The 144,179-nt window shown below is 44.1% G+C and overlaps 1 protein-coding gene across 1 annotated transcript; it reads left to right on the top strand.

Annotated features, from left to right (window-relative positions):
- The first annotated feature begins 32,489 nt into the window (after positions 1 to 32,489).
- On the top strand, positions 32,490 to 125,097 carry HS3ST2 (heparan sulfate-glucosamine 3-sulfotransferase 2). The gene is made up of 2 exons (XM_082670274.1): positions 32,490 to 33,344; positions 123,750 to 125,097. Exons 1-2 carry the CDS (start codon positions 32,860 to 32,862, stop codon positions 124,366 to 124,368), a joined length of 1,104 nt encoding a protein of 367 aa, XP_082526400.1. The 5' UTR covers positions 32,490 to 32,859; the 3' UTR covers positions 124,369 to 125,097.
- The last annotated feature ends 19,082 nt before the right edge of the window (positions 125,098 to 144,179 follow it).

The following is a 144,179-nucleotide window of genomic DNA, read 5'->3' as shown; positions in this document are numbered from 1 at the left end:
GGTGGCGCAGTGGTTGAGAATCTGCCTGCTAATGCAGGGGACACGGGTTCCAGCCCTGCTCTGGGAAGATCCCACATGCCGCGGAGCAACTAGGTCTGTGAGCCACAACTACTGAGCCTGCGCGTCTGGAGCCTGTGCTCCGCAACAAGAGAGGCCACGATAGTGAGAGGCCCGCGCACCGTGATGAAGAGCGGCCCCTGCTTGCCGCAACTAGAGAAAGCCCTCGCACAGAAACGAAGGCCCAACACAGCCAAAAATAAATAAATAAAATTAAAAAATAAAATAAAATGCTTTATAAAAAATTTGATGAAAATTAGAAAATATTTAGACATTAATAACAATGAAAAACACTTCCTATTAAAACATTGAGGATACTGAGTCTAAAAATGCATATGGAAGAGTAAAAGGTCAAGTTCAATAGCGATGGGGGAAATGCAAAGAGAAATAGCAATGAGATTCTTTTACATCCATCAGTGTGGCAAAACGTTTGCAAAAAATCTGACAATGACAAGTATTGGCAAGAATGTGAGATGATGGAAAGCTGCAACACTGCTGCTAGTGGTGTAAACGCTAGAGCAGTTCTGAAGCATCAAGATAAACTAGCACCTGCGTACCCTCCAACTCGGTATTCTCTAGGCATACGCACCACCCATTCGTGGGCTGTGAAGTCAAAAACTCCCAAACAGCCTTCAAAGTAAAAGAAGAAAAAGAAAATACTAAGGTGCATTACACACAGTAAGATTAGGTCTTGGTTTTGTAAAAAAAGTGGTGTGTGTGTTGGTGGCAATGTAAACATATGCTTTCTAGGGGTTGGTCATGGTAAAAAAAAAAAGAAGTTAACAGATGATGCCCTAAAGAAATTCACTTTTGTACACAAGGAAGTGGAGATAAGAGTGTTCACTGCAGTGCTGTTTGTAATAGCGAAAACTGAAAACAGCCTAAAGTGCAATGAAAACAGTCATATTTACCTACTTAGTGGGATACTGTCCTGCAGTTAAAAGAACCTAGGTCTACATTTTCCAGCACTGAGAAATCTCAAAATCATAATGTTGAAGATATGGAGAGCATGGCATCATTTCTCCAAATTACTAAAGATGCCTCCATATGTAGCCAAAATCCTGAAATATTCATGGAAAGAATACATATCAGCTTCAGGATGTGTTTACATCTGAGGAAGAAGGCTGGGAGGGGACTCAAATAGTGCACATGGGGGAAGGGATGTCTTTTGTTTTACCTGTGACATTCTACGTGGGAACAAATCTTTAGCAAATGTGAATACCTGTATAATTTGGGTGCCAGGTACATCGATGTTTGTTATTTACTGTATGTCTGACACAGTTCATAAATGAAAATTTTAAAATTAAAGTGATCACAATAAAAATGCCTTCAGAGCATCACTTAACCCAGCAGAGACTCCCAAACCACAGGGCCAGCTGAAAGTCTGGTGTACTTGGCTGTTTGGAAGGGGATACTTGCTGGTATTTAACTTGCGGGCAGGGAGACAGAATGTAAATTTGCATCACACAGTCTGACAAAATCAATAGAGGTAATTTCCTGATTCACACCCATAGATGTGCACAAAACCACCCCGATCTACAGAGAGCTATCCACGTAGAGGGGGGGGGAGTCCGGGGGTGACTTGGGCCCTGAATTATTCAGCATCTGTCTCACGGCTCCGTTGCTCGGGCTTCAGTTGGGGCACGATGGAGAAGCCTGATTCGGCTGCTGGACTGGCCTCAGCTCAGATGCTCTGACAACCACAGACCCATGATGAATGATAATTGCGTTTTCTCTACATCAGTGTATGGAAATCTGTTTACAGATGTGGATTACAAATTCTGGAAACTTAATATGTCTAATGATTTTTTGCTGATCTTAAAGGGCTCTGCACTAGTTCAACCATGACTGTGACTAAATTCTGAGCATTGTGGAATTAACTCTGATTTTGCCCTCTGGAATTAACTTCTGCTATTAAGAAACACTTGAAATGTCATTTCTTTCACCCCCCAATTCCTTGTTCTATTCAGAAGAAAAGTGGGAAAGGGAAAAGGCTGGCCTTAGGTAAAAGACTATACCGAATGACTGTTTTTTTCTCCTAGGCTTATAGGAGACCAGTAATTTCAAACTTCATAACCGAAATCCCTGCTAGGCAGAGGGTAGCCCAAAGGGTCTCATTTGTGCCTCTCTAAGACTGAAGCAACTGGTCATGAAGTTCAGTTCTAACAGGATTAAAAAATACAGCAGCAGGTGGAGGGCTACAAAATCAAAAGGTGCTGAGTGACATACACATTAGAAAAAGAAAATTGAATTAGCAGTGACATTTTTTGGCCTGAGGCCTTTTTCTGGGGGCTGTGGAAATGAAGACAAACTTTGATCTATTCTACTCAGAACCTGACGAAGACATCAAGAGCAGAATATTGCCTCTAATCTTATTTGTTATTTCCAGACTGTGTTCCTTTGGCTCCTCTGGTCCTTGAGGATGGGGCTGTGTGTATCTCCAAACGCACAGCTCGTGCTTCTGTTACAGCAACCCCATAAGAGAAGTCACGCCAGGCACTCTAAAGTGGTCCCCGTGATTGTGGAGGGAGGCCGCCACTGATCTGGCCAAGGCTCTCGATTCACGAGATTTGCGTTCTTCCTCACTGTGGCAAAACCGTAACTAGTGGAAGTAAACTATAAATGAGGGCAGGGAAATAGCGGCACAGTGAGTATAGAACTATAAAAGACAGAACAAGCAAAATCTTTCCTGTTCTTAAATGAAAAACATCATTATGTTTTCAGAGGAAAAAAGTTAATGAAAGGAGACCTGTCACTAGACACGATCTAGAAATGTCTTTTACATTTTGAAGATAAAGAAATTATGCAGCAAGCATCCAAGCAGGAAAAAAATGATCTTCAAAAAAAACACAAACACAAAAGGCAAAGAAAACAAAATATATATTAAAGAAAGGATGCTGGGAGCTTCAGACCTTTCCGCTTCAGAAATGGCCATGAGCCATGATTGACTCGAGTGGTGCCTGTACCACTATAAGCAAAGAAGACTGTGACTCCACATGCATCCACGCTGGTATTCACGTATGAAGACAATAGAAAACACGTCACAGATCCTGGCAGAGGGAACCGTACTGCAAAGATCTGCAAGTGAGGGCTTCCCTGGTGGCGCAGTGGTTGAGAATCTGCCTGCTAATGCAGGGGACATGGGTTCGAGCCCTGATCTGGGAAGATCCCACATGCCAGGGAGCAACTACGCCCGTGAGCCACAACTACTGAGCCTGCGCGTCTGGAGCCTGTGCTCCGCAACAAGAGAGGCCACGACAGTGAGAGGCCCGCGCATCGCGATGAAGAGTGACCCCCGCTCGCCGCAACTAGAGAAAGCCCTCGTACAGAAACGAAGACCCAACACAGCAAAAATAAAAATAAATAAATAATTAATTAAAGTACCCTTAATTTAAAAAAAAAAATATCTGCAAGTGAAAGGATCTTGGCATGTAGAGCTTTGAAGCAGGAAGGGTTTGGACTTTTTCTAAGGGTTTTGAGCAAAGGAGTGATGTGATTTGATGGATGTTTAAAATATATTAATCCAGTGTGCTGTGTAAAGAACAGACCGGGGGGCTAAGAGCGGGGTGGGTATATGGATGGGGAGGTTTTTGCATATGCTGGGCAAGAAGTGATGCAGGCCTGGACTGGCACGTGATAGCTGGGGAGAAAGAGGTACTTGAATTGGAGGTATCTTTTATAGGAGGGTGATGTCACAGGGATTGGGGATAGGTAGCCGTAGGACTGGGGTGGAGAAGGGGAGGACTTAAGGAAGGCTTCCAGGTTTCAGGTGTGAGCACTGGGAAGGGGGCCGCCATTTACTGAAGTGAGAAATGATGGTGGAGGCACACGTTTAGGGCTGAAATATCAATGGACTGATTTCGAACCTTTTAAGTTTGCGTGACCAAGACTTCCAAGTGGTGTGGCCAAGGAAGAAATTGGATAGGCAAGTCTGGAATCATGAAGACGTTCTCAGCCCCATATTTCTCTACATCCCCTATACCATTCTCCCAAACCTTTCCACTGACTCTCTGGAACTCCTAAACCGTGATCACTAAATGCCCCATATCCTCAGTCTCCTCCACACCAAGCCCCACTGCTCCTCTCTCACTCTGCCTCATTCCAGTCAATGGCACGTCCACACTGAACTTTTTTTTAAATATCTTTATTGGACTATAATTGCTTTACAATGTTGTGTTAGTTTCTGCTGTATAACAAAGTGAATCAGTTATACATATACATATGTTCCCATATCTCCTCCCTCTTGCGTCTCCCTCCCTCCTGTATCCTTATCCTGTATCCTGTATCTCCTTATCCTGTATCCAATGCCTTAACCGTTAGACAGAAAGATTAGACATTTTCATAGGCCATAGTCCCATGGCCCAAAATGCAAAACAGAATATGTAGAACTCAATAAAGGAATGTTGGATGATTTCCTATATAATTCCCACAGGGAAAAAAAGAGTCAGGGCCCTAGCCTAAGAAACTAGCACGTTCTCACACGGAATTCTTTGGCAAGTTGTGATCTTAAAATGATCAGTACATAAAGATGGAAAGATGAGCACAAAACCAAAGGTGAATACAGAAGAATGTTAAGCATGGACAAGAATGGTTTCAGGGAGGCTGTGGCCAAAAAAAAGCTAAGGTTTGCAAAAACGTTAAGGATGAGAAAAATTGATTTGGGGGCACATTTGAAGCAAGATGAATGACAGGATTGTGCCAACACATGACAGATTAAAAGCAGAACTCGGGTCTTAGTTTGCTTCCAACAAAGAAAATGGTCTTTAGATTTGAAATAAGAAATCCTTAAAAATGAGACTTAAAGAGCAACAGAGATACAGAAAGAGACAGAACTCTGCTTCATTAAATGAGGTTAAGCCTCCAATGTAATTGCCAACCCAATCCCCCACTTCATTTCATGGGTCTTTTTCTACTTCCCCCCGAGCTTAGCAATCAGGTTACCCATCTAGTTCTGGGCATATTCCCACCTCGTTCTACAGCTCAGTCTGATGAAAGAGACAACTAGGGAGCCGTATCAGGTGGGTAGAGGAGTCTCTCCTTATCCATGACCAGACTAGAAGGGGCATGAGCAGGTAGGCACCCACGTGCTTGGTTGTATTGTATATATGTACAAGTGCATATATGGGGGTGTCTTCTGATGACAGTGAACTAGGCTTTACTGTAGCCAAGCATCTCCTCCACCAGAGATAGGAGAGTTTGGGGTGTATAAGGGCTATTGCTCCCCTGCTGCTAATAAGTCAAACAGAGACATACTTTTGGATTTTCCCACTTCCCATTAAATACTCCAAGAACAGCTTCTAAGACCTTACCTTCTCTCTGGGAGCCCCACAAAATGTTCCTGAGATGCAGGAAACCCTGGGAAGTTTGTTGGAGAGATGTCCCAAATAACAATGGCTGACCATATCTTTCAAAGTGATACCCTCTGCATCATTCTGGATGGATAGCAATATTCACCATCCCAGCTCATAATTCTGGCCTAATACAATACAGCAAATGGAACCGTTTGCTTCACGTCCTAATCCTGCATCCAGATCTCCTCATGCCCTCTTCTCCCATTCTTTCTATTGCCACTAATGGAAAGTATTTTTCAACACTTGATTATTGCTTTGATTAATATGCTTTAATCCACGTACAAATTCTTTCCTCTAGAATTTGCTGCCCCTCTCCCCACTGACCTGTCCCTATCATGCTCTTCTTGACCTCTCCTTTTCATAGGCCAAACTCATACTTTACCCATTGTCTCCCTGACAGACTGATCTTGACTATTGTAGTCTGGACTGACCACTGGGTTTCCATGTGGTCATCTAACCACTGGGATCCAACTCTGTCCCCCAGTATACACCCCATTCCCAGTTCAGAGGCATGGCTTCCGTTTTGACTTCCACTCTTTGTTCTGATTCTTACAAATAGTTTATGCCTTTTATCTCCCAGAAGGACACTGTCCTCATTCCAGCTGGGGGCTGGGACCTGTCACCCACGAGGAGCCTTCTCAGATACTGCCTTTCTGTCTGCCTGGGCTTCTGAGCACTGCTCCTCTGGGGCCTCCCCCCACCATATGTCGTCACTCTTCATAGCCATTGTGTCAACCAACCACGCACTTAAACCACGACCGCAGCTCGTCATACTCCTTGGAAACCAGACCTACTGATTCAACCTGGGAGGCCAGCTTCCCCACCTACTTTCCATGCCTTTTTCTTTCTAGGAAAATCTATTCCAGATCATAGTCTCTCTAGCCGACCTACTATATTTTGCTGTGAATTCTTTCCTTCCTGACTCACTTTGAAATACAGTAGTTCTAAAATACATGAAAATGGGATTCCCAGACAACTGCCAGTAACCAATTGACTTCTTGAGGGGCAGAAACTGAGTCTCATTAATCTCTGTAACCTGGGACAGCAAGCAGCCGCAGACTTCATGGGAAGAAAAACCAGAGACTAGAAAAAACGCTAATCTCTGTTTCTAAAAAAAAGGCAAATTTCAAGATGCACAAGAGAGTTAAGCAGCAAAACCCTAAGTGCATCCTTACATCTTTGCTTTGTGAGCACTTGGAAAAGAATGACCTGGTCACCAAGAAAGGGGTATGAGATTGATTTAATTTCCTGATTCTGAGGGGATCGGACTCAGGATATATATGACATAGAAGTTGTGTATCTCGCTATTTTTTTACTATATAATGTTTCTTTTCTTTTCTTTTCTTTTCTTTCTATTGTGGTAAAATATATATAACACAGAATTTACAGTTTTAACTATTTTTATGTGTACATCTCAGTGGCATTAAGTACAATTCACATGGCTGTGCAACCACCTCTAGAAAATTTTCATCTTCCCAAACTGAAACTGTACCCATTAAACAATAACTCCCAGGTCCCCTCCTCCTCTAGCCCCTGGCAACCATCATTCTACTTTCGGTCTCTATGAATTTGACAGCTCTAGGAACCTCATGTAAGTGGAATCGTGCAACATTTGTCCTTTTGTGACTTGCTTATTTCACTTAGTGTGATGTCCTCAAGGTTCATCCATGTTGTCAAGTGTGTCAGAATTTCCTCCCTTTTTAAAGACTGAGTAATAGTGTATCTGAATTTTAACTTAAGACAAATTTTCTCCCAACATCCTGTGGATAATCGGCAGGAATGGGGGCTGAGGGATGGGATACTGGGACATTTTGGAGTCTATGTCATGTGGGGGAAGTTCCACAGTCCTCTTGTCCAGACTGCCTGGGACAGCACTTCTAACAATGTCTTAAATGAGGACAAAGTAGGGCTGCCAAGCTAATAACATGTGAATGACACAAAATTGGGCATAACAGCTCTTCTGTTGAATGACGAATATAGATTCAAAATCTTTAGTATATTATAATGATAAACTGAAACCAAGGAGATGAAATTTAACAACAGTAAATGTAAGATACTAAAATTAGGTTAAAGGGCATATGTGCGGACACACATACACACACACACACACACACACACACACACACACACACACACACAGCAGTACAGGATGGCGTAAACTGGCCTAAGAGCAGCATGACCAAGGTTGTGGGTTTTAATTGACCACAAGCTCAGTCTGAGTCAACAGTGGAATGTGGTTGCCAAAAAAAAACAACGAGTGTGATCCAAAGGTGCATTAATAGAAGCACAATGTTCGAACTGAGGCAGGAAATAGCTCCTCTGCTGGCTTTGCTGGTTAGGCCACACCTGGAATGTTGTGTTGGACGGGGTTCCGCAGTTTCTGAGGGACAGCCAAGACCAGGAGGGCATTTGGTGGAGGACAAACGGTCTGGAAAACGTGCCTTGTGAGGGGCAGGAAACAAATCGGGGAACATAGCGGGTAGAGGAAAAGACTACAGGGGAACACAGGAGGTGACTTTAAAATTTGGAAGGCTTGCCTTCATGTGGCCTGAGAAAATGGAACTGGAACTCATGGATGGAAGTTATGGGAAGGTTAAGTTCTCCTTAGAAAAATAAACAACGTCCTTATCGTTGATGTACCAGACAATAGAATGGGAGGGTGCAGGAGTGAGTTTCTCATGGTTGGAGGCAAGTAATGAGAGTTGTTTGAGAATAGTGGTTCTCAGGAGGAATTCCTCCCCCAGGAGATAGAGATATTGTTGATCTACACTAATATGCTTCTAAACACCCTACAATGCACAGAACAAAGAATTATCCAGTCCACAATGCAAATAGTGCTGAGCTTGAGAAACCTGCTGTAGAAGGAATTCCTACACTAAGAAGGTTAAGAACAGAGGCCCAAGCCCCCGGGTTGGATCTGGCCTGCAGATTTTTTTCTTTTTCTATCAATTGTCAATTTCACATAAAGATCTGAATTCCAATCTTCCTTTTAAAAAATGCTTACATTGGGTCTGCCTTCCGGCATGGCAACAACTGCCTGGAGCTGCTGAGTAGCTGACAGCTCTTTTGGATGAATCCAGAGCTCTCTAGTTCATTACAGTCGTCACCTCATTACCTGTTAGATCACCGCAGGCATTTGAATTTGTGACCCCCTGGGCCTTTGATCCAGTGGTTCTCAACTTTGTCTTCGTATCAAATCACCTGGGAAGCTTTAAGAAATCCCAGTGCTGAGGCTGCACCCCAGACCAATTAATCAGACCCTCTGGGGGTGGGCCCCAGGCAGCAGTGTTTCTTACAGCCCCCAAAATGGTTCCAAGTTTCCAAGGTGTAGTCAAGGGCAAGAACCACGGTTTTATAATGCAATGATAACCCGTGGGAAGAGGCTCTAAGGCAAATAAAATCATACCCAGTCGACAGAACTTTCTAGTCGTCAAAGAATTTAAACAAGCTTCAGAAGTGAGCTCCACATTTCTGGAGGTAATCAAGCAAGAGAATTTTCAAGAAGAAATCCCTACTTTGGAATACTTAAAGGGGAGGGAGACTGGACCAGAGCAGAGGTGTTTACCCTGTGTGTGGGTAAGATTCACCTGAGGAGTTTCCCCGAGTACAGAGGTCCAGGGCTCACTCTGGAAGATTATAATCTAGTAAAGTCAGGTAAGGGCTGAGCAGGTATGGACTGAAAAAGCTCTCCAGATGCTACTGCTAAGCGCGCCTAGGGAAGAACCACTGAGCGAGGGGGATGACCTCTACAAGCCCCAACCTCAACCTTGCAATGACTCAGGTTCTTTAAAAAAACCTGCGTACATCTTCAAACACACACTGAAATAGAAACATAAATAAGATGACCACCATGGGTTGGGGAGTATTTTAACACAGGAAGATGAGGTTACATTTGAAGCTGCAAAATTCTCTGATTCAGTCTAACACTGAGACCTAAAGGATTCAAGGAAGGAACTGTTTTCTAGGTTCCAGCTCTTTTTCTGACATACTTGACATGTGATGTTTGCTTACATAACCTCTCAAAAAGCAGCTTATGTGCTTGTGTCAGAGTTCTTAGCTTCAAGCAACAGATACTGACGCTGCCTGCGTAAAAGAGATCCATTGAATGGTTATTGGGACAGCGTAAGAAGGCTTTAAAATATGCTTGCCTTAATAAAGTGTGATACATCCATGTGATGACTTACTATACAGCCATTAGAAATTATCATACAGATTAAAATGTATTGGGGTATAAAGGTGTCCACAATATAGCACTTTGTGAGAAAATTAGGTTATAGAATACGTCATAAGATATGACATAATTCATTTTTATAATAGCATATATTTATATTAATAGTTATATACAAAATCTGGAAAAATATGAAGAGCATATATTTATATTAATAGTTATATACAAAATCTGAACCTTGGCCTAACCCTCACATCTTATACAAAAATTAACTCAAAATGGATCATGGACTTAAATATAAAATGTAAACCTATGAAACTTTCAGGAAAAAAAAAAACAACACAAGAGAAAACCTTTAAGGTCTAGGGCCAGGTAAAGAGTTCTTAGACTTGACACAAAAAACACAATCTGTAAAAGGAGAGATTGATACATTTGACCTCATCAAGATTAAAAGCTTCTGCTCTGGCAAAGAACTGTTGAAAGAATGAAAAGACAAACTGCAGACTGGGAGCAAATATTTACAAACCACACATCTGACAAAGGACTAGTATCTAGAATATATAAAGTACTCTCAAGACTCAACAGTAAAATAAAATAAAATAAAATAAAATTAGAAAATGGGCAAAAGACATGAAGAGACATTTCACCAAAAAGGCTATGTAGATAGGAAATAAGTACATGAAAAGATGTTCAATTATTAGCCGTCAGGGAAACATAAGTAAAACCACAGTAAGGTATCGCTACATACCTACCAGCATGGCGGAAATAAAAACCAGGGACAATACCAAGTGCTGGTGAGGATGTACAGAACCTGGATCACTTACATACTGTAAAACAATGCAACTATTTTGGAAGATAACTTGGCAGTTTCTTACAAACTAAACACGTAATTATCATTTGATCCAGCAGTTGAGCTCTTGGGCATCTATCCCAGAGAAATGAAAACTTATGTCCACACAAAAACCTGTACATGAATCTTCCTAGAGGCTATATTTGTAATAGGCAAAAATGGGAAAGGTCCTTTAATGGGTGAATGATGAAAGAAACTGTGATATATCCGTACCATGAAATACTACTCAGAAATAAAAAGGAATGAACTATTGATACACAAAACAAATTGGATGGCTCTCCAGGGAATTATGCTGAGTGAACAAAGCCAGCCTCAAAAGGTTACATACTGTATGGTTCTTTTAATGTAACATCTGTGAAAAGACAAACTATCAGAAGTGAAGAACAGATTTGGGGGTTAGGGGTGGAGAATGGGCTGGGGGAGAGGTGGGTATACTTATTACAGGACAACATGAAGGGCCCATGTGATGATGGAACTGTTCTGTATGTTGACTGTGCTGGTGGATACATGAACATGTGATAATGTTGTATAGAGATAAATACACACACACGAGTACAATTAAAACTGGGGAAATCTGAATGAGATCAGTGTATTGTACCAATGTCAATATCCTCGTTGTGATGTTGTACCATAGTTTTGCTAGAGGTTACCATTGGGAGAAACTGGGTAATGAGTATGCAGTTCTCTGTATTATTTCTTACAAGTGCATATGAATCCATAATTATCTCAAAATTAAAAGTTTAATTTAAAAAAATGCATTGGCATGTAAAGATGTCCACAATATAGGGTTTTGTGAGAAAATAAGGTTACAAAATGGAATAAAGAATACAATAAAGAAACAATTTATTTTGATAATTTTGTGTATTTATATTAATAGTTAGGTATAAAATATGGAATATATGCTGAAGTGATAATAATGAATTCTTCTGGGTGGAGGGACTATGGGTAACTTTATCTTTTATTTCTGTGTATGTTTTATTTTTTCTACTGGACACATGGATTAGTGGGGTGAAAATAAGTAAACATTTAAAAAAAGAAAATAAAAGGCTGTTGGGTAAGTAGCTCACAGAATCGCTGAGATGTCTGGAGAAAGAAAAGTGGGGAAGAACCAGGAGGGGCTGGGCAGCAGGAATCTCTGGCCAGGTTCCCTCAAAGGATCTGGCTGGGGCAGCACTGTTGCTGCCCTGAGCTGCTCTGATGACATAACTTGCCCATCAGCATCACAGGCAATGGACTGGGTGCCCCCAATTTCCCTGCTACCGCTTACCTCCAGAACTTCAATCTTGCTGCAGCCACTATTGCTGCACGCACACACACACGGACACACACACACACATACACACACACACACACACAGGGAGAGATGGAGACAGAAAGAAAGATCTCTCTGGTTCCTGCTTCCTGGTATCCTTTGCTCCTGACTCAAAGCCTGGAGCAGGTACTCAAGCAAATCTCATCATTTTCAGGATCTGGAGCAAGAACAGAAATGGAGGTCCACATACTATGCTTAAACATTTAAAAGTTATGAATAAAACCTACAAACTATTAAATAAATTATGTTCTATAATCCAATCCTGACAGATATACCTTCAGAGCATCCTGGAAGGCCAAGTTCAGATTTAGAATTCTGACTCCTCGGAGATCTACACTTGAAGGTGATGGTATGGGGAAACCCCCGCCCCGCCCGGCCTGTGGGCCACCCCACTTCTCTTTCCACTCCTGGCTCTTCCTTCACACGAGCATGTAAATATCAGAGCTCCATTCACACCCTCTCTTGTAAAGAGTCATTTCTTGGCCACCCTTTGGTCTTCAGGGTGCTGATGCAGTCCACCCTCGGCAGGACAAACGTGGGGAAGAGATCTGTGTGGACTTAGAAATGAGTTGAGGCTGTTTGACCAGGTATTCCAGGATCCAGGATACCTGGAATGTGGTCTATAAGGAGGGGTGAGCACACCTCCTTAGTCCTGTGGACTCCTCACTCCATGGGAAGGGACACAGCCAGAATCTGGCTCTCCCTAGCTGCAAGGGAGTCCAGGAAAGTGAGATCTGACACTTTCAGCTTCTTAGTAGAGGATAGGTTCTGCCAGCTACCAAGACTCATAGCATGGGGAATTCCAGAAACATAGGAAAGATGCTCAGAGCTGGGCAGCCTAAAAGAAGAATAAATGTTTACTATGATGCTTTAACACTTAGATGTTATCCATTGCCATCTCAGAGATTCATACTTGGTGATGATGATGATGATGATGGAGGCTAATATCTATTGAGTACTCATTTCTGTCGGGCACCGTGCAAACCTCCTTACATACTTTATCTTATTTCATCCTCTAAGCTGTAGCCCCTTTTGTTATTGCCACCTCCATCAGAGACAAGAAAGTTGTGATGCTAAGAGGTTAGGTAACCTGGTCAAGGTCACTCGGGCAGCTAGTAGCAAAGACAGGCTTTGAACTCAAGAATGCTTGGCTCCAGGGTCTACAAGCTTTACCACTACACTGGGTATCCTCTATAGAGTAGACTGGTAGAGATGATTTTGAACCTAAAAATCAAAATGTGTGCTAATAGCTATTTGCCTTGACTGTAGAAAACCTGAATAATACCCCCTACAAATGTCTGAGCCTGAATAGGGACACCCAGTGGGATGAGTTCACTGTAGGTGTGTCCCCTGAGCAGGCTATCAAGCTGAGGTGAATGATACTTTACCACTGTTGCCCTGATACCCTTCCCTCTCACCAGTCTTCTTTAGGACCAAGGATTCCCAGAGGTCAAAGTTGTAGAGATAGGGCTAAAGAGTCCCAGTAGCAATGGAGAAGAAAGGGCAAGTGATTGGGAGGTAAGCATGTGTCACCCTGGTGCATAGATAGTTGGCCTGGTTTAACGGAAAAATGATCCAAAATGGTGTCTGGACAGAGAGAGGATCCCACCAGAAATAAAAAGTCAGCACTGGGCTACAGCAGTGCTTCTCTCACTGTGGGGTGTTTGTTAGTGAGGGCACCAAGATAATTTCAGGTGTCACACAGCCATCAACTCACAAAGAAAGTTATTCTTTTACAAACATCTTCCAATCCTTCTGAATACATCGAGGAGACTTCTCAGTCTGGTGCTAAAATGTCCTTAACACCTGTCTTGTTTATTCATCTTTTGAACAAGGAGACAAGGCTCAAACTCAGTGTCTAACAGACAACAATATCTAAAGGATGAAATAACTCCATTTTGTATTTATTGTATAAGTTCTTAAAGTTCCCTCCAATTTGGGGAAACGATGCTGGTTTTTTACTTTTAGTAATGATCAGGCTCACTTTAATAATGATCAGGTTCATTTTAACTGTAAAAAGTGAGATGATATAAAGAAATTTTACAGAAATAATCATAATGTTGGTAGGGCAGAAATCACGAAGGTGGCATGTAAATGACTGAAGTTTGAGAAACGCTGCCCTGGAATATCACCAATTCCCTGCGTTCTCTCTCTTGAGAATCTGAGCATGGTGGAAAGGGCACCGAAAATTACAGAACCCCAATAAACAGTAGCCACATCTTTCCCCCTTCCATTTTATTCTCTCATTTTATACTTAGAAGGGGGATTCTAGACATGAATACATCACCTCTTTTAGTATGTTAATAAATTATCAGAATGTGTCCTTGCAACTCACAGTATCATTACACAGGGGCTGCGATGGCTGGGAGGCAGAGACAGGGTGGAGGGAAGGATTAGGGAAGGCGCAGTCGCCGATGAAAATAAAGAAGCATTTTCAAGGTCTGCAGCTAAGCCTCAAGCCATCACTGTGTGAGCAAGGAAGTGCTAGAAAGTTGTTTGTGTGAAATGGAGCGTAAACTGCAAACATGTTATTGAGGTGGAGGAGAAGGGAGCAGAGATTGAGGGGGTAGGGATGGAATGTGCGGAAAGAAGGAGGGACCCACTTAGGAAGCATCAGCCCCCACTGCAAGTGGGAGACCGTAGGAGTTTGGCTGTCCTTATTTATACAATACCAGATAACGCTGCAGCTCACACACCATGTGTTTGTTGCTGCATCTCCATCAACAGATGGAGGTAATAAAGAGGCTAAAAATGGAAACACGAACTGGTGTGTAGCTTTGTTGTGGCAGTTTGTCACGAACAGTCAAGATTCCCTCGCCAGTAAGTGTGCTTGTCAAGGTCACCCATGACCTCTTTGGTATTAAATCTAACAGACACTTGGTTGGCCAGGCTGTAGCAAGGCTAGGGAGGCCAGTCTCTTGGGGCATGAGGTTGGCCGCTGCCCACTTGCGATGAGCCCAGCTCAAGCAATGGTTTGGCTTCCCTGGGGCTTCTGGAGGCTGTTAGTTCCAGCTTTGGTCAATAACCTATGTAGTTAATCAACTTAAAGGGAGTGCTGTTAGCGATGGTTCTTGACCCTGGCTGTGCACTGGAATCACCTAGGGAGCTTTAAAAATAATACCAGTCCTAGACCTCACCCAGGACCAATTGGTGAGGCCTCAGATATCAGCATTTTTTAAAAGCACTCCAGTTGATTCTCATGTGCAGTCAGGGCTGAGAACCACTAGGCTAGATCATTAGGGGCCAAGTTCAGACACAGATATACAACGGCAATCTTGTTCCTTCTCTACTCTGTGACCTCCTACCTCTCCCTAGTACACTCTGCATTGGGGTGGATATAGGGGATTGGCATTGAGAGAGCAAGAGACAGTAATTTATTTAAGCGAAAACCAATTGATGCAGTTTTAAGATTGCTTCCAGTTTTGTGTGAATAATGCTGTAACTAGCCAATAATCTCATGCACAAACCTGTGTATGTGTCCATCATTTATTTTCTTGGGATAAATTTCTACCCTGAGTAAAAAGGTATGAATACTTCCTAAAGTTTGTAATGTAGATTGTCAAATTGTCTTCCAGAACAATTGTTCCAATTGATATACTCAAGGATGCATGAGGGAGCCCTTTCTCAATATATTTGATGGCCTGGAGTTTATCATTTAAAATTACTGGCCAACTTGATTGGTAATAAATTCTACTTAACATGATTTTACTTTGTACTTCTTTAATGTTCGATTTTTCCATTTGTATATTAGTCATTTGTATTTCTTTTTTTCTGAAATAGCCATTCATATAAGTTGACCATTTTTCCATTGTGGTGTTCATCTTTTCTTACTGATTTTTAAATGCTCCTTATTATACTTTTATAAAAGGCATATACTCTTTTTTTTTTTCTTTTTTTGCAGTGCGTGGGCCTCTCACTGTTGTGGCCTCTCCTGTTGCGGAGCACAGGCTCCGGACGCGCAGGCTCAGCCATGGGCCTAGCCGCTCCACAGCATGTGGGATCTTCCCAGACCGGGGCACGAACCCACGTCCCCTGCATCGGCAGGCAGACTCTCGACCACTGCGCCACCAGGTAAGCCCTTTTTTTTTTTCTTTTTTCATATACTCTTTATATAAGAGGTATAAAACTCTTAATATACTTCTCTCTATATACCTCTGTATTAAGGGTATTAAAATTTGTGTCATTTACATTACGAATATTTTTCTTGGTGTCATTTGCTCTCAAATTTTATTTGAGACGTTTTAGATATATAACTGTAAGTTGCTTGTGTAGCCAAATGTACCAGTCTTATCCTTTATGGTATCTTCCACTGCTTTTAGGTTTAAAAAGTTCTCTTTTTATCTCAAAATGTTCTTATAATTATTTTATGACCTAATTTCTAATATTGAATGCTTTGCTTCATCTGGAATTTGTTTTGGCTAACAAATGGCCTTAACTCCAATACCCAAATGCCAGCTCCCTCACATACCGAACATAAGAGTCTGTTTGGGAGTTTTCTTTTTTGTCTCATTCATCAATGTCTGTTCTGTCTTGATCTATTAACACACTGTTTGAATTACTACAATTTTATCATTTAAGATCTCACCAAGTACATTATTTTTATTTTCAAAAGCATTCTGTCTATTCTTCATGATCCTCATTTGAATACGTTTTTGGAAAAGTCTTGTAAACTTGTTACAAAATTAATGCATGTTAAGGCAATATTGTCTGAAAATTTTGACAGCTAGGTCTATGGATCCAAAGAGAGAGTCCAAGAATGAGAAATGTAGTCTTTTATATCTGTGAGAAAAGAGAGAACTATTCAGTGATTGATTTGGGACAAATGCTTATTCAATTGGAAAACATTAGAATGCTACCTTAGACTATATACAAAAAGATTCCAGGAAAATTGGCGAAGTCCACAAACAGTCAGTTTACGTACAAGGAATCCCAAATGGCCAAGAAATATATAAAAAGATTTTTACCCTCAGTGATAATCGGGGAAATGCAAATAAAAACAATTAGTTACCATTCTTTTCTTCCATATGACAGGCAACATTATTTTTAAAATATACTTTCTTAATAGTAGAGTTGCTGAGGTTGGGAGGAATTGCTGCGGGAGTATGGATCGGTAAAGTCACATTGGAGGGAAATTGGGGAGGATCTATTAAAATTTAAAACATTCACACCTTATAACCCAGTGAATCCATCTAGAGAGATACTAGCATGTGTACGCAGTAAGGGCAAGGAAAAGCCGGCCTCTACCAGTTGCTAAAATACTGATATACTTCTCTTTGGGTTGGTAGACAGCCCCACCTCACGTCCTACAGGTGCTCTAAATCCCCACTGCCCAGGGCACTTGAACCTTTTCCCCTCAGCCTCAAACTGTCCCTACTGTCCCGTGATCCGGCAACTAAATAGTTATAGTGAGTTAACTGACTGGCACAGAGGGAGCTTGGATTGCCCTCCAGCCCTGGCCCAGGGACGGCTGTAGCTGGCTGGGGATATTTAACTGTGATTCTTGTGTTAAAAGATGTTCATTGAAGCATTGTTGTAAGAACTACAGATGGAAATAACTTGAGGCAGAAACTGCTAACAGCCTGCCAAATATCCTTGTCTCTTTCAAAACAACTGAACCTAATAACATTACTGCCTGTCAAAAGAATACATGTCCCAGGTTTCCTTGCAGCCAGGTGGCCATGTGATTAAATTCCAGCCAGTGAACTGTGAGCTGACAGTTGTGTGGGACGTCTGGGAAAGCTTAAAAGTTAGGATGGGCACCCTTCTTTCCTTCCTCCATGCAGTCACCTCTATTGAGGATGTGATGGTGGGGACTGCAGCACCCATCTTCAACTACAAGGAGGTGAGACACACCCAAGGTTATAGAGAGCTGGAAGCTTGGGTGCCTAGTAACTTCTCGGAACCTCCGTGTAGACAGAGACTGCCTACTTCTGGACTTCCTTTAAATGAGATGAATTGATATCCTATTCAAACTGTTGTTGCTTTGGTTTCTCAGGTATATGCAGCCAAATTAAATCACAATGGATACAAAGCTAAATACCTACTTACAGGGACATGGCTACATCAACCCTGATCTATAAAAAATGTAAGTTGGAAACAACTTGAGGCAGCATATATATGATGAAGCACTTTGCAGAGACTGAGTTAAGTCTACAGGCATTAACATGTTGAGTGAAAAAAGCATGTTGCAGAATATCATAATTGTATATGAGGACTACTCCCTAAACCCCCAATAAAGAATGCTGTTTTTTTCGCCCGATTTTTCTATACACGAAAGCGTAGAAGAAAGACTGAAAGTGTACTACCTAAACTGTGATAATGTTAGTAACTTTTGGGGAGAGGACAAAAATTGCCGGGGCATGGTCAAAGGGCACCATATCTTTGGCTGCAGTATTCGACATTTTTACAAAAGGAATGATTCATGTACTACTTGTATGGTACAAATTAATTAGGCTTCCCACATACCCACCAGTGGACCTTCTTAAACTGTTTACTCGCCCGCTGCTTGCCACCTGCAGGGTCCACATTTGAGAACTGTCAGAGCTTAAGGCTCAGACCTGGAGGAGCAGCCTCTTTGGCACACAGAGATTAGCTTGAAAGCCACCACCTGAGCGCTTTCTGTTGGAGCAGTTCAAGGTTCTTTCAGAACCCCTCTGTCACACAGACTGTATTTCTTACAATACCACTAAGTCTAAAGGCATGAAATAAAAGTATTAATCTACAGGGACAAAGAAAGTGAGAGGACACAACAGCAAATGAGAAATTACAATAAAAAATTGGACACAGCACCCAGCACAGCAGAGCTGAGAAAATTGCACTGAACGCCTAAAGTAGGAAATACTGCTGGAGAGAATCTTCAAAAGGCTGAGCTTTGGAGTCACTGGGTGTTGCAGAAAGCAGGAAAGAGGTACAAGTCTGAGCAGCTGCACCCTGAGCTGCAGGCCATGCACACAACTGGGAAATTATGCTGCCCATTCTTCAGTCACTTATTCTACAGAAAAAATTGACTAAGATGACCTCAAGCAGGGAGACCTCAGGCAGAGTGGTGAGAAGGGGAGGAGTGTGGGTATAAACCAAGGGGAATTAGGTTAAAGTCATCCTCCTATGTGGTATTTATTCATTGGTCCCCTGACGGATTCTTCTGTTAACTTCTCATTTTTGAATGAGGCCAGTTTTGGGTCTGCTAGTTGCTTGAGAATAGTGTGGGGACAGGGTAGAAGGGAGCAATCCGGGCAGTTGGCAGTTTGATCTTCATTTTATTGTCTCAAAACAATTCTTACCAGGTTTACAAGTCTTTAGCCTCTGGGGCAGATCTTCTCTCTGGGTGAGGTCAGAAGCCACAAGGGCTTTAAACAGAAGGGCCCCTCTCATTGTTGAGATGACTTTAGGAAGACCTGTTGGGGCTGTATCAATCGGTGTCTGCTCATGAAAACAAAACACTTTAGGTATTTTAAACAGAAAGAATTTAATACAGGAGGTTGGTTCTAACAGTGATGGAAGGATAAGGGCAGTAAAAAGGGAAGGATAAAGTTACTTAGAAATTAGTAACAGCAGGAACTACCCCTAGGCTATAGGAGCAAAAAGGAAAATGTTGTGGCCCATGACTGCTATATCACAGTGATTGCTGGAGCATCTGCTACTGTTTCTGCTGCCTTAGGAACCACAGCCACCTCTACCTTGCAAGAAGCCAGGAGGTCACATTCCCACTAACACTGTAGGACCCTGGGGCCCCCTAACAGTCCAAGAGGTGGAGGGTCTGCTACACGCATGAGTTCTGTGCTGCTAAGGTTACAGGAATGCTCACTTCAACCTCCATACTACATGAACAAGAAATTAGAAACCTGCATTTAACCAACACTTCTGTTGCTGCTAATGCTATGTGAGACACTTCTAGAAGCAAAGCATGGTATCTCCCTTCCCTTTGTTTTCCAGTCTCCTGCTAGGAACTCACATTGGGCAAACTTAACTGGAAATCAGGTGGCAAGGGATTCTGGGAAATGTAGTTTTCAGGGTTTCAGCATCTTGCAACCCAAAGGAAAGCATGGAAGAATGGAGATAGAAATGAGAGAGAAGAAATGACTGAGTAGCTACTGCAGGAATTTAGGTGAGAATGAATGGTAGCTGGGACTAAGATGATGGCAATGGAGGTGGTGAGGGGCAGTCTAAGCCAGTATATATTCTGAGGGAAGAATCAATAAGATTTGCTCATGGATCAGATGTGGGGTATGAGAGAAAAAGGAATCAAGGCTAGCTCTAGAGTACTCTTTTCTTAAGCAAATGGAAGATGAGAATTTCCATTTACTTAGATGACTAAGACTATGAAAAAAACAAGTTTAGGTAACTAGTAAGAGTTCAGTTTGGGACATGTTTGGTTTGACATGCCTACTAGATGTCCAGGTGGAGATGTCTGAGTAGACAGTTTAGGGGAAAGGAGATAAGAATTTGAGATGCAGTAGTTTATAAGTGGTATATAAAGTCATGAGACTTCAGATCTCACTAAGGGAGTAAGTGTAGACAGAAAAGAGATGATGTCCAAGGACGAATCCCCGGGATACCCCAAGTTAGAGATCATGGAGACAAAAAGAAACCATCAAAGGAAGCTTAGAAAGGAGAGGCAGAGAGGTGAAAAAAAATGCTAGAAGAATCTGGTGTCTTGAAATCCTGGGGAACAAAAAGTTTCAAGAAGAAAAGGGTGCCAACTGTGTCAAATGCTGCTTATAGGTCAGATTCAGTGAAGACTAAGAATTGACTTGAGTTTAGCACTATGGATGTTGCTGGTGACCTTGAGAAGAAGTTTTAGAGGAGAGCTGGGAACATAAGCTTGACTGAAATGGGCTCCAGGGTGAGTGGATGGAGAGACTATAGAGTCGGTGAACAGAGATCTCTCTTGAGGACTTGAGATGTAAAGAGAGGAATGAATATAAATGGTGCTCTAGTTGGAGAAGAGATGAGGTCAAGGCAGGATTATATCTCTCTTTCCTTTTTAAGATGGAAGAAGTATCAATTTATTTGTATGCTGATGGGAAGGACCCAGTGGAGAGGGAGAAGGCTGATGATGCAGGAGAAAAAGGGAAGGATTGCTGGAGTCATGTCCTTGAATAGACAAGAGTGGATTGGATATAGTACACAAGTGGAGGGGTTGGCCTTATCTAAAAAGACAGACCATAACATCATATTGACAGGAGAGTAAATAAAGTATATAAACACAGCTACAGGCAGGTGGGTAGAGGCAGTGGTAAATGTTCTCTTTCAATTGCTTCTATTCACCAGTGAAGTAAGAAGCAAGGCCATTAGCTGACGGGGGAGGGGAAGGAGGTGTTAGAGGTTTAAGAAGAGGTGAGAAGGAACTAAATGGTTACATAGGGGAATGGGAAAATGGATTAGGGAAAGGTAGTATGATTGCTAGGAAGTGTTAAGGATCCACTTGAGATTAGAAATGGTAAATTTTAAGTGAGATTAGTCATCGTGCTTGTGCATTTTCTGTGTTCAACTGTCTGGGTGCAGGCATTGGGCACTGAGTGGGCAGAGAATTGATTCTAACTAGGAAATACAGCACTGTGAGAGAAGGTCAAGGGAGTTGATGACATAAGCAAAAAAGTGATTATTGTGTTTATCCACGGAATTTACACTGAATAAAGAGGGAAGAGTGGGTATGAAGGAGGTGATCAATAAACAGAGAATTCAGTCCTTTAAGTTAAGTTGTCCCATATCCTCAGGGCTAAAATTATTGTCCTCCAAGCAAAGGGGTCTTTGAAGGTATTACCTATCTATTTGTATAATAAGCATTTATTGAACACCTGCCATGAACTGTCCAGAGAGGATATCTGGTTACTTCCCTAGAAACATTTAAAATATCAAGGATATAAGTTAGATCCAAAGCAGGAGGTGTCTTAGGTGATTAATGAGAACAGAGATTTACTTTATTGTCAATAAAACTTTTAAATAGATTGAAAGATACATACTTAATTGAAAAGTACATACCTGTATCAATCAAAATAGCTTAAGTCAAAAAGAATTTATTCATGGATGTAATTGAAAAGTTTGCAGCATAATAATGGCTAATGTTTACTGAGGGCTTATCGTTAATGAGGATCTGTTCTAAGTGCACTGCATTTAATCTTATTAGCAGAGTCAGGATTTGAACTCAGGCAGTACGCTTCCAGACACTGCACTCCTAACCACTGTACTTTACTGTCTCTTGAAGAGATAGCTTCAGGCAAAGCTGGATACAGGGATTCAAACATTATCACCAGGACTCAGTCTTTTCCTCCCACTCTGCTCACTTCTGTGGTGAATTAATTCACATGCCTGCTAGGTTCTCTCCACTCATGGTAGCTGCAGGCTTACACCATCCTTACATCCAGCACTTCCAGAAGAAAGTTATTTTCTCTTTCTGAAAGCACTAGACCTACACGGGTCTATACTTAGTGATATGACATAGATTCACAATATCATTAAGTTAAAAAAAAAACAGCTTACAAAACAGTAGCTATGGGCTGGCCCATAAATAAACAAACAAATGCATTTATAATTGGAAGGATTTAAAAAAAATTAATGACAGTTGTTTCTGAATGTTATGATTTGGGAGACTTTTTGCTTCTCAGTATTTTCATTTGTTTCTCCATTGGAGAATGTATTATCTGTAGAATAAAAATGTTGAAAAGAAACAAAAAACTCAATATAAGCTGACAAATGTATCTCCCTAAATTGTTCTCTGTACCTAGGTAGATCTTCCACTCCTATACTACTAAAATCTATGTCACAGGAAATTGATAAATTCAGGGTGACGACACCAGCAGTGACATTCTTATCTGCTTCCTTGTGGTCAAAGAGGGAGTATCAGGAGGTCAGCTCTACCATATTATTGTACAGGTGAACTGGCTTAGTATCTTCCCTGACATTACAAATAATTCACTTTGGAAAAATTCTGAAATGAAATATTAGTTCTTTTTTGGAAGCCCTGATGGGGTGATATTATTTAGTGGTCCATCAAGAAGAAGAAAGGAGATGGAGATATATGTATACGTATAGCTGATTCACTTTGTTATACAGCAGAAACTAACACAACATTGTAAAGCAATTATACTCCAATAAAGATGTTAAAAAAGAAAGTTAACTTGCGATAGTGAAAAAAAAAAGAAGAAGAAGAAGAAAGGAGATAAAGAAACCAAGGGAGTCCCGAAGTGAATATGCAGCCCAAATTCCAAGTTCCAGGCTGAGCTGGAACTAGCTGTTTAATCCCCACCACCAGGGAGTTTACAGTCTTATTACGAAGGCAAGATGGTAAGATAGGGTGGATATAAGACAATGTGGGTTAAATAATGCAGGATGGGAGGTGGGGCCGTGTAACAGCTCTGACCCAAAGGAACATTACAGGTAAAACTGATCGTCAATCACCCCATTCATGCTTTTTTGCACTAGTTTCCCCCTTCTTCACCCTGAAGTATCTGAGTGAGAACATGGACAAATCGACCTACTTGACACTGTTTCCTCATATTTAAAATAGGGATAGTAACAATCTGTGTCATGTTTATTGAGAGGATTAGATTAGTTAATGCATCTAAATGCTTTGCCCAGTGCCTGCTACTGAGTAAATGGCGCAGTAAGGAGTGCCTATTATTGTTATGATTGTTGTTGCCAATGGCAAAAGTAAACCGTAGTGGAGAGTGACAAAAGGCTTGGAATCTAACAAAGTACTTAAAATCAACCATGGTTCCTGGTCTTCTAGATTTGGTTCCCTTCTATAGGAAGTACCTGGTCCCTTGAACTTTTGCCCTCTGATTTTATCCAGAGAAGGGAGCATGTGTAAAGTCTTCTCTCACCCTCACTCCTAACTTCTTTCTTAAATGTGGAATATTCATTCACATCCTCTCAGCTCAGATGTGAATGTTGCATCTCACACAACCTGCAGACCATGAGACTTCATTTCCCAGCCTTTTGCCTCATAAGAACCACCCTCTTTGGAACATTTTTCTCACATTTTATAAAACACGGCACTAGGGAAATTTTTGAAAATGACACTGAAATAAAACTGAATAATAAGACTTGATTGGGTCCAAAGACTTAAGGGAAAGAAAATGTCATTTTATAATTTCAAATTCAAGGAGGTCTTACACGCAAAGTATTAGAGTGGGAAGGAAGATTCAAGATACTGCGGATGCAAAAGAGAAAACAAAGACTCAGAAGGAAAAGGATGAGAAAGAAATGAGTTCTGTGGCTGCTATTCTGTTTATAAGCCCAGTTCTCCATTCTTCTCATTAAATTCAGGTATTACCTGGAAGTTCTTCTTCTGTGTGAATTATTCCAAATTCTGCTTTTTGCATATGTTAGCCAGAGTCAGTTTCTGTTGCCCGCAACTCAGTAACCCTTCCTGATTTACAAACAAAGAAAAAAAGGGGAGTTGCCGCAGCTGTTGGCTGAGCCATGTGGCTGACAGGGTCTTGGTGCTCCGGCCGGGTGTCAGGCCTGTGCCTCTGAGGTGGGAGAGTCAAGTTCAGGACATTGGTCCACCAGAGACCTCCCAGCTCCATGTAATATCAAACGGCAAAAGCTCTCCCAGAGATCTCCATCTCAACGCTAAGACCCAGCTCCACTCAACGACCAACAAGCTACAGTGCTGGACACCCTATGCCAAACAACTAGCAAGACAGGAACACAACCCCACCCATTAGCAGAGAGGCTGCCTAAAATCATAATAAAGTCACAGACACCCCAAAACACACCACCGGACACGGTCCTGCCCACCAGAAAGACAAGATCCAGCCTCATCCACCAGAACACAGGCACCAGTCTCCTCCACCAGAAAGCCTACATAACCCACTGAACCAACCTTAGCCACTGGGGGCAGACACCAAAAACAAGGGGAACTACGAACCTGCAGCCTGCGAAAAGGAGACCCCAAACACAGTAAGATAAGCAAAATGAGAAGACACAGAAATACGCAGCAGATAAAGGAGCAAGGTAAAAACCCACCAGACCAAACAAACGAAGAGGAAACAGGCAGTCTACCTGAAAAAGAATACAGAGTAATGATAGTAAAGATGATCCAAAATCTTGGAAACAGAATGGACAAAATGCAAGAAATGTTTAACAAGGACTTAGAGGAACTAAAGAGCAAAGAAACAGTGATGAACAACACAATAAGTGAAATTAAAAATTCTCTAGAAGGAATCAATAGCAGAATAACTGAGGCAGAAGAACAGATAAGTGACCTGGAAGATAAAATAGTGGAAATAACTACCGCAGACAAGAATAAAGGAAAAAGAATGAAAAGAATAGAGGACAGTCTCAGAGACCTCTGGGACAACATTAAATGCACCAACATTCAAATTATAGGGGTCCCAGAAGAAGAAGAGAAAAAAAAAAAAAAAGGGACTTAGAAAATATTTGAAGAGATTGTAGTTGAAAACTTCCCTAATATGGGAAAGGAAATAGTCAATCAAGTCCAGGAAGCGCACAGAGTCCCATACAGGATAAATCCAAGGAGAAACACGCCAAGACACATATTAATCAAACTATCAAAAATTAAATACAAGGAAACAATATCAAAAGCAGCAAGGGAAAAACAACAAATAACATACAAGGGAATCCCCATAAGGTTAACAGCTGATCTTTCAGCAGAAACTCTGCAAGCCAGGAGGGAGTGGCAGGACATATTTAAAGTGATGAAGGAGAAAAACCTGCAAGCAAAATTACTCTGCCCAGCAAGGACCTCATTCAGATTTGACGGAGAAATTGAATCTTTACAGACAAGCAAAAGCTAAGAGAATTCAGCACCACCAAACCAGCTTACAACAAATGCTAAAGGAACTTCTCTAGTCAGGAAACACAAGAGAGGGAAAAGACCTACAATAACAAACCCAAATCAGTTAAGAAAATGGTAATAGGAACATACATATCAATGACTACCTTAAATGTAAATGGATTAAATGCTCCAAACAAAAGACATAGACTGGCTGAATGGATACAAAAACAAGACCCATATATATGCTGTCTACAAAAGACCCACTTAAGACCTAGAGACACAACAGACTGAAAGGGGATGGAAAAAGATATTCCATGCAAATGGAAATCAAAAGAAAGCTGGAGTAGCCAATTCTCATATCAGACAAAATAGACTTTAAAACAAAGACTATTACAAGAGACAAAGAAGGACACTACATAATGATCAAGGGATCAATCCAAGAAGAAGATATAACAATTGTAAATATTTATGTACCCAACATAGGAGCACCTCAATACATAGGCAAATGCTAAGAGCCATAAATGGGGAAACCGACAGTAACACAATCATAGTAGGGGACTTTAACACCCCACTTTACCAATGGACAGATCATCCAAAATGAAAATTAATAAGGAAACACAAGCTCTAAATGATACATTAAACAAGATGGACTTAATTGATATTTATAGGACATTCCATCCAAAAACAACACAAAACAGTTTCTTCTCAAGTGCTCATGGAACATTCTCCAGGATAGATCATATCTTGGGTCACAAATCAAGCCTTGGTAAATTTAAGAAAATTGAAATCATATCAAGTATCTTTTCCGACCACAACGCTATGAGACTAGATATCAATTACAGGAAAAAAATCTGTGAAAAATAAAAACACATGGAGGCTAAACAATACACTACTTAATAACCAAGAGATCACTGAAGGAATCAAAGAGGAAATCAAAAAATACCTAGAAACAAATGACAATAAAAACACGATGACCCAAAACCTATGGGATGCAGCAGAAGCAGTTCTAAGAGGGAAGTTTATAGCAATTCAATCGTACCTCAAGAAACAAGAAACATCTCAAATAAACAACCTAACTTTACACTTAAAGAAATTAGAGAAAGAAGAACAAAAAAACTCCAAGTTAGCAGAAGGAAAGAAATCATAAAGATCAGATCAGAAATAAGTGAAAAAAAAATGAAGGAAACAATAGCAAAGATTAATAAAACTAAAAGCTTGTCTTTTGAGAAGATAAACAAAATTGATAAACCATTAGCCAGAGTCATCAAGAAAAAAGAGAGAAGACTCAAATCAATAGAATTAGAAATGAAAAAGGAGAAGTAACAACTGACACTGCAGAAATACAAAGGATCATGAGAGATTACTACAAGCAACTATATGCCAATAAAATGGACAATTTGGAAGAAATGGACAAATTCTTAGAAAAGCACAACCTTCCAAGACTGAACCAGGAAGAAATAGAAAATATAAACAGACCAATCACAAGCACTGAAACTGAGACTGTGATTAAAAATCTTACAACAAACAAAAGCCCAGGACTAGATGGCTTCACAGGTGAATTCTATCATTTAGAGAAGAGCTAACACCAATCCTTCTCAAACTCTTCCAAAATATAGCAGAGGGAGGAACACTCCCAAACTCATTCTATGAGGCCACCCATTCCATGGTTCTCAACTCTCCAGGTTTAAGGGATTCTTCCTTCAGGTTCTGATACCAAAACCAGACAAAGATGTCACCAAAAAAGAAAACTACAGACCAATATCACTGATGAACACAGATGCAAAAATCCTCAACAAAATACTAGCAAACAGAATCCAGCAGCACATTAAAAGGATCATACACCATGATCAAGTGCAGTTTATCCCAGGAATGCGAGGATTCTTCAATATACGCAAATCAATCAATGTGATACAGCAAAATAACAAATTGAAGGAGAAAAACCATATGATCATCTCAATAGATGCAGAAAAAGCCTTTGACAAAATTCAACACCCATTTATGATAAAAACCCTCCAGAAAGTAGGCATAGAGGGAACTTACCTCAACATAATAAAGGCCATATATGACAAACCCACAGCCAACATTGTTCTCAATGGTGAAAAATTGAAACCATTTCCTCTAAGATCAGGAACAAGACAAGGTTGTCCACTCTCACCACTATTATTCAACATAATTTTGGAAATTTTAGCTACAGCCATCAGTCAATAAAAAGAAATAGAAGGAATCCAAATCGGAAAAGAAGAAGTAAAGCTGTCACTGTTTGATACTATACATAGAGAATCCTAAAGATGCTACCAGAAAACTACTAGAGCTAATCAATGAATTTGGTAAAGTAGCAGGATACAAAATTAATGCACAGAAATCTCTTGCATTCCTATACACTAATGATGAAAAATCTGAAAGTGAAATTAAGAAAACACTCCCATTTACCATTGCAACAAAAAGAATAAAATATCTAGGAATAAACCTACCTAAGGAGACAAAAGACCTATATGCAGAAAACTATAAGACACTGATGAAAGAAATTAAAGATGATACAAACAGATGGAGAGATATACCATGTTCTTGGATTGGAAGAATCAACATTGTGAAAATGACTCTACGACCCAAAGCAATCTACAGATTCAATGCAATCCCTATCAAGCTACCAATGGAACCTAGGGGCAGAACAAGAATAAAGATGCAGACGTAGAGAATGGACTTGAGGACACAGCGAGGGGGAAGGGTAAGCTGGGACGAAGTGAGAGAGGGGCATGGTCTTATATACACTACCAAATGTAAAATAGGTAGCTAGCGAAGCAGCCGCATAGCACAGGGAGATCTGCTCGGTGCTTTGTGACCACATAGCGGGGTGGGATAGGGAGGGTGGGAGGGAGATGCAAGAAGGAGGAGATATGGGGATATATGTATATGTAGATCTGATTCACTTTGTTATAAAGCAGAAACGAACACACCATTGTAAAGCAATTATATTCCAATAAAGATGTTAAAAAAAAAGGCAATTAACAGTCAGAAGAAAACAGGACACAAAGAGGACTAGAGAAGATGGAGACAGTAGTTGGATCCTATGACTGCCCAGATTTTGAAGGATTCCAGTCGTAGTCTGTGTATTTCCTTAAAAATAAGCCCCCACCCCACCTTCACCATTTTTTAAAATTAAAATGGTCCCTGTTCCCTGTAATTGAGGTGGCACCTGTTTTTTGTATTAATCAAGACTCTTTCTACTGCAAGTAACAGAAAGGTAACTAATCGGTTGGAGCAAAAAGTCCAGGGACCATGCTTCTGGCACGGCTAGATTCACGTACCATCAGGAATCTGATTCTCCATCATTCAGTCCGCTCTCCTTTGTGTCTGTTTCATTCTCCAGGGTTTCCCCTCTTGATGGCGGAGATGGCCATTGGAAACTTCAGGCTTATTTTGTACTAGTTTATCATCTCAGAAGAAAAAGTTTCTCTTTCCAGTAGTTTCAACAAAAGTTCTGTGGTTGCTGCTCACTGGAAAGTGCTGAGTAGCTTTCAGTCACTGAAACGTGATTGGACAATTGTGATTGACTGGGCTTGGTCATATGCCTGCCCTTGAACTAGGTGAACACACACCACATAGGAAAAGAATGAGGGGAAATGCTCTAAGAACGGTAGAGATTATGAATTGCCCTCCATAAGTTTTTGTCAGATTCTTTCTGGGTAACAGAACACCCACATATTAGCCAGGAATATAGCCACCCAGAATCAAGACTACACTTCAAAGGAGCTCTTGAAGCTAGAAAGCCAGGTGACAATGTTCAGACCAACTGAATACAAGTGGAAGTGATGCAGGTCACTTCCTGGAAACATCCTCAAAGGAATATGTCATGATTTTCTGTCCTTTCTTCCTTACCTGTGTCCAGAATGTGGACAGGATGGCTGGAGCTGAATAAGTCATCTTGGACTTACATGGTGATTTGGGGATGGAGGAAACACATGGTAGAGCCTGGGTCCTTAACACTGTGGAGCCACATCAGCACTGAGTCATCTTTATCTTCTTTTATGTGATAGAAAAGTAAACATATGTCTTGTTTAACTAGAAAAGTAAACATATGTCTTGTTTAACTGAGTGTTATTTGACAAACCACACAACCCAACGTAATCCTACCAGAACCCCCCAAAGGAAAATCCTGGCATTCCTGGAAAAAATAGGGGCAGGGATGATGTGCAGGCATGTCCACTGTCTCACTCCCTGAAAAATTTCGTCTCAGTCACGGTCATTACTCTGCTTGGAAATTTGAAGAGGTAAATCTGCCTGGCTCTGATGTATCTGAATATCCAGAAATTTCAGAGCTTATGAATTCAAAGACAAAACTAATTTTAAAGTTGAGCCAAGCACAGAATTATGAGAAATAACCATATCCATGTTTTATTTTCCCTAAAGAAAAAAGCACTTGTCAGAGTGGATTAATCCACATTTAACCTTGTAACTTTAACAGTGAAATGTAGAAATAGCAGGCTCACAATGTGGAAAACTGTTGAGAATACATATTAGAACTTCTTTCAATAAATTTGTTTTGACATTTTTGTTAAGAATTTGAGTGAGGAATTAAATTGTAATCAAACACAGAGATGGGATGATGCCAACAGAACGGTTCATTCCTTGAATAATGGAATCAGAATTATGCAATGTCAGAACCCCAAGAGGTTTAAGTTTGTCATAACTCCCCATTGTACAGATGAGAAAACTGAGGCTCAGAGCTGTCAATCCATTGCCCAAGGTATACCTGGAATCTAGGGTAAAGCTGTTGGCATTCCTTCTTTCTACTTTTCCTTTTTGAATAAATGAAAGCTATGTCATGATTCAAGATTCAAGTAGACATTTTTTTTTTAATGGAGTGAGATGATGAGATAAGATACAATTTCATCAGGTCAAATGTGTAAGGACCTACATGTTGGGTCCAAAAAAGCCCACTGTACAAGCACAGTATGGGGTAGATGTGCCTTAATCAGCAGCACTTGTAAGAAACACTTAGAGACATTACTTGGCTGAAGCTTGAGCTGTCAGCAGTGTGATGTAGCTACAAGAAAAAGATGATGGAGTCATGGGAGGCATTACTAGAAACAGAGTTTACGGAAGGGAGGGGAGAGTCCTGTTGAAATTTTCAGTCTGTTGAGCTTTTCAGTCTACAGTGGGGAATTCCTCATTCAGTCCCAGGTGTCAGACTTCAGAAGTGACATAGACAAATTAGTTCAGATCTAGGATGGAATTATGTGAGGAATGGTCAAAGGAACTTAGGAAACTGCAAAGCACTCTAAGAGCTTGAATCTTGGAGTCCGACTGCCTGGGTTTCATCCCAGCTCATCCAAGTACTGAGAATGTGTTCATTAAGCCTTAATCTCATTGTCTGTAAATTAGGAATTATAATAGTACCTGTCGCTGAAGATAAATGAGGTAGTGAATGCCAAGTGATCTGCATGTTACTGGCACAAAACAAGCACTCAATAAGTGTTAGGATTAAGGAAGCAACGTGATGTGAGGATAATGGTAACAATCCCATAGGTTGTGGTGAATATTAAATGAGCTAACACATGCCCCGTGCTTGAAACAAACTTCCTAGTTGTTATCATCTGTAGGAGAGGGATTGGCCTAAGGTTTCTAGGGATGGGTCTGGTTTGGGGACAGAATATTCCCTTAGCTTGGGCTAAAGTCCACAGAACCTGACCAGATTATTCCCGGAAGAAGGACCCTGAAAAAGGATGTTCAGTTTGGGGAGAGAGAGGGGTGCAGTGAGGGTGGTGGTCACTCAGACATTTCATGGGGGTACTCACTTGGTGAACACCTGGACAGGATGACATGGCACTGTGGAGTGACAGCCCAGCTGCATTCTTGGCCATGGTCACTTAGGCACTGTTGAACAGTTCTGATCCGCTAGTGTGGTCACGCAGGGCAGTACTGGGGTTGGTCACTCAAGCCTGTTCTGGGCACGGTCACTGATAATTGTTCTGTGGGCAGTCTCTTAGGAGCCATTCGAGGAGGAACTGCTCCTGGATAAGTCCTCCGCGCCCTCTGTTTCCTCCTCCCAGTGCCACTGCGTGCAGAAGTCCTGGACCTTACGGACGCTGTGGGACCCTGGTCAGCTCCCCGGGGAGCAGCCCACCGCTAGAGGGCGGCGGCTGAGAGGGACCCGCCCTCGGGGAGCCCGCTCCTTTGGGGCTCGCTCTTCCGCCAGGCCCAAGGAGAGGTGGGGTGACAGTGGGTGGAGATGCACGCTTCATGGGTGTGAGAGCGAGCCGCCTGGGTGTGAGTCAGCGCGCGGGGGTCCAAGGAGCTCCACAGATAGTCACGGAATCTCACTCACGCTCGGCTCCTCCGCCCATCCCGTCTAGAGCGTGTGTCCCGGTCCTGCGCCTGCGTGCGCACACCGCACGATGTCCGATTCCGGGCTCTGGGTGTCCTTTGGGTGAAACGGGGGTGGGCGGAAGAGGGAGTGTCCCTGTGGGTGTTTCTGCGCCCAGGTTAGATTTCTCTCTCCCCTCCCCGTGTGGGGTCTGGGGGTGTATCCCGCTCAGGTACGCGTGTACCTGTGTTTGTGCGTGCGTGCGTGTGTCAGTGTGGTGGGACCTGTTATCAGTGCAGGGTGCTTGCGTCGGTGCCCGGGTCTCTGTCTGGGTCTGGATGTTGGCGCAATCTCGAACCCCTGGGTGTCGGGAGGCCCTGGTGGCCGGGGTATCCAGCCTCCCGGAGGAGCAAATGCCTCGACACCTTCCCCTCACCACCCCAAGCTGGCCCGGGCTCCTTAGGGAGCTGCCTACGTGGGGAGGGCCCGGGGTGGTGTGTCCCTGGGAGGGATAGAGAGGGGGGGCCAAGGGGCTGGCCGGGTCCCCGGGCGGGGCGCGGGCTCGGGGGACCCGCGCGGCTGACGTCAGGCGACTCCTTAAATAGAGCCGGCAGCGCGCTCGGCCCCGCATTTCTCGAGGAGCCGGAACGCGGCCGGCGGCCAGCGCCACCGTCCGGCCCGCCCGCCCGCACCGCCGCGCCGCCGCCGAGCGTTCGGGGCGCCGCGGCGCGAGGATCCGGGATGGGGCTTCGGGCGCTGGGCGCGCTTCTAACCCGGCGCACGTGAGAGCCGAGGAGCGCCGGGCGCCGCCCCGCTGCCCGGAGCCCCAGAGCCCAGGACGCGGGGATGTCGGAGGCGCCGCCGCCCGTTCCCCGAGGAGACGCCGCCTCCGGGATCCCCGGGCATGGTGCGCGCCCGGGCCGGCAGCTCCCAGAGAAGACGGCGCCCCCTATGCCCGACCCCCGTGGCCCGGGCCGCGCGGCTCGAGCCCTCTAGGCGGCCGCAGGGCCCCAGCCGCTCCGCCGCCGGCGCCCCCTCGGAAACCATGACCCCCGGAGCGGGCCCATGGAGCCATGGCCTATAGGGTCCTGGGCCGTGCGGGGCCACCTCAGCCGCGGAGGGCGCGCAGGCTGCTCTTCGCCTTCACGCTCTCGCTCTCCTGCACTTACCTGTGTTACAGCCTCCTGTGCTGCTGCGACGACCTCGGCCAGAGCCGCCTCCTCGGCGCGCCTCGCTGCCTCCGCGGCCCCAGCGCGGGCGGCCAGAAACTTCTCCAGAAGTCCCGGCCCTGCGATCTGCCGGGCCCGACGCCCAGCGAGCCCAGCGCTCCCAGCGCGCCCGCCGCTGCCGCGCCTGCCCTTCGCCTCTCCGGTTCCAACCACTCCGGCTCGCCAAAGCTGGGTACCAAGCGGCTGCCCCAAGCCCTCATTGTGGGCGTGAAGAAGGGGGGCACCCGCGCCGTGCTGGAGTTTATCCGCGTGCACCCGGATGTGCGGGCCTTGGGCACCGAGCCCCACTTCTTCGACAGGAACTACGGCCGCGGGCTGGACTGGTACAGGTAAGGAGGGGAGCCCCACTCAGCGCGCCCCGGCTCCAATCGGCTCCGTCCTCTGAGCCATCTCCTGCGCTTTCGCTTCCCCTTAACCCGGCTGGCTGAGTGGGCTCCGGCTGACACGTGAGGGGGTGGGGGAACTCTAGCAGAAGGATTTATCCAGAACTTCCCAGTGATTGTGCAGACGGGCCCCGGTTTCTTGAACGGCGAAGGACAGTTGGCTCTGGAATCGCCGGAAGGGAAGGGAGATCTCTGGCCTGACCTCGGGGCGAGTTGGAGGGCTGGCTCCGTGTCCAGCGTCTGGGGTAAAGCCGAGTGCCCAGGGAAGGGTCAGCCGGGACAGGTGCTGCCTGAACACAGCCTTGTCCTGAGTCTCGCCAGATCTTTCCTGGCATTTGACGGACCCAGAGAAGGGAAAGTCCGAAGAGGGCCCCCTCGCGGCAGGGCTCTGCGCTTGGGCGAGGTCCCCGGAGTTCAGGCCGAAGGACAGGGCATCCCCTGAGGTGTGGGCATGACAAAGGTCCCTTCCGGAGTCTCAGTCTGAGCTCCAGGTATTTGCTGCTGTATCTGGCCTGAGACTCCCAGTCACTCTGACCCTGAATTAGTGTTTTTGAATAGTGGAAAGGACCCTGGATGTGAGTCTTGGCTCTGCACTTAGCTTGAGCAAATTCCTAAAATTCACTGAGCCTTGATTTTCTGGTCCATCACAAGGATCAGGAAAAGTCCCTGCCCTGTGTGCCTCTCAAGGCCTTTCTAAGCGCTCTAAAAGTGTCAAAGAGACACTTCGCACTGGGCGACGCTTCTAAACCAGCAGCCAGGGTGTGGAATTTGGAATACTTGTAGGCGCCTCAGATGAAGGCTGGCTAGGGTCATAGGGGCAACCAGTCATAGGCAGACTCCCACTGCACTGCCAGGGATGACAGTCACCCAAGCTGGTGGTGTCTGGGAATAGCCTGAGACTTCTGGAAGGTAGTTGCCTCCACTGTTCAATGCCCATTTCCCTCCCAAGCCCTGTATGGTGCTGAAGAGTAGGACTGGCCCATGTGTGGGCTGAGCAGGGCATCCCTGGGGGTGGTGTAATGTATGTGGTCCCCATAAAACCTGGGTCACAAATTTCTCACCGTTTGCCTGACCCCTTGAAGACTTGCTAGAAATGTCTGCCTAGTAATGGAACTGGGGAGGGGTAACATGGTAGCTGACACAGTAGCTGAGGCTATTCTTTAAAAATTTTATTAAAGTAAACCCTCTAGGGAGTAGAAAGTCATAAGCATATTGGATAAAGGACAACTTCATTAGAAGGAGGACCCCACTGGGCTCATAATAAGGACCCTGGATTTGTAAGAATCGGGGCAACAGGGCCAACGTATCCCCTTTGCCAGGGAGCCCTGGCCTGCAGTGGTCATGGCTTATGGGACCAGGGGTGGGACATGCCCCTTCCTCAGGAAGCAGACACACAGTCCATCTCCAGTGGAGTGCAGCAAGGGCACAGCTGGTCTGGGGGTGGCCCCAGCACCTTTATGCTGGCTCTATGGAATAGGGAGGGTGGCACAGAATGGCAGGTCTGGTGCTTTCCAAGCTGTGACCCCCCCCAGGCATCCCATCTGGGTGTACGAAGTATTTGAGGACAGCGTCTGAGCCAGACCGTGGGGTGAGAGAGGCAAACACATCTAACAGCAGAGCACGATGTGGGTCAGCCCTGGCCATACTCTAATACACAGCAGGGTTTCCTCGATGGAAAATCTAAAGATCATTATGAACCCCTTCGCCAAAGTGCAGTGCCTTTTAAGTGCAAAATAGCAAAATTGTGAGCATTGGCTTTTATGGCCCTCCACTAAACACCTATTCCCCGCACCCAACCCCTGCACTCCCTCGTCTGTGCTCTGCCACCAAACACCATACCTCAGGCTTCCTTCTCGGAGCCTGTGTCATTCAGGGATGGCTGCTTTTTATTTTTAACCTTGGCATGTGTGATTCTAAGCCAGCTTAGCTGTGAACCTTAGAGATGGGAGCCGTGCCTTTTTTTTTTTTTTTTTTTTTTTTTTTTTTTTTTTTTATATAGCACATTTGGATTCTGCTAAAATTCTCAACTGAGTCTTGGTAGGTTTTATTTAACATCAAGCATGCTGACAGCTCCACTTCTCTCTCTACTACCCCCCACTTCCCAGGGTCTGTCTTACCGTCCCTTTCTCCCTTTATATTTCCGAAAGAACATTTGGCCTGTAGGTCTGGTAGTAACAGCCCCATCCCCGTCACTTCCCCAGGAAGGCTAGGAGCCTCTAGCATCAGGAGGGGCTGTGTGATCTGTGCTTATTTGGGTTGCAAATCCACACGCCCGGAGCCCAGGGTTTCGGGTGTGGATGGTCATTTCTGCCTAAGGTAATACTGCCCCATTTGGATGCTGTTTCCAGAACATTTCTCTATATGTGTTTTACTCTTTATTATCACTCAAGTAATATGCATTAGTTGCAGAAGTGATGGGGATAGATGGTTTTCTTTAAAACCCATGCTCTCACTTTATTCCTGAATTCCATGACTTAGGACGGCAGGTGGTAAGATGCTTCTCTCTCTGCCTGTTGCCCTTATCATTTCACAGATGTGAAAACTGCAACCCAAAAAGAGAGCATCTGGAATGAGACCCAAAGCAAGCTGATGAAATTTAGGCCCAAAAGTCATTGGCATGCACTGTCCCACCAAGATTTACACATACACGCTGTGTGTGTGTGTGTGTGTGTGTGTGTGTGTGTGTGTGTGTGTGAGCTCATGCGTGTGTGCATTTCCAGCCAAGTACTCTAACCAGTGTTCTACACAGCTTGCCACCATAAAGCCAGTGTCCACTGGGTAGACATGGCCAAAGAGCCCTTGCACCTATTGTAGGGGACTGTGTTTTCCAAAGGTAGAGTTGCAGAGTTGCAGGCAGTGGATCTCATTATGATCTGCCCACCTTGAAGCCCCTGGGGATAACCTCCCAGGTCTGGAGGCCCCAGTCAGGTAGACAATGGAAAAATCAAAAGGAGAGACTTCTTTCTGTGAGTAAGTGGAGATAAACCAGGAGGTGACAAACGGTGCCTGAAGGCAAAATGAAACATCCAGAGAGGCACCATTGGCCAGAGACCAGGAGACAGAATCTGTACCTTCCTTACCCCCAGCCTGAACCCTCTCTTGGAACTAGCCCAGTTCAGGCCACCCTAGGAAGGCCCATCACTGAAGCTTACCTCACCCCTGTACCTGGCTAGCTTCCCGTCTCCCAACTTGCTCCACACACAGAAGGGTCCTGGCCTTAAGTTCTGCTTTCAGCAGCTGGGTGTGCAGGGTGGGGTCGGCTAGCTGCTTGGACAGGGAGGCAGGGTGAGACCATGCTACCAAGGGACCCAGGATAGGACCTGCTGTCAGAAGGCAGGAGATAGTCCCCTATGCTGGGTAATTGGAAACAGAGTCCTGGCTTCCTCGTCATAGGATGGCGCCTGTGGTAACTATCACAGAAGGTTGTTTTGAAGAATGAATGAAACCCTGTATATGAAAGTGCCCTGGAAAATTCCCTGGTGTATAAAGATAAGACAGTAATGTTATCACTGTTATCGCTATTACTACTACTACTTCACTAACACTCCTTTTACCACCATCAGTACTATTAGTATTAAAACTATCAGTTTCTTTCCCCACTGCTGTTACTACATGGGGCTGAGGAATTAATTAATTGCTGGAAAAGTAGTTTCATGAACGCCTGGGAGGGGTCCTGGCCTTAAGTTCTGCTTTCAGCTCTGCTTTAATTGTCCTTTTTCCCCTCCCTCCCTTTCTTCTCTCCTTCCTCCTGCGTTGGTAAAAAGTCACTTCTCATTTCTGGGTGTCAGTTTGCTCACCTTTAAAATGAGAATGATATCTGACAATGTATGTGAAAATGCTTCTCCCAATCTAAGGTTATATTCGGGATGCAACAAAGGTTGAGTATGAGACAGAGTATTCAGAGCCTTCATCTTTCATAAAGAGACATAAGTTGTGCATTGTCCAGTAGTTTTTAAAGTCTTAGGGGAACCTGAATTTTGTGTAAAGTGTCCTCCGTTTTGCTAGTTTTCAGCGACTGGGGTTGGGGGGTGCCAGTGTGAAGACGAAGTGAATCTTCTCTAAATGCACTGAAATGCCAACAAGAGCAAGTTAATATGTGATAATTGACTCTGTGCTCTGGTGTCAAAATTGTGATAGATGAGCCTGTTCTGTAAATTTTAGACTCCACAAGTCTGGTTATTTATTTGTTCAGTGGCAGTGGTGTTCTGCGGATGGCGTAAGGCAAAGAAGACATAGCATTTGCCCTAGAGGCAATAGTCTAAGTGAGAAAGAGAATTAAAAGCACAGAATAAGGTCTATCACCCTATCCAGCTCATTTCAATCAAGAAATCAAATTTCAAGAACAAAGCCAAACTCTAGAAAGGCAAACTTTAAGAAGAAATAAAACCAAAGGCAGGAGGCAGGGGAAGTAATGAATGTGGAAGGCTTTACCACCTTTAACAAACTGATGGACACATGGCACAGATGGACCCATGCTTGCCGTGTGCACAGATGTGTGTGCACGCACAGCTCACACGTGGGCACCCGCACACACAATTCCAGTGTCTGTGCAGACACGTCTTCATAAGGAGTTTTCCTGCTTCTGTCCAGGAGGATGTCACACAGGCTGATTAAATGGATCCGCTGAGTCCATAAATCCTCTGTCCGCCTTGTAGGTCTCTGTCAGCCTCGCAGCAGCTGGAGATATAGTAGTTAGTTCCAGCGCATGTACAGTTCTTGTCAGGCACCGAGGAACATTCAGGATGGGCAAGAAGGACTGTCATCGCTCAAGGAGGCTTTTTGAAGCCTGGCTTGGCTTCCCCCTAGAGCTGGGTGGGACAGTGGAAGAGCTTGGAATGAAGACTGGGCTTTCCCCATGGCCTTTGGTATGTGGCTATCTAGGGGGGAAAGACCCGGACCAGCCCCAGTGCTATTCAACCGGCACACATTGTTACATCTGTTTTGGATGTTAAACTATTACATAGATTCTAAGAAGCACATTTTCTCTTTCACCTTTTAATATCTCTGAAATTAGGATGTGTCTAATGATTGATGGGGTCTTAAGTCCTTGAGATACGATGTTTCCATATTGGATGGAAACTCTCTCCCCCAGAGATGCCCTCTGCTCTGGAAACTCACTGGACCTTACAAAGGGCCAGCAACTAGGTGGCAAATGCCCGGCCCAGCAGGGAGCCCCTAAGACCCTGCTTGTCTCTGCAGCCAGCAGGGGTCTCTTCTGATTGGTGAAGGAGCTGTACCCATTTTAGATTTTTGATTGTTACCCATGCCATTTCCTATCCTGAAATGAGGGGAAGTGTGGGTTGACAGCCACCACGAGACAACAAGGTGCTCTGGAGGTCATGTTCTTCACGGGCTGCTGTTCTGCCCAGATATTTGGAGTCATATCCCAAGAGTCCCTAACAGGTTCAGGGCATGCTTGATGCCCAACAGGTGCTGTTACCCGCAGGGCTTGCTTCTGTTCCATGCATCTGGCGTGCAGGACTGTAGAATAGTTTTCTTATCGTTGGTTAGACCTCCACGCATCATTCCTGAATGATTGAGAGACCGAGTGGGCGGGGCGAGGGCGGAAGCACACAGCTTCGAATTCAGATCGCCTGAAATGAGTGCCCTTGGAGGGCACGCCCTCGGCCGCGGGTCTGGGGCGGGTAGGTAAGCTCGCTGGCTGTGAGTCAGGCTGGAGGGCGTTTGCAAGGTCACGCAGTCTACCTAAACCTGTGGGACTCTCTCTCCCCTCCAGAACTAACCCCAGGGCGGGTTAGTCCATTTATTTGTCAAACGCCTACCATTTGCCGGAATCAGTGCCGAGCTGCTGTAGACCGGCTCTGCTGCCACTGTGTTCTCCTAGTGGGCTGCGCGGATGGGCTGTAGTCCATGGGCAGCTGGATGAGGTGGGTGAAAGCCACAGTGATGGAAATAACTTAGCATTTCAGAGGTAATTGCTGCCTGTCGAGCTCCACAGCTGGGCTGTTGGTCCGATGCTTCTCTCACGGGGCTTCCTCAGAGGATAACGGCATAGAGAGAGGGGGGGGCAAGGGGTTACTACTGAGCGTGTGCTTCCAAGGAACTTGGGCCAGATGGACTGGTTGGGTTACCTGGGGCTTGAGCATCACATGATTTCCCGGACACAAGTCCACTGGGCGTGGCTTCCCAAGCTCAGAAATCAGCGGCGTTCATTGTGATTCCATCTCAGTGCTTGTGGCCGCCGGCTCCCATGAGTGAGAAACCCAGGGTGTCTGCTCTGGGTGGAGGCCCAAGGACCTCTCCCTGCTGTTCTCAGAGAGGCAGCATCACGCCCACATCTTCGGAGGGTAGCATTTTCCAGGCTTCAGTCATTTTTGGACCGCCTCATATTTGCCAAAACCTGGCACGACCTCTACTATTATTTTCTTAATTTGTATGTTTATGTTAACATTTTAAAATTATATTTTTTATGAAGCACTGGGTTGATTTTTCTGCAGTGTGTACATTTTAGAATAGATAATATGTTCCCATAGTGCAGACTTCAAAAGTGACAAAGGATATTCAATGAAAACCATTCTGCTCCTTCCCACTCTGTCTCCACCACGCAGTTCCTCTTCCCAGCAGTCACGGGATCCGTTTTTGTGTGTCCTTCTAGAGATGTGCTGTGCCCTTGTAAACCTAACACCCGTTATGCAAATGTAGTCAAAACACATATTTTTAGGGCTTCCCTGGTGGCGCAGTGGTTGAGAGTCCGCCTGCCGATGCAGGGGACACGGGTTCGTGCCCCGGTCCGGGAAGATCCCACATGCCGTGGAGCGGCTAGGCCCGTGAGCCATGGCTGCTGAGCCTGTGCTCCGCAACGGGAGAGGCCGCAGCAGTGAGAGGCCTGCGTACCGCAAAAAAAAAACAAAAACAAAAACATATTTTTAGAAAACAACTTTATTTGAAAACCACCTTAAATGGAAAACCAGCATCACTTGCCATAATTAGAAAGTAATTGTAAAAATACGTAGATTGAAAACAGACAGTGCTATTGAATTTTTGCTACTGAAAGTGGCTAGAATGTTCCAAGCCTGTAGCCTGCTCTATCTTTGTTTAAAAGAGGACGTCAGGGGTTACTAAGAAGAGCAGTTAAAGAAATACTAATATCAATGTGAAACATTTCTCCTTAATGTAATCAGAAGGAATGAAAGTGAAGTGGAAAAGATAATAAATTTTCTCCCCAGTAGGTCTAATGTAGTATCTAAAATTACTGAGATGAGCTATGCGACAACATCATAGGAAGCACTACTAGTCTGCAGAAAATCCAGTGTAAGTAAATCCAGTGATGTGTCTAGCGTTCAGATTCCTTTGATGTGTTAATGATTGGAAGAGACAAGCCAAAGGAAAACTCAGCACAAGTATGAGCATTCAGAAAGTATTGGTGCTTGCAATATTTACGAAGTAGTCTAGCCTTCAGAAGAACAGGATTCCCTGAATAAAGGGCATAGCAGGTATTTAAAAGAAAAAAAAAAATCCCACAAGTTTACTGTTGGTTTCATCACCGCTTTTGCTGGTGGAAAATCAGCGGTCTCCCCCTTGGATATCGTATCTCCATAGGTCGTTACATACCTGCAGGCATCAGAGTTACAAAAGTCAAAAGTAAAGTTGTTTCCACTAGGGACTTGGCAACTTATGTGAAAGGGGCTCAGAGCTTTTTTCTGTTTTTTGTTTTTAAAATTTTGAGGCTCATGTGAGAGAGGATGTCTTTTTGAAATCTCAGGATGCAAAGTCCTTTTTTTTTCCCCACTGCGATGCATGATGTGAGGTTTAAACATAACGGCAGGGCAGGGTGTCACACTTGCTTTCTCAGACAGTTTGATCTCACTGTATAAAGAGGGGAAGACAATGTCATATCTTTGTAAATAGTTTTTAGCTGCATAAAAGGAGCTCCGATGGGAAAAATTGTCCTTGGGACTTACCAAATGTTGTCAACAGAACCCATTTAGAGGGTGTCTGTGATAGCAGGGCTCCCCAAGCTTGCCTTCAGATGGGTAAGTAGTCATCAACCCTGATGAGGTGGTGGCTTCCTGCTCACTCAGGGCCCCTGGGTCTTGGTGCTCACTGCAGGTAATGGAATCCCAGACCCACCCTAGGCCTGGTGGAAAAAAGAGCTGGCATTCAAGCAGTGCCTCAGGGAACACCGGAAAGAGGGAAGGAGGGCAGCCCTGAGTTCATGGATGAGATGAACTCAACATAGAGATCAGAAGACAGTTTCAGCACAGTGATTAAAAGCTCGGGCTCTTGAATCAGAATGAACGAGTTGGAATCCTGGTTCTACCACAGAGTGTCAGTCCACCAACAAGTACCCCAGTTCTATCTGCACATGGGGACCAACCCTCTTGCCTACATGTAGGACTGAACGAGTGATATCATGTAAAAGTGCTCAGAAAATTTCTAGCATGTGGAAGGTGTCCAACAAGTGTTGGCTGTCATTATCGGTCATTGATTTTCTCGTCATTCCTTTACTGAGCTAAGTGCTAAGAACCTGAAGGTGAATAAGACACAGGTCCTGCTCCTGGGTTCCTCCCAGTTTGATGGGTTATGAAATGTTCATGGGAAGTTTTTACGCAAGTCAGAGCTGATGATAGGAACCATAACAGAGATGCAAGCAGAGCTATTGTAGCATGGCGGGGAGACAAAATCCGATTGGGGGAATTTGGGAAGGCTTTCTGGAGGAGATAGTATGTTATTTGGGTCTCAATGGGCAGATGGGATTTTTGCAGGAGGCGGATGAAAGGGGTGGCCCTATAGGGATGTTGTTTCTAAATACATTCATTGCACAATTTCACTTCTGATTACAGTCAAATCAAAAAATAAAGTTTTTTCAAATCACTTTAGTTCTGCATGCATTTATTGACTACCTACTGTATGCCAGGCACTGTGTTAAGTCCTAGAAAAATTAAGATACAAAAGGACTCTCCTTTAAAGAATTGAAGGGGCAGACAAATCCAATAACAAGATTCGCTGAGAGAGAAAATACTCCTGGCATTTGGGGTCACAGGAGGGGCCCCCACTCAGGGTGGGTCAGAGAGACTTTCCAGGGAGCTGATGCCTAAGCTTTAGGACATGTGCAGTGGCTGTTTCCTCCGCCTGAATCACTCTTCCCCCAGAGCATCCCTAGATCTGGCTGCTTCTCATCGTGCAGGTTCCAGCTCACATGTCACCTTGAAGACGCCTTCCTTAGCTACCCAGTCTAAGCTGACTCACCTTCCTCATTACCCTCTATCTCTTGTCTCCCCCTTGGTTTATTTACTTTTTACTTCTTATTGCAATTTGAAATGATCTTGTTCATTTTTCTTTTTACTCACCGTCTCCCCCACCAGACCGAAAACTCCGGGACAGGAGGGATCTTGTCTGTCTTGTGCATGGTTGTGTCCCCTGAGCTCAGAGTGGTGCCTGGCACACAGTAGGTGCTCAATAAATAGTCGTTGAGTGACTATGCTTAGGTGTACAGGATGACTAGGAATTGGTGAGTCTGTCCCAAGGCTACAGGCAGGCCCCAGCCTTTCATTAGGCTTTTCACACGTGGGTCTCGGGAGGCTGGGCGAGAGAGTGCAGGGTGCGGCGCTGGTGACTCAGCCACCACTTCAACAGATATTTAGTGAGCATCTGCTCCATGCCAGGTACTGTTATAGTCCCCGGGGAGAGAGCAGTTAAAAAAAAAAGCAGACAAAAATCCCTGCTCCTGTGGTGCTTACTTTCTATGGGGTGGGAAGGAGATGGTCAATAAAGAAGTAAGTAAATTACATCTATGTCTGATGGTGACAGGTGCTGTGGGAAAGCATAGGGAAGGAGGATGGAGAGAGCTCGGTGGGCAGGGAGGGGGGCACCGCGATTCTAGACGCGGTGTTTTCGGGAAGGCCTTACAGAGAAGGTGATGTTGGAGTAAAGACCTGAAGGAGGTGAAGGAGCAAAGCATGTGTGATCTGAGCGAAGAGCACTGTAGGCAGAGGGAAAAGAAATGCAGAGGCTCTGAGGACAGCAGGGTCTCTGGTGTGACTGAGGGAAATCTAGGGGCAAAATGGCTGGAGTGGCCACAGCAAGGAGGTGAGTTATGGGAAGTCAATTCAGAGAGGTGGCCAGGCCCCCATTCAGATCCATGAAGGGCATTGCAAGAATTTTTTTTTATGATTTATTACTTTTTAAAAAAGTCTATGCTGTGTCATGTACCAGTGAAAACTGACAGATCCAAAATGTTCCCCTCTCACTTTTAGAGTTGAAGAAACTGGTCTTCTCAGAGACTCAAAGATTTGACCAAAGCCATCTGGCTGGGAAGCAGCAGAACTGGGACTTTTGTTCGTTTCAAACAAAATGAAGACCCGTAGTATAGATACATAAAGCACGATTTTCAATCCTGCATTCTCTGCCTAATATTCCATCATTAAGATGTTCCCACACCATTAAATATTTCCAAACCTTGATTTCAGTGTCTGGGTCTCATTCTATCATGTGGTCCCGTGGAGCACTTACCCGTTCCCCTCTTCTTGGACATTTAGTTGCTGATCCCCAATTTTTTTTTTTTTTTTCTATTTAAGTAACTCTCCATTGCCTAGATCTCTAATTCTTTCTTTAGCATAGAGTCCTAGAAGTGAAATTACTAGGTCACAGTGAAGAACTTTTTTAAAGGCTCGAGGTACATACTGCCAAAATGGTCTCCAAAACACTGCAAGCATTTTGGCTTCTCCTCTGAGCGAGTGGGGAGATATATTGGATGGTTTGGAGCTAAGGAGTCATATGATCTGACTTATATTTTAAAAGGATCTCTTGGGCTGCTTGACAGAAGCAGGGAAACTGATTAGGAGGCTTTTGCAGTGGTAACGGTGGAGGTGTGAGAGGTGGGCAGGTGCTGGGTACCTTCTGAAGGTACAGTTGCAGGTTGTGCGGATGGATTCATAGGGACCAGGTACGAGAGGGGAGTCAGGGAAGATGCTGGTGTGATGATGACATCTCTTAAGGGCTTGCTGTCTTTCAGACCCTTCCAAGTGACAGCAGGCTGGGGTCTGAACCTAACATACTTCCCAATACAGCCCCTGGCTTGACGGGCCAAGCCTCTACCCGTAGGTATCCTTGAACTAGCCAAAGAAAGGAATGTCACGTTCTACTGTAGCTTGGAGGCAGCAGGGCCCCCCCCCCAAATTGGTGAGAGATGGCAGAGTCCCTCTTTCTGGAGGTCTTTGAGGCCCTTTTTATAAATGCGGTGTTCTTAGGTAACCTCTTGAGATTTTTGAAGATTGAATTAGCTTTGCTCCAACCCAGAAAAGGCACGTGTCACTCAGTGTGTGTATCACCCAGCTTCTCACTCTTGTCCCAGCCTCATAAACATGCCTGGCAAGGGAGCTGCCTTGATGGCGTGCTAGATTTAGGGGGCTGACGTGTGGTTTCTTTCAAACAGAATCGAACACCATGATGCCTTCCCCCAAGGTAATCGGGACCTGAATCTCCCCACCTTCGCCAGAGCTGCTGGAGCATGAGGAAATGTCCTCTGCCTCGACAGCCTCTTTGCAGTGCATTTCTGCTTTGATGGTTTTAATGAAGGTATGAAATCATCCGACAGCTTTCATTTTGCTCAAGTGAGATGGCTTAAAGTGGAGGTAGCATTTCCCAGGATCGAGCCCCATTTTTAGAAGTGGCTGGTTAAACTCTCTACAGTTTATGGCCACTTCTGGCTGAAACAGTGTGGGATCTGAATTATTAATTCTGTGAGAAATGAGTTAAGTCACTGCAAAGCTCTGTGGTGGCAAAATCCCTACTACTTTGAGGCCTCTTTCTCCTATTTTCTCTAGCACGAACATCTCCGTTAACCAGAAATTCTTGGGCAACTTGGCCAAATCTCTGTCTGACCGTCATTTTGTCAGGAGGGAAAGAATTTGACTTAATTCGATTGTTCTTTCCTACCAAGGATGACAAGGAGGAAATAGGCACAAAGACTCTGAGAGGTACTTATTTCAAAGCTATTTTTTATAGGTACTCAAACTTGGACATGATTCAAATGTCAACTGTGCAAGCAAGGTCATCTCTAAAACATGAACCTCTGAGCACCTCTACCCAGTCCAGGTGGCTGGTGCCCAGGGAAGTGTGTAGAAGGATGGAGAGCTCTGAGCTGCTCTGATTATGGCACTGGGAGCTGGGAGTGGTGACCCAGCTGCAGAGAGCTCCCATCCCCTGGAGAAGCAGTTTGGAGCAGTGATGGCATCGCAGACTCAACATCCTATAGGGACTCTGTGGGCATGTATGTGAAGAAATAAAATTGGCTGTGGGGCATTAAGGTGTGGGGGGACACTTGTCCCAGTAGTCAGTCCCTAACAGACTTTTCTTGCCATCCTATATTGCCAGATCTTCTAGGTATTTTGTTTTTTTTTTTAGAAGAAAGCTTGAAATATGGCATTTTTAAAAAATGTGAACTCTCGATTTATAATTGTGTTTTACTGATTCACACCTTTTATAGAACCCTTGTGGACCGAACAGAACATGTTTGTGGGCTGGATGCTACCCATAAGCTGTCCTCTCATCACCCTGAGAGGGTGGGCCTTAGATGCAGGCTGGACGGCTTTCTAATCCTGCCTCTGCCACGTGATCGTTGTGGGGTTAGCTGCTACCTTCTTAAGCTTTGGTTTCTCCTCTATAAGATGAGGATATCAAGCATCCCTACCTGCTAGGTTGTTGTAGTGATTCAATGTCATAAGTACGTGTTAGATCTTATTACCGTTGAGGGTCCCCCTTCCTGGATTGTGCTTGGACGAGATATGACCATCACTAAGCTGATGGGAATGCCTGGAAGACAAAAGGCATAATGTGGATCTTTGTCAAGGTGAGGAAAGCTGGGACCTTATCTGTTGGGCCGATGGGGAGGAGAAGAATCTGGAGCCAGGATGACCCGAGGTTGGAGAAACCCATTTGGTTGTAGAACCAACCCCCAGGGAGGGAGCCAGCAATCCCCACTGCTTCTTATTGTCATTCTTGTACATGCTCACAGAGTCCCTGAGGATTTTGAGTTTGTGATGCCACCACTGCTCTAAACTGCTTCTCCAGGGGATAGAAATCCTCTGCAGCTGGGTCACTGTCCCCAGCCCATGGTACCATATTCAGAGCAGCTCAGAGCTCTCCATCCTTCTACACGTTCCCTTTGGCTTGTGCGGAGATGCTCAGAGATTCATGTTTTAGAGATGACCTAGCTTGCCCAGGATGTGAGAGCCTCTCTGATTGGGTGGTTTGGTGCAGATAGAAGTCCAACCTGGAGAGTGAGGTCTTGGTTGCAAGGAGAGGCTAAGGGATGGGCAGGGGTGGACCATAAAGATCATTCTGGAAAGACTTCTCTCCAGCCTAGTTGGCACCTGCAGAACGACAGGAGAACATTGGGACGGTGGTGCAGAGGAGACTGGAGGGAGAAGGGTGTGATGGAGAAGAGAAGGCAGCCACCCCTCAGGAGGATGAACTGTGTCATTTCTGACACAATTCCCTTTAAAGCCAAGCAGAGCTTTGATGTGGAGAGAGCTCCACTGGGTTGGTTGAATGATGAGTATTGAGAGTCTGTGTGTGTGAACCATTGGTGGAAGAGCTAGGCAATCATCCAGGTTTGTCTTGCCTCTGGGGTAATCTGTCAACAAGCTTCTCCGATCACACAGTCAGCAAAGTTCTGTCTAAAATCTGACACATTGTTTCCCAATCTTCAGTCGTTCGGATGCCATCTACAAATACTTTTATAACCTTTACATGGTGTTAAAGTCCACTCATAATTTTTGCTTTAACCTATTTACTTAAGCATGAAACTTTATATCACTATCTTAAATGAGAATCATCACTTGCCAGAAACAGGTCATAGAAACCAAGGCAGTAAAAACCAAACAATGCAATTAGACTCCAGCCGGATACTGTTGCCTGTGCCACTCTGCCTGAGGCAGCCTCTTTTTTCTGTTAAAGAGAGAGACCAAACTGTGTTAGGGAGGGGCTTCCCGCTTCCCTGGTGGCACAGTGGTTGAGAGTCCGCCGGCCGCTGCAGGGGACACAGGTTCGTGCCCCGGTCCGGGAAGATCCCACGTGCCGCAGAGCAGCTAGGCCCACGAGCCATGGCCGCTGAGCCTGCGTGAGCCATGGCTGCTGAGCCTGCGCGTCCGGAGGCTGTGCTCCGCAATGGGAGAGGCCACAACAGTGAGAGGCCTGCATACCGCAAAAAAAAAAAAAAAAAAAAAAAAAAATCTGTTAGGGAGGTGTTAACATCATAGCACCTAAGACTTTCTCCATGACGTAATCAGAAGATTTGAATAGAATGAAAAAGGAAAGATGATTATTTTGTAATCATGTGATTAGGTGGCATTTAAAGGCATGTCTACGTGCCCCCCAAATATTTTTTTAACCAGTAGTGGTACATATCTCACACTTTGGGAAATGCTGACCTACCCACCTGGATCCCTCTCGCTTTGATGTCACTGTATTATTTTATCATACTTGGTTGTCATGGTCCATCAGCAGCTTGGGAGGGACTGGCTGACATTACAAAGTCTGGGTGGTTAAAAAAACTGTGATTTCAATTTAAATTGCAAATTGATGGGGCATCATGGGAAAAGCAAATACAGACGTGAAGAACTGAAGGAAAAGATCCAACTATGTAGTATTTTTAGATCTTTTTCTCTGGACCGATTTTGTATAATTTTTTTCTGGACTCTGGGTTTGATAAGACCAATTACCTGAGTGCTACCAAAAGTTTCTTGACAATTCCAACCTAAATGGCCTATGTAAAATCTTTATTTACTGTTCCTTAAAGCAAAAAACAAACAACAAAAACTGTGACTTGGATGAAGCTCTAAGGCATTATGCCGAGTGAGAGAAAGGTTACGTACTGTATGGTTCCATTTACATGACACTCTCAAACCGGCAAAACTAAAATGGTGGAGAAGAAATCAGTGCTTGCCAGGGTTTAAGGCAGGGGGAGGGTGTGAATATAAAGAGGCAGACGAGGGAATGTGCGGCAGGTGCGCGGTGGGGAGTGAAACCCTTCTGTGTCGTGATTGTCGTGGTGATCACATGAGTCTGTACATGTGTTAAAATTCATAGTGCTTAACACTAATAAAAGTCTATTTTCCTGTGTAATACTTTTAAAGATAAAATTAAAAAATAAAGCTTTATTTTTAAAATATCCATGATTGTAGAACTCGGCTACTGAAGGGCCATCTTATATCCCTAATTCTTTTTTTTTTTTTTTGCGGTACGCGCACTGTTGTGGCCTCTCCCATTGCAGAGCACAGGCTCCGGACGTGCAGGCTCAGCGACCATGGCTCACGGGCCCAGCCACTCCGTGGCATGTGGGATCCTCCCGGATCAGGGCACGAACCCACGTCCGCTGCATTGGCAGGCGGACTCTCAACCACTGCGCCACCAGGGAAGCCCCCTAATTCTTAATTATCAAAGCGAACTAGCTCCCATGTTTTTGGAGTTCACAAGCCTACCTTCCGTCTTTGTTATGAGTCAGAATCAAGAATGTGGGTAACCTTTAAATCTTCCCCACCCCACACCCACCTTTCTGAACGATGCTGGGGTCTGATGCAAAGGTTGGGTTTCCATTGTGGTCTGAGGCCTTGGTGGCCAGTGCAGATGTCCAGCCAGGCCTCCACCTAAAGGTCTGAGGTCAGGACATGGAGGAGGCAGCAGTGCAAAATGCATCTCATAATCAGAGTGCCTGTTGCTGGATGAGAAGGTTTGGCTGAGGTCCTGGGGAGAGTTGGCGGGGCATGTGCGATGGGGAAAAATGGATCACAAACCACAGAGGAAGAGGTATCCAAGGATTTCCCCCTCAGAACAAACCCATTCACACTCTACCAACAGCAGGTCTGACCACCTGAGCACCAGACAGCCTAAGGACAGAGACAGAAGCCTCCCCCGCTCCCCACTCCCTCCGTCCCGAGCCAACTCAGCAGGGACAAAAAGCTTCCCTAGGCACCTTCTCCTGCCAGAGCACCCCCAGAGCTGGACTGGAGATGCCCACAGCTCCCTCCTCTCAGTACTTGGTGAAGAACCCATGCTTCCCAGAGCCCCACAAGACTTCACTCCTCAGCCACCACTATAGAAGGGCCAGCAATCGTGTTCTTTCTTTCCGTGCCATCTTGAATTAGACACAGAGACTGTGTGTGCAATAGAGAGAGGCCATTAAAGTCTGACTGTACTGCCTGCACTTTATGTCCGCAAGGCACCCACCCCAGCATCCTTTCACAGACCCCAGTTTTCCCTTGGGTTAGTTTGAACGGATTTCTTTTCATTAGGTGATGAAGACGCAACTTGGGTGGTTATGCTGAAGTCACCTGGGCTGGAGGCAAAAATGTGAGTGTTGCCAGCCTGTGGGTTTTAATTGAATTCACGGAAGGAGCTGCAGTTACTCAGGCTCCTGTACCGCTGGAGAGGGAGGTACAGGTGTGGCGTGACCAGGAAGTAAATGGACACGGCGATGGGGAGGGATAGAGACGGGCGGTCCACACATAAACCACAGTGAAGCCAGGGGTAGGCGCACCAGATGTGTCTGAGGTGTCCATCCCTCCGACATCTCTTACTCTGTGCTGGCGCCTGAGGAAAAGATGGTTTGTATTTCCTAGCATTACCTTTTTCCCATGATTATTGGTCTATTCGGACTTTTCCATGGTCAGCTCTCGTTGTTCCTACTAACCTATTTAAAATATGATGGTGGTCGGGCTTCCCTGGTGGCGCAGTGGTTGAGAGTCCGTCTGCCGATGCAGGGGACACGGGTTCGTGCCCTGGTCCGGGAAGATCCCACATGCCGCGGAGCGGCTGGGTCCGTGAGCCATGGCCGCTGGGCCTGCGCGTCCGGAGCCTGTGCTCCGCGACAGGAGAGGCCACAGTGGTGAGAGGCCCGCGTACCGCAAAAACAAACAAGCAAAAAAACCTGCACCTCTTAATTACTCAGATAAGTGAAGAATTTCAAGATTGTAATTGTGCAATATGTGGAAAATAATGATAATGTGTACAATACTTAGAAACTAGTCAGATGTAGTCAGAGCTCTACTCCACAGCAGACAAGCTTCTTTATTAAATGAAGAAGATGAATTGACTAAGGACTCCACCCCCAAAGTTGGAAGAATGATAAAACAAATGTAAGGAAACAAGGAAGAAATCATTGGGAAAGATAAAAACAGGAAATGAATCTAGGAAAACAGTAATATTTGTTTAAACAAAAAACCCAAGAACTGATTCTCTGAAAAAATCAATAAAATAGACAAACAGCTGTGGTATTTAATCAAGAACAAAAAAGAGCACAAACAGGCAAAATTAAGAGGAATGAGAAAAAGAGTAGAGCCAGAAGGTTTAAAAAAAATCTGCGGAGGGCTCAAGCATCTTTATAATGCTGATAAAGAACTAGATAAAATCGAATTCATATTTAATCTTCATAAAACAGTGCATCTTAAAGATACTTTTTCTCATGATTTTAAAAATAATTTTCAACATGACATCCTGAACTCACCTGGGTATCATTTCCCCCAAACTCTATCTGCTGATGAATCACAGAAGTGCTAGGAAAAGCGTAGATAATTGATAAAAGAGTTCAAGTGTAACAGCTAAAAACAAAAAGCTTACCTGCGAACTGTAGAAAGAGACATTGCCAGGGGCCAAGGAGGGTGAGAATGGAATGGTAAGTGACAGCTGCTGTTGCTGAGGGCTTTATTTCTAAGTAATTATTATTAAATCATCTCATATAATGTATCTCAGTTCAAATATTACATTTGCTATTGTCCGTAAGCTTCATTACTGTATTCACAGCATAAGTCTGTGTTTACTGGTGCCGGTATTCACCTTCCTTCCTCCATTAATTTATACCTTTCTTTAGTTGTTTGTTTTTATTTATCTCTCAACCAGTTGGAGAACTTTTATCAATAACTTTTTTTTTTAAGTTACTGTTTTAATTTGAGCCCTTTGGTAGGTTTAAGCATATCTTTCTGTTTTTCTCACACATGAACAACAATTTGGCTGAATTAAAATTTTTAGGGCAAAACCTTGAAAAAAGAAAACAAAAACCCTTCTGAAAACAGCGTTCTACTGTCCTGTGGCGTGTGTGTGTGCTCGCGCGCGCGTGTGTGTGTGTGTGTGTGCGTGTGTGTGTGTGACAGAAGAGAAGTTTGATGTCAGCTGGATTCATCTTTTTCCTCTGCAGACAAACTGTTCCATTTTGTGTGGTTGTTTTTTTCCCTGCCTGGATGCTTTGTGATTTTTCTCTACTGTTTAAGTTAAAACATTGAATCAGGATATGTTTAGATGTGGTTCATGAATTTACCTCGCTACTTACTAGCACTTCTACTCTGATCAATAGCATTCATCTGGATTGTCCATTGAATTCTTAATAAACTTTACAGATTTGTCCTCTAAAATTCTTTTCTCTTCTATCACTTTTTTCTTTTGCCTCGGAATTCTATAAGTGTCTCCTGAGTTGTTTTATTCACTGATATGTAGTTTGAAATGTGGAGTCCCATCTCCATTTGTGGCTTTTACGTCATCAATCAGTTCTTCTTTTCCATGCAGCCCTTATTGACTCCAGATTATTCCCTCTCTACAGTTGAATGGATGTAGTGTTTTCTGAGTCTTGTTGAGAATGCAGCTGTTTCTAATATTACTTTTGTTCCTTGTAGCGACTATCGTGCTTGAACGTTTACTCTTATTTCTCGCACTGATTTATGAGCTACAGTACTTTATTCTTCCACACATCTGGTGATCTTTTCTCTTTTCTCTACAGGAGTAGACAGTTGACCTATTTTGTAGATGATTCCCGGAAGTAGGAAGGATAGTGGATAGAGGGACAAGGGGAAGGGGGGGGAAAGTCAATTACGAATAGCTGGTTGGCACGGTGGTGACTTGGACTCAATTGTGCTGGGGAATCCAAGGAATTCTAAGGAATCATCTAGAAAGTGCCTCAGAATTGTCTCTCCAGATGAGAGCCATTGGCTCTCATAGGAGAGCCAATAGAGACATAGGAGTTTCTCCAAGGGGTGTTTCCCTCCCTGTGCTTCTTTCTGGACTGCCCTGGGTGAGGGGAAAGTGAGCAGGGGTGCTGTCAGCGTTCACAGGAACTGTCCATCATAGCTGCCGCTGAAGTCCAAGGTGGGCTAAGGGGAGTGAAACAGGGCACAGAATGTATCTGTCACATAACATATCGTGCACTCTTTCTTGCCCATGAGCTCAAAAAGAAGTCAAGGGTAGGTTAGGGTTACTAACCAGCTGCTTACTCTTCCAAACTACTTTCTCTGGAAGCAGACGCAGAGATCTCCCAAGGACCAGGGATCTACTTTGCTGCTCAGTAGTGATAGCTCAGCCGTGACTTTCAAGTCCTCCAGTTTTTTAGATTGAGCTTGGTCTAGACAGAGGGTCCCATCTTAGTCTCTCAGTCCCATCTTAGTCTCTTGCTAAAAGGTGCCTATCAGGCCTTTGTTTGCTCGGAATCCTTCAGACCAGGCCATCTCCTCCAGGAGGGTCCCTGAGGTGCAGCGCCAGGGCAGCCAGCCATTCCCAGGGCTCTGTGCTCCACTGTGTCCAGTCAGTGCTGACCTCGGGTGGCTGGGAGATAGCTGAGCCTTCCTAGACTAATGTCTCCAGCATGGGTCTCCCAGGGGAAGTATGTGATGCTCAGAGGTCCTGAGTCTTGAAGGAAGGAAAGCTTAGTCCAACAGTGGTGTCAGAAGAGCTCTGGTCTTGGGTTAGGAAACCCATGTTCCAGTTCCCACAAGTTCATCAACTTGCCTTTGCTCTTGGGTGGATGACTGTGTACCCTTAGTGTCAGTGTTTTCATTTGTAGAATCAGGGAGTTAGACTAGGTTTGTGTAACCTGAGTGGAGAATGTGTCATAACTAGGTGGTTTGGGGTGATCCTTGAGGTGATTTGGGATGATGTATACTCATGTTACACACATCAAAGTTCATGGTGAAAACATGCCCTTTTCAATACCCATTCCTCATTCCAGTTGAGTCAAGGAGAAGATCTGCTTGGTGTTCATAGCTAACACTGCAATGCTACCTAGTTAGAGTTTAATCTTTTTTTCCTCTCTGTACTTATTTTTACGGTTACCTACCATTTGTGGCAAGAGATATGGTTTTCCATTTATGGTTCTAACAAAGTTTTTTTAAAACTAAAAAAAATATGTTTATGTAAGCAAAAAAAAGTGAGTGGATTTTAAGGAGAAATAGAAAGTAAACAATAGCGCAAGAATATGGCCAGGATTGTGTGGGCTGTATCTGAATGACTGAATTTGGAGAAAATGGACTTAAAGCTCCTTTGTCTCACTCTAGAATCTCTTTGAGCAAAAGTCCATCATGCAGTTGGGACTCAGGATGAAACATTCCATGGCCTGGGATTTTGAATGGTCCATGTTGGATTCCTTTGGAAGGTGTTCCCAGCAGACCCACCAAGCACCACCCTTCAGATTCAATATCCTCTGCAACGTTGGATCAAAGAGGCTTTTTTGACAGTTGGTGGAGGCTCCTAACTCTTACAGCAACTGCAGAATGAGTCCTTAAAAAGCATAAATAACAAATTGCCTCTTTGGTTGCTTTGACATCTTTGTTTAGGTCAATCCAGGTGTGTCGTAGCTGAATAGTTTGGGCCAGAGTCCTTGCTGGGGAGAAAATTGTTATGAAAAGCTATCGATTAGGTGTCCACAGCTGCTGAAACCCAGCAGTGGAGGCTCCTGGAGCTGCATTTATGAAAGGGCAGGGGTCATTGAGAAGTGCAAGAATGGGATTGAGAGAAGAGACAATTTGTTGAAAGGACCACAGCGTATGCAGGCAGGCGACCACTGCAAATCCAGTTCTTCCTCGTTCCAGGTGGCAGGGTGGGTGGTACAGGGTCTGCTAGGGCAGCAGTCCCCTACCTTTTTGGCACCAGGGACCAGTTTCATGGAAGACAATTTTTCCACAGACTGGGGGGCTGGGGATGGTTCAGGTGGTAACGCGAGCGATGGGGAGCGGCAGATGCTCGCCTGCCTGACACTCACCTCCTGCTGTGCGGCCCGGGTTCCTAACAGGCTGCAGACCAGGACTGGTCCGCAGCCCGGGGGTTTGGGGACCCCTGTGCTAGGGTGTGTGCCCTACTGCCATTTGCAGCCTCGGAAAGAGTCTGGGGGATGCTTTTTCTTCCTATAAGATCCTGCCTTGGTCTCATTACCCTGGGACTCAGGTATAGTAATGCTGATCTACTGTTTTTACCACAGGGTCCCAGCGCTGCCCAGCCCCACCCGATGCTGCCCTTTACTGCCCAACCATGAACGCCCAGCCCACACTTCCCTGCGCAACGCCAGCTGGCACTGTCACCCCATCTGTGAACTGCACTAAACTGTGATGATCACAGTGCATCCCTACATGGCCCTTAGCAACCCTGTGTAACACACTCCCTCACTACACTGAATGTCCTCAAACATCTGTGCATTACTGCAAAATGAAGCCCAACCTTGTCCCTGGCCATCTCCTCTGTGCCTGGCACCTAATAACATTGCTACCTGTTTGTTGAATGAATCAACGAGGGTTTGTAGCACCTGAGCAGGGCAGGACTCAGCCTCACTCACAGGCACCCACTGAAACCACATTGCACTGCTGACTCCCAAGAGAATGAAAAGCTTCTCAGGAAATCTGGAAAGAGCTCTTGAAAACGACAAAATTGTAAGTAGCGAAGGAGGAGAGGTACAATGTTCCTTTCTGCCTATAGCTTTAGAGTAATTGTAATTGTGAATGGCCTGTCAATCACATTTGATAAGTTAAATCATACTTTAGAGCAGTGTTTCTCAATGTTGTTTACTTCTTGACACAAAAGCTTTTGCATGGGTAACTTCTATAAGTTATGTGAAATCTTCTTTCCAGGGTAGAAGCCACTCCACTCTTTTTTTTCCAACTCAAGGTAGCATATTATATGCTTTTTTTTTTTTAGATGACACACAGTTTTGTCCCCTTTCACCCAAAGGTTCCAATATGCCCCATACCTATCCCTCCTGCTAGTTAGAATTAATGTCTTAGGTGCTTCTAACTTCATTTTGCTCATAAATGTCTCCAAGAACATGATGAAAACTATATTCCCATTCCCCTCAAATTTATAAATATGTACCTGCAACATTTTGCAGAATTCATCTTATTGCAATGGAAATTGGCTGCCTTCAAGTCCATGCACTATGAATGTGATGCTTGCAAAAAGCATCTTTTTACCTCAGCTTTTTAATGTAAAATAAATGGTCATTTTCTAGAAAAAAATGCTCAAAGTTGTGCAGAATAAGACAAAAAGTAGCCTTTAACTTTACTCAAAAGGAAGTTTCAATGATGCTGCCACCAGTGTTTAGCTGGTACAAGAAGCTGAGATTGTGGTGCAGTGTGCATGTCATCTTTGACATCAAATCAATTATGACTTTTGGTTTTCATGGCGATGGGCACCTGACTTACAAAGGTAAGTAGAAGCAAGTGAAATCAGAGATTCAGTGGGTTGCTTTGCCCAGTGAGAATGGCCTGGTGTCAAGGAGCACATTTCCCCAAGACTCCTTAAGTTGCATTCATACCACATCATTTCCTTTGTACTCATGTCGGGGAGGTCACCTCTCTCTCAGTCTGCATATTCTTCGCTTGGCAAAGAAACTTTATTCTTTCAGAGATGTCGCCTGCTTTTGCAATTACCCAAAGGAGCTCACAAAATAGGAATTCTCTGATGGTGTCAGAGTGCATATAAGAGGTGAAAACGAGCTTCTGGCTGCCCTGGGAGGGAGCAGCGATTTTGTCCACCTGCAAGTCCAGAGAGAATGGCGCAGTTATCATTCCCCTCATGACCTGCCTCATGCTATTAGGAGAGACATCGGTGGTTCTGGAGTGGGTGACAATGTCCTACCGAGGCACGTCTTACATTTCTTCCACTGCCCCACACCATAAGCCACACTGACTCCTCTCCTTCAACTATTTTGGACGTTATCTGTAATACTCAGATGCTTTCAGGGGCTATCCTTATAATTTTAACTTCATAGTCTACAACCTGTCAATACTTTGCCTTCTTCCCCCAAAATACAAGAACCTCAGCATACAAATCCCTATCACCAGCCCCCATCTACCGTGTTTTTGTCTAGGATTTTAGTTACACTTGTTTTTACCAGCCCACATCCTATTATCATTATTACCTCCTTTTCTAAAAACAGGAAACTTCTCTGTAGATCTATCCAGAGGTTTCCTAATTCCTTTGGTCACCATTGCATCTTTCATCCACTTCCTCCTTCTACGTTCACTTGCTCTCTACTCAAGTATGCCCTTCGCTAGTTTTTACTAAATTCTGTCAATATCTTCTTTGTCTGAAAATGTCTCTATTTGCCTTCACTCTTGATTAATAGTTAACTCAGTACAGAATTCTAGGTTGGCAGTTATTCTCCCTCAGATCCTGCAAGATATAATTCCAGCATCTTCTGAACTTTTGTATCATTGTTGATGAATCTGCTCTGAATCAAATTGTGATTCCTTTATAGGCAAATATGTCTTTTATCTCTGGTTGCTTTTCACTATCTCTTTGATGTTCTGTAATTTCACTACAATGTATCTAAAGTATGGATTTGTTTTATTTTGATCCGAACATACTTTGTTTCCTAAATCTGAAGATTAATGCTGTCTATCAATTCTGGGAAATTCTCAGCCATCATCTCTGAGTATTTTCTTTCCCATTGTCTATTCTCCCTTCTTCCTCCTAGGTCCTCCTGTTAGACACATGTTGTACCTTCTAATGCATTTCTCTCATCTCTTAATATTCTCCCCTGTTTGCCTTCTTTAATCTCTCAGTGTCAAACTATAGAAAATTTCCTTTGTATTTTTTCATTTGTTGGAGAGTATTTGTTTTTAACAAGAGAAAGGCTCACTTTGGAAAGGTTAGAACTTTTACCAAAACTAGGATTTGCCTGGTTTTTCCCCCCTAATGGGCTATTCTTTTATTCATGTTTCTGGGGTTTTTTAAAATCTCTTTAATTATGTTCAACATATTTATTTCATAGTTTCTTTTAAATGGCTTTATTATCTCAAGTTCTTGGGAACACCCATTCCCTTTTTGTCATATCATCTTATTCTCCATTATGATGGATTATTTCCTGGAGTGTTTTTAATTTTTAAGTTTCAAGTTCATCCTAGTGGGGATTGTTTCTGCCATGTGAGTTCTAGGTGTCCTGGGTTGGAAGTGTTTCCACTGAGTGGCTTTGCATTTGCTTCTGCTGCACTGGGACAGACTTTTGTGTTAGTTTCTTGCTTTGGGACTCCTGCACTATGCTCAACACAAGCTCAAGGTTTCAGTTTTACAAGACTTAGTTTTTCCTCCCAGAACCCTGAATAAAGACAAAGTTCCTTACAGTTCCCCTGGGCCAGTGGGACAAATTTCTCTAGTCTTCCTTCCCAAAGATGACAACCCTTGCAAGTTTCACAGCTCTATACAGGGGTCTTGATTCCAGGTAACCACCTCCCGTGAGCTTAGGGTCACACCTTCAGTCCTTCTGAGGGCATAACAGTTCCATCGACTCAGGCCTATATATGGTCTGTTATCTCTATGGCCACTGTGCCATCATTCTAACTATCAAAGTTCTCTTCATGTCTGCCATTCAGGGATTTCCCTTTCTTTTTTGTGAACTCAACTATGTATTTTTACTGTAATATTTTATCTAGAATTTCTATTGATAGGAGAGTCCATGTTAACTCAGGCTACTTTGCCACAGGGCCATATGATGTCTCTTTAATTATGGCTGTATTTGCTTAGCAATACGATCAGCAACTTAGTAGGATGTTGAAGTTAAGGATTTTGTTTGTTTATTTGTTTGTTTTTGTGGTACGCGGGCCTCTCACTGTTGTGGCCTCTCCCTTTGCGGAGCACAGTCTCCGGATGTGCAGGCTCAGCGGTCATGGCTCACAGGCCCAGCCGCTCCGCGGCATGTGGGATCCTCCCAGACCGGGGCACGAACCCGTGTCCCCTGCATCGGCAGGCGGACTCTCAACCACTGCGCCACCAGGGAAGCCCCCTAAGGCTTTTTGATAAAGCAAATTCAACTTTTGGTAAAGTTCCAGTCTTTTTTTTTTTTTTTTTTTTTGATGTGGACCATTTTTAAAGCCTGTATTGAATTTGTTACAATATTGCTTCTGTTTTATGTTTTGGGTTTTTGGCCCCGAGGCATGTGGGATCTTAGCTCTCTGACTAGGGATCAAACCTGCACCCCCTGAACTAGAAGGCGAAGTCTTAACCACTGGACCGCCAGGGAAGCCCCCTCCAGTCTTCTCAAATTGAGTTTTCTTTTCTTTAACAAAAGATTTTTATTGTCTGATTTCATTCAGGGTGGTCAGGTGTAAACTGGTCCTTCAGCTTGGTTGCTGCGTTGAGCCAGGAGGTCCAGTCAGCCCTTGTTAACGTATTATTGGCGTTGGACAGTGATGCTCCCAATCTCATTGCAAACCCTTTTGTCTTCCCACCTTTAATGCCTCCCTTGTTATATGCTTGGTCTTACTTTGTACCCTCATGTAATCTTAGTAAGATCTTGGACCAAGTCACCTACTTGTTCCATATCACCCACAGTGCCAAGCACATAGTAGGCAGTTTAAAAAAAACCTGTATGCTTTATATGAACTCATTTGTAATTGGAGATATTAAGATTAAAACAATCTGAGATATCATTTCACACCTATTAAACTAGCAAAAATTAGAAAAATGCTATGTGTCAGAGTAGATAAGAGGGTATGAGAGCTCTCGGGCACTGCTGGTGGGAAGGCAGACTGGTGTAATTCTGTACAGCGATCTGACATGACTGTCAAATTAAACATATCAAAAACTCCAGAGTTCCACTCCTGGGCAGATAACCCAAAGACAGCCTCACAAATTTCCGTAAAAAGACACGTACAGGGAAAGATACTGCAGTGTAGTTATAGAGGTGGGGAGCTGGACCCAGTCTCCATCCCCAGGAAAGTCGGTGGACAGGGGTGGGGATGCACAGGTGGAGCCTCCTGCAGCCCTCAGCATCAGCAGATAGATGAACACGAAGCAACACAGATAGACCTTAAAGGTAGAGTGCCGGGCTTCCCTGGTGGCGCAGTGGTTGAGAGTCCGCCTGCCGATGCAGGGGACGCGGGTTCGTGCCCCGGTCTGGGAAGATCCCACATGCCACGGAGCGGCTGGGCCCGTGAGCCACGGCCGCTGAGCCTGCGCGTCCGGAGCCTGTGCTCCGCAACGGGAGAGGCCACAACAGTGAGAGGCCCACATACAGCAAAAAAAAAAAAAAAAAAACGTAGAGCGTGGAGTGAACAATGCAGGAAAAGGAACGAGATATTCAGCGTAATACCATTTACGTAAATTTTTTTAAACCTACATGCCAAACAATATACATTTTACAAGAACATACTCAAGCAAAAAGATATCCAATAAATATATGAGAATGGATTGCCTGTGGGAGAGGGGAATGAAGAGAAAAGTGTGTACATTAATTAATAAATACGTAAGAAAGGGGCTGTCACAGACCAATGATGATGACAAGCCAGAGAGCAAGGAGTATGATTAACTCTCAACACATGGTGTTCAGAAGAATAAATAAGAAAGAAACATTTGTTCAGTTGGGAGTCTCATTTTCTCCTTGAATTCTTGCCTGATCAGGCCAGCCTTGTGTGTTTTCTAGAACCCTGTAATTATTATTTTAATGTGTGTCCTTTCCTTCCAGCTCACTGATAAGCTCTTTGATTGCAAGAGTTATGTCTTATTTGTTGTTACATGGCTGCAGCAAGATGTAGTTGAAAGAGGATGGATTTGCGGGCCAGATGAGCCTCTTCCACTGACTGTGTGACCTTGGGCAAGGTCATGTTATCTTTCTGGGCCTCAGTTTCCTCATTTGGAACACAGGGGCGCAAAGAACTTTGAGGATTTTTACCAAGACGAAATGAGGAGATATGAACCATTGTCCCCAGTACAGTACCTGTAGTAGATATTCAGTAAATCCTAGCCTCCTCTCCTTGATTATATTTTCTATAGTCTCCAACATATCCTAGGTGTTCCAGCAAGATTTTTTGAACAGAAATGGACTGATGTTTACATAGACTGGAGCAGAAGATGGTGGCTTTAGGTGTAGCTAAAACAGAGCTTCTGCACAGCGTTGTTTTAAAGCATCCAGATCGCTTCTGAGTGTGGTTGTGAAATATTCTCCTTTGAGCACCTTTAGAAAGGAACTGCTTTCACACATGCCTCTGCCGTCCCACTTCCCGGCCCTGTTTCAGGCTCGAGGACTCTGTGACTTCTCACTCACCTTCCTCCCCACTGGTCCTGGGGAGAAGGACTCTTGTGTGTTCAAGCTGATTTCTCTCTCCCTTTTGTTCTCTGCTGTCTGTTGGAGAGACCATAACTTAACGCGAGGCTAGATGATTATCCCCACGCCTGCCACAGAGTCGAGAAACCCTGACACTCTACCGCGGACTGTGATGATTTTCCGAGGGCTTTAGGTTGATTGCATTCATCTTAGCAGCAGGTTATACACGCTATAAAATTAGCCAGCTGCTTTCTAAAATCTTGTATTCAACCTGAAAGTCTTTAAAAGCGTTCCCATTTTGAACATTTTAAATCCAGCAGGTTTGGGACATTGCAGCTGACTCACTGTGATTTGTGTGGGTTTTTCTTACCCCTCTAGGCCTTGTTTTTCTCATCTAGGAAACGGGAATGATCTTCAGCAGGGTGTATTTAAACACCCAGAGTGTCGTGAAGCAAGCAACGAGCCCTAAATAGCAGGTTTAACAGAGACACTCTCACTTGCTGGTAGTTATCACTCCCCCACTCATGTTATTTCACCACTGCCAGCCAGCAGGAGCTCACAGACATATGCATTTACCTCTTTGAAATAATTGGGTCCTCTGTCTCTTTAAGATAAGCCAGCCCACTCAGATACTAAGACCATAAATTAAGAGGCGGAAAAAACCTTTTACTGAAATGTTTGCTGTATGGACATGTTACAGCTCAACTTCAGTATGTGGGAATAGCATCCATTTTATTGTCTAGCTCTCATTCTAACTCGATTTAGACAGAGTGAATAGGCTAGGTCATGCTGCATAACAAACAACCCCAACACATCATTAAGATTAGCAGAGCAAAGGTTTGTTTCTTGCTTATGCTACATGTCCTTCAAGTGTCAGCAGGGGACCTCTTCTTGTGGTCACTGAGGGACCCAGCTCATGGAGACCTCATCTCAACATGGGCTTCCAAGTTCACCACAGTAGTGGAAAGGGAATGTGGCAAATAATATGCACTGGCTCTTAACATTTCTGCCTGGAAGTAGCTTCAGGAAAGGCTTGATCCAGGGCACCAACAAGGCCGTTATGCTCTATCCTTTGGACCTGCTTCTTCTGGGTTATTTCTATCCTCAGGTTCTGGCAGTTCTAGGCTTCCCATCATCACAGCACCCATTTCAGCAAAAAAGACAGGGTTCCCTCAAATAGTTCCCACACAAACCCCGAAGTCCCTCTCTCTTCGTCCTGGATTGAGTAATATCGCCATCCTGAAGTGATAACCAAGGCTAGGGCAATACAATGCGTTGTCAGCTTAGTGTAGTCATCTCCACTTTTAGGGCTGGGTATGGGAGTAATGTTGTTCCCATAAAATAAAATACAGGATACCCAGTTAAATTTAGATTTCAGGTAAACACAGAATTTTTTTTTAGTATAAGTAAATCCCAACTATTTCAGGAGACATACTTACACTAAAAAATTATTCATTGTTTATCTGAAATTCAAATTTAACTGGATATCCTGTTATGTTATTTGCTAAAACTGGCAACACCATATGGGAACCCCCTTCCCAAGCCAGTGGCTCCTTCAAAGCAAAGAGTGGATGCTGTATTGTCAGAATAAGAGACGACTTAGTGTCATCAACCACAAGTTGTTCACCATAATAACTGTGCTAGGGCTGAATGGTCATGGTGCTTCTCTTAGATGTATATGTGTGATATATGTGTGATATATATGATAGAATATGTGTGATATAGCTCTGAAATAATACCTTACAATGGCATGTGTAACAAACAACCCCACAACTTAGTCACTTAAACCAATAATTTGTTACTGTCTCTCATGGTTCCATGCAACGACTGGGCTCGTCGGAGCAGCTCTTACACAGCATCTCTCATGCGGTTGCGGTCAAACGTCAGCTGGGCCTCTTACCATCTGAAGGTTCTACTGGAATGAATGTCCCAGGTGGCTCACTTACACGGCTGGTAGTTGATGCTGGCTGTTGGCTGTGAGCTCAGCTGGTGTTGTCAACCAGAGTGATGATGTGTGGCCTCTCCACCTGGCTTGGGCTTCTAGAAGCATGGCAGCTGGGTTCTGAGAAGAAGCATCTCAAGGACAAGTGTTCCAAGAGGTCCAGGCAGAAGCTGCGGGACTCCTTATGACTTAGCTTCAGGAGTTCCAGAATTTCACTTTTGCTGGCTTCTGTTAGTCAAGCAAGTCACTGAAGCTGGTCTAGATTCAAGGGCAGAAAGGAATTAGACCCCATCACTTATGAGAGGAGACGCCATGTGTGTAAAGGGAGGGAAGGGATTGATGGAGTCATCTTGGAGACTGTCAACCACATGCATTTCATGTATGTTATGTAATTTAAGCCTTACATCGACCCTACTGGGTAGAAACTGTTGTAGCCCAATCTTACAGACGAGGAAACCAAAGTCTCGGTGGAGTCAAAAGACTTGCCCCAAATCAAACAGCTACTAAGTGGCAAAACAAGGACTAGAACTCAGGTCTTCCAATTCCAAGTCAAAGTTATTTTTTTTCTCCATTGCAGCCCAGCTGTCTATTCTTTGGAGTGGGACCATTATTATACATGTATTTTAGAATAAAGATGAAAACCCATCCTCCTGAAGGAGGGTATAATCCATATTCCCCTGATTCATGGGACTTTTCCACTCCCCACTTGTTGTATTTCATTCCTGGGTCTCCCCTAGGATAACTTAAGATAAAAGGTAAAGAACTTATTAGACTAATATAATGTTCAGCCAATGGTGGTGTTGATGGCTGGGATAGTTTGGGTTATTATTCCATAAATAATCACTCGTCTCCCCTCCAGCAGTGTTGGGCTTGGCCATGTGACATGCTTTGCTCAAAGGGATGTTAGCTGATGTAACATGACCAAAGGTTTGAATGTGCTTGTGTCATTGGGCTTGCTCCCTTGTGCTCCTGTAACCACCACCTGGTCCTAGAAGGATGGAAGACACGTGGAACAGGCCTGGCCTCAACCAGAAGCTTAGGCCCAAGCCCAGGTGAGCCCAGCCCAAGCTCAGCCTGGACCAGTGGTTCTCAGCAGAAAGTGATTTTGCCCACCAGGTAACACGTGGCAATGCCTGGAGACATTTTTGGTTGTCATGACTAAGGGGAAGGCGCGATGGGCATCTAGTGGGTAGAAGCCAGGGATACTGCTACACATCCTACAAATGTACAGGACAGCCCCCGTGACAAAGAATTATCTGACCCAAAATGTTAGCAGTGCTGAGGTTGAGAAACCTTGGACTCCAGCCTACCTGTAGACACACGAACAGAAATAAGTGATTGTTCTTTGAAACCTCTGAGTTTGGAGGGAGGTTTTTAATGCAGAATTAGAGGTAATACATGGCAGATAGGATGGCAAATGAGAGAAGCATGTTTTATGGGGCAAGCTCATGATTGGTTCCTCCCAGCTAAGCTTTGTAATCTCCCTGCTGGCTCTGTCCTCCAGGCATATCCTCTGGCAAAGGGCAGCCCAGCAGATCAGCTTGGATTCTTACTGCCTGGGGAAGGGGGACACCCCCTTAAGCCCCAAAGATTCCTCCCTCAAGCTTCATGTCGTCCTCTTTCTTGCCTCCCGAAGCCCTTAATGTCTCTCTGCCTCACAAGGTCTGCCCCTTCCCCTGTCTGTCACATTCAATTTGTCTGAAGAATTTTCTCCAGCTGGTTATTAATGCTTGTTTTCTCCTGCAGAAAAGCTCGCCTTTCCTCTCATCATTCCAGGCTAGACTCTCCAGTCCCGACGGCTACGTGCATTCAATGGTGACTCGTATCCCCAAGGATCTTAATTCATTCTGCACTTTTTCAGAAAAGATGAAAAGTGTTCCTTTTGGTCCTTTATAAAATCTCCACCTCCCTGAGGATGTTTTAATGTAGTCTTGGTTCTCAAACTGAGAAAAGAATCAGGTTCTGACTAATCTGCACAAAAGAAATGTGTATTATAACTGAATCACTTTGCTGTACGCCTGAAACTGACACAGCATTGTTAACCAATTATACTCCAGTGTAAAATTAAAAGTTAAAAAAATTATAGAAACATTTTTACCTACTGAATATGCAGTCCCGTTTCATACCAGCTCGCCTTTCCTCATCCACTTGGAAGGATTTTTTTTTTGATTGCTGTAAAATTTACATACAGTGAAATGCACAAATCTGAAGGGTACAGCTTGATCAAATTTTACATCTGTATACACCCGTGTAACCACTACCCAGATCAAGATCTAGAACATTCCATCACCTCAGAAAGTCCCCTTGTGCCCCTTTCCAGGCAATCACTACCCCCACAGAGGTCATCCGCTCTTCTGTCTTCTATCATCAAACGTTAATTTTGCCTGTTCTTGAACTTCATAGAGGTGAAATTATACAGTGTGTCATGCAGTATTTATTCATGTGTGTCTGGCTTCTTTCCATCCACGTAATGTTTTGAAACTCAACCATGTGGTTGAGTGTATTATTTAGAGGATGCTAAATGGCTTCTTCCACAGGGAAGAGGAAAGATTTGGTAACATTTCTACCACTGCTATTCCAGGAGTCCATGAATGGGTAAAAGAGAGGATCAGAGACTTTTTTTTTTTAAACATCTTTATTGGAGTATAATTGCTTTACAATGGTGTGTTAGTTTCTGCTTTATAACGAAGTGAATCAGTTATACATATACATATGTTCCCATATCTCTTCCCTCTTGCGTCTCCCTCCCTCCCACCCTCCCTATCCAACCCCTCTAGGTGGTCACAAAGCACCGAGCTGATCTCCCTGTGCTATGCGGCTGCTTCCCACTAGCTATCTATTTTACATTTGGTAGTGTATATATGTCCATGCCACTCTCTCAATTTGTCCCAGCTTACCCTTCCCTCTCCCCATATCCTCAAGTCCATTCTCTAGCAGATCTGTGTCTTTATTCCCATCTTGCCCCTAGGTTCTTCATGACCTCTTTTTTTTTTTCTTAGATTCCATATATATGTGTTAGCATACGGTATTTGTTTTTCTCTTTCTGACTTACTTCACTCTGTATGACAGACTCTAGGTCCATCCACCTCACTACAAATAACTCAATTTCGTTTCTTTTTATGGCTGAGTAATATTCCATTGTATGTATGTGCCACATCTTCTTTATCCATTCATCTGTTGATGGACACAGGTTGTTTCTATGTCCTGGCTATTGTAAATAGAGCAGCAATAAACATTTTGGTACATGACTCTTTTTGAATTATGGTTTTCTCAGGGTATGTGCCCAGTAGTGGGACTGCTGGGTCATATGGTAATTCTATTTTTAGTTTTTTAAGGAACCTCCATACTGTTCTCGAAAGTGGCTGTATCAATTTACATTCCCACCAACAGTGCAAGAGTGCTCTCTTTTCTCCACACCCTCTCCAGCATTTATAGTTTGTAGATTTTTTGATGATGGCCATTCTGACCGGTGAGAGATGATATCTCATTGTAGTTTCGATTTGTATTTCAGGATTAGAGACTTCTGAAGAGGATGGGCATCTAAGTCTTCCTCCCCTTCCCCCTCATGCCCATGACAAGGATCAACACAATAGGAGGAAAATCTGCATTTGTTTTATCTTTTTATAATTTTTATTTTTTTTGAAGTATAGTTGATTTACAGTGTTTCAGGTGTACAGCAACATGATTCAGTTATACATATACATATCTATTCTTTTTCAAATTCTTTTCCATTATAGGTTATTACAAGATATTGAATATAGTTCCCTGTGCTCTACAGTAGGTCCTTTTTGTTTATCTGTTTTATATATACTAGTCTGTATCTGTTAATCCCAATGCATTAGTTTTAGATATTAAGAATAGCTTCACCTGTTTGGTAGAAACTTCAAGGATTTTCTACTAGGTCGGTTACAGATAAGTCTGGTCTGAAGGTGCCTTGGAAGGCAGCCTCACTTTTCCCATCCTGAGAGGAAGGAAGAGGGCCTCGGGCGGGTGGAGATCCCTAAAGCAGAAGCCCATGTGCTGGCTGGGTTCCCTCCATACTGGAAGGCTGCTGTGTGCCGCAAAGCTCTATGGAAGGCATCTCTCTGGGGCTAGCATCTCCCTGGGGCTAGCATTCTCCAAGGCTACCTGTCTGGTCGAACAAGAAGCCTAGCACCTTTATTGGTCTAAGCAGCTTGACTCTTCTTGAGTCAATTTTGGTAATTTATCTTTTCCTAGAAAAACATCCATTTCATCCAACTTTTCAGTTTATAAACGCAGACACGCATGGTCTCACAATTGTATTTTGAATCAGCCAGTGGTTGGCTGGAATATTATTGCAATAGAATATGGCCATTGAACCTCTGAGCCTTCAACAGCTGAGAATAGCTTCCTTTTTGTGGCACATGAGGACAGCAGCTTGGCTGTGTGTTTAGAGACCTGGGGTTGCAGGCTTCCAGAACCCCCCAGACTCGACATTGTCTTCTGTTTGACGCTGCAGAGGTGAAGTCTGTGGCAAGGCTGACTCATCCTTTACAGGTTAGCTTTTCCCCTGAATATTTGTAGCTCTTTTCCTTGAAGTTAGAACTTTACCAGAATACACATCTAGGTTTTGGTGTCTTTTATGAATTTTTTTTCCTGATGTGATTTTTGCATTCTTTTGAAACACAGATTTGGTTTTTCTTTCACTCAGGAAACTTTTTTTCTTATATCGCACATTGCTTCTGTTACATTTGTTTTGGCGTCTTGTTCACAGATACAAGTTTTCCTGGTGCTGCATCACACTGCCTGTCTTTAATATCTCCCATCTTCCACAATTTTCACCTCTGTTCTCTTCCTCTGAATCCTGGGGAACTTTTTCACACTTGCCATGTTGTCACTAAGTTGCTTTTCTGCATTGTTCATTTAGCTGTTACTGTATCAAATGCATTTAAAAACTTTTTAAATTTTATATTGGAGTATAGTTGATTCACAATGTGGTGTTAGTTTCAGGTGTACAGCAAAGTGATTTAGGTATACCTATTCATATACCTATTCTTTTTCAGATTCTTTTCCCATATAGGTTATTAAAGAGTATTGAGTATAGTTCCCTGTCTATACAGTAGGTCCTTGTTGATTATCTATTTTACATATAGTAGTGTGCACATGCCAATCTCAACCTCCCAGTTCATCCCTCCCCAGCCCCACCTTCCCCCTTTGGCAACCACATGCCCACCCTCTAAGTCTGTGAGTTTGTTTCTGTTCTGTAAACAAGTTCACCTTCATCATTTTTTTAGTTTCCACATATAAGTGATATCATATGATATTTGTCTTTCTCTGTCTGACTTACTTTACTTAGTATGATAACCTGTAGGTCCATCCATGTTGCTGCAAATGGCATTATTTCATTCTTTTTTATGGCTGAGTAATATTCCATTGTATATATGTACCACATCTGCTTTATCCATTCATCTGTCGATAGACATTCATCAAATGCATTTTTAAATGGTTTAATTTCTTTCTGCCTCTAAACCAGAATCATTTTCATCTCTTTTTCTTTTCATCTCATCTATGTTTTTGTTTCATGATGTCTGCATTTTCTTTAATTTTATTGAAAGCCCGAAGCAAATACTATTGGAATTTACTTGTATTTCCTTCAGTAAACCATTTTCAAAGGTATAATTGTGCTCTGTCCATTTTATGATGCAGTTTTGAGGCTCCATACTTTGCCTTTTTATCATTTTTAATTGATGAGAGTTGCATCCAGCTCTGGCATTTCCTCCCAAGTAGAGGGCAGTGGATTCTCCTAATAATTTTCCCTCACATGGATCCTGAGCTGGAAGATTTTGCAAGTTCCTGGATTGAGCATCCTGGGAGGCAGAGAAGGAAGGTGAGGCCACAGACAGTCCCAGCCCTGGGCTATGCCTTCTCCACAACTGACCAGGCCAACATCACAGGTTTTGAACATTCCAGATGTCCAGACTTCTCAAAATCAGTAGGGGTCATGAGGCTGAGGACTCTTTTGTGTGCAGGTGACATTAAAACAAACGTAGGCTGCCTTGAGCAAAAGAGAACTTTTTATCTGATATAACTGAAAAGTTCAGGGGTCATTAGGTCCGGCTGGGTACAGGGGTATCAGAAACAACGCATCAAGTCTCTCTCTTTTCTCTGTTCTGTGTGTTGACTTCATTCTCAGGCTCCCTACAGTGGCATGATGCCCACCACAGCTTCAGCCCTCATATCCTCACAGCTCCAAATACACCAGAAAGAATATTTTCTTCTTTCCCAGAATTCCTAGGAAAAGTCTGGTTGTAGACTCGTTGGCTCCAATTGGATCACATGCCCATCTTTGAACCACTCATCCCATCTAGGAGACGGGATATTCTGCCCAGTTTTGGCATGGGTCATAGTCCTACTTCTCAAGCAGGGTTTGGAATCTACCCCATCCAAATCCTAAAAAAGAAATGTTAGGGTACTATTACTATAAAAAGGATGAATGGATGGTAGTGACACAAACAATAGATGTCCACTGTAGAAACCTTCTCCACTTAATTCTGTGAAACCACTCTCCTTCCTCAGAGTGGTAAGTAGTGAATTGGCCCAGCAGGGATGCAATGTACAGTTGGGCAGGTCGTGCACTACACAGCCATGCCACATTTAAAGGGGCCCAAGTCCCATCATAGACATTATAGATTTGTGTAAACTTTACAGTTTCCCAACAGATGGAAGTATCAGATGGGGCATCTTTTACTAATTGCATAAAGGTGGCTTAAAGGCTGATATCAAATGGCAGGCTTCTCGAGGTGTATTTTACTCAGTGGTTCCTTCTGCAATCTGTAATTGCTTTCCCTAAACTGCTAGTCCTGATGCAGTTTCTTCAACTTATTTTTGCATGTTTAAGTATGTAAATCCTCAATCCTGTGTCATTCCCCAGAAATAGAAATCCTATTGCTAATGTAGGATTATTCTTCTTTCCTGCCTCCATGCCTATAGCCCCAAAACATATACCTTCACTAAGAAACCAAAGCTTTCCCCATCTCTTACCTCTTAGGTTTTGAGCACTTCTGGTGGTAAAGAGTGGTAGGAAGTCCACTCTGGGGCAGGTGGATTAGGCTCTGGGAGAGAAGGAGAGCCCCATGTCTGCTTCCATTTGGTAACTGATGTGTCATCAGTTGGTAGTGACCTTAAAGTGTCCCAGGAAGCAGGAATCCTGATTTTTCTCTGCCTTGGGCATGTCATGTCTCTCCTCTGGGCCTTTACATGACGGAGCAGTGCTGGGTCATTTCTGAATGAATTTTTTCCAGCTCTCAGCTGATGCCTAGGGGTGTCATTCAAATGTAAGAATAGAAACATTTCAACTGATGCTATGTAGTCTCAGTAACAACACTTTATTCAACGCTAATATGTATGAGGCCCTGACCTAGGCGTTTTATACACACTGCATCATTTAACCCTTTCAACAACTCCACAGGTATATATTACTATCACCCCCATTTTATAAGTGAGGAAAGAAAGTGAGGCTCAGGGAGGCTGAATGACACCTGTTTGTATAATAAAAATTCAGTTAGCTCTCATACGCGTGACTTTATGTGAGATTTCCTGAATATAGTGAAAAAAAATAACATTAATTTTAATGACTCAGATCTGTACAACAAAGGTGGATGGCATGTGACATGGATCAGACAGGGCTGCGTTCAGATTTGACCTTTGTTCTTCAATACCTCTTTGACCTCGAGCACGTATTTTCTCTTCTGTAAAGTGGAGATGATAACATTTGCCTCGTGGTCAGGAGGATGAAATGAGTCGATATGACCACTTGGCAATGATATAAGCACTCAGGAAATGCTCCTCCTTGATTATTTACATTTATTTACTTGTTAACTTGGGTTTCCACAGTTGTAATTTTTCACGTGAGCCAACATGTACTCTTTCACAAGACATTTCTTGCGTCTTTCCTCACGTGTGTTATCCAACCATCATTTTCTTTCTTCAAGCCTTTGCGTGATTTCCCTTTAAGAAAGCCTTCTTGTTATTTCCACTGGAGCCTCTTGATGAGTATTTGAGATGATTTTAAAGCATAAACAGTGGAAAATGCATTAATATCATTTCCTTTCCAGCCCCACTTCAAAACGAAAGGAAAGTGTGTTTGGGGAAAAATTCACTTACAACTTTGGCCAGAAGCCCAAACTCTCAAAAGAGCTTGACAAACAGAGAAAAGTTTAACTCCCTCTAAATAAAATCCCCATGTCTCTGACTCTGCGCTGGGGAAAGCTCTTACAGTGACCCATTTGCTAATGAGAGCCTGGAAATCAATAATGGAATGTGAAAGACAATCTTCTAATCAATTTTTTTTTCTGCTGGTTTAGATTAAAGCACAGAAAATGCCCAAATGCTCCATCTGCTTCCTCTAAGATTTCTGGTGGGCTGGAGCTCAATTATGGCTGCCTTATCCATTTTTAATAATCTACTTATGATTATGCAAACACAGGGTGTGCTTATACCCACATCAGCTTCTGTTTCAGAGCTTCCATTTCCATCCATAATTAATAAGCCACTCAGTGCATCGGAGGGGAGCTGAAGGAGAGATGTGAGGGATTCTTAAGTGGATAGCTTTTTCCGTTGTTGTTCATTCATTCATTTTACAAACCTTTCCTGACATCTCCAGCGTGCCGAGTGCAGTGCTAGACACAAAAGGTAAAAGAAGAACGTGTGCTGAGGCCCTCTTGAGCGGCACATGAGCTGTCAAGGAGGATGTGTAAGCACATGCATTTGTGGTGTGGATGGTACTTGTTTTTAAACCAGAAAACTCACCCGCTGAGACAACAGAATTCTCTATGTTCTCAAATTATGAAGTATAGCATAAGTAGATTACTATATTATTACAAATATAATTCCAGGAAGACCTATTTTAGAATCAATTTCTTCTGATTGAGGGGGAGTGAGCTATTCTGGGGAGGTAGTCAATTTAGTAAGGAGGCTAGAGTGGTAAGAGCTTTAAAGATCCAGTCAGACAGCCTGGGTTCAAGTCCCTGCTTTGTACTGTATGACCTTAGACAAGTCCCTTCCCCTCTTTGAACCTGTTTCTGCATTGCAAAATGAGGGAAATGCCTCCCTTGCTGGGTGTCTCTGTGATGATGTACATGAATTCATTGGATATCTTGCAAAGTGCTATATAATATAATATATACAATAAAGAAAACACCAAGTCTTGCTGACCAGAAATATGATAAAACCACTCTGTCCTCGTTTTTTGATCTTGCCTCCCCACCCAATGATCCCAGTCAAATGTTACCCACACTCAGGAAAGACCCACGCCTCCACACTCGAGAACAGCACGAAGTATTTTGCCACACTCACGGTACACATTCTTGTTCGTGTTTGCAAACAATGCAAACGGCCTCTAATAATTCTTGGCACAAAGGGGATATTTGGGGAAAGGTAGTGGGAACTCACAATTTGAAGAAGGCTGGATAACTGAATTTAGTACCTATTCTGTGATTCTTTGCTGAAAATGTAATTGAGTCAGTAATTTGCTACTCAGTCTCATGGTCGGTATTCCAACTGTCAGGTCTCCTGAGAGCCTTTCTGAGCTGTGCCTACTCTCCTGTCTCAAAGACTTCCTTGTTGGGCCAGAGTGGTCCTCTCCTGTCAGAGTTGGCGGAAGGTGGTTCTTATTTCAGAGGGGCCTGGACATGGGGTTGTGCTCTGGAATGTCACAGGGGAGCTGGAGGAGATGAGATCCTCAGACCAGCCTTGTCCTCTTTCTTAGGCAGGCACCTGTACCATTATCTGAATACAAATTAATTTTTAGTCCAGAGCTGTGGAGGGGGGCCTCCTTCCAGGAGTCATGGGTCAATGGAACTTAAAATAATAAAATACAAACCTCCTACCACGGCCTCCAAGATCTTGGCTATTGCCGACCTCTGTGGCCCCTGGCTCACCGCCCTCACTAAAGTCACAGGGGTCCTCTCCGTTTCCTGAACCCACTGAGCTACTTTCCTGCCTCAGGGCCTTTGCACTTGATTCCTAGAGAGAGCACTCTGCTCCCCAGTCCTGGCTGCCTCCCATCCTTCAAACGTGAGCCCAGTATATCCACTGTAGAGACCTTTCTTATCTAAAGTAGCGTCTCCCATCCTGTGTATTTTCTTCATGACGTATTTCACTTGTTTAATGTCCACTGCTTGTCTCTCCACCCCACCTTGGGAATGTGAGCTCTGTGGGACGGTGGGGATCGGGGGAGTTCATTTACCAATGCCTAGCACAGCATCCTGCACTTAATAAATGCTCAATAAACACTTGTCGAATGAATACGTGAGTGAATGCACCAAAAGGCCTACTAGGCATTCTTGTTTTAGGATCTAAAGGCAGCTGGTGTGGCTGCGTGTCTCATTTGTGAGGCAGGATTCTCCTCAGTTTCTTTGAAGAGAGTCAGCAGCACCAATTGCAAACTGGTGGCATGTGGAGCGAGATGCAGCCTGTGGATTTGCTGAAGTGGTTTCATTGGCCTCCCACAGTGTTTTAAAGGCAAACTAACCAGGCACCTGTTATTCTTGCAGTCCCAGCTGTTTAGCATCACTTGTCTTACACCCTTCCCATCTCACACGTCTCTGTTCCCTGCCTGGCTCTGGCAGCATGTGAGCTTACCTACCCTAGACCGTTGGATCTTTCGGACTCAGATTGTTCAGACACCTTCTGTGGTTTCTACTGGCTCCCGGCGTGGATCAGAGTCCGTTCTCAGGAAGCTGGCTGGGGAACCAGTCATCTCACGTGTCTCTGATGTTCCCAGGCTCGGGGTGGGTAGCAAGCTATGCCTGCTGGCTTTCATCTTTCCAAAGGAGCTGAGCAAGGTTGACAGCCGAGAGGAAAAGAGTAAAGGTTTGGAACATGCCCTACGGGGATGAAGGAGGCAGCCCATGAGAGCAGGAAACAGGTTTGTTTTGTTCAATGCTAATGTCCTCTGCCCCCGCACAGCTTGGAAAATAGTGGATGCTGAGGAAATACTTGAGTACAATTTTTTAAATGGCCCTGGCTAAGATGACCGTGCTTGCTTTTGAACTTACAGCATCCCCATTTATAGGTTTTATTACTTTCCCCATCAGCCTGGTAGGAAGAGCAGAGAAAGCAGATAGTGGTGATTTTGGTGTCCTGGGATGCCTTTAAAGATGCAGTGGGGCAAAAGTAATAGCGTGTGTGGGTAGCCCAATAAAAAATGCAACACGCCTGCCAAGGCCAGCATATCCTGAGAATTCCCTGGCACAAGCTTCCCACTGCCATCAACTTGAACTTGACGGGTAACAACTCACTTGGAGCAGAAGGACCTTTGGTCCTCAAGATGAAGGTGTGTTGTCAAGCCTTCTGCAGTGTATTAACCACCCATGCCCACCACTGGAATCCCAAGATCTCTGCACTGCCATTCAGCTTTGTCAACCACAGTTTGCATCTCTGCCCCTACGTCCACTTCCAAGTCTCACACCTCCTTGAATGCCCAGCCCCCTTGGCTGTGGGGATTGGTTCACGGTACGAGCTGAACCGTAGTGTCTGCGGCAGGACTTTCCTGCCAGAGTCATCAGGGCAACTTCATTTTTCTACTGAAGTTACCGGGCTGATAGGATGCCTGCCCCTGGCATGTGGATAAAGCAGTGAGGGCGTTGGGACTGGGAGAGGCAGAGAGAGGCTGAGCTCTGGGGACACCCTCTGAACCCCCGGATCCAGTGGGGTCTGCATGCTTCCATTTTGTGGCAAAAATTCTCTCTCCATTCAAACCCTTTTTGTTTTGGTTTCTGTTTGCAACTCAAAGACTCCTTCCAACCTCTTAACAGTCATGGGTCCACCAGCTCCTGCAAATGGTTTTTTCTGCCCTGAGATCTTGCCAGCTTGACACCGGAGTTCTGCTTGGCACTCACGAGTGGCTCTCTGCCTCCTGACCTAGAACATTCTTGTGAATGTCCTCTCTCGTGGACATTCTGTGAATAGACACATTGGCCATGGATGCTCTCAGGGAAGCCACAAGTACAGTGTATTAGTTTCTTAAGGCTGCCGTAACAAATTACCACAAAGTCCTTGACTTAAAACAATGAGAGTTTATTCTCTCACATAGTGGAGGCCAGGATCCAAAAATCAGGGCCAAAATCAAGGTGTTGGCAGGACCGTGCTCCTTCTAGAAGCTCTTGGGGAGGATCTGGTCCTGGCCTCTTCCAGCTTCTGGTGGCTGCCAGCATTCCTTGGCTAGTGGCCACATCACTCCAATCTTTAAATCTCTCTCTGATCTGTCTTCACACCACTTGCTTCTCTGTGCGTGTCAGATCTTCCTCTGCTTCCCTCTTACAAAGAATACCTGTGATTTAATTTAGGGCCCACCCTGATAATTCACGAAAATCTCCCCAACTTAAGGTCCTTAACTTTATCGCATTTGCAAAGACTGCTTTTCTAAATGAGGTCACATTTACAGGTGCCAGGGGTTAGGCCCTTGTATCTCTGGGGCCATTATTCCACCAACTACACAAAGTCTTCCTAGTTGTGCTGTGCTGCAAGTGAAGCACTACAAGTTGCCCAGGACCTTACATAAGTTCTCCTGGGATTCCTGGTAACCCCACTAGTGCCCCCAGATGAGCAGATTCACGGTATGTGTTTGAGAATGATGTGCCTCCTGAATCCTGCCTTCTGGGATGTTACATCAGTAGATGTGATTGCTAGTTTGTCTCCACCTTAGGGCCATAAAGTTGTTCTTATTCTCATGGTGCTTATGAAAACAGCCATCTCACTCACTGGTGTCATTCCACACACAGGTCCCCTGACTCAATGGCCCTCTTCCTCTGAGAAGCACTCAAAATGTTCCGACCTTCCAGGCCAGGGCCCTTCTGAAGGACCCACGTCCTTAAGACCATCAACTCCTGCTACAACACCTCTGATCCAGCAAGTGTCCCTTACTCACAAGGCTTACACGCAGGGGAGTGCCAAAAGTCCCATCAGTGAGGCAAAGATTCTGGCTGTTTTAGTACAATCCATAGTTCTCCAGGCCATCCAAGATGCTCAGTGGCAAATAACCACCACCCTTTCCTCTCATCCTCTGTAGCTCCCAGCACCCATGACAGCACTCCACCGTTCCTTCCTCTGTTGAGTTTGGCAGGGTTCCTCACTCCATCTGAAAGTCCCTAATCATGGCGCTCATGTGACCAGGTTTTAAGACTTTGTTAAATTAACATTTGCTAAGTGGAACAACAGGGTGTTGGATGGTGAGGAGGTTTAACAAAAGACCACAAGAGAAACTGAAATAGAGAAGTTAATTACTCACCCGTCCTGGAGGAAGTACATGGCATATCTCGCAAGTACATGGCATATCTCGCAGGGCCACACAGGGAAGTCAAGGCAGGGGGCAGGCCGAAAGAGAGATAGAACCTGGGAAATAGGCCTTTATTAGGGTCTGTGTGTGGAGTGCTTTGGGGTTCCCGGGCTCAGGCCAGATTGGTCAATTTGAACCAGAAAGAGCAGGGTTTTGGAAAGCTCCATGGGGGTCTTATCTAAGGGGCACACAAGGGGAAGACCTTGGGAGGAGTGTGGGGCTGCTGGAAAAGTCATATCAGGAAGTTACATTTTCTTGTGACTCTGGGGGCTGTTACCTAGGGCATGTGCTGACATGCGGGGGCTAGTGACAGCTTAAAGCCTCCACAGCCCACTTGACCAAACAGAATGGATGCCAAGGCAGCAGTACCAGGGAGTAGCTTAGATAAACTCTCAGCACCACAGTAACTGCAAATGTATTGGACAAACGTTCCTTTGGTAAGTTGGGTAGAAATTGAAGTCTCAAGGTAACATATAAACTTAAAAAGTAAGAATATAGAGGGACTGAAAGTCATCTGATCCACACTGTCCCTTCAGTCAAGGCCACACCAACATGACCAACATGCAGTTTCTCTGTTTCTGGAGGAGGTGTTGTGATGGATGTCTGACCCTCAGCGACCGTCTGAATCAAGTATCATCTGGTTGAAAATAGCAGAAACTTATTCAAATTAGGTAAAGAAGAAAAGGGGGTTTATTATAAAGTTACAGGGATATTTCATGGAACCAAGTATAGGAAATATGGCAGGACCTCATGAAGAACTGTAGCCAGGAACCAAGGCAGTAATTACCTATTTGAGCAAATGGCAAATATTAACTAGTGTATCTGATTCTCAGTTCCAAGTTCACAAGATTGCTTGACTGCTGTAGCTTGAGCCAAGTGTCTGCAGCTGCTCCGGTCCAGATTAGGAGGTCAGGCTACTCAGTACAAACAGAATGCAGGGGCCACTCCTGCGAGTGAAGGAGTCGCTTGCAGAAAGGGAGATGTAGACTGAGCAGACAGCCCTGTATACATATGACTGAATACCTACAAATCACACATTTACAACTTCTGCTAGGAGCATGGCCCTCAAGACACTTCAATTGATAAATAAACCCAAGTGCTGCTTTTTTAAAAATGCAAACTAGATCTCTGGATAGGTAAATCAAGGAGGGGGGGCGGGAAGAAAACTTGAATGCACAATATTAGAAAGACGAAACAGCAGATTTAAAAATATATGTATTTCACTTATTAAAAGGGAAAACCTCATTTAAGCAGATGGTTTTCTACGGGAAAACAATTGACTCAAGAAGATGTAGAAAAACTGAAAACATAGTAACAACCATGAACGTATTTGAAAATAATGTCCCCCCAAAAGCTGCTAGACCATGTATGCTAGTCCATGTATGAATTCAATCAAATCCTCAAGGAGCTTGATAATTTATGCTATTCCAGACATAAAAAAAAACATACTTCCCTGTTTATTTTACTAGCAAGCAACTGTATTTCCCTGATACCAAATTCTGAACACTAATGCAGAAAACCTAATGATAAAGGAGCAAATAATATTCAGTTAAATTAACACAAAGAAATATATATCTAGAGAATTGGTGAGGGGGTATTTACTGTAGCCAAGTAGAATTTCTTCCAAGAATGCTAGGAATGGATGGCTGGTTATTAGGGTGCTTAATAATATGAGTAAATCATATAGTGGGTAAAATGAAGGAAAAATTCACAATCAGTTGGATGGCTTTTAAATTAGGCATTGCTAGAAGTCAGCGGTCATTTCTGAAAACAAAATACTAAATTAGGACTAGTGGATAGTCTTTTTATTTATCTGACTAGCTTCCTACATTATGTTTAAGTGGCATTTAAAGCCCAGAACAACACCATTATGACTGCAGTTATTTAGTATTGTTCTGGAAGGTATAGCCAATGCAACAAGACAAGAAAAAGGTGAAACTAGACACAGATTCTGAAAAGAAGTCACCCTTTTTCTTGATTAGCAGATGATGATATTGTCTGCCCACAAAACCAGAGAATCAACTGACAGTTTAGGAACTAATAAAAGAGTTTAGCAGAGCTTGGCAGAGGGAATAATACCTACACACATACACACACACACACACACACACAATAATCAGTTAAGAATATTGTGTATTGTTACACACAATATACAGGGAGGAGGACTGTTTATGACAGAAATAAAATGCTAAATACTTAAATAAATGCCTAGAAAGAATGTGTATGAACTATAAAACTTTACTAGATAATGTAAACAAAGACCTGAATGAGTGGAGGGCATGGCATGTACCTGGATGTCAACTCTCCTCAAATTAATCTATTCCTTTCATTCACTTAAATGGAAATACCAATGAAAAGAAAAATCTTGACTTTTAAGGTTCATCTGGAGATCAGCGAGAACACTGGAGATGATTTTGAATTTGGAGAATATGGTTATATTAAAACATAATGTAAGTTTATAATAATTAAAAGTATAGTACTTCTATAAGAAAGTTCAGTGGAGTAGAATAGAAAATTCATAAAATATTTGAGTTTGTTATATGATAATGTGGCCCTTGAATCAGTGGGAAAGACTTATTTAAGAAATGGTATTGGGACAACTGGGTAGCCATTTGGAAAATAATTCTTCCCTCACATATATCAAAATGTCTCAACATGCTTGTTAAAAATAAAACCACTTTATAGCTATGGAGTGGTCAAAATTTTCTAAGCATGACACTAAGACAGAAAACATATAGGAAAAGACTAAGAAATCGGACTACATAAAATTGTGAAAGCATTTTTACACCAAAAAAATTATAAAGGTGAAGCAGAAGTTAAAAATGGATAATGGTATATGCAACACAGACAGTCAAGCATTAACTATCCTTAACTTGTAAAGATTTATAACATATAAATAAGAAAGAGACAGACACCCTAATAACAAATGGGGCAATGAGCGTGAAAAAGCAAATGTGTGAAGCAGAAATTCAAATGGACAATCTACAAATGAAAGAAAAGTGCTCAACTCAGTAGTCATGAAAAAAATGAAGTAAAATAATGGCAGCATTTTTTCACTTATGAAATTGGAAAATGTGAAAATACCCTCTTGTAGTGCTATTATGAATGTCAATTGGTATAACTGTTCTGGAAGGAAATTTGACTGTTTGTTGGAAAGCCTTAGACTCAGTCACATTCAGACACTCTGCTTTTTGGAAAACAAGTTCAAGTATATTTAGCTTCAAGGATCTTTAATATAGTTTTGTTTGAATATTTTAAAATGCAAACAAACAAATATCCAATATAAGAGATTGGTATGGAATACTATACAACTGTTTAAAGCGATGAAGTCCATAGTGTAAACTATTAACATGGAATATTATCCATTGTATATTAACAAGTTTTAGAAAGTTACAGAACATCACGTTCATTTAGTGTGATTCTGTTTAGCTTTTGAAAATACACGCACAAAATCATATAAATAGAAACATAAAAAGTCTGAAGAATATACAACACACTGTTAATAATGTATATTTGTATATGGTGGGATTACGCAGGATCTTTGTTTTTTCCTTTTTACTTATCTGATATGTTATTTCCATGTAAATCAGCCGGAGAATGCAAAGTCAGGAAATATTTGAAAGTCAGCAGCAGTTAAGTTTCAGATCCATTTCTGAGGGTGGGCCGTCCCCAGGACTGTTGTTAATCTAAAGATGAATTCATCCACAACTGTGCTCCATTTTATAATCCCGGCATTGATTTGTTTCTTTTTGGAGTTAATTTTGCTGCTGCAGCATCCTGAGGTCTCCTGAGCTGGGGGTGCCTGTTTAGCTAGCAGTCCTTTGTGTCCCTTGCTAGATTTATTCAGCAGTTTATCTGGTGCTTTTCCTAATTGAATAAAACCCATCATTTCATTTTTAAAATACATGAGTCCATTAGTGTCAGTAATTAGACATTAACAAATATGAAGATGGCCCATTAATGAAACAGCAGTTTTAGGAGCCTCCACTGGTACAGTCTACAGGGGGAATCGCTTATAAATGCTGTGCCCTGAGGACTTCTGATGGACCTGTTTGTGATCGTCTGAACAGCGGTGGGACCTACAATGAAATTAGCATTTTCCTGACAGGTATTCAACAGCGAGACCTGCCGCTGCGATGTATGTTGTTGGAAGAGCAGAGGGAAGCCCAGGGAAGCTGGCGAACGGGTTCTCTGTAAAACTAGCCCTCCGAGGCAGGGCTGATTCTGACTTTGCCTTCTGTTAGAGACCTCCCTCGTCAGCCTTGCTGGACAAATCTTTGAGGAGAAAGTCTTCCATCACATTCGGGAAGCAGCATGGTATTGTAAAGACATGGGTTAGCATCAGACAGCTGGGGGTTCAGCCCTGCCATTTTCTAGCTCTGCAGTCTACTCAGCCTAACCAAGACTCGGTTTCCTGATTCAAGATTACAGAGCAGGCCTAAGCTAAAACCTCAAGATCTTCAACCTTTTTAAAATTTAAGTCAGGGGAACAAAAGAAGCCCTTTTATTCCAGATGTGGTCCAGCTCAGGGTGAAGGCAAAGCCTTAGAGTCTCAACCTTATTTGGGTTACTGACACTTTGAAAAAATGGGATAAAAATAGCTAACGTATATTGAATATTTACTATGAAGTGTTTTACAAATGTAGTCTTCAATTCTTAAAACACATAAGGTAGGCATAGTTATTAATATCCTTGAGTTTACAGGTGAGTATACTAAGGTTTAAAAGCTTGTGTAGGGTTACAGAGAGGGTAAGGTGCTCACGTGGAATTTGAGCTCAGGCCATGTGACTGCACAGGGCAGTTTATAATCCCTGGGATGTACTGTCATGTACTGACCCTCCCATATATATACAATACACAAAACAGCATTTTGCAGACAATTTCAGGGGACCCATGGGCCCCAGCGAAGCCCACCAGCAATGCCCAATAAGCTGTGGTGGCAGTAATAATCAAGAATTTGGAGATTTGACCAGTCTGCCCACTTCTTACCCTCTCTCGCCAAGCCAGCATCATCTCTTTTGGGAATGACTGTCAATAGCCTCCTAACTGATTCTTGCTTCTGCCCTTTGCTTTCTTCTGTCCGTCTCTAGCACTGCAGCCTGTGGGATCTGCTAAAACATAGATGGATTAGATTACTCCTCTGCTTCTCATTTCATTCAGAATAAACATCGAAGTCCTTCTATGACCTCCCATGTCCCACACCCCAGCCTTTTGTGCTTTGTCCCTCTGACCTCCTCTCCTGCTATTCTGTTCCAGCAGCATGGCTTCCTCACTGTCCCTGGCATACACCAGGCACAGTGTCACCTGAGGGATCGTGCACCTGTGTTTGTACCACCTGGAATGCTTTCTCCTCCAAGAGCCTCGTGCCCCCTCCCTTACTTGCTATAAAATTCTGCCCAAACACCTCTTCTGAGTAAAGCCTTCCCCAGACACTCTTTGTAAAACTTTAATCCCCTTACTTTTCATCATCCCCGTCCCTGCTTTGTTTTCTTCTCCTTAGCACTTATGTTCTCTAATATGCTATCTATTTTGCTTATTCATCTTGTTTATTGTCCATCTCCCACAACACAATCTCCATGAAGGCAGGGGTTTTTGTCTCTTTCGTTCAGTCTACCTTTGGACTCTGGAACAGTGCCTCACACACAGTAGGTGCTCAATAAACATCTGATGAATGAATGAACCTGGTCCAATATCCTTCCACCCACAGGGGCCTGGGATTTAGAGGCAAAGTCTCCCAAGGAAGCCAGCAAGTCTCCCACATTGAGAGCAGCCGCTATCAGCAATACCTCATGGGCTAGACACCTGTGTGGCTCAGACTCCGATGTTGGCAGGGAAAAGGATTCATTTTCGGAGCCAGGGTAGGCTCACCTGGGAGGTACAAACGATCCTGGAATAGGCCTGTGGGAACTGACCAGGCATATAAACATTTTGCTGGGTGCCAGTAGAACGATTACAGATGGTGCCTATTCTTCTCCAGACTGTGTGTTTATTGTTGATGGAAACAAGATCTGTATGCTGTTGTAGATACCCACAGAGCCAGTAGCACAGCAGACTCTCTGAGATGAAGATTTCAGAATTTGGTTTGTAAATCTGTTCTCTACACAGAAATGGGACAGTCTTGGGACTTGTCAGCTGAGTGTTAGGATGTCAAACGGCAGCCCTGGAGATAAACCCAAGTGAAAGACTATTTAATAATCCACCCTTCACTTCTCTTATCGACCCTAGAGATGATTATTCCAGACTTATTTTCTAGGAGATAAATTCCCCCTTAAATTCATTCTGATTTTTATTGTCATTTACCCCGAGTTTGATCTCCTCTGCCAAATAGAGCAAATGCTGCTCTTGGGCCATATTTGGCTTAAAGAAGTTTTGTTTGGCTCACGTGGTATTTTGAGAAAAAAAAAATTTATTGGATGCCAACTTAAAAATAAAAACACATGAAAAAATTAAATTTCTGGCTTGCCTTGAAAAATGGGAAAATTGGGCAACAGTGCACCCATATTCCTGCCTGCTAACAATCATCTGGAAAGAAATAATTTCCTCTTTCGATGAAGTGTGTAGCCAAGGATTCCGCACCAGCCCCACCCAGCCCGTTGCATTCACCAGTTACCTGCCTGACCGATGGAAGTGCCTAAACTGGCAACTCTAGCACTGTCCACTAGGTGGTGGGCTGCTCCGTTGAGGACAGAGAAGGGGGCAGCTCTGGACCCCAGAATATAAGATTCTCCCAAACTTCATCCCAGAGAATCCAAAACATGGGCTTGTCAGGCACTCTGCTTCCCTGCCTGGGACCCCAGTATTGGTTTCTAAACAGCAAAATGAGAAGGAGGTGGTTGTATAATGACTTCCAGGCTTTCAGCCACGAATATGGAACAATCTGGCTAAAATAAGCCCGTGAGGCAGAAGGCCTGGTGTCAAATCGACCGCTCATCAGATGTGTGACCATGCACACGTTTCTTAAGCTGTCCATGCCTCAGTTTCCTCATCTGTTCCGTGATGGTAACAACAGTTCCTACCCCATTGGTTTAGAGTTGAGGATTAAATTCTTTATGGAAAGCACTCAGAAAAGGACCTGGCACATAAGTAGCGGTCAACAGGAGTTCGCTGGAATAGGGATCCTGTGGTAACATGAAAACACCTGAAGTTTGAATTAGCAGAGCAGATTTCAAACCCTGGCTCCTCCACTCCCGGGGAAAACAACGCCTCTTTTCTGAGCCTGGGCTTCAGAACCTGCGGAAGCAGAATCTATCTCGTAGGTTAAGCGGGGGCGAATGAAACCGAGAATGTTTAAAACACCAAGTTCAAAGCCTGGCACATGGTAGGCATTTAAATGTCCATTAAGTCTTATCTTACTTTAACGGCAAGTTTCTTGGACCATTTTCCCTTATTTCAACTTACATCCGCCTAAAACTTTGGGGGGACAGATAAACTAGACTGGGAAGGGAGGAAGCACTGGGAGATGGCTTTTTCTTTCTGATACAGGTCACTTTGAATTCATAATCACTCCCTTTTTCTTTAAATCTCTATAAATTGCCACCCTGGGATGTTCTAAACAGGTATGTCAGAGTCTAGCTGGATTAAGCTGTGTCTACTCTGGCGATCTCTGACGACACAAAATCCATGTGTTTCCGTTTGCTTTTGTTGCGTAACAGAGTACTCCAAAACGTCGTGACTTAACAGCCATTTATTAAGCTCAACAACTCTGCAGTTTGGCAATTTGGCCTGGGCTCACCTGAACAGTTCTTCTGGTCTGGGCCAGGCTCACCTGAACTTGACTGGACTCCCTCGTGCATCTGTGGCCAGCTAGTGGCCGGGCTGCCTGGTAGACAGTGTCTTGGTCCAGGATGCCTGAGATGATGGGAGCCCCACCCCCACACAGTCTCCCATCCCCCAGCAGGTGAGCCTGGGAGCTCTCCGTGGCGGCCTCGGGGTTCCAGGAGCAGCAGGAGGGCAAGCCTCGATGCAACAGCGATTTTCACGTTTCTGCATGTTTCACATTTGCTGCTATCCTATTGGCCAAAGGAAGTCACGTGGCCAAGTTTAAAGTCATTGTGGGAGGGCTCTACCGAAGGGGGTTCGTACAGGAAGGGGAGTTGTTACCATTTTTGCAAACCATGACTGTGAGCCTCCTTGGAAAACTACTCCCTTGACTTCTAACAAGTGGAAAATCTAGAAAGGGAGTATTCCTCCCTTACTTCCAGTTTCCACATTCTTGGACTTGCGGGGAATTTGTTCCCTGGCGGATGCACCAGCCAGCCTTCCAGCGGGGCCGGTACTCTGCTCCCCTCAAGGCTGGTTCACGGTGATACTCATTCAAGTCCCCCAACCCCTGCTGCCCTGCGTGGCCTGACTTGGCCAGAGCAGCTTGGGCGGCGGGCCCATGCGACCGTGAGTTTGTGCCTTTTGAATACCAAACTCTACCAAAGCCATATGCTGTCTGGGAAAAGGCATTATTCACTGTGAACGTCACTGCTGAGAACTGGCAGAGGCAGCTGCTGGGGCTGGAACCTGTCACAGTCGGGAAGAGCACTGAGACCTGCTGTACCCACAGGCCCCAGGAAGCTGAAGCAGCTGGACTAATGAAAGCTCTCCTGGTTCTCCTGAGATCCCTGGGTCCTACATCCTTAGGCCACTAGAACTAAAGGGGACTAGTGTTCTGAGCCCCTCAGGCATTCAGAAGATACTCAGCAGGGTTTACACCCCAGAACTTTGCCTGTATCTGGACAATCTGGGACCTGCCTGATCCTTGTACCCTGTGGGGAGGCAACATGGGCTACATCCCCCTGTGCGGCTCCCCTAGGGCTGGATGGATGCAGTGGGCAGGACTCTTACCTGTGGCTAAAGTAGGAAGGTCAATACCAGACACGAACAAGAAAGGGTGTCGGGGGCCAAGGCTGCAGAAACATGCCCTAGTGGGACCATCATAACGGCAGCCAACATTGACAGAGCATTTGCTGTGTGCCAGGTACCATACTGGGCATGTACCCTGCAGGTGCTATTATTGTTATCACTATTTAAATAAGGGCAAACTGAGACCCCAGGAGATGCCATCACTGTACTGGCCCAGCCAGTGGTAAGTGGAAAGGATGATGATCAAGCCCTAGCCTGTCTGTCTGACCCTGGGGCCCATGCCCTTAACTGGCTACACCTGGATGCCAAAGACGGGGAGGAGTGGTTGGAATTGTGGGCTCAGAGGATGAAAGCAGAAAAGGGGGATGAGTGAACCCAGAAGGGTGGGCTCTTGTCGTGGTGGGGTTCTCACACAAATCAGATCCCTCTGAAGGGACTTGGACCCTGGGGCCTTGGCATGAGTGTAGGTGTATGTTGGGGGTAAAATACAGCCTCTGTGGGGCAGTCTTCCAAGAGCACCCCCAGTTGGGTCTTGACTATAGATTCCCTGACAACTCAAGCCCAGGTCCTCTGCCTGAACCTGTGACTTCTAGCCTCTATAGACTTCCAAGACTTTATACCCTGTTGAAAGTTGGGGCGGAGAGGAGGGCAACACGTGAGATTGCATTCCTCTCTTCCCTTCCCAAGTTCAGGACCAGTTGTCAAGAGTCAGACAAATGGCGATCAAATGGTCAGCTCTGGGCTTCCCTGGTGGTGCAGTGGTTGGGAGTGCCGATGCAGGGGACATGTGTTCGTGCCCCGGTCCGGGAGGATCCCACGTGCCGTGGAGCGGCTGGGCCTGTGAGCCATGGCCGCTGAGCCTGCGCATCTGGAGCCTGTGCTCCGCAACAGGAGAGGCCACAACAGTGAGAGGCCCGCATACTGCAAAAAAAAAGGTCAGCTCTGTCACTGATGAAGGTGGCTGAGAATGTGGTCCAAAGAGCCTGCCGATGGCCCTGCTGAGTTAGACTCACACCTGGTCACAGCAGAGCTGGGACTTTGGGCATCCCCCAGCGCTGTCCCTCAGCGTCGATGGACCAGAGGAGTGGGCACTGACTTTTTGGGGGATAGCTGCTTCTGGCAGGGCTCTGGGAGGGTTACTGACCACAGCATGGTTTGTTACTTCTTCCAAACTCACCAGCTAATCAGGGCAATGTGAGGAGTGACTGCAGGGTAGCGAGAGAGACCAGGAGTGTTATTCTAGCTGAAGACTTTCCACATGGTTCTAAGTGGGCAGGGAAATGGAGGTCCTTCTGACATACCCAGTTGGCCAGGTGACTCGGTGTTCAGGGGAGGATGCATGTCCTTTTGTGCTGGGCTGGGAGAGTCTCACTTCGGATAGAGGAGAGGAATCTGAGGGAACCCCAAGGTCCTGACTTACCCTGAGGACGGTGCAGGCCAGATTCAGTTTGGATTTCATTCTAGACTCATCCCTGACCCCAAAGTGCCAGGCAATCAGATTGCCCTGCACTGTCCATGAGATACAGTGTTTCACTCAACAGTTATTGAGCATCTGATGTGTGCGAGCCACTCCACACAGTAGATACAAGAGGCATAGGGCAGTCTCTGCTCCCAAGGAACCGTTGTCTAAACAAGTGCCGTGTAATTCGTGCAACGATACAGGTATAAACACGGTAGACAGGCAGCAGAGAGAAGCAAAGGATGAATTCTGTCTTGCATAGAGAGATTGCAAGGGGCTTCTCAGAGGTGGTGACGGTGACGCTGACTTCTGATGCATGAGCAGGGTTTCACCCAGAAGGTAATGCTGGGATGCCCATTCTGGGCACAGATGTGTGAAACTGCAAAAAATGCCAGGGGAATCGTAAATCCTCCTGTATTTCCAGAGTCAAGGTGCATGAGGAGAGTATCTAAGAGACTGCACCATGTGCCAGGTCGTGAAAGGCTGAGTGCACCGTTGAAGGATATTTTGAGTCTGTTGTATACACAACGATTTCTTAAACTTGTGTCATTCGTGTAGCCCCTTCATGATTTTCTTCATATCAGGTACTTGGGCTTTCTACTTAAATTATTTAGAAAGTGAACTTTTTACCACTGGTAAATGAAAACCTGGTATCTTTTGTCAAAGAAGTAAATACAACAAACACAAAATGATATTCTTCAATTCTGATTAGACACTGTCGCCTGCTGAAAGCTCAGAGCGTGAGAACTGATCTCTCTTTGTTAAAAACGGAGAATAACATGTTAGAGACACGTTAACACCGACTGAGACTTTGTTCTTGACTAAGCAGGAGAGGGTAGAAAGGTTAAACTTTTTGGTCTATGATTCAATGTTAATAAATGCTGAGCCCCAGGACCAACCAAATCACCCACCCTTATGGGAGACCCGTAAGACATGGAGAACCGCTGAAAGATATTAAGCAGGGGCATAACATGATCCAAACAACAGAAATAAGTAGATTATAGAGTATATTAGGAAGTGGTAAGTGAGGCAGAGAAAAATAAATCAAGACATGAGGGCAAGGAGTGCTGGGGGAGGGGTGTTGCAACTTTAAGTAGGGTGGTCAGGGATGTCTTCCTCCAGAAGGCGCATTGAGTACGGACTTGAAAAAGGTGAGGGAGGCGTAGAGCTCCGAGGGAAGAGCTTTCCATGCAGAGAACAGCACGTGCAAAGGCCCGGAGGTGGGAGTGTGGCTGGCGTGTTCAACTGCAAAATGGCCAGTGAAGCTGGACTGGAGTGAGGAGGGGGGAAGTGGTGGGTGATGGAGTCACAGAAGGAAGGGGGAGGTTGCAGAAGGTCTCCTGGCGTTTACTCAAAGCCCTATCTATATATTCCTGCCACAGTCTTTGGGGAGAATATGTGAAAAATTCGGTCAGCCATTGTGTGCTCTGTTCTCACGAGCTGAGCACCAGCCTTCATCAGCCAGTGCCAGGACCATCTATGCAGGGTACCTGGGCTCTGGCTACACACTCGGATTCTGCTTTCTGAGCAAATAACCAGTTTGACTGATTATTTCTTTGGATTCCAACAGAATCCACCAAGAGGTTCAGCGTCTCATAGACTTAGGAGCCTTCCTCTGCTTAATCCCCTGCAGGGTGGGACTGTGGATTGGAGGGTTCTATCCTCGGAACTGTCACTGAGCTCCCCACGGGCAGGTAATTGAGCTCCTCGCGCGGAGGATGTTCTTGCCAGGCGTCCTACGTGTCCCGCACCATGTCCTTGGAAGGATGAAAGCAGATGATGGATGGAGGTGGGGGGCAGGGGCAGTTGGAGCACCCTCTGCAGTGTTGGTAGCCCAGCTGGGTATCCACCCCAGGGATCTGCCATTGAGTGCACATGGCCCTAGAGCTGGCCCCATTTTACATGAGATTAGCTGTGTCCAAGGTGTGGCGAAGACCTTGGAGCTAATGATCTGAGCTTGTGGCAGCATTAATGTGGTTGCACACCCAGCAGGCATCACCATCCATCAGTCTGTCAGCCTCTCTGGGGGCCACTGGAGTGTAAATTAATCTGGAGGTAGCAACTCCACCGCCGAATCCTTTCTGCAAATATGTTTGAGTCTGAAATCTTTCCCTGGGCTCCCAGAGTGGGTAAGGCAGCCACTTTCTTCTTCTGCCACAAACGCTTGGGGATCTCCCATGGCCAAGGTTCCCAGGCAGGATTCAGGTGCCGTTGGTCCGGGAGAGAGACCCTGATTGCCAGCCGCGGACTGGGTGGGTCAGGGTGAGAGAGAACAAAGAACACCCTAGCCCCACAAAGCTCCAGATGGCATAGAGCCCAAAATTATTTAAGGACATTCTGCCAACCTAGATATTAAAGAGTAATCAAATGAATGCAGAAAGGCTCAAATTTACTGTCTCCTATCCTATCTCGATTTGTCTTCTTTCCAATAAAGGTGTGGGAAAAGTTTTGATATCAGAAAGTGTAGACAACATCTATTGGTTTTGCTCCCCCAGCGTCCATTCCCCTCTTTGGCTGGCACTAGACCTTGATTTCACTTCGGGGAACCTCCTTTGTGCCATGTGGTCCTGGTTGAGGAGTATATAGACTGCACCCTGTTCACTGAGGTGGGCACATGACCTAGGCTGGCCAATCAGGGAACTCTATCCCTTGGCCATTGTGATTTGTTCAGGGATGGCATGTGACTCAAACTGAGCCAGTCAGAACTTCCCTAAGATATGATATATGGACTCCGGTAGAAATAAGTCTCTCTTTCTCTGGGACCTCAGGCTGTGCCAATGGACATCTTTGCCAGTCACATGGAAGGAACGGTCTGCAACATGAAGCCAGCATACCAAGGACAGCAGAGCCAAGTGATGGAGACAGAGAGCCCCAGTGACACATTTGAGCCCCTAGATCTGGATACCCCTGAGACTAGATGAATCACTGGAGTTCCAAAGTGTGTGTGGCAATAAATTCTCTTATTGTCTGAGCTGAGTTTCTGGCACTTGCAACCAAGGGATAGACCTCTGTTCAAATCCTAGCTCTGCCATCTACTAACTCTGTGATCTTGGGAAAGAATTTACCTCATCTACATTCACTTTACTTATCTGCAAGGTAGGAATAATAAAGCATGTCCCTGGGGGACATGTTGGGAGGGGCAACGTGAGTTTTCCTTAGGGCTGTTGGGAGGGGCAAACGCGAGCGCTCCTGATTATTTCGTGGCATCAACAGGTGCTCAGTGCAGTTCTGGTTCCCTTCCTTCCCTGGTGCTCTACCTCTTGGTGGGCAGTACAGACATCAGTGCTGTCAGGAGGGGATATACGGCGGGATCCACATGAACTCTGCAGGCTCTAAGGGCTGCTCTCAGGCACGGCTCTTGCACTATCTCTACCCCTTTCCTCTGTGTCCCTCAGTTACCAGCCCCCTCCATGTTCTAAAGAGGGTACCAGAATGCATGTCCAGGCATGTCAGAATGGAAGTATCAAATCAAACCAAGCTGAAAGAAAGCAGAGCTTGCAGGAAGCCCACAGGAGTAGAAACAAAGGTTACCATAGGGGCAGCTGACTTCCATGGCAGAATCCTCACTGCTCACCAAAATGAGGACAGGAAGGTTCCAGTGACCTTGGGAAGCTGGAGAAGACACGTCATAGCATCTCAGAAAGTGACGCCTTAGGTTCTTGCCTTAATTTACTTATTTGCAAGACCTGCAATAGCAGGAACTGTGGGTCCTTTGCTTGCTTCTCTTCTCCCCACATCATCTCAAGTTCTTGGCATTTACTTGGTCCTTAATAAACATCTGGTAAAAGCAAGAACATGCCAGTGGCCTAAGGCACAGAGCTTGCAAACTGGCAGCCAGTAGGCTGTAGTGTCACGGAACGTATTTGATTTGGACCTAATCATGTTTTTAGTGGCTGTTGATGTTGTTTAAAAACACACGCCAAAATTTTATAATTGAGAACTTTCATATGAAAATCTTTATTTCTCATTTCACTTAAAAAATAGCATATGTGGGATTTCCAAGAAGAGTCTTGGGGATCAGTAAGGGAGGTGAACTCAGCTCCGTTAAGATTCCCAGACCGTAGCAACAATCCCGCCAACCATATGCTCCATTTGGGGCAAATTCAGGTCACTTTACAGCACTTGCAGAACATTATAAACTGCAAACAGATGCCAGTTTCCAAATATGTTGACCGTTTGTGCTTCCTTCTCTGAGAGTCACAGGATGAGAGAAAGTGACAGAAGAAGCCCAGGGAATGCTCTCCAGGCTCCCTGTGTCAGGCAAGTGTTGCCCAGATCATTAGCCCAGCAATGCAGAGGGGTTTTCATACCCTTTAAGAGGGAGCCAGATACATCGGAGAGGCCAGAGGAAACCAAAAAAACCTGGTCCGATGGGCAAGAGTTGAAGGAAAAGGAGCACTTTTGCCAGGACCAGAGAGTTCTAAGATAGAAGTGTTTGCAAACTGCTCCACAGAGGAGCCGTTGATGGGAGGCCTGCCTGTGCTGTGGATGATGGAGGGGAAGTTCAAGGTGTCATCATTAGCGCAATCAAAAAAAAAAAAAATGAAGTGAGCTATCTTGAGAACTCACTAGAATGGCTGGAATAACCACTTAACTGGGTTTTTCCTTTTTTTTGGCTTAAGGATAAAATATTAGATGGTAGTTGAACTGTATACTTCCCTTCTGTTGAGGTTTGAGGTTAGCAATTAATCACACCCCTCTTCACTTCCTGATTCTAAACGAAATTTAAAAAATAGTTGTAGGTGGAAATTAAGCTAGATTGGAGAATGCATCTTGAACACAAGACCAAAAGTAGGCATCCCACAAGTTCCCACCACCCCCTGAACCTGACTTTGGGCCAGCCTGCAGGAAAAGTTGGGGCACCCCACCAGCCAGCCACAGAGAGGTTCTGGGTCTGCCTCACCCTCTTTTGAGAAAAGCCAGAGGGTGGTTTCCAGACCTGTCTCCTGAAACCAGAACAGGTAGGACCTGCCCCAGATGGGATAAGGGCTCCATTTCTAGGCAAGTCACAGAAACAGAGGAAGAGGGAGAAACACAGGGTCAGGAAAGAAGCTGAGCCTTGCTTGGCCCAAATATCACCATGTAATTAATTAATTCTGACATCTAACACTTACAAAGTGCTTATTACATGTCAGGGACCATTCTAAGGGCTTCACGTGATCTATCTCGTATTATCTCATTTAATCCTTGCAACAACAACCCTCTGAAGTATTACTGTCTCCATTTTATAGATAACAAACCTGAGGAACAGAGGGGTTTCCTTGCCTGAGAACATACTAGTAAAAGGTTGAGCTGAGCTTCAAATCCAGGTTAATCTGACTCCTGCCAAGATAGAAGGAAATGAAGAAGCTTCATTCATGATGCTTCTCGGAGAGGATACAAGTGTTGGCAGGAGTCTCCCTGGCCCATTGGCCCAGGACTCTGTAATAGAAGGGCCTTCATATCTTGTATCTCCTCCCTGGATGCCACGTCCTGCAGTTTCACCCTCCAGGGCAGGCGCTGGGTCAGACAGAGCTGAGTTCAAACCTCCACCACTTTCTAGCTGGATGACCTTGGGTAACTTCCCTAACCTCAGTTTTTCCATCTGTAAAATGGAGGGGGGAAAAATATCTACTGTCAGCTTTATCCCCTGTGAAAAATTAGGCAGGATCTGATTCCATCTAGACATCTACGTTGATTGTTATTCCTTTTTGCCGGATACATCTTCAGACCTAGACCGTGGTGTTCTTCACTCTTATATGAAAACACACAACCACAGTACCAACCCCCTTCCCCCATTTTTGCCTCTTTAACTTAAGGATCTGTGAGAGGTAGCTTGGAGGAAGAAAGCCTTCCCACCCTTGTTTTCCTAAACCTCAAATACAGGAGAATCTTTCAGAGGCCAACCCAGTCCACAGTCTCTGAAGAGGGACTTGAGAGAAGCCAAGAAAACCCCAGAAAGAACAGAACATTTGAACTTGGGGCTCTTGCTCTCAAATGTCACTTCCTACCAGAGTGGCCTCATTGTATGTCCCTGTAGATTCCATTTTGTTCTAGATTTTTACCGGAGATGCTCCTCTACTGGGGATACAGTGGGGACCCTTCCCTAGAAGAACAGCACTGACCTAACCATGGTGTATCTGGAAGAAATGAGGTCTTGGGTACAACACCAAGTGGAAGGTCTGGTCCACAGTCTTGGGGTCAATACCGTCTGGTTGCCAAAAGCAGGGGACTCAGAGATTTCAATAGACTACCTCTGGCCCAGCCTGGCTCTCTCCCAGGGTCAGGTCATCAGAAGTCAGCTGTTCTCTCATGTGGGGCTCCAGGCTCCCTCACACCCAAGACCGAGAGCTACATTTGCATCAATTACAGGGGTGCAGTTAACACATGATTATATTCTCAGGAAAGTAACCCTGGAGGTTCACTTGCTTCTCTGTCGAAAATCTTTCCAGACCACCACAGATCCCAGTGTATAGCTTGAGTTATTTACACAATTAAACCCAAAGCAGCCCAGTTTATGAATATGAGATGCCAAGTTTCCCTGCAAAACATAGCAAAGTAACAGATGCTTCAGAGCAATAAACAAACTGAAATATAGCTCTTCTCTCTCTGACACTGATGGGGAAAACCTTTCCGGGAAAATACAGCTTGGGAAGGGGAGCTGTAAGTTAAGGGTAGGTTCACATCACTCCCTTGGACATGGGGCCTGGATGGCCCGCCTTTGAGCAGCCACATTGGCCCCAAACCTTGGTAAAGAGGACTCCTTGTATGAAGCCCAGGGTCACCACCAGCCTCCTGGAAAGTAGACAAAGTCAGCACTACCAGTAAACCAGATGCATGGGAGAAACTTAGTAAACCTGAGGGCGACTGGATTCTACCCCATTTCTCCCTCGGCTGGAACACCTAGCGGCAGGAGACAATTTGTACAACTTTAGGTCGTGGGCCTGATGCAGGTACTTTTATGCTGCCCAGAAAGTGACCTCTGCTTCATAGTTTTTTGTGGGGTTTTTTTGGCGGTACGCGGGCCTCTCACTGCTGTGGCCTCTCCCGTTGCGGAGCACAGGCTCCGGACGCGCAGGCTCAGCGGCCATGGCTCACGGGCCCAGCCGCTCCGCGGCATGTGGAATCTTCCCGGACCGGGGCACGAACCCGTGTCCCCTGCATCGGCAGGCGGACTCTCAACGACTGCGCCACCAGGGAAGCCCCATAGATTTTTAAAAAAAAAAAATTTTTTTTTTTTTAAAAAAGCAAAATCAAAAAACAAATTCGAGAAGCCAAGGAGACATTTGCTCCACTCTCCTTCGCTGGATTACACCCCACATTTGAAAGATGTTACTATGGCCTTGACGCTACTGTTGAATTATGGATCCTACACTTCATCAGAGCCCCGAGCACTTCTGAGTGATTTGTGTGTGAGCCTTGAGGCCCCCTCTCTCCATCCTTCAGTGGCCACCTCAGACCTTTCATTCTGTGTTCATCTTCTGCTCGCTCTTCCCAGCCCTGCAGCCGGTGACCTTGCTCCCTCAAATCCTTCCACTGATCACGTGCGGGGAACTGTGCTACCACGTTCTATACGCTTTCTTTAGCCCTCACAGGAACTCTGTGAGAGACTGTATCAGCCAGGGTTCTCCAGAGAAACAGAACCAATAAGACATATATAGATTATATATAAAAGGAGATTTATTATAGGAATTGTCTCACGTGGTTACAGAGTCTGAGAAGTCCCACCATCTGCTGTCTGCAAGCCGGAGGACAGAAGAGGTGGTGGAATTCAATCCAAGTCTGAAGGCCTAAGAACCAGGGGGGCCGATGGTGTAAATCCCAGCCTGAGACCGAAGGTCTGAGAACCAGAAGCCCCGAAGTCCAAAGTCAGGGAAAGATGGGCGTCCAGCTCCGGAAGAGACTGAATTCGCCCTTCCTCGCCTTTTCGTTCCAGCCAGGCCCTCAGTGGATGGGATGATGCCCTCGTACGCTGGGAGTAAAGAGAAGGCCACTCTCTCAGCTGAGTCTATTGATTCAAACGCTAATCTCCTCCAGAAACAAGCTCCCAGACACATCAAGAAATCATGTTTTACGAGCTCTCTGGGCATCTCTTAGCCCAGTCAAGTTGACACTTAACATTAGTGTTATAGTTGAAATTTTCCATTGTAGAAATGTATCACTTTCTCCCTTTCATATGTGTAGAAAGTGACTCAGAGTTGAAGTGACTTGTTCAGTGTAAGTGGTGGAGACTGGATCAGAACTCAGGCCAGAGCTTTCACTGCACTGAAATCATTTCCTTGTGGAGTCATGCTTGACACATTCAGCAGGTTTTCACCACAACTAGGAGGTGGGATAAGGCCTGAGGTTTGGGCTATTACCTATAACATTGTTCTGGGATATAATGGACTTTTGACAAAAATATTTCTTTAAAAATAAAAATAAAACAGACTAAAGAGCTGCCTTTGGAGCAACGGCTATTATTTTTATTTTAACATGTTTATTGGAGTATAATTGCTTTACAATGGTGTGTTAGTTTCTGCTTTATAACGAAGTGAATCAGTTATACATATACATATGTTCCCATATCTCTTCCCTCTTTCGTCTCCCTCCCTCCCACCCTCCCTATCCCACCCCTCTAGGTGTTCACAAAGCACCGAGCTGATCTCCCTGTGCTATGCGGCTGCTTCCCACTAGCTATCTATTTTACCTTTGGTAGTGTATATATGTCCATGCCACTCTCTCGCTTTGTCCCAGCTTACCCTTCCCCATCCCCGTATCCTCAAGTCCATTCTCTAGTAGGTCTGTGTCTTTATTCCTGTCCTGCCCCTAGTTTCTTCATGACCTCTTTTTTTTTTTTTTAGATTCCATATATATGTGTTAGCATACGGTATTTGTTTTTCTCTTTCTGACTTACTTCACTCTGTATGACACACTCTAGGTCCATCCACTTCACTACAAATAACTCAATTTCGTTTCTTTTTATGGTTGAGTAATATTCCATTGTATATATGTGCCACATCTTCTGTATCCATTCATCTGTTGATGGACACTTAGGTTGCTTCTACGTCCTGGCTATTGTACATAGAGCTGCAATGAACATCTTGGTACATGACTCTTTTTGAATTATGGCTTTCTCAGGGTATATGCCCAGTAGTGGGATTGCTGGGTCGTATGGTAGTTCTAATTTTAGATTTTTAAGGAACCTCCACACTGTTCTCCATAGTGGCTGTATCAATTTATATTCCCACCAACAGTGCAAGAGGGTTCCCTTTTCTCCACACCCTCTCCAGCATTTATTGTTTGTAGATTTTTTGATGATGGCCATTCTGACCGGTGTGAGATGATATCTCATTGTAGCTTTGATTTGCATTTCTCTAATGATTAATGCTGTTAAGCATTCTTTCATGTGTTTCTTGGCAATCTGTGTATCTTCTTTGGAGAAATGTCTATTTAGGTCTTCTGCCCATTTTTCGATTGGGTTGTTTGCTTTTTAGATATTAAGCTGCATGAGCTGCTTGTAAATTTTGGAGATTGATCCTCTGTCAGTTGGTTCATTTGCAAATATTTTCTCCCATTCTGAGGGTTCTCTTTTAGTCTTGTTTATGGTTTCCTTTGCTGTGCAAAAGCTTTTAAGTTTCATTAGGTCCCATTTGTTTATTTTTGGGTTTTTTTTCCATTTCTCTAGGAGGTGGGTTAAAAAGGATCTTGCTGAGATTTCTGTCATAGAGTGTTCTGCCTATGTTTTCCTCTAAGAGTTTGATGGTGTCTGGCCTTACATTTAGGTCTTTAATCCATTTTGAGCTTATTTTTGTGTATGGTGTTAGGGAGTGATCTAATCTCATACTTTTACATGTAGCAGTCCAGTTTTCCCAGCACCACTTATTGAAGAGGCTCTCTTTTCTCCACTGTATATTCTTGCCTCCTTTATCAAAGATAAGGTGACCATTTGTGTGTGGGTTTATCTCTGGGCTTTTTATCCTGTTCCAGTGATCTATATTTCTGTTTTTGTGCCAGTACCATACGGTTTTATTACTGTAGCTTTGTAATATAGTCTGAAGTCAGGGAGCCTGATTCCTCCAGCTCCATTTTTCTTTCTCAAGATTGCTTTGGATATTCAGGGTCTTTTGCATTTCCATACAAATTGTGAAATTTTTTGTTCTAGTTCTGTGAAAAATGCCAGTGGTAGTTTGATAGGGATTGCATTGAATCTGTAGATTGCTTTGGGTAGTAGAGTCATTTTCACAATGTTGATTCTTCCAATCCAAGAACATAGTATATCTCTCCATCTGTTTGTATCATCTTTAATTTTTTTCATCAGTGTCTTATAGTTTTCTGCATATAGGTCTTTTGTCCCCTTAGGCAGGTTTATTCCTAGATATTTTGTTCTTTTTGCTACAATGGTAAATGGGAGTGTTTTCTTAATTTCACTTTCAGATTTTTCATCATTAGTGTATAGGAATGCAAGAGATTTCTGTGAATTACTTTTGTATCCTGATACTTTACCAAATTCATTGATTAGCTCTAGTAGTTTTCTGGCAGCATCTTTAGGATTCTCTATGTGTAGTATCATGTCATCTGCAAACAGTGGCAGCTTTACTACTTCTTTTCCAATTTGGATTCCATTTATTTCTTTTTCTTTTCTGATGGCTGTGGCTAAAACTTCCAAAACTGTGCTGAATAATAGTGGTGAGAGTGGGCAACCTTGTCTTGTTCCTGATCTTGGAAATGGTTTCAGTTTTTCACCATTGAGAACGATGTTGACTGTGCGTTTGTCCTATATGGCCTTTATTATGTTGATGAAAGTTCCCTCTATGCCTACTACTTTCTGGAGGGTTTTTATCATAAATGGGTGTTGAATTTTGTCAAAAGCTATTTCTGCATCTATTGAGATGATCATATGGTTTTTCTCCTTCAGTTTGTTAGTATGGGTATATCACATTGATTGATTTGCATATATTGAGGAATTCTTGCATTCCTGGAATAAACCCTACTTGATCATGGTGTATGATCCTTTTAATGTGCTGTTGGATTCTGTTTGCTAGTATTTTGTTGAGGATTTTTGCATCTATGTTCATCAGTGATATTGGCCTGTAGTTTTCTTTCTTTGTGACATCTTCGTCTGGTTTTGGTATCAGGGTGTTTGTGGCCTCATAGAATGAGTTTGGGAGTGTTCCTCCCTCTGCTATATTTTGGAAGAGTTTGAGAAGGATTGGTGTTAGCTCTTCTCTAAATGTTTGATAAAATTTGCCTATGAAGCCATCTGGTCCTGGGCTTTTGTTTGTTGTAAGATTTTTAATCACAGTCTCAATTTCAGTGCTTGTGATTGGTCTGTTTATATTTTCTATTTCTTCCTGGTTCAGTCTTGGAAGGTTGTGTTTTTCTAAGAATTTGTCCATTTCTTCCAAATTGTCCATTTTATTGGCATATAGTTGCTTGTAGTAATCTCTCATGATCCTTTGTATTTCTGCAGTGTCAGTTGTTACTTCTCCTTTTTCATTTCTAATTCTATTGATTTGAGTTTTCTCTCTTTGTTTCTTGATGACTCTGGCTAATGGCTTATCAATTTTGTTTATCTTCTCAAAGGACAAGCTTTTAGTTTTATCAATCTTTGCTATTGTTTCCTTCATTTTTTTTTCATTTATTTCTGATCTGATCTTTATGATTTCTTTCCTTCTGCTAACTTTGGAGTTTTTTTGTTCTTCTTTCTCTAATTGCTTTAGGTGTAAAGTTAGGTTGTTTATTTGAGATGTTTCTTGTTTCTTGAGGTACGATTGTATTGCTATAAACTTCCCTCTTAGAACTGCTTCTGCTGCATCCCATAGGTTTTGGGTCGTCGTGTTTTCATTGTCATTTGTTTCTAGGTATTTTTTGATTTCCTCTTTAATTCCTTCAGTGATCTCTTGGTTATTAAGTAGTGTATTGTTTAGCCTCCATGTGTTTTTATTTTTTACAGATTTTTTCCCCTGTAATTGATATCTAGTCTCATAGCATTGTGGTCAGAAAAGATATTTGATATGATTTCAATTTTCTTAAATTTACCAAGGCTTGATTTGTGACCCAAGATATGATCTATCCTGGAGAATGTTCCATGAGCACTTGAGAAGAAACTGTTTTGTGTTGTTTTTGGATGGAATGTCCTATAAATATCAATTAAGTCCATCTTGTTTAATGTATCATTTAGAGCTTGTGTTTCCTTATTTATTTTCATTTTGGATGATCTGTCCATTGGTGAAAGTGGGGTGTTAAAGTCCCCTACTATGATTGTGTTACTGTCAGTTTCCCCATTTATGGCTCTTAGCATTTGCCTTATGTATTGAGGTGCTCCTATGTTGGGTGCATAAATATTTACAATTGTTATATCTTCTTCTTGGATTGATCCCTTGATCATTATGTAGTGTCCTTCTTTGTCTCTTGTAATAGTCTTTGTTTTAAAGTCTATTTTGTCTGATATGAGAATTGCTACTCCAGCTTTCTTTTGATTTCCATTTGCATGGAATATCTTTTTCCATCCCCTTACTTTCAGTCTGTTGTGTCTCTAGGTCTGAAGTGGGTCTCTTGTAGACAGCATACATATGGGTCTTGTTTTTGTATCCATTCAGCCAGTCTATATTTTTTGTTTGGAGCATTTAATCCATTTACATTTAAGGTAGTCATTGATATGCATGCTCCTATTACCATTTTCTTAACTGATTTGGGTTTGTTATTGTAGGTCTTTTCCCTCTCTTGTGTTTCCTGACTAGAGAAGTTCCTTTAGCATTTGTTGTAAAGCTGGTTTGGTGGTGCTGAATTCTCTTAGCTTTTGCTTGTCTGTAAAGGTTTTAATTTCTCCGTCAAATCTGAATGAGATCCTTGCTGGGTAGAGTAATCTTGTTTGTAGGTTTTTCTCTTTCATCACTTTAAATATGTCCTGCCACTCCCTCCTGGCTTGCAGAGTTTCTGCTGAAAGATCAGCTGTTAACCTTATGGGGATTCCCTTGTGTGTTATTTGTTGTTTTTCCCTTGCTGCTTTTGTTTTTTTTTCTTTGTATTTAATTTTTGATAGTTTGATTAATATGTGTCTTGGTGTGTTTCTCCTTGGATTTATCCTGTATGGGACTCTCCGTGTTTCCTGGACTTGATTAACTATTTCCTTTCCCATATTAGGGAAGTTTTCAACTATAATCTCTTCAAATATTTTCTCAGTCCCTTCCTTTTTCTCTTCTTCTTCTGGGACCCCTATAATTTGAATGTTGGTGTATTTAATGTTGTCCCCGAGGTCTCTGAGACGGTCCTCAATTTTTTTCATTATTTTTTCTTTATTCTGCTCTGCAGTCGTTTTTTCCACTATTTTATCTTCCAGGTCACTTATCCGTTCTTCTGCCTCAGTTATTCTGCGATTGATCCCTTCTAGAGAATTTTTAATTTCATATATTGTGTTGTTCATCACTGTTCGTTTGCCCTTTAGTTCTTCTCGGTCCTTGTTAAACGTTTCTTGTATTTTCTCCATTCTGTTTCCAAGATTTTGGATCATCTTTACTATCATTATTCTGAATTCTTTTTCAGGTAGACTGCCTATTTCCTCTTCATTTGTTAGGTCTGGTGGGTTTTTATCTTGCTCCTTCATCTGCTGTGTGTTTCTCTGTCTTCTCATTTTGCTTAACTTTCTGTGTTTGGGGTCTCCTTTTCGCAGGCTGCATGTTCGTAGTTCCCATTGTTTTTGGTGTTTGTCCCCAGTGGCTAAGGTTGGTTCAGTGGGTTGTGTAGGCTTGCTGGTGGAGGGCACTAATGCCTGTGTTCCGGTGGATGAGGCTGGATCTTGTCTTTCTGATGGCCAGGTCCACATCTGGTGGTGTGTTTTGGGGTGTCTGTGGCCTGTTTATGATTTTAGGCAGCCTCTCTGTTAATGGGTGGGGTTGTGTTCCTGTCTTACTAGTTGTTTGGCATAGGGTGTCCAGCACTGTAGCTTGCTGGTCGTTGAGTGGAGCTGGGTCTTGGCATTGAGATGGAGATCTCTGGGAGATTTTCGCCATTTGATATTACGTGGAGCGGGGAGATTTCTTGTGGACCAGTGTCCTGAACTTGACTCTCCCACCTCAGAGGCACAACCCTGATGCCTGGCTGGAGCACCAAGAGCCTGTCATCCACACGGCTCTCCCGCGGTCCCCAGGACTGTTGCAGCTTCAGCTGCTGAGGCCCGTCCAGAGCCGGCAGCCTCAGTGAGGCCACCCTCCCCTTGGGCTCCGGGGCAGTTCAGTGACAGTGGAGGGAAGAGACCCTGAGCCAGGAGTTCCAGCTCTGTGGAAATGCGGGCTCCATTCTGGGCACAGGGGGTGGGACCGCCACAATGGCTATTCTTAGGTGTGATTCAAGATATAGCATTTAAATGGTGACTACCTTCTTCCATGTCCAGGTTCTTGATATAATAAGGACAAATCCACGTCTCCTCCACAACAATCGTGTACAATCAGAAAGAGAAAAAAAAATTCTGACATCTCTCCTTTGACCGCCTTGCTAATCAGAAAAGTACTTTTCACATAAGTGGTTGGAATTAAATAATAATTAGTTACATTTACATGACATCCCACCCCTTGAAAAATGTTGACATATGAGAGATACAATTAGATAATCACAGTAATAACCAGACTTTGGGTTTTTCTAAAAGGATTTTCTTCTTAAAGGAGCATTGCTTTTTCTTTTTTTCTTTGAAAACCAATGAACTGTTTTTGACCATGATGCAATCATACTTTTAAACTGTTTTCCTCGCATTTTCCTTTTTAGGATATTTGATAAACAGATTATTTATAAACTTAACACAGAGGACAATGTGCATCTTCTTTGTGACTGCTTTTTCTGGTCATTACAGGGCTCCTTAAAGAGAGCTCAGCTACATACATCTTTCTGCAGTAGGTGACTTCCCCATTGCCTGCGTGAGGACATGATCCTTCCCTGGAATCTTCTAATGCAAAAGCACATATATCTTTGTTTTGTTATCATATTTTGAGGCCTTGCCTAGCACCAGACATTGTGCAAAATACCTTTAATGCTCATCCATCTTCACCCTTAATTATTACAAGAATCCTATGAGGTAGGCACCATAATTGGCACCATTTAACAGATGGAAAAAACTGAGGTTTACAGAGGTTAAATAACTTACCCATGATTTGTCAGTTAAGAGGTGATCAAGCAGAATTAAAAGCCATGTCAGACCAACTCCAGGGACTGTAGGTTTAACCACTAAGATATTGTGCCTTCCTAATGTTGAGGAGCTATCAAACTGGCCTACTGCATGAGAAATGCCTTACAGTGGGTTAAATGAAGGTTAGACTTTGCAGTTCAACTCCCCCTGCAGTCAGCATCTTGCTGGAACCACTGGTGGGGAGAAGAAATTGCCTGTGTTTAACAGAAAAGGGCCAGGGTTTGCTGACATGTTTAGTTAATCCACATGGAGATGGCTGATGAGGATTCTGGTTAATTAGTTGTGGAATTTTAAAAAACGAGCAGATGTACCATGGTGAAATGCATTTTACTTCTTGAACCCTGGGGGAAAGCACTGGCTATGTTCTGTGGCTGTGTGTACTTACATATCTTGATTGAACATTCAACAGCATGTTTTGCAAGGTTCAGGTATCCTGGCTTTGTTCCAACATGGATAATTACATTCTGCTTCAGCTCTGCCTACAGTCTCAGGCAGGTACAAGATTAATCACAATAGTCACAGCTAACAAGCGCCTACTATGCACCAGCCAACACATGGGGAAATTTCCATGCATCACCTCCAATCCTTTCCACAATCCTGCAGAGTAAGGTTTATTTTCTACCCTTTATTGGGGATACTGAGGCTCAGAGAGAGGACAGTTACTTGCCCAAGGCTGTACACAAATAAGTGGCAAAACAGAGACTCAAACTTAGACATGTCTGGCTCCAATGCCTGTGTTTTTTCCCCTTCTGCATTCTTCATTTGAAGAAAAAATGCACTTGACAAAAAAGCCAAAGGATACACAAAGGATGTGTAATGAAAATGGAGTTTCCTCCCAGCCATTAGTCTCCTGGTTTCCCTTCCCAGAAGCCCACTCTACCATGCTCTTACGTAGCATCCAATATAACTATGCATGTACACCTCATTCTTTTCTTTGAAGTTGTGGTTATAAGTTGTTTGGCTGAAATGGATCATATCTCTGTACTGAAGTTTCCTATTTAGAATTTATAAATGCTTTGGGAGCAAAACTGGGAAGGATTTTGTATAAATATCCAATGAAGAACAGTCTGTTCTATCTACACATCTTTCAGGAAAAGTCATCAAGAACAGCAGGTCGTATATTTTTATACATAGTTGGGAGAAGTAGAGGAGACCAGAATATCCAGGGGTAACTGTGTCCTTGCTTTTGATATCCAAACACACACACACACACACACACACACACACACACACACACACACACACAGAAGACCAGTTATCATGTGTAATATGGTATTTTCTAACTTCTTTTTTTCAAACTACCAGTTTAATACCAGCATTTTCCCGTATCTTAAACATTTTCTGAAAAGTTATTTATAATCACAGCTTAGCATTTCTCAAAATGCATATACATACCATCATTTAATCATTATAGTATTGTGTGTATTTAGGTTGTTTCTATTAGTTCACCACTTTAAATAAAGAATACTGTATTGAGCACCCTTATAACACATCTTTATACAAATATCTTAACATTTCAACAGGCTAAATTCTAACAAGAACCTTCCTTTAAACTATTTTTTGAAGTGTAGTTTATTTACAATGTTGTGTTAATTTCTGCTGTACAGCAAAGTGACTCAGTTATACACATATATACATTCTTTTTTATATTCTTTTCCATTATGGTTTATCCCAGGATATTGAATACAGCTCCCTGTGCTATACAGTAGGACCTTGTTGGTTATCCATTCTATATGTAATAGTTTGCATCTACTACTTTCAACTTATTTGCAAACCTAGCATTGTATGAGAGTGCATATTTCTATGCACCATGGATAACACTAAATAATAACTTTGTGATATGTCAAAATGCTATCTTATTTGGATTGTATTTCTTTGATATCTAATGAATTTTAATATTTTGCCAGTTTTATATCTTCTTTCAGGAATCGTTTATGTCTTTTCCTCAGTTTTCTGTTGGGGTGTCTTTCTTATTGATTTATAAAAACTCTAGTAAAGATACTAAATATTTGTCTATCATATCTGGAACACCATTTGCTTTTTTGCATTTTATTTTCCCTTATGGTTACTTTTTTTGTCTTCCAAAACTTTAACTTTTTTTTTTTGGCCTCACCTCGCGGCTTGTGGGATATTAGTTCCCCAACCAGGGATCGAACACGGGGTCCCAGCAGTGAGATCCCTGAGTCCTAACCACTGGACCACCAGGGAATCCCCCAAAACTTTAGCTTTTAACTTCTTTCTTTCTTTCTTCTTTGATATCATGGTTATAAAGCCTTCCCAATTCTCAAGAATATATACATATTTACTGATATTTTAATCTCTTACCCCATTGTTTTCTTTTTAACATTGAAATGTTTCATTCAATTTGAATTAATACTGGTATAGATGTAAATGAGGAAATCTGACTACATTTTTCCCAGCTTAATCACCTAATTGTCCCAACTAAGTCCCAATAATGTGTAATTTCCCAACTGACTTGAAATACTACCTTTATCGTGTGTTTTTTATGTAGCTGTGCTTATTTCTGATTTTGTATTCTGTTCTATAAATCCATTTGCCTGTTTCTGAGCCAGAACCACACTGTTTTAATTATTACAGCTTTATAATATATATTGTGTGACACTGTAGCTTCCTTCCCATGATTCTTCCTTTTAACACAATGCATTGGCTCTTATTTTTAATTTATTCATCCAAAAGAAACTTTATAATTGTAATGTCAAATTCAATTTTTAAAATCCTCTTGGGATTTGGATTGGTATTACATTTGATTTATAGATTAATTTGAGAAGTATGAATGTCTTTCTAATATTATGATTTCCCATCTCTCCATTTATTAAAGTTTTAATTGAACTGTCTATACAATATGGAACAATCTTAAATATCAATTGTGTTAGCAGGCATCTTTGTCTTGCTTGACTTTAACGAGACTCATAGCCTGGAGGTTACAGCACATACAACTAGAATCAAAACCCTCGGGTTTACATCCTGGCTTCACCAATTAGTACATTGGGTCTTTGGCAGATTATTCCTCTGCACCAAATTTCCTTATGTGAATACAAATACCTACCTAGTGATATTGTGGTGAGATTTAAATGAGATAATAGATATGAAAATACTTAGAACCATGCCTGCCACACGGCTCTCAATAAAAGTAAGCTATTGAAGAGAACAGACTTGTGGTTGCCAAGGGGGAAGAGGATGGGGGAGGGAAGGATTGGGAGTTTGGGATTAGCAGATGCAAACTATTATATATAGGATGGATAAGCAGCAAGGTCCTATTGTATAACACAGGGAGCTATATTCAATATCCTGTGATAAACCATAATGGAAAAGAATATGAAAAAGAATACATATATGTATGTGTGTATAACTGAGTCACTTTGCAGAAATTAACACAACATTGTAAATCAACTATACTTCAATAAGAACTTTTTTTTTAAGTTAGCTACTGGCACTATTTCATCCCTCAATATACAAGTCCCTGTGGGTTTGAGATGGATATTCTTTTTCATGTTAAAGATGCAGCCTTCCTGGTTTCTTAAGGTAATTTTTTTCTTTATTAGTGATGGATGTTGAATTTACTAAGTGCCTTTTCAGAATCAGTTGAGAGGATCATTTTTCCTTTTGACCTATTTCTGCACTGAGTTATGATTCTGTATTACATGCAATGATATGGATCTCAATGGGACGTGGCAGCTTTTCTCTTAATAAATTGTGCTTTGGTAGATATTACTTGAAATCTTGACTGGTCAGTTTCTCTCAAGAGGGATCTTTCACTTGTCAGCTTGAGGTAGATAAGCTGCCTGCCAGCATTCTGGCAGGTGTCTCGCCCCCCTCTTCACCTTGGCCAGTGTCTGGGGGCTGCCTGTTGTAATAGTGCCACAAGATAATCTCCCCATCACTGCCCTACTAGGAAAAGTGGCTCCAGCCCGGCTGTAGGGCTGGGGGAAGCTCTGTAGGTCCAGCTGCTCGTGCTAGAGACCTGTAACACTGACTGTGCTTCTGCCCTCTCACCCCACCAGGGTCCCTGGTGCCTCCGATTCCAGAGCTATTGGAAGATTCCACTTTCTTCTCAATAGTGACACCCCCTCCTCTCTGCAGCCACTTAAGTTTCAGCTTTCTTTTCCAAGACCAATACCCCTCATAAGTCAGCCTCCCTTCTTCCAAAAGTAAGTCTCTCTTCCTTGTCTGCCACCAACTCTTCACCCATTCTCTTGATATTTTGACTTTATACCTTTTATCCATTCATTATCAACTTAGTGGTGACCAGAGAAGGAAGAGAGATGAACACCGTGATTCCCCCACGTTCTATGAACGCACTACCATGAATTGGGCCCTTTATCAATATTAAATGATGCCCTTTGTCTCATTTAATGTCTTTTGCATTGGATTCTACTTTTTCTGGTGTTAAGAACGTGACTCTAGCTTTCTTTAGACTGGCATTTTCCTGCTGCATCTGAACCCCTCCATTTTCATATAAAATGTTTCCACCCCTGTGTTCTGGGTGGTCTTATAAACACAAATATGACTGACTAGGTTTTATGTGAGAATGAGAAACTTTTATTGTTGTCATTTTTTTTAATTATGGGGTTTAGCCTATTTCCAGCGATTTTGAATATTAACACAGTCAATCCTACTTCTGCACCTCTGTCATCTTGCTCTACAATTTTGGCTCTTTTTTCCTTGCTTTCCTTTCCTGTCTCTTTTGTTATAGGAGCTGCATTTACTTTGCTTTTCTATTTTCCAGTGTTTTGAAGGATGCATGTCCTGTTTTTAATTCTTCATTGTATTTTTCTCTAATAGAGCAAATGAGTAGGAGGGACCTTCTGGTAAAGGATCTCCTGTACTTTCCCTCTGCCCCTTCCCTCCCCCTCGTCCTCTATTGCCAATTTCTCAGTCTGTGTTAATTTACCCTGGGATCTTGAATTTGATTGATGAAATTATTAATGTTTTCACCTGTATTGGGGTATAAATTATTACTTTTTACATCTAATTTTTAAAGAAAACTATTGATATTAAGAGCTAAATGTATTAATTCTTTAGACTCTGTGCTGAGTTCAATCCCAGTCACTATCTTTTTATATTCAACTTCCCTTTCCCCAGTTCCTTCACACCATCACTCAGGTCACTGCTTTTATCTTCAGAAAACTTTTCGAAGAATGAGGTGGAATGCTTTTCAAGCTTATCTTATAGTGCTTTTCTTTTGGCTTCACAGGCAAATTGTCTAACTACTAAGTATTGGAAGTAACAATTCTTTTTTCTGCAAAACTCTATGAATGATGATTTGTGTTTTCTAGCATTTACTGCTGCTACAAAGTCCTTGTCTGGCTTGAATTTGTAGAAAAACTGTTTTGTTTGCTTTATCCATCCTGGGTATATATAATACTTACAAAATGTTTGCATTCTACGTATAAGGTTAAATGTTTGACCTGACACATGTTTGTATAGTTAGATGATGGATGGATGGATGGATGGATGGATGGATGGGTTCACTGATGTAAGTTTTATTTTGTTTGGACTACTCTGGCCTTTTGATCTGCCCACATTGCCATCTTTTATCTCTGGAAGTGTCTATTTAATGAAATCTTTGCCAATAGCTCTGTCCAATTTGTTTCAGGTTTCCTCTTCAGTAACATCGCAAACTATTCGTTGCCTACGACTACTCTGTCTTCCATGTCATCTTTTCTCCCAACAGTTCAATCTTGTGGCTTTTTACTTGAGAAGCCCAAGATCAGGCCCAAGTTTGCTCTGATTTTTATTTTCTACGTTGCTAGTTCCACTCTCGATTTCTGTCAGTGTAGTTTGCTAGTGCATTTTTAGATTCTCTACAGTACCGTCTTACCTCATCCATACCTGTTTTGTCTTACCCTATTGTTTTTCTCATTTCACTGTATGGTCTTTTCATCCAAGCCGGTACTCATCTCCTGAACTTCTGCTCAAATGTCCACTCTGGGGTTTCTTCGACCCCTCAATTCCCTCGTTACACTTGCTCTTCTTTTCTTCCACCCCAAATTGTAATTATATATTTGCTTATTTTTTGTTCATTACGTCCTCCACCAGACCAGAAGCTCCATGAGGGCAAGTGCTACATCTGTTTTACTTAGAGCCATGGCCTCGGCACCAGCAATGGCTGGTAAACAGTAGGTACTCAATAATTATCTGTTGAATGAGTCTATGTCCACATTACTCTGGCTTGGATTTCCTTTGGCCAAACTAACATTGTTTTGAGCCAGAGGTTCCCAAGCTTGAGTCATTATAAGGATCACCTTTTTTCCATATTCACGTACCATTTGTACTATTTACTTAGTATTTGTCTTTAGATCAAGTCACATTTTCTATGCTCACTGCATATTTAAGCCTCATCCTAGGCAGTAAAATCTGTTAAATATAGATGATCTTCTAGTTCTAATTTTCTAAAACGCATTAAAATAAACACAAAACTGTTTTAAAAAAAATGTAACTTTCATCCATGAATCACTTGCACACCAGAGATTATATGTGACTGCACTTTGGGAAACCCTTTCTAAAGAGCTCAGGCTGCTGCATTTTCTCAAGGTGCCCAGATCTTCTTGCCTTTAGGCTTTGATTCTTCCCCTGTTATTCATTTGACCAGCATGAGTCATATGCTTTTTTGACTGCCTGTGGTGGTGTGGCCCAGTGACAAGGACTGAGACTCCACACTCAGCAAGGAAGACAGCATCCTTTCCTGATGGGGTTTGCAGACTAACTGGGGGAAAGGCAATAGATAAACAAACAGATATGCAAGAGATTTACAGGTTGTGCTCAGTGCGAGGAGGGAAATAAACCATGGGGTTTAGAGAGTGACATTTGAGAGTGGTGACATTTAAACAGAGACCTGAGGATGAGAAGGACTGAGCCATGGAAGAGTCAGGGGAGAGTGTTCTAGGCAGAAAGAGCAGAAAAGCCCTGGAGGCAGGAAAGGGTAGGGCTGAAGGATCTGAGAGTGTCTGCTATCTCATCTTGCAAGGTGTCCTGAATGCCTTCCAGAACTGAAATGCAGAGCTGGACAATTCCACACCACAGCCTGGACAAGAATCCAGATTTGCACAGTTTGGGTGTGACTTGGACCCTGTAGAAGTGCTGTTGACTCAGTAACCATACATGCAGCTTTGGCCTGGGTGATATCTGAGCAGCTGACTCCCCAGTGTTTTGCTCAACAGCACTGCTCTCCTTACTCCCTGCATGATCAGAAAGCCAAGCCCTGCTCACCTTTGCAACCACTGGGCTTCGTGTATTCGGATACACCTGCCTCTTCGGGAGACAAAATGGAAAGAACTCCTGATGGTGGCTAACGTCTCCCAGGGAAGCGACGGAATTGTGGAGGACCAGGCAGGAGGTGTTGCCGCCACCAGCTGCAGTTGGATCACCTCCCACTAGGGGGCACTGTTATGCTGCAGGAAGCGGGGGCAGGCTTGTGGAGCTCAACCCTGCAAAATTTAGTAGCCATAGGGACTCTGGAGTGTGACATTGTAAAGCTTGGTATTAAAAAATAAGATGAACGCACTGATTCATCCAGTCTTTGGCTGGGGTACTTGCAGATACCTGGGATGCATTCAGATTTGGTGGGGACTGACAGGTCCTTAGCATGGATCCAGGCACAGGTGGAAGGTGGGCCTCCGTGGACACTGCAGGCAGGGAACACTGGGAGGTGAAGGGAGGTGGAGACGCACAGGCCTGGGGGACTAGCATCCGAAGGCCACCGGGTTGACCATCTCCGTCCTCGGCTGGTCAGTGTGGAAAAATTTATGTGTTTGGCAGCAGGATCATGAAGATGTTTCATGCTAACAGTTTCTCTATTCTCCACGGTGCGAGCTCATCTGCTGAGAGGGACAGAAAAGGGCTGGCTTTGATCATTTGCAGAGAATGGAAAAGGTCTGAGATAGTCATTGCGCAGAATGGGAGAGTGAGTTGGCCAGAGGAACGTGGTGGAATTTGCTGGCTGTGCTGAGGCCCCCTTTGTGTCAAGAATAAGGTATTTGTAATGCAGCCATCCTGCCAGTTTCAGACGTTCTCCAGCAGCACTTTCGCTTCTTCCCCTCCATCTGTTTTCACTTAGATTGATTTCAGGAGACTGCAAGGAGGATGAAGGTCCCCTAAGCCACCCCTTGGTACCACCCCTGGTAGCCTTGGGGCCACTTGGTGGAGCAAGCTGGCTCCGAATGGAGGCTGGCAAGCAGAGTCTACCTAGAGAAAGATGCTGAGCTGCTCCTCGAGCTCCGACCATGAACGAGGATGCTGTGATGGGTCCTAAGCTGGCAGGGACCAATGTCAGAAGAGACTGGGTGAGAGGTTACCAGTTGGATTTGGTTATAGATTAGATGTGAGTGTTGCTGGGGCAACTGGTGGATGGTGGGGCCATTAAGTGAGACATAAAGAGATAAGTGGTAAGTGCGGGAAAAATAACTGAAATACGTATGGAGAAGGACTGGTAAGAGGGGTAAAAAGGAAACCAAGACCTTGTGTTCTCAAAGCCAAGAAAGAGCATATTCCTCTAGAAGCAGGGAGTGGGCTAATGCCTCAGATGCCACAGAAAGTTAAAACAAGGCCAGGACAGAATGGCACCGGCATTTATGGATGTGCTCAGAGAGAGCTGCTTTAAGGGGGTGAGGAGGAAGGAGGCAGATGTGACAAGTTGAGGATGAATGTGAGGTGAGAAAGTAGAACCATTGAGCTTTTTTTTTTTTTTTTTTTTTTTGCGGTACGCGGGCCTCTCACTGCCGTGACCTCTCCCGCCGCGGAGCACAGGCTCCGGAGGCGCAGGCTTAGCGGCCATGGCTCACGGGCCCAGCTGCTCCGCGGCATGTGGGATCTTCCCGGACTGGGGCACGAACCCGTGGCCCCTGCATCGGCAGGCAGACTTCCAACCACTGCGCCACCAGGGAAGCCCAGAACCATTGAGCTTTATTTCATGAACTTTGGGAAGAAATGGAGCTTAGATAGGGCTGTAGCAGGAGAGTATGAAGGGACAGATGATTGGCTTTTTGAAAATGAGAAAGACAAGCACTATGGCACAGTAACTATAGTTAATAATACTCTATAGCATATGCGGAAGCTGCTAAGACAGTAGCTCTAACAAGTTCTCATCGCGAGGAAAAAAGGTAACTCTGTGTGTAAGTCTGTGTGGTGATGGAGGTCCACTAGACTTATAATGGTGATGATTTCACAATATATATGTATGTTGAATCATTACATTGTACACCTGAAACTAATATAATGTTATATGTCTTTTATATCTCAATTTTTAAAAATAACTGAATAAATGAAAGAACAAAAAAAAAGGAAAGACTTAAACGAAAGCGGGAAAATTAAGTAGAGAAAGAGGAATCCATTCATGGCTGGGTACAGTGCTTTATGGCTTACATAGGCCCCTCATGTGTTCATACAGCTTAGACCTCACAGCAGCCAGGGGAAGCCCACCTTCTCATCATCCACCTGTTGCACTGAGGAAACTACTATGAAAGTCACAAGGCCAGGAAATGGAAAAGCTGGGCCTCCAATCTGGGTTTTCTGAATTCACATCATCTGCAGTTCGTCATCCAATATCCATTAGCCAATTCCATTTAGTGCATAAACATTCACTGACTGTGCAATTCATGCCAGGCTGGCCAGGACCTGGCTACTCAACCTGTGGGCCATGGACCAGCCTGTCAGCCTCACTGCAGAGCCTGTTAGAAATGCAGAATCTCGGCCCCCTCCCTAGACTTATAGAATCAGAATCTGCCTTTCCACAAGACCCCCAGGTGATACAAATGTGCCTCCAAGTGTGAGAAGGGCTGACTTAAGGGACCCACTCCTGGGGAAAAGGGAGGGTAGACTTGGTGTGGGGAAGGAGCTAAGCCCAGACAGTGAGAGAAGGTGAGAGACCCAGAGTTACCCACACAAGGTGCCCTGCTAGTGTGACCATGGTCAGGCCAGACTAGCCTGATGGCACCTGAGAAACTGAGGTCCAGTTGCCCGGAAACTTATCAGAACTCTACGTGCAGCAGCAAAATCCATTCATTCAACGCCCACGGTCACCCTTCCTCCTTTCCGAGCCAAGATTCTGGAGAGCAGATCTGTGAATTCCCGGCCTTCCATATCTTTGCTTCTCACCCACACCCCAGCTCCTCCAGACACATTTCCTCCCCCTCACTCCTCAAAACTGTTTCCATGCAGGCTATCTTCTCCCTAAACAATATCAATGGAGATTTTTTAACATAGCTTTTTATTAGCTAGTTTTTTTTTAACTACAAACAATGCATGCTCATGGCAAAGGAAAAAAAATCCAATGAGTGCCGAAAGATAAAGGTGGAAAAAAAGCCCATCCTATACCACGGGCCATCCAGGTCCCCCAAGGTGATCACTGCTAACAATTTACTGTGTATCTTTCTAGAGATGGTATATGCATATCCACACTGGCATCTGTGCGTATATTTTGTATGTAAAAAGGTGCATATTGAACTCGCTGTTCTGCATCTTGCTTTTTTTTTCACTTAAGAATACATCTTGGACTCCTTTTTGTGTCAATATCTATAGAACCAGCTTATTTTTTTAACAGCCACAAAATAAGCTATTGTCTGTCTTTATTTAACCAGCTTCTTACCAATAGACACGTAGGTTGTTCTGGTCTCTTTCCGCTACAAACAGTGTTTCAGTCATTAGGTCAATGCCAGCTGCTGTAACAAACGCCAAGAGAAAAGTGTATGTCTTGCTCATGGTAGTCCAAGGGGGTTGTTTTCCCAGTTATAAGGGGTCTTCATGCCCCTTCTACATTTTGGACCTTCTAGGGCCTCAGAGTTCTCTGCATTTAGCTAGTAGATGGAAAAGAAAATGAAAAGGACACACCTACTTTGTAAGCACCTGGCTCTGGAGGTAACACACAGAACCAGTCACAGGGCCCCACCTGGATGCAGGGCATGCTGGGAAATGTAGACCCTGGCTGGGCCACCGCCCTCTAGAGACAGAGCTACACTATGGAGTGAGGGGCAGGGATCTTTGGTGGATACCTCCCCATCTCTGCCACAAATACTGCAACAAACATTCTTGCACACAGGTCTTTACACACTTGCACAACTAAATTTCCAGAAGTGGAATTGCTGGGTTAAAGGTTATGTGTATTTTGCATTTGGGTAGATAATATCTAATTGTCTTCCTAAAGATGCATTGATTTACACTCCCTCCAACATTGGCAAGTACTCTTGCCAGCAATAACGGTTATAATTTATTAAAGTATATTTTCCAGTCTTAGAGGTGAACAATATGATCTCATCTTAGTTTTAATTTGCACTTCTTTAATTTTAAGAGAGATGGAGTGTCTCTTCATGTATTTATTTCCCATAGGTAGCTCTTTTGCTATTAACTTTTCACAGCCTGTGTTCCTTTATTCTACCAGCTGGCTCTTTTTCTTATTAATTTGCAAGAACTTTGAAAAAATATATAAAACATATAAACACATATATAGATATTAAAAATATATGAAATCATCCTTTGTTTCCCTATCTTATATCTGCAAATATTTTTCCAGTGAGTCATTTTCCCTTTATTTTATTTATGGTATTTTTCCATCCCAAAGACTTCCATTTTTTATGTATCTAACTTTTCAGTCTTTTCCTCCATGAGTTTTGTCTCATGCTTAGAAAGGCTGTCCTTGTGCCAAGATTAATTTTATATTCTCATGTTTTCTTCTAGTGTTAGAGTCACACTTGCTTGAATCCAGATTTTGCAACTTGCTGCATCGCTTTGGTGACTGACTTTAGTTCCCTGTGTCCCAGATTCCTCAGCCCATAAACAGGAATAGTGAGAGTGCCGGAAGTTAATGTGAAGGCTGAGGGCGGTGGTTCATACACAGAGCTGAGAACCGCATCTGGCCCTCGGTCACATCGAAGGCATCAATGACCCCAGCTTGATCAGCTCCGGCTGCTATAACAAAAATGCCATAGACCACGGAGCTTAAATGACAGAAAGCTATTTCTCACAGCCTGGGGGTTGGAAGTCCAAGGTCAAGGTGCCAGACGATTTGGTTCCCAGTGAGGACTCACTTCCTGGTTTATGGACGGATGCCTTCTTACTGTGTCCTCACGTGGCAGAGAGGGAGAGATCACCTCTCCCATGTCTCTTCTTATAAGGGCACTAAGGCCTCCACGCTCAGGTCCTAATTACTCCCACAGGCCCCACCTCCAAATACCATCACACTGGGAGTTAGGGCATCAGCGTATGAATTTGGGCTGGGGATGGGGGGAACACAAACATTCAGTCTGTAGCAGACTATGTGATGGCTGATGTATGCTGTGTGTATGCACCGTAATGATTCAATATACGTTTACATTGTGAAATGATGTTCACAGTCAGGTTAATTAACGTATCTATCACCTCACATAGTTACCATTTTTGTATGTGTGTGGTGAGAACACTTTAGACCCACCCTTGTAACAGATTTCAAGTATACAACACAGTATTGTTACCTGTAGTCACCAGGCTATGCATTAGATCCCCAGAACTTATTCATCTTATAACTGAAAGTTTGTACCCTTTTTCCAACGTCTCCCCATTTCCCCACCCCACACCCCAGCCCCTGGCAACCACCATTCTACTCTCTGGTTCTATGAGTTCGACATGCAGATTCCACCTCTAAGTGAAATCATGTAGTATTGGTATCTGTCTTTCTGTGCTTGGCTTATTTCACTCAGACATAAAAAAGGAAGGAACGCCTGCCATTTGTGACAACGTGGATGAACCCACAGGACATTATGCGAAGTGAAATAAGCCATGTGCCCATTTCTTCTGATTAGCAAGTGGCAGAACTCTTAACTCAGATCTCTTTGATTCCAAATCCTATACTCACAACCAGCTGCTAAAGTAGCCCACTGCCCTCCGAACATCTCTAGGATATATCAGGCAAGGAGGATCCATTTCTTTCTTTTTTTTTTTTTTTTTTTTTGGCGGTACGCGGGCCGCTCACTGTTGTGGCCTCTCCCGTTGCGGAGCACAGGCTCTGGACGCGCAGGCTTAATGGCCATGGCTCACGGGCCCAGCCGCTCCGCGGCATGTGGGATCCTCCCGGACCGGGGCACGAACCCGTGGCCCCTGCATCGGCAGGCGGACTCTCAACCACTGCACCACCAGGGAAGCCCAGGAGGATCCCTTTCTTGTCTCCATCGGTCACATGGCAGGACTCAAGACAAATTCCACAATGCACAAAGTATGGGTGAAAGAATAGGTGTCACTGGTGGTCCAGTGATAAAGAATCCGCCTTACAATACAGGGGACACGGGTTCGACCCCTGGTCAGGGAACTACGATGCCATATGCTGTAGGGCAACTAAGCCCACGCACCACAACTACTGAACTCGCGCCCTTCAACTACAGAGCCTGCGTGCCACGAACTACAGAGCCTGCATGCCACAACTAGAGAGAAACTCGAGCCGTGCAACGAAGAGCCCGCGTGCCACAACAAAAGATCCTGCATGCCGCAACTAAGACCCGACACAGCCAACAATAAAATAAATAAATAAATAATAAATCTCAAAAAAAGAAAATGAATAAGCGTCACTGGGGAAACTTGCACTAGAAGAGGCAGGCAAGGGGTTACTCTGTCTTCTCACCATCACCCTGAGGGACATACCAGAGCCTGGACCAGCTGTGGGTTTATGCTCCAGCGAAGGGACTCTGCCCCGACACCTACATGAACTTCCCTTCTTATAGGGCAGGGGTGAGAACAGCCTTGTCAGCTGGGGGGACAATCAAACTACTAGGACACCAGGTAGGCTGGGCTGAGGGGCCAGCTGTGTACAGAAGTTATCTGGGAAAGCCAGCTCTCCTGCCCCTGGGGGCCTTGATGACTGTCAGAGACTGGGTTCAGGCATGGCCCCTCCTGGCAGAGGAGGAAGCCACCAGCCCTAGTGGGAAGCCAAGTTCAGTGCAGCCCCTTACACTGAGAAAAGGGAACCCCCTTACCCCTGGGGTTTACAAGACTGTTAACTCCTTGAGGACAGAGACTACACCATGCCTGTCTTTGTATCCTGGCATACAGCAGGTGCTCGATAAATCCTTGTCCAATGAATACATGAATGCATACCAAGCACAGGACAGGCCCTGTTGATAGAGATGTGACAGTGGTGGTCCCTGCCTTCCGTGACCTAACACTCTAGGGTGATGACAGATGCAGATAATGTGTAAAAAACGGGATGTGTCTGTAGTGACTACCATGGAATCACAAGGGTAACAAATTGCCTAACTCCTGGGAAGGGGGAAATAATAAGGGCACAATCAGGGAAGGCTCCCTGGTGGAGGTGATGATGAGCTAAGAGCTGAGAGATGAAGAAATTCTGCCTGATAGGCTACAGAGCCTTCCCCCAGAGGGCAAAACATGTCAGAGGTCCCTTAGCATGAAAAATGCAGTTTCGGGGGAGAACCCTGAATAGTCCAGTCTGGCCAGAGCCCAGGGTGGCTGTGGGCCGGATCAAGATGAGCCACATGAATCCTGTTTAAGCCTTTATCCTGTGAGCAGTGAAGAATTATTGATGGGTTTCAGGCTGGGACTCAGCAGTTTCCTCCTGTGTCACATCAATGTAAGGATGTGGGGCTGTGGACTTGGAAGGAGGAGTTGCCACGATGCTAGAGGGGCCTCATTTCTACGCCCACAGTGGCTGTGAGCTACGCTACACAGGCTGTGCCTGCGCTCAGCCAGCACGTAGCGGGTGAGCAGGTTTAGTTTAGTTTAGTTTTGTTTTGTTTTAACATCTTTACTGGAGTGTAATTGCTTTACAATGGTGTGTTAGTTTCTGCTGTATAACAAAGTGAATCAGGTATAAGTGTACATATATCCCCATATCTCCTCCCTCTTGCGTCTCCCTCCCACCCTCCCTATCCCACCCCTCTAGGTTTAGTTTTAAGAACGAGTTTCTTGCAAGAAAGCCTTTCCCCTCCTCTTTCCCTCCTAATTATCCCTCTGGAGACTGCAATTATTTTTTTTCAAGGAGCCTGCTTGCCCAGCTAGGAGCTAATACATCACTGAAGTCCCCCAGGCAGCCAGGCCTTTCAGAACACATACACAGAGTGTACAGATTGAGCAGGAAATGAAATCTTCCAGAGAACCCTATCAGTGATAATCAGGGGTGTACCGGCCCTGCTCAGAGGCCCCGCACAGCACGTCCCTCTGTGGACAGTGGAGCCACAGAAGCTGTCTCTGTCCCACTGGGTGGGTCAGAAAATGCCATTTCCAGAGAGCCTCAAGCTGACAAGTGAGTGTTTGGATTTTGTGTGTGCGTGTCTTTTTCGGTAAGGGCCGCAGAAGTCTGTGATTTTTCCATTAGGGAGAAGATAAAATATGGACTTTTGTGCACACATCTCCACCGGCATACACAAATATGCTTCTTCCTCGTTGTTCCCAGACTTGGGAACCAAAACCTTGCCTTTCTATTTTTTCTCTTCAGCAAATATTGACTGCGCCCCTACTAAGTGCCAGCCATCTCCTAGGTGCTGAGAGCACAGCCATGAGCAAGACACACACCAACACTCTCCTTCTGGAACTTCCAGTCCATGGCTCGGGGCAGGGGTGGGCAGAGACATCCGTCAGATAAATATATAACATCTCAGGTAGTAATGAGCGCCATCGTGTTACTTATGAGGGTGCCTTTTATTAAGGCTGTGCTTCCCAAGCTTCTCTGATCGTGAGTCCTGGGGCAGGGGGCTTGTTAAAAATGTAGGCTCCTGGGCTGTACCCCAAACCCACTGAAGCTGAATGTCCTGGGACTCTTTAAGGCGCACCCCCAGGTGATACTCCTGGGCTACCATATTGAAGGCTATGCGGCTAAAGGAACACGCAGCCCCCAGCCATGGTTCTTAGCCCTGGGGGGCCCACTTGGATCATCTGAGGAGCTTTAAAGTTGCAGGTACCGAGGCCTCCGCGCCCACCCAGAGATTCTTATTTAATTAGTCTGGTGTGGGGTTATTTACATATTTCCAAAGCCCTCCAGGTGGTCCCAGAGTCCAGCTTGACTTCCCCGACTCCTCCTCTCCCAGCCACACTACAGATGACCACAGCCCTGTCCTCTTTCAACATTAGAGGGAGCCTTGGGCAACGGACAGAGTGCAGATGGCAAAACAGAAATGGCACAAGATGTGTTCCTTTCAATCTCATTTTACCTTCATATATTGGGAGGTGTTTTTTTTTTGGTTTTTTTTTTTTTTGCGGTACGCGGGCCTCTCACTGTTGTGGCCTCTCCTGTTGCGGAGCACAGGCTCCGGACGCGCAGGCTCAGCGGCCACGGCTCACGGGCCCAGCCGCTCCGCGGCATGTGGGATCTTCCCGGACCGGGGCACGAACCCGCGTCCCCTGCATCGGCAGGCGGACTCTCAACCGCTGCGCCACCAGGGAAGCCCTATTGGGAGGTTTTGATTGAAGCAGAGCTTGGATTCCCCTCAGCCTGTGAGCCTGAGCACATGTGGCCATGATGAAGTTTTTAAAATGGCACAGCGACCCCCTCGCCCCAGGACTATCTGCTGGAACCTTCCTCTGCCCAAGGCCAGAATGTCAAGAAAAGGCCAAGCTTCATAAGGTAAACACCGGTAACTTCTGAGGACTCGAGGTAACCTCTGAATAGGCACCTACCTTTGATACTGGATCTTTGATCAATTTATTGAGCACCTATGTCATGCCAGGTATTGTGCTAGGAAGGCAAAAACGAACGAGAAACACACCCAAGATGCTGGTGTCTGTGGAAATAAATGGATGGATACCTAGTACGTTCTACACAAGGGGGTGAGGTCTTAGTAGTTGGATGCAGGAAGTGCCAAGAAATTACAAGAAGGGGTTCACAGAGGATATGACTTTCCTTTGGACTTGGAAAGATGAGTAGACATTTACCAGGGTGAAAGAGACAAGAGAGATGAGCAAGAGTCTTAAAAAAAAAAAAAAAAACCCAGCAAGTGCAAAACATATGAAAGAGCAGGATGTGTCTGGGGAGTCGATTTTGTGTCCAGCATAGTATGAGCACCAGATTGCCAGGAGGTGGCAAGAGATAAATTCTGGAAAGGTAGGCAGCAGCCTTGAGTACCAGGTCAAGGAATGTGGGCTTTCTTCAAAAGAATAACTGATGGTTGACAAGATTGGATTTGCTTGAGAAGGAGTTCCCTGGTGGACACAGACTGCAGAATAAATTGAAAGGGAGACGAGAGTAGAAGCATGGAGGTCAGAGAAAAATCTGTGGTGTATGAGTGCTGGGGGAGGGGGAGGGGGAAACTTGAGAACTTACGAGAACGACAGACATTAGATGTGAGAAGGGGTCAAAAATGACTCTGACGTTTTTCTGCCTTGTGAGTGGATTCACAGTGATATCACCTACACAAACAGGCAAAAGAGAGAAGTAAGCTTAGAAGGAAAATGGGGAGTTCAGTTGTTGAGATGAGGTGTCCACTCCACAGACAGTTGGACGTTCCAGTCCCTAGTGTGGGAAAGTTGGAGCTGCAGTTACAGGCTTGTGAGGAGTCGACAGCTCCTGGGCAGTGCTAATGGCTGGGGAAGGCATGAGGTCATCCAGGAAGATGATGTAGAGTAAGAGAAGTGGGAGATAGACTCCTGGGAAGGTTCCCGGTGGTTTGGAGAGAGTTGAGAATGTGAAAAGGGATGAGGGCTTCATTGCATAACTGGATTAGGTTGTTGGCTTCATGTAATCTCAGACATATTGATGGAAACTTTACTTGTGCCATGGCTGTGGGAGACTTTGCAGATGTAGATGCAAATAAGGTGCACCTGCCCTCCCTCATGGAGTTTATAATCAAGTAGGGGTGAGCGTAGCTTCCACAGAGAGGAAGCCAAGTTGTGTATGGCACGTTGGAGTTCTTGGGTTGCAAACTACAGAAACGGACTCTAACTTAAAGTAGTCCAGAAACAAACAAATTAGAAGGATGTGCAGTAACTCACGGAATACAGAGGAGAGTGGGAAAAGCAGGTCTCAGAAAGGGCAAGAACCCAGAGAGCTGAAGGGATTTGGTAAAAGAAACCGATAGGGAGGCTCTTCCCTGCTCCTGTGTCTGGTTGGAAGATTCAGTCCACTTTCAGTCTTTATGATACATTTTTGTCTTTATGACACAATTGGCACTAATTAGCCTAACTTCAGTCCTGCACCCTCCCCTTGGGCTGCTAAGATTTTATCTAAAGCAGGAGTGGTGGTTCCTTAAAAAAATCTGGGAGCTGCTACCAGATGTGGTGGAAATTGTTGCTTAGCAGGTTAAAATAACAGATGGGAGGTAAGTCCAAATGACGAGTGCTAGACCATTCTTTCAGCAATTTTTGCAGAGCTACACAGAAAAGGACGCTGAAGCTTAAAAGGGTTACAGGGTGAGAGAAAAGTTCAGCTGTTTGTTAGCAGCTGGAAACAAATCAGCAAAATTTGAACAATGACATGAGGAGGAAAAATGAGCCTAAGGAAAAGCCTAATGGCCCCTTCCCACCACAGAGCAGGGAGGTGTGTGTCCAGATGGTCTCCTTGTACATTATCATCCCACAGGCCTCCTGTGCTCTATTCCAGTGACCGAATGAGAAATAAATATATAGGGGTGTCCTTTGGTGGGATAGATTGGAGTACACGTTTGACTCACGATGTGATGACCTTGGTGTCATGTTGTTTACAGTCTGGTGTTTGTATCTTCCTTAGTGTCTGCAATTTGGTTTTGTAGCTGATATGCCAATTAGGAATTAGAAGGGTGGAACGTCACTTCAGTGCACAGCTGGGGGAATGAAGATCACTGGAATTGGTCAGAATTTCCCAAACTGGTAACAAAAAGGTGTGTCAATTGGTGCTCCTGGCAAAAGTTCACAGCTCCTTGGTCACATAAGCTTTGGAAATGCTGCACCTTCAACTCCTCTCTTGGATGTTCTTTAGCGTATTAAAGGATGTTGCAAAGAGGGACTTCCTTAATGGTCCAGTGGTAAAGAATCTGCCTTACAATTCAGGGCACTTGGGTTCGACCCCTGGTCAGGGAACTAAGATCCCACATGCCATGGGGCAACTAAGCCTGTGTGCCACAACTACAGAGCCCATGCGCCCTGTGCACCACAACTAGAGAGAAGCTCGCGTGCCACAACTAGAGAGAAGCCTGCGCACCGCAACAAAGGATCCCGCATGCCTCAGTGAAGATCCCGCGTGCTGCAACTAAGACCTGACGCGGCCAAAAATAAATAAAATAAATAATTAAATAATAAATAAATCTTTTTTAAAAAAGGATATTGTGAAGAAATCTGTTTCATGGCTTATCAGGTCAACTTTTTGTGTGCTGATATCAATAACCCCCATGAAGTTTGGAAAGTCTTTAAGTTTAAATGCACTGTCACATATATGTAATTTCATCTACTCTTGTCATAAAGGCCAAAACCTCATTACAATGTATGCCAAGGTCGTAAAATATTATAGGCAGATGTCTAAGAAAATCCAGCCAAAGAATTCTATTCAAGTACACCTGTGATTATTTGCCAAGAATGATATCCAACTTAGAAATGGCCTTCTCAGTATTAATAAATACTTTCAAAGTTTCAAGCCATGAGGGTGCGTTATAGACTCTGGGCCTAGAAGCAAATTATCAGTCGTATCAGCTTATCAGCTGCAAAGAGAATTTGAAGATTCAAGGGGATAATGGGTAGATTTGCAGGGAAGGCAGTAGGGGAAGGGATCTGACAGCACAGGTGGGCAGGTGAGCCCTTGCCTACCTTGTCTTCTGAGATTAGTGGGAGGGGTTCAGGATGGATAATAGTCACTTTCAAGGTGAAGGAGAGGAAGACTGAAGGAGTGGAGGGGTGGCAGCTTATCCTTTTCTAGAGTAGTGGGAGACTAGTTGTGTGTTAGGGTGGTTGAGCATGGCTGAGAGTTTATGGTGAGAATTTGGAACACTTACTATGAGGAATGATGGGGGCACTGTAAAGACAAACATAAAAGATTATTGAGCAGTGTTGAGGGCTCAATTTAAGCTAGAATTAATAAATATATAAAGGAGAAGCAATCCTCTGTCAGGATCAGCAATTTTCTCTACTGCTGTTTGACAACACAAAGACGGAATTAGAAAGAAAAGCTGGCAAGACGCATTATTAGAGATTGGAAGAGCAAGTATTACAAAGAAATTAATGTTGATGATGATGGCGATGGTGGTTAGGGTTAGGGTTAGGGTTAGATGTGAAGATGATGCTATTGAAATGATTGTTCACTGGGTCCAGAGAAGGTTTAGAAGAAAGTGAAATCAAGAATATCACAGATGTATCTGAAGATCGGGTATCAATACAATGAATCCGAAACCGTGGTAAAGGTAGAAAGAAAGAAGGTTGTAGTCTGTGTGTGTATCCTGTGGCCGCCATAACAAATGACCACAAAATGGATGTCTTAAAACAATGGAGATTTATTCCTTCACAGTTTTAGAGGCCAGAATTCTGAAACCAAACTGTCAGCAGGGTTGGTTCCTCCCGGAGGCTCTGAGGAAGAATCTGCTCCGTGCTTCTCTCCTGGCTTCTGGCACAGTTCTGCCAACTGTGCTTGCCATTTCTTCGCTTGTAGACGTATCATTACATGCTCTGTCTTCATCGCCAATTGCCTCCTTCTCTGTGTATCTCTTCTCTCCTTCTCTTCTTTTCTAAGGATATTCCTTACAAGGAACCCTAATCCAGGATGACCTCATCTTGAGATCCTTAACGTACTTCCATCTGCAAAGACTCTTTTTCCAAATAAGGTCACATTCATAGGTTCTGGGTGGAGGATCACCATTCAACCCACAACATCGTCCTAGAGTGGAATTTCAGTGTGAATCTTTTCAGAATTAGGGCAATTCCGAGGACAAGACCTATGGTATGGCCATGAGAAAGAGTTGCTAAAAGGAAGAGAAAAAGGAGATATTTGGTCAAAGAACTGTAAGACCAGATTACTGAAGAGAGATGACGATAGGGGCTGGGATGAAGAAGACCAGGTACCAGGCACCTCTATTCCAGAGGACTGTGAAGATGCATTCTGTGGGCGTTGGGAAGCTGTAGTGTTAAGAGTGGGGGAAGGACGCTGTGTTGGTGGTTCTCACCCGTACCTTCACATTAGAATCATCTGAGGAGCTTCAGAAAGGAACCCACCCCCAAATATTTTTAATCAGTTGGTCTAGGATGGGGCTCAGACATTTGTGGGTTTTTTTTTTTAACTTTCTTGGGTGATCTAATGAACAGCCAGGATTAAGAAAAACTGGTTAAGGGTAAAACACAACCTTCAGAAAGAAGTAGCAGACTTCCCTGGTGGCGCAGTGGTTAAGAATCCACCTGCCAATGCAGGGGATGCGGGTTTGATCCCTGGTTCGGGAAGATCCCACATGTCGCAGAGCAACTAAGCCCGCGCACCACAACTACTGAGCCTGTGCTCTAAGCCTGTGCTCTAGAGCCTGCGAGCCACAACTACTGAAGTCCATGCACCTAGAGCCCGTGCTCTGCAACAAGAGAAGCCACCGCAATCAGAAGCCCGCGCACTGCAACTAGACAAAGCCCGCGCCCAGCAACGAAGACCCAACGCAGCCAAAAATAAAAACAAAATTTTTATTTTATTTAAGAAAACTGTAGCGACTGGGAGCCAGAGGTGTTCTCCTTCACAAGGGCCTGAAAGAGACACACCTGAGAAGGAGACATCAGCGTGTCCCACCATCCTCCCTTAAACCTTAAGCAAACCAGGAAATTAAAAAGTAAGGGAGCAAGAGGTTGCATTAGGGCTTCCGACTGAGGTCCCAACCAGCCTGCAGTTCTGTGCTTCTTCAGTCTTATACCAAGGAGGGAAAGACATCAGCACTCATTTCTAAAACACATGTTATTCCTACAAAGCATGCCTTTCCTCCCCCCAAAAGATTTTCTTAATATATTTAGAGAAGTATCTTTTGCCAGAACAATATTCGGTGGCTTCCTTTGTTTTTTTTTAATATGTAATAAACACAATAAAAATTTCAAGCAGCGTAAAAGATTACACAATACAAACTAATTCTCATTTATCCCTGACCTCCTGGCTCTGCTCCCATTCAAGTACCCTCCCCAGAAGCAATTATTTGATTGGTTTCTTGGTATCTTTCCTGAGATAAACAAGTTGTATCTTGCTTTTTTGCATTTAAGCACTAAATCTTGGAAATCATTCCATAAGAGTACACGCAGGTCTACCTAACTCTATTAATCGGCTATTCCATCAATTTATTTATTTCACACGGATGGACATTTAGGTTGGTTCTTGTCTTAAAGCAAACTGTTAAAGACCTAAAAAACAAAGTCAACAAGAGTTAAAGTGGGTTCTTCATCAGATGAGAGCAGGTGAGCCTCAAATGTCCCGTTGCTGAGGGGGCGGGTGCTTCACTAGGGAGCTGGGCGGAAGGAAGTGATCGCCAGGCCCCCAACAGAGCCCCGGCTGATCATGTGCGTTTCTGCCCCGCAGGAGCCTGATGCCCCGGACCCTCGAGAGCCAGATCACGCTGGAGAAGACCCCCAGCTACTTCGTCACTCAAGAGGCCCCTCGCCGGATATTCAACATGTCCCGAGACACCAAGCTGATAGTGGTCGTGCGGAACCCCGTGACCCGCGCCATCTCCGATTACACGCAGACGCTCTCCAAGAAGCCGGACATCCCCACCTTCGAGGGCCTCTCCTTCCGCAACCGCACCCTGGGCCTGGTGGATGTGTCCTGGAACGCCATCCGCATAGGCATGTACGCGCTGCACCTGGAGAGCTGGCTGCGCTACTTCCCGCTGGCCCAGATCCACTTCGTCAGCGGCGAGCGGCTCATCACTGACCCAGCCGGCGAGATGGGGCGGGTCCAGGACTTCCTGGGCATTAAGAGGCTCATCACGGACAAGCACTTCTACTTCAACAAGACCAAAGGATTCCCTTGCTTGAAAAAAACAGAATCGAGCCTCCTGCCTCGATGCCTGGGCAAATCGAAAGGCAGAACTCATGTACAGATCGATCCGGAAGTGATAGACCAGCTCCGGGAATTTTATAGACCTTATAATATTAAATTTTATGAAACTGTTGGGCAGGACTTCAGGTGGGAGTGAGCCATCGAGATGCCAGGGCTCTTCCACTTGTCTCTTCCGTGAGGTTTGCCCTGAGAGCCCTTGACCCTCTTCCCCCAGGGAACCCAGGCTCCAACCCCTGTTCCCATCTCGGATTTCATTATCCTGGAACCCGGGAGCCCAGCTAAGGCCAAGAGACCAGGGGGGTCCCTGACACTAGCCCTCCCAGTCTGTCCATGCAAAGCTGATCTGCTTCTGACATGTCTGGTCAATTCTGAATGGTTTCCCTTCAGCCCTTAAGAGGCCTTGGGAAATTGCTTTAGGAAGAGTGGGAGTGCGTCTTCCAATTATGATACATATTATAAGGGATGATGGTCTGTTGCTATGAACACAGCAGTCTGTCCCTGTCACCGTCCACCCTGGAGTGGGTTTGTTAATTTCGAGCGGCATGTACCTCCCCTCTCAGCTTAAGTCTCCAAGCCACCCTGGGTGATGGATGGGGGACCAGCCTCGTCCTCCTGACCTTAGCAGCTCGTGGCGAGATTACAGAGCTGGAAGTGTCCCCCTGGCCACTCCTAGGAGACAGACCCTTTGCTGATGAAATAAACCAGTGAGTTCAAAGCCTGTGGTCTCAACTCTGCTTGAACTGTCTTTGAAAACCGCTCTGTGACTCTCCCTGCTCCCTGTGGGCAAAGGCACATAATTCTGCTGTTACGGGTACTTTCCTCACGCGAGCTTTCATGTTCAGCATGCGACAGAATCACGCTTGTCCATGTGAAATAAATACGGCTCTCTCGTGTCCTCGTGGCTGGGCTTTCTCTGTCAGGCCTGGAGCACGGCGCATTCACCCAGCTCCTCCAAGCAAGATGGGGCTGCGCTGGGGACGGTCTGGGAGGGCAGCGAGGGAAGAAGCAAGGGGGTGGAGGAGGGAGAAGAAGAGGTTCTTGCTGGCAGAGCCTGGGGCGGTCAGTGGGGACATCCTCTTTCTGAAACATAGTCTGACGGTGTCAGCTCTCTGTTGAAGCTTTACATCTGAAGTGAAGCCAAACCAGAGGCTGATAGGACATCGGACATGTTTCCGCTTGGCCAGCATGATGTTTTGAAATAATTTCCAACATTTAAAACTTGGGAGTGTTCATATAAAAATATAGATTTCCAGCTTCTATTTTCAAAATTTTTATTAGAGTATAGTTGATTTACATTGTTGTGTGAGTTTCTGCTGTACGGTAAAGTGAATCAGTTATACGTATACATATAGCCACTCTGTTTACATTCTTTTCCCGTATAGGTCATTACAGAGTATTGAGTAGAGTTCCCTGGGCTATACAGTAGGTCCTTATTAGTTAATTTATTTTATACATAGTAGTGTGTATATGTCAATCCCAATCTCCCAATTTATCCCTCCTCCCCTCCCCCCTGCTCACCATAAGTTTGTTTTCTACATCTGTGACTCTATTCCTGTTTTGTAAAAACGTTCATTTGTGCTAGTTTTTTAGATTCCACATATAAGCAATATCATATGATATCTGTCTTTCTCTGTCTGACTTACTTCAGTCAGTATGACATAGAGACTTGGCCACACTGAGCCTGTGCTCCAGCATGGCCACAATGGCTGTCACCTTTGGATGGGACCTGCACTCCTCGGTGTTTCAGTTCCCACCTGGCCCCCCTCACCATCTGCCTGACCCTGTAGGCATTTGCGTTCACAGCCCTGCTTTGAGTGTGTACCGTGGCCTCAGAATGAAGTCCGAATCCTCCAGCGTGGTGCCCAAAACAACCCCAATGTCGGTTTGGGGATTAGCCACGTCTCCTCCCTCACCCAGCCTTACAGAACTACGTGTCTTTTCTTGATCCTTTTCTGTCTCCGTGCCTTGCTTGGAATGCTTTCCCCCGTGTGTCTCCAGCTAATGGAAACCCCTGCTCCTGTAAGACTTCACTCAGCTGTCGCTGCCTTGATATTTGTGAAACCTTCCCCAATCAAGCTGAGTTATCCGCTCGCTCTTCTGCACTTGGTAGTTTGTATGCATCTCAGTTCCAGCTTTTATCACACTAGAGTATCGTTTGTGTAAATGCCTGTCTTGACCATAGACCGTGAACTCCCTAAGAGTCAAGATTGTATCTTGCTGGCCTGTCGTAGGCACACAGCAAGTGTTTGATGGATGAAGGTGTGAGTGTGTGGATGGATGTTGGAGGTCTGGTGGCATGGACAGGAATGCCCCATGGAACTGCACTTCTGGGACACTTCCCAGGTAGCTCCACAGGACACACAGGTAGCTGGGAAGGATTGCTGAACCTCCAGGGGCCACTTTGCCTTTGTCTGCTCTGTCAGGCGTCATGGAAGCTTCCTGGAAATAAGAGTCTGGATTACAAGACTTACAAACATAAGATATTAGCTCTGGGTCTTAGCCCATCTTTCCACCCCAAGCATCTCAGGAGATCAAATGACTGAGAACATGGTACCAAGAATCCGGTTCTGGGAGCCTGCCCCCTCTGGGCATCCCCCATGGGCATGGAGAAGGGACACAGAGGCCAATGGGAGCTGCTACCACCCCGAAGCTGAGCCCTGAATCTCTGGTGATCAGAAGAAGGATGAGTTGTATGTGGACATTAATGAATTGCCCTTATAAATTCCCCATCCAAAAGTATTTGGTGTCCTGTGATCCCGGGCCACACGGTGGCCAAGGCTGTATCCAGAGGGTGATCGAATTACATTGGGACACAAAGGAAAAACCCAAGAAAGAGGCAGTGAAATTCGGTTGTTTATCCTGATGAGGGAGAAGCCGGTCAGAATTAATGCAGCTTTATTCCCTTGCATTATTAGTATTCACAGACCTCCCAGACTAAGTAGCCTCTAAGTATTAATAAATAGGTCAGAGTCTATTGTAATTAGCATATCAATCATCGTATGCAAATGAAGAGGCTAAAGTACCTTACAAATCCTAAACGAGTGAAATCAGGTGTATACGTGAGTCTGCTCAGCAACCTCTGATTTTTAATCCAGTGCAAGGGTACCCTTCCTCCCAGGCTGCCCAAGGGCAAACTTGCACAAGTTCCAAATTAGTGTGGTTTAAATAGATGAGGTCTGACTATTCAATCTGAGACAAAAAAGCCTCCTCCGGGCCTGAGAGTGTGTGTGTGTGTGTGTGTGTGTGTGTGTGTGTGTGTGTGTGTGTGTGTGTGTGTGTGTGTGTGTGTGAATCGTCTTCCTCTCTCACTCACAGTCCAGGGTGCATGGTGATTCCAAACTACCGGAGAATCAGGTTCCTTCCATCCTGGAGCTCACAGTTCACGATGGCTCATTCCACACTCACCAGCAGGGAGTGTAGAAATCAGTGGAGGTCGCCCGAAAGAGAACACGCAGAGCCTCCTGACCCTTCAGGTGTGCCCTGAAGGTGGCTATTGGCTCCGTGAAGCTGGAGGTGGGCTAACTAGAAGCGGGCATCCTATGTGATTGTCTTATGGGCATACTTGACTTTCTCTGGTGGGTCCTCAGTTAAAGCAGGGACATTAAAGTAGGACAGCTGGCAGTCACCGAGCAGGTCCTGACCGTTCCAGGCCAGTTGCTCCAGGGGTATGGGTCAGAGCTCTGTTGTCATATATGGTCTGGCCGCTTTCCTTTCAAATATTCAGTGTCCTGGGAGCAAAAGGGAGCATGGGCAGAACAAACCTCTGCCAGTCAAGGCTGCAACGTCCTTTTTACTCACATGTTCCTCGTATTGTGAACAGCGCCCCCTAAGCTTGTGCGAGGATAGTGGTACTCTTTTCGCTCTCATCACCTTGGGTAGAACTCTTAGATGCGAGGGGAGTAGGGAAATATAATCTGTCATTTTGGTGGCACAGGGCCCGGCTAAAACTGGGGTCTTCTATAGAAGCAGGGGAGAGCAGATATTGGGGGACACCTAGCTGTACGGGGCACAGAACCCTATCCACGCATCAAAGCTTCCAGCTGCGTCTGGATCTCTTGCGTCTGAGTGTCGCTCTGTAAGTGTGTTTCTCTGAGCCTATCCGAATGTGCCTACACCTGTGTCAGCCTTGCTTTCCCTGCCTCTGTCTAAAGACAATATATGATTGGGAGCCCAGTAGGTCTGAGTTTGAATCCTACCTCTGCTCTTCCCTACCTATATGATCTTGGTCAGATTGTCAACTTCTTAGAGCTAGTTTTATCCTTAGTAAACTGGGACAGAAATTGTACCTACGATAAGGGGTTTGTTGTGAGTCTAAGGTGAGAAAGTACGCGCCTGACACACAGTAGGTGCTCACTTGTATTCCCTTTATTTTCACTTATTCGGTTCCTGGCAGTGGAATCCACCACTCCTGTCAGCTTAGATCCACCGCAGCTCTAACAGAACCAAGCTCGTAGCAGTTTCCTCCATCCTATCTCTTCCAATGTGCCTAGGAATTAAGTTACTCTCACAACCCAGGAGCAAGTGGCTGACTCTAAACTGATGAGCTGCAAAGATTTCGGCCCAATAAACTCAATACCCATTACGCCCAGGGCAGCATGATCACTCACCCTGGTTTTCCCAGGACAGATCCAGTGTATAGCTGATGTCCTGGAGAAATTATTGACACTGCCCCTTCCACACTCAGCAGGGCCCCAGTTTGGGTGGCAAATTCCCTGGTGTCCTTACTGCCCCCAGGCCAAAATTGTCCCAGTGTTCTGCTCCTGCTGGCCTAGACCCTGGGTCCAGTCTTCTTCTAGGTTTTCTTTGGTTCTGACCGTTTGCCATACCTACTACTCTGATCTTACCCTGAACTCCAAAAGCAGTTTATTCTTCCTAAAGAGCTGATCCTCGAGATAGCATGGCTGGCTCCTTCTCATCGTCCAGTTCTCAGCTCAAATATCTACCTAGAGTTGTCCTCCCTTCCCCCTGTCATTCTCAGTCTTGTGATTCTGTTTTCCTTCCATTATGGACTTACTGCTATCTGGCATTATATGTGAGTTTACTGGTTGATACCTTTCTCCCCCCTGGGTCTGGAAGCTCCAGGAAAGAAGAGACCATGTCCATCTTCCTCAGCACAGTGCCCAGGGTACAGTAGGTACTTAATTATTATTTGAGTAAATGAATGAACTACTGGGGCTCTGTACCCTGAACGCATAACCCCACTGCTTAACCCCAAGAAAGGATGCTGTCCATAGCTCTACCTTCTGCCTGGGATCTCTTAGGTCTCTTGGGGTCTTTACTGCCATTATTAGCCTATACAGCACCATTGTGAGGGTTAGGAAAAGGCACTCCCTCTTGGCAGATAAATAGAAAGGGTGCCCCTTTGGTATGCACACAGCCTTTGGGGGACACACTATAGCAAACAGAGTGCAGGTTGGACATCAGCCTCCACGCCCCCTGCCACTCCCAGCTGACATCTTTGTGTAGGGCACAGACGGCACCATCACGCGTGGCAGTCCTGACGGCCATTCCTCCCATTCACTGAGATTCCCTGGCCCTGAATGCACCTGAAAGTAGCACTGAGACATCCAGGATGCTTTCTGTCCTCCCAGCTTCCTGCCCTGTCTTTGAGGCGCTCCTCCATCCCCACTGGTGTCGTGATGCGTAGTGGCTCCCCACACTCCACATTCAGTCCCTCTGGTCTGTGCACACGTGTCTGAGGATGCATGCTTACGTGTGGGTTTGTGTCTTCTCGTATGTGTGTGTCTGTCTCTTTCCTATATCCTCATACACACTTATTAACACTCAAATCTAGTCAACATTTACTGAGTGTTTGCAAAAGGAGAGTATGGAGGTCACAACAGACAACCTTTGTTGAATGCTTTTTCTGTGTCGGCTGGTGGGCTTTCCATATCTTATCAACCCTACAAAGCAAGTCCTATTTCAAAGTCCAGTGAACACAGGGCAGACGGGTGTGGTGGTTACAAACATGGGCTGCCTGAGTTCTGACTCAACTCACTGCTCTCTTACTCTGGGATCTTGGGCCAGTTATTTTATGCTCTCTGTGCCTCAGTTTCCTCATCTGTAAAACAGGGGTGCTAGTAACAGTGCCAACATCGTAGTGGCTTTATGAGGATTAGACAAGTTAATCCATGTGAAGGGTTGAGAATCACATTCTAAAGTGGTCACTGATATTACCCCTATTTTTGAGGTGAGGAAACTGAGGCTGAAAAAAGTGGAGAAATCAAGTTCACACGAGTAGCAGAGCCAGGATCCAGACCAGGCGTTCCTCTCAAGGTCACACCCCCTCCCTCCCTTTTTTAACCTCTTTATTGGAGTATAATTGCTTTACAATGGTGTGTTAGTTTCTGCTGTATAACAAGGTGAATCAACTATACGTATACATATATCCCCATATCCCCTCCCTCTTGCATCTCCCTCCCTCCCACCCTCCCTATCCCACCCCTCTAGGTGGTCACAAAACACCGAGTTGATCCCCCCATGCGATGCAGCTGCTTCCCACTAGCTACCTATTTACCTTTGGTAGTGTATATATGTCCATGCCACTCTCTCAATTAGTCCCAGCTTTCCCTTCCCCCTCCCTATGTCCTCAAGTCCATTGTCTACGTCTGTGTCTTTATTCCTGCTCTGCCCCTAGGTTCATCAGAACCATTTTTTTAGACTCTATGTATATGTGTGAGCATACGGTATTTGTTTTTCTCTTTCTAACTTACTTCACTCTGCATGACAGACTCTAGGTCCATCCACCTCACTACAAATAACTGAATTTTATTTCTTTTTCTGGCTGAGTAATATTCCATTGTATATATGTGTCAAGGCCACACCCTTAATTGCTGCAGTATGGACACTGTCCTGGAGTAACTCACACAAGAGAGATGTGAGCAAATAAGTCCAGGGCAATAATTGGAGCAAATGCAGGGGGGAGGGTGGTGTAAAGGAGGAAACATAACACAGTCAGTGAGGACTTCATGAAAAAGGACGGGGAGTTCCTTCCCCTTATTACAAATCTCACCACCTATTGCATAAAGCTCAGCTTGTTTATCAGACACTGCAGGTGCAACGACATTACATCTCCCAGGAATGAGAAGGAAGTTAGGAGGTCTGGTCCTCAAATTTGGTGAAGAAACTACTAGATGAAATACAAAAAATATAGGAATCAATGGGATTTCATTCGTTCTGCATATATTTCCTGAACAATTTAGGCTGACTAGCCGGACACGGAGGATACACAATTGTGTGAACCTTTGTTCCTGTTCCCCTCACAGAGCTCTCAGACTAATGAGAATGAGAGTCACATAAACAAACAATTACTCTATAATGTAATAAACTGAAACTTGGTGATGAGGGCTACAGGGAAGAGAATGGGAACTTTCCTGGCAGAAGTGACAGTGGGGCCGTGTCCTAAAGGATGAGGAGGAATTCATCCTTTGGAGAAGAGTGTTACATGCCAGCCCAAAATGCCCAGGAGTGTGTTTTTCTAGGTTGGGGCAACTGGGAACAAGGATTAAGGGCACTGGGCTAAATTCTGTTCACTGGATTGGACCCTGGGCCCATCTACACCACATCCCAGTTCCAGGGCTACTCTCAGTCTTTCCACAAATTCAGGGTGTACCCTACACCTGCCTACCCAATACTAAGGGCAGAAATGGATGTCCGCTCTTTTTCCAGGATAAGATGGGCCACTAGTCAGCTTGGATGCCTTCTATGGGAAACATACGTAATCTCTTCATCTCCCCCACCTCCCATTGCCCAGCACTGGAGAGCTGAAGAACGAATTCAGGTGGATAAACAGATGCCCCAAGGGGCCCCTCGCACTTCAACAATGAACTTGGCTCTTGATAAAAATTGGCTTCCTGATAAATAAATAAGGAGAACATGTTGCTTTTATCATTTTGGAGAAAAAGAAAGAAAAGAAAAGAAAAGAAAAGAAAGAAAGAAAGAAAGAAAGAAAGAAAGAAAGAAAGAAAGAAAGAAAGAAAGAAAGAAAGAAAGAAAGAAAGAAAGAAAGAAAGAAAGAAAGAAAGAAAGAAGGAAGGAAGGAAAGAAAGAAAGAAAGAAAGAAAGAAAGAAAGGAAGAAAGGAAGGAAGAAAGGAAGAAAGAAAGAAAAAGAAAGAAAGGAAGGAAGGAAGAAAGAAAGAAGAAAGAAAGAAAAAGAAAGAAAGAAAGAAAGGAAGAAAGGAAGAAACGAAAGAAAGAAAGAAAGAAAGAAAGAAAGAAAGAAAGAAAGAAAGAAAGAAGGAAAGAAAGAAGGAAAGAAAGAAAGAAGGAAAGAAAGAAAGAAGGAAAGAAAGAAAGAAAGAAAGAGGGAAGGAGGGAGGGAGGAAGGAAGGAAGAAAAAGAAAGAAAGAAAGAAAGGGAGAGAGAGAGAGAGGGACGGGGGGAGGGAGGAAGGGAGGGAGGAAGAAAGAAAGAAACATATATACCTCAGCCTCCAAAACAACTTAGAACAAAATTTATTCCATTTTTCTAGTATGAAATGGAACTATGACTGTGCCTTTTAGGAACTATATTCCTAACTGCTTTTTATTGACAACAGTAGCTTAAACAAATTAGGAATTTATTCTCTCAAATGAAAGAAGTCTGGACTTGGACAGTCCAGGGCTGGTACAGCAGCTCCACTATGTTAACAGGGACTCAGGCACCTTCTGTCTTTCTGCTACATCATCCTTAGTCCATTGGCTTTCATCCTCATGGTCCAAGATGGATGCTGGTGCTCTGGCCACCACATCTCTGTTTCAGTTAGAAGAAAGAAAAAAAGAAAGTCAGAAAGACACTCCTCCTAACCAAGCCTAAACGAGTCAGATTGCATTTCATCCGATAATGAGAGGGAGTCATGTCAGACAAGCATTTAATTCACCTAAATTGAATTATATTCTGTCAGAGAGGTGATTCAAGCAGTGTGAGCAGTTCTAGCTGCCATTTTGCTTCATGACAGTGACGATGAGAAGACGCTGGGGTCTTCTGTCCCCTCCATCCTTGCATGCCCATCACCATGTGAGTATTTTGCCTCGCTGATTGTGAGGTTAATGTAGATTTTTACTTATTCTTCACCCTCCATAGCCCCTAAATGCAAGCCAGTTACTTTCTCAAATGCCCAACTGGATAAATAAACACCTCCGTAGCAGTGATGGGAGATGGAAGCGGCAGTGTCAGATTGGGGGAGTTTCTCCAGGCGGTTTGGCTTCTGTGTCTCTGTCATGTGGCCTGTTGGCTTTAGAACCCACTCTCTGAGTAAGAGGCAACTCCCTTTGCTTGCCTCCCACCCCTTGGCATCCCCCCTCTGTGCGCGCGCACACACACACACACACACACACACACACACACACACACAGTCTGCAGGGGAAGGGACCAGACCATGAATGAAAGGGGGCGAAAGAAAAGCAGGGGAGGATGGGAGAGTTTTCTACATCCACATTCTCCTGCTGGAACCACGTGGTTGGTGTCCATTCCTCACTCAGAGTTTGGCAGACATGCACCCAGTGACCATGTGTGTGACTGCCGTTTATTTTACTCCCATGCGCCTTGAAGGATTGGAGATGAGTCTGTGTGACTGACACGTGTCAGGCTGACCCACGTCTAACCAGAACATGATTGATGACACATGGCTAATTGGATCACGGCTGGCTGACACATGCTTTGTGGGCATAGCCTGCCCAGCACACCTCAGCCGGGAGCTTGTCTGAGGAATACCAGGTTGACTCATGCTCAGCCCTGCAGTAGAGCTGGCATTTGCCTGCAGTCCTGCCCTCAGGCTTCTGGGATGGGGCTCTGTGCCCCCTTAAGCCTGGAGCAAAGGATGCATTTGTAGCTTTGCTGCCGCAGCTCCTCAGCCCCTGACCTGGCTGTCCTTCCACGCTGGGCATCTAGCTCTATCAGAGCCCAGTATGAGCCCTGCAGTTCACACTACCCAGATGAACCTGGTCCTAATGGGGTTTGTTCTGGGCTCCTCAAAGTGGCTCTTCAAGGCACCTCATGCCACTTTCAGAGTCCTGAACCCTCTCTCCAGAGGCTGCAGCCACTCAGAGCCCTCGGGCAGAGGTACAGCCAGGAAACTCTGGGTAATACGGAGACACAAAGATAAAATGGCAGAGGCAAAATATCCAGGGAAACAAAGATGTTTATACGGGACTTCAATCTCTCCTGCTTTTGAGTAATATTAACTTGACCGTAAACTTGTTAATATCCAGGGAAACAAAGATGTTTATACGGGACTTCAATGTCTCCTGCTTTTGAGTAATATTAACTTGACCATAAACTTGTTTAAGGGCATAAAGTCCTTTCATATACTTTACATAATTTTCTCTTTATAATAACTAAGATCTGTATTCCCACTTTGCAGAGGGAAGAAACCGAGACCCAAAGATTTTTTTTTTTTAAGCTACTTGTCTAGGGTCACACAGCCAGGACTCAAATCTGTAACTTCTCACTCCAGATTCCTTCTTTATGAGAAAGAGACTTGGGCTGCAGCACAAAAATTTAAATTGTCTTTTAGGAAGAACTTGACATCAACAAATGTTGTTAGACCTGGGAATGAAGAAACGACATGTGTTGTCTTTTAGCTAGCATTCTTTAAGTGCAGGAAAATAATATTTGAGAAGTGAAGAAAATAAGAAATTGGGCACAAGTCTGGGTGTTTTGTCTGTGGCAACAAAGGCAAGCAGAGACAGGTGGGGATTTGACCCAAGCCTTCCCTTGGAAATTAAACTAACTTTGGAGAGAAGAGTTGCTGCAGGGATCAAGATAAAATTCCAGATCAAAAGTTAAATTATCAAGAGGAAGATAGAATCAGATCAAGAAATGTATGTGATATATATTCATTCTTTTTCAGATTCTTTTCCCATATAGGTTATTACAGAATACTGAGTAGAGTTCCCTTTGCTATACGGTAGATTCTTGCTGGTTATCTATTTTATATATAGCAGTGTGCGTATGTTAATCCCAAACTCCTAATTTATCCCCCCCCCGGGAATTTTATTACTTTATTATTTTTGCATAGCACTATATTAATGTGCCCCGTTGTGGTAATAATTTTTGATAATATCTTCTTATATATCTAAGAGTTTTAACTTCGAATGCTATGTTGTTTGATTTACAATATTTGTAACTTTATGTGGACTATGCCTTTTATCAATATAAATATTCATATTATCTCATTTAAAAAAAAAGAAATATATGTGATAAATGTTCCACATTGAATGAACTCAAGAGTGGCTCTGAGCTTCCAAAGAGTCAAGGCAAAGAGGACAACTGATGGGTGATGTGCTTCCTACGACCTAATGTAAGCTCAAAGGAGAAAGAATCAATGTCCTGAGGGCGATCTTTACGTGAGAGCTGGAGGTCAACATAATGTATCCTTGATAATTCCTTTTACAGGAACTCCTGGAATATCCACATATTTGTCTTTCTTACATAAAGTGATGATAAACACGAAATAGTAAGAATGATGAGTCTATTAAGGGGATTCTATGGGAGATCAAGGTGATATTGTGCAGAATTGCAAATGATGGCTGGTCCCAATGGACAGAGGGATAAATAAAGGCTGGAGAATTCTGAGAAGGAATAATTGTGATCTTATCCTTCCTAGAGCATCAGCCACCTGATTTTGGCATTAGGTGTAGGCAAAAGATTCGCCACTGATGTCACTAGTCAGCACATGAAATAAGTATTCCATGACTTCATGTGAAGGTAGACCTTCTAATAAAGAAATTGGGCAAATAGTGAACAAAAATGATAGTTTATAATGAAAACAACTAAAATCTTGATTATTCTAAAAAGAGGAGGGTTATTGGAGTAACTACTGACAAAGCCAACAGTTTGTCTCCCCAAATGGTCCTCCGTTAATTAAAAATTCAATAAAGCTACTAAATATCATCATGACCCTAACTTTGAAGATTCCGCAGTTAGAAAATTCCAATGTTCCACTTTCACCTTGAAGTGTACACACCTGCATATAAGGTGACCCCACAGCTAGGGTGACCCATCATTTTCCCAATAATATCTTTTTGTGCGTATTGCCAACTTGAGTTTATGAAGTTGAACCATATGAAATTGCCAACATTCAGCTGTTTTAACCTGAAAAAACCGCAATCTCATATGGTCCGACCTAATATAAACTTTTAGAAATTTAAAGGGAATAGTTATCTACTTGTAGTGTCTCATTTATTGTAGATTCTCAGATGAATTTAAAATCACATTATCTGGACAATTATAAGGACTTAAAATACTGCTTTGTTCACCTTCTTGCATCTTCATGAAATGATATTATTTAAATTCTTCTCATTAATCTTTGGCATCAGGACCTTGTCTGAGTTAATCTAACAGTCCTCTACCATGGCAGTCTTCCAGTTCCATGTATCCATTCCCAGGAGACATGAAGTCATGATCCCGTCAACATAATCACTGAACATCTCATTTAAGATGACCTTCCAATGGCTTGTTTATGTCCAGACTTGCACTGTGAGTTCACATCTCAAGGAATAACGACTGAATTAGTGTTAACTTTTTTTGCCTTTTCTGTTACCAAGTCCATCCAGTGATCTATATGAATATCCTAAGTTAGCATTTAGGATAAGTGAATCAGCTCACTTCAGGTGTCCTCATGGTTCAAAATAAAGTTATTTAGAGAATGCCCTTTAAATTAGATACCTCTTAAGGACTCAGATATAAGACTCCATTTTCTCTAAGGGACTTTTTTAGTGGGGAGAGCTGTCACCCCTCATATAAACATATTTGGAAACTGCTTTCAATTTTGCGTGTACAAGTGTACAGCAATTAACCTTTTGGGAAAATTTGGCAGCAAAATGGTGCCCAGGTAACCAAGTGAATGAACTTTTTGAGTAGGATAATTTAATGTTTCCCATTTGGATGTCAAGATTTTTTTTGCCAAATGCAGGTTTTCTTTTTGGCATAATTCACATTTAGCTCGTTCTACCTGGCACCATTTAGCCAACAGGTTTGGCTGTTTTCTATTGTCTCCTGGAACCAGTGAACGTAACCTTAACATCCAGGGCATGAAAGTATACTGGTCTCCTTGTTTCCTGTGGCAGTAGGACATGCTTCTAGTTCACCTAGAAACTGCATCAAATTATTGAAGGACACAGTCTTATTTTATGCCATTAAAGAAAAAGAATTTGCTATTCTACCTACTCCTATTCTCACAGTGAATTTAGAAAAAATGAGAGAGAGGGGGAGGGAGAGGGGAGAGGGAATTAAAAGCCTGGGATCAATACTATTAAGATCGTATGACTTGACCCAAAAATGATGCATATATATGAAATCAAAGCTGATAATATATCAAGGGTCTTGGTTTATTCGTTCTAACCACTCTCTATTGAATGAAACAATCAAACCATGATCAATGGTCAAATAACTGAGCTAAAGCTGCCTTAGGAGAACATTAGGATGAGAGACCGACCCTGATCTGCAGTTTGTGAATATGAAATGTTGCACTGAGATTTCAGGGAATGTTAATTGGACCAGTGTTTCCCAAACATTAGATACTTGAGCATCATGTTTACAATTTTTCATATATCCACATATTATCTGTACTATTATTACTTTAACCTTTTTCTTCTAATCATCTCCTTTTTGTTCACTTAAATTTATTTTAAAAGGAAAGCTTTTGTTTCTATCACACATGGAGAATCAGCTCCACTAACCCTGATTAATTAAAATACAAAAGCACAACTATTGCTATGAGGGGATGTTTTCCCCCCATTTCTCTGGTTTCAGAGAGAAGGGATTTTTCACAAAACACCCATAGATTCTCGTCTATCCTTTCTCCTCTTCCCAGAGGGGTGAGAATTTACCTGGTTGTTGGGCATAGTCACTGGTCCATATTTCTTGATTGGGTGGGTGTAACTAATTTATCAAAATCCTAGTTTTTGTCTCTTTCTTCTTCCCTCTCCCCACAGATTGGCATCAAGTAGTGATCTGGGTAGGTGGGTCTGTTCCTCCAACTCACTTTCCCTGAAGTGGGATTCCCAGGATGCCAGCAAGGAGGTGAGGGCGTTAGTAAGGTTAATAAAGCCAGGTTTCAGCCTTGCCTTTGTCATAATAAGAATGTCATGGTAATCTTCCATCTGCCTTGTGCTTTTATCCTTTTTCTCAGTTGGTTCAGAATTCAGTGAATGGATGGACCTAGAGATGATCATACTAAGTGAAGTAAGCCAGACAGAGAAAGACAAATATCATATGATATCACTTACATGTGGAATCTAAAAAAAAAAATGATACAAATGAACTTATTTACAAAACAGAAATAGACCCACCGACATAGAAAACAAAGTTATGCTTACCAAAGGGGAAGCGGGGGAGGGATAATATACACACTACTATATATAAAATAGATAACCAACAAGGATCTACTGTATAGCACAGGGAAATATACTCAATACTTTATAATAACCTATAAGGGAAAAGAATCTGAAAAAGAGTATATATATATACATACATATATGTGTGTGTGTGTGTATATATATACACAAAACTGAATCACTTTGCTGTACGCCTGAGACTAGCACAACATTGTAAACCAACTATACTTCAACTAAAAAAAAAAAAGAATTCAGGTGGAAAGAATATTTTTAAAGTCTTTAAAAATTATCAATGTGATACGTAAAATTCTCTCACATACCAACAATGAGGCATTCATCTCACTTTGGGATATGCTAAAAACGGACAGTGATCTGAGACACAGAAATTTATCTTTGTTTTCTAGCTAGAATAGATTACACTTTGCATTTACCTTGATGGATTCTATTCAAAGAGTTAACGATAATCATTTGTAATAACTGGGGCACTGAAAACTGAGAGCAAAATCTAAGGCATTCTGTGGTCAAATGTTTTCTTCAGGAACAGGGTGATATTCAAAAGATTTAAAAACCCATACAACATTGGCTGTGACCAACGAGAACAGATTCCGGCCATGTATAACCAGGGTGGCCTCCTTCAGCCTGGGGACCACGCCAAGTCCTCGGAGGCTCTGCTACCAAGAGTGAGACCACTCTTGGTAGCAGAGCCTGAGACCAGAATCATCAGCATCCCCTGTGAGCTCGTAGAAATGCAGTCTCTCAGGCCTCACTCCAGACCTGCTGGGTCAGGATCCACATTTAACATGATCCCCAGGTGATTCCTATGTACCTGAACGTGTGAGAAGAACAGTGCATTTCTGCATTTCTAAAAAACTGCCAGTGGAGAAGGGAGAAACAGGGCATTATTGCTCATCAGGTATGAAGTTTCAGTTACACAAGATGAACAAGTTCTGGAGATGTGCTGTACGACAGTGCATGCAGTAAAGACTCTGGTACTGTGCACTTCAAATTTTGTTAAAAGGGTAAATCTCATGGTAAGTGTTTATACCACAATAATATAATAATAAATCACAAAGAGACACAAGGAAACTTTTGAAGGTGATGATGGATATGTTTATTACCTTGATTGTGGAGATGGTATCACGGGTATATATGCATAGGTTCAATCTCATCAAATTGTATAAATTAAACAAGTGCAGGGTTTTTTGGTATACAATTATATCTCAATAAAACTGCTAAGAAAGAGAGAGAGAGAGTACTAAGGATTTTTTTCTCCTCCCCAAAACAAAACATAAAAAACAGAAACACCTGCCAAGGGATATTAGTCTGCAGACCCCACCTGGAGCGGTCACGCTCTCTGTAAGGCAGAGATGGATGTCACTAGACTCTGGAATTTGGACAAAGCTTCCAGGCATCAAAGCTGTGTCTGCACCCCCAACTGCCCTCCTGGGGGCTCTGGCAATAGCAGCAGTGCCCCAGAATCTTCTTTGGGTCCCTGGACAGCCAGGTACAGGGCTTCCCGTTGACAGTGCTGGCTGCCTGTTCCAACGTCAAGAAAGAAGTTATTTCCAGAAAAACTTTAGAGAGTCCCTGAGTTAACTTTCTCTGATTGTTAAAGTGAAGCCTTTGATTATAAAAGGAATAGATGTAAAAAAAAAAAAAGAAAAAAAAAGATCTACAACAAGTAGGACAAATGTTAACATTTGTTAAACTTCTATGGTGGGTGCAAGAATGTCTGTTGTTATTTTTTATATGCTTGGAATTTTGAAATTAAAAGATTAAAAATCAAGTAAAAATAATAGATTCCCAATTGAGATCAGAAAAATCGCAAAGAAAAAAATAAAAATCATCCAAAATTCCACTGCCCAGATATACCTTTGGGTATTTATCCTTTCAGTTCCTTTTCATGTGCAAAAGGAAATTTAAAATTTGCATTTTTATTATAATTATTTATTATAATGCTTTTAACGCCTCTCCTTCAGAAATCCCACTTGAAATGATCACAGACAAATAAGTAAAAACAGGTGGGTTGGGGGAGATCAGCCCTGAGAAACAGGAATCTTGCCAATCAACAAGCCTAATGTGGGAGTTCCACAAAGAACCCCAGCTCAGAGCAATGGGGACAGCACAGGACACAGGTCTGGGGAGCTGTTGGCCCTGGCGAGTCCCCCGGCAGCACACCAAGCCACTCTAGGCATTTCTGCAGTGAGCTCCTCATTAGGGCATTTAGAGGAGAGGGCAGTGACTTGCTAACTTCTGCTGGGGAAATAAACTCAGAAAGGAAACTGCTTTGCCCATCAGGAAACTTCTCTCCTGCAATGCTGACTCTCCCGGAAATTCACTTCCTACTCATCACAGGCAACCGAAACTGCAATCCAGCAAAAGAAAACTACAAAAACACAAGCTTCCAAATCTCCCCTTGGTCTGAGACAAATAGATGGAACAAGGACCCGTGGGTTCTCTGACGGAACCTATTTTTTTCTAAAGCCAGGAATGGACAAGAAGATCTCCCTCTATAAAGATGCACAAGGAGAAGAAAATTACAGGGGGCAGAAGAAAAAACTAAGAGAAGATTCAGGGGTTTAAATAAAGATTATGCTTAGATGCAAGCCAAGAAAAGTGAAAGCTTTTTATAATTATCCTTATTTCATATTTTCTTGTGATTTTAAAAGGCATTACATTTTATAAAAAAGACAGTAATTAAGAAATACTATTTTTAGCCAAAAGAAGGCATAAGTTAAAAGGACAGGCTTTGGATTCAGATGACCCAGGTTCAGATCTGGCTCTTCCGTTTACTAGCTACGGGAGCTCGACGTCTCTGTGCCTTAGTTTCTTCATCTGTAAAAAGGGCTGTTAATGGTAATCCTCACCTCATAGAATTCTCGAGAAGATCAATGTGATGATAGGTGTCAAATGTCTGGCAAAACAGTCACTAATGTTATTTATTCTTTTTGTTGCTTTAAAAAAAAAACATCAAATGTTTAAAATGCGATGGACAACTTCTGGTTTCCAGAGGGTGAATTTAGCCTACACGTTTATCTCTCTATTCCCTCCCAAAATACCACTGAAGTGGTAAAAAGTAAAAATCGTAGTAACCCTGGAAAAGAGAGAAGAGACAAGAAGTTCTAGGGAGTCCCTTGAAGATAGGAAATGGATGCAGACAGACTGACAGAAAACTCCATCAGGGCTGAGCACGCCTCTTCTGCCCTGTGGGCAAGGCCAGGCTGCTCCCCCAGGGCTCCGTGGCTGGCCTGCCCTTCACAGGAAGCAGTGCTGCCTGAGAGCGAGGGAGGCAGAGGGGCGAAGATGCCCAGTCAGGGGCTGATAGAGAATGGAATAAGCTCTTTCAGAATTTTTAAGTATTTCCTTGGATCCGTGGTGTATGTTGGTATTTCCGTCAGAGGAAGGTGCTGTTGGCAGGAGTTACACAATGTGTGTATCTGTGTATTGGGGGGGCAGGGGGGGGCACTGTGGGGATGGGGGGGTGGGTGTGTACAGGCCTGTACATCCCAGGTCCGCAGGCGCAGCCACATAGGCTCCTTTCTACGGAAGGTGACCAGATGGAAATTTGAGGAGCAGTAGAGAGAAAAGCCCTCCCTCCATCAAAGACAAAGGCAGCTGTACTTTGTGCTAGAACATGTCGTTCCAATCGGCAGCTGTCTTCATGCCTCCAGGGTCCATCCATCTTCCCCAGAGCAAGAGAACTCCAAGAGACATTGTTAATAATTTCCAGAGTCCTCAGTATCAGCTACTAAGCCAGCAGCCTACTCCACATAAGCAATAATAATTTATCGTTGCAGTTAACGGGCTGTTTTAGAGGAACCCACAATTATAATTGGATGTCAAGTGTTGTGAATCTCAGCGGATGGAAAGCGACAACCGCTGGGGCCTGGTGTTTAATTTTTTAATGGGATTATTAAAATTCCCCATCTCCTTGCTCTTCTATCTTCTCTCAATATGGCTTCCAGCAGTGGCCCCATCTTTGTCCGTGCTGTCTTCTCCAGCCCAGAATCTTGACCCTTCCTTCTGTTAAACCTGTTTCCGGACCTGTGACTTTTTACTGAGCACGGGTAGAAAGCCTGGATCCTGCAGAAATAGGGCAGCTACCAACTTTTCTGATTGGGAAACCCACCAAAACAAACCCACCCATCCAAGAAAATATCCTAGGTCCCCGGGTTTGCTCATCTTGCTTTGAACAAACGGAACCCCTCAGCACTCAGCCTGGTAGCCCCAGCCCACCCAGAAGGTGACCATGGGAAGTACCCGGCTCCTTCAACCCAGTGGCCACAGGCTCTTGGAACGGACCGCCTTGGCACTTTGCAGTCACAATCTGTCCTTAGAGTTCTCCTGCTACAGACTCTAGGACTCAGATTAACACAGGACTCACCAATAGCAAGTATCAGGGAAGTGGTATAGCTGTTTGGGGAAGTGGCAAATAGATTGAGGGACCATGTAAAGCATGCTTTTATGTGTCTACTCCTGGGTGAGGAGGAAGTATGGCCTTCTTCTAAGTATGGTTGAGCAAGGGAAAGAAAGAACAATCAGAGAGGGGCTGGCCAGGGTGTCACCACCTGGGGGTGGCCCTGAGTCCACCTGCCTTATCCATTTCAGATCCCAGCTGAGCCAAGAACCCCGTGTCTAAAGCCAAGTACAGAGCCTAGTGGGGCACTAACTTAGTCCCAGTCCTAGCCCAAATCAAAGCCAGGTGAGGACCCAACAATTCCCAGGGCAATTCAGACACAAGCGAAAGTCTAACCCAAGTCTAACCCTAGAGCCGTCTCCATAACCCATTTTAGAGCACGGCCAAACCAGAACCCAGTGGAGCAGTAGCCCCGAATTCAGTCCTGCCTAAAATCCATAACCAGGGCCCAAATCCCAAGTCCATGTCAGGATGAGGAATAAGGTGGGGAGTCAAAGACATCACATTATTGGAAACCACCATCCATGAATCATTCCTGAATTCAGAGCCCTCTGACCCAGCAATCCTCTACTGAGAGGGAATTGCCCTCTGAATAGACTCGTCTCATAGCCCCCAAAGCACCATAATTCTCTGGGGACAGAGGTTGTCTACCATTCGACTAGGAAATTAGCACAGGGCCCAGCGGAATAAATGCTTACCCAGTGACTGGATGGAAAACACGGAGTCAATGAAAAAGAAGGTGGTCTCTGAGCTCATCAGATCTGGATGAGAATCCCTACTCTGCCACTTCTTAGCTGTGAGACCGCAAGCAGGTCCCTTCCCCTCCCTCTGTTGGGAAATGGTGTGAGGAGAAAATGGAACAGTGCATCTAAACCACCTGGCATGGAATGTTGGTTTCCTTTTTCTTTCTCCAAGGGCAATGGCTCTGAGGGTGGTGTTAGATAATATCTTTTTTTTTCTATCCGTCACTGAGTGCAGAATCCTCAGAGGGTTTCAGATTCCTAGAGTCCTTGTGACCCACCGAATCCGCTTCGCCATCCTGCTGCCCAACTTTCTATTGTGCGTAGTTCCAGGGTGGAGTCTCCGTGGCTTCCTGTATTAGACATCTATGGCCACGACAGGGCTGGGTAACAAACAACAAACATTTACTGTTGCTCCTGAATCCCTGGGTTGGCTGAGCCGCTCTGCTGATCTGGGCCAACATCTCACGTGTG

This window comes from Grampus griseus (assembly GCF_964374135.1).
Source record: "Grampus griseus genome assembly, chromosome: 14".
Classification (NCBI taxonomy): Eukaryota; Metazoa; Chordata; class Mammalia; order Artiodactyla; family Delphinidae; genus Grampus; species Grampus griseus.
The sequence above is the reverse complement of the archived record's forward strand: the minus strand, read 5'-3'. Positions and strand labels throughout refer to the sequence as shown.

Coding starts and splice junctions, on each gene's coding strand:
- HS3ST2 (XM_082670274.1), top strand. CDS start 32,860: ATGGCCTATAGGGTCCTGGGCCGTGCGGGGCCACCTCAGCCGCGGAGG. Junction 33,345..123,749: donor CGCGGGCTGGACTGGTACAG/GTAAGGAGGGGA, acceptor TCTGCCCCGCAG/GAGCCTGATGCCCCGGACCC.